This window comes from Anser brachyrhynchus (assembly GCF_964034855.1).
Source record: "Anser brachyrhynchus genome assembly, chromosome: 3".
Lineage (NCBI taxonomy): Eukaryota > Metazoa > Chordata > Aves > Anseriformes > Anatidae > Anser > Anser brachyrhynchus.
The window spans coordinates 108020425-108164603 of record NC_137696.1 but is presented as its reverse complement, the minus strand read 5'-3'; the positions used below and the strand labels follow the sequence as shown (position 1 = coordinate 108164603).

Genomic DNA, 144179 nt, shown 5'->3' with positions numbered 1-144179 from the left:
ATCAAGAAAGACACATTTCCAAAGGATCAGTTCCTCCAATTTTAAGGTAAGTATCCAGTACCTATGATTTGTAGGGTGACTCACCACAGGAGAGTAAAATCGTTTCACTTTGACTACAAATGGAGTCTTAGACAGCCAGAGTATTTTTGGGTTGCATGTAAGTATAGTTGAGGCAAACTCCATCCTGAAACTTGTGAGTCAATATTTTTGTGGTGTCCCTCTCCTAAATTTAGAAATAAATCTCCTAAAGTAAAACTTCATACTGTATGTTGGTCACTGACTTCCAGCATGCTGTGATCACATTCCACAGCTCTCTGTGCTTCCGCTGGAAAAGAGGAACAAGAACAATCCAAAAACCCAGCTCCTCAAGAGCACTAGGAGGCCAATTTGATAAATACCAGAGTAGTTTTCACACCAAGCAGTGACAGTAGCAAAACTCACTGCAGAACAGTATAGACCACTGTGCTACAGCCTGAATATGTATTAGCGTTTTAGCACAGGTACTGGCACCTCTATCCACATGAAATTAGTTCTGGATAAAAGCCATGCGAGTCATTAAACAGAAAAGTAGCAGATGAAATGCACAGTTGCATGGGTCTGAGTTGGTAAATTCTGCCATCACACTTCTCTAAGGTGACAATTTTTACCAATTTCATAAGGCAATGGTGAAAAAAATACAAGTGGTAATTCAGAGATTGCCTCAGCTGAATCAATCAAATAACATATATTATTTATTGCAGCTCTTTATTTGTGAAAATGTATTGCTCAGCCTGTGCTCCCTTCTTCTCTATTCTTTGTATTACATTCTCAATTTCTTCAATACATTTTAGACATTTAGATATGCAATTTCAATATGTTTCATTTACATACCATGTTTCATCATCCTGGAGCACTTCAAAATTTAAGGACAGAATACAGAAATGCTGAGCCAGATTGCAGCTGTTTTTTCTTATACATGGAGGGCTAGACTTTCTGCCCAAGCATCCCTACTCCCAGCTGCTATCCATGCAATCTTCTGCCTGCAAAGAATCTTATACACAAACACCACCTGGACAAAGAAGTGGCCAGAAAGAGGAAATGTCATTGTATTCTGCTTTATTTGACATAAAGTGAGTGCTTCCTGCACAGGGGAGCATATAAAGAATTCTCTTTGCTGTATAAAGGCATCATTTCCTTCACAAACAGGTTATCAAAAAAAAAAAATCCCAAATCACATATATGCATGTATGTATACATGAGTGTGTATGTGTATGTACATGTGAAAGTACATATGCATTTAATTTCTGATTAATCAACATTTAAATTTGGAAAACAATACTATAACTAGAGATTTTTCCATCAAGGTCTACTGTCAATAGTGTGTAGCAGCAACACACAGCAGTTTAAGAAAAGAGATTTCATTCACTATTGAAGCAATCAGGGGAATTTTAGAGAGGTGAAATGTAATTGCCTCTTACAAACCGGTTAACTGTGCTTTCATTATTACTATTATTTTTTTAATATTATCTTTGATTACAACACCTCTGCAGACTTTTGCAGGTGTGAATGTCTGAATTACCCACTGGCTGAAAAACATAATTTATACCCTTTTAAGGTTTACCTGAACTGAAATGAACAATACATATAAGCTTACACTGACGGACTTAGAGGGGTTTGAGCCTTTCAGCAATGAATACATGAATCAGTTCTATTGGCTAAGTATTTTCAGTGTTGATTAAAGAGACGCTTCCTAGTAATGAATATTCATGGTGTTATACGTGAATACAATGTGTTTGTCATGTGGTTTCTCTGACAGAGAATTTGAACATCCATTTGGGTATTTCCTGTTGTATATCCTGTTGAACAGCATGAACAGACATTTCTAAATTACAATATTAACTGGAAAAAAAAAATAAAACAAGAACAAGAAAAAAAATCAACAAGACCAAAGAGATTCCTTATGGAAATGAAATTTTCGAAATGTTGAGGGAAATATTTGTTGTATTTGGGGATATATCTTTGCAGAGCTAGAGGTTTTTACATGCATGATACTTAAGTCTGAATTTAAGAAGGATAAATTCCTTTTTTTTTTTTTTTTTTTCATCTGCACAATTAAGCAGAAATGCATGTAGGCTTCTGAAATAAATACACCTCTCAGAGAGTGCTGCAACTGCCTGACTATGAAATTTCTTTGCTAGGAGCACTGCTTTTCTTGGTGAGATTTAGAGGGGAAATGTCTATTTATGCCACTAGTATTTACACGTCTAAAATGCTTGTTGACATGTATAAAATACAAACTGACTAAAAACTAAACTCAGAAATGAGGTTCTACACCACAGGATTAAAGTCATGGGAGCAGTCTGAATGGAAAGCATCTGACACATTTTCGGGCCAGCTGTCTGTAAATTGCCCCTTCTGTGCTAAGGTACTGTGTGGTCTCTGCTTCACTGCGTCATGCTGCAGCCATGCTACAAAGGCAAAGCTGAAAGCCAATATTCAAATGAGGCCTGAAGCCGAAATACTATTTTTCTCCATTAGAGGGTGGTCCCTCCTCATCATGGTTGAATTCCACTGGCAGCAGGAGAAGACCTGCAATGCAGTCAGCTGCGTCGTAGATGACACATGAATCAGGAGATGTCTGCGTCTTTCCTTCACGTGCCTTTCTCTGCCTTTTGAACATGGCAATTAAAGAAAATAAATGTGCATGGCCACAGGCCAAGTAGGTATACACATACATGCAGTACCTGTCTTCTTGCATATATTATGTATGCACATAAACGAAGACACCTGCACATGCATGTATTTGTACCAATAAGGCAGCTTAAAGACAGCTTACAGCTTTCCCACAGCAGCTGCAATGAAAGGAACTGAATTCACCACTGCACAATTATTCTTCTGTCAATAACACCTACTTAATTTCAGCCATGCTAATGAACTGTACATATATATATATATATTTTTAAACATTCAGCATATGCTTATAAGTGCAAACAAATAAATAATGTACTGGAAATAAAATCTTCACATTAAGATAAAGTTGTGATTAGGAATTTGAAAGCCAGAAAATGCCAAAATGCTACTTGCCAGAGAAATTTTGCTGCACTCTTGTGTGACCATGAACAATATAAAAAGCCTTTCACAACATGATTGCATTCGTTATTGTAATACCCTAATTCCATGCAGGCAACCCTATTCATTCAGCCTGTTTTCAAGATTATATATACATGGAGTAGGGTTCTGTTATGTCTTTTTACAGCTCAAAGTTAATAATAATAATAAAAAAAAAAATCAATAGAATTTCCTACTGTACAACATACTACCGAATAAGCGTTGCAATGAAATGTAAGAAAGAATTGCTGCTGGCATAATGAAACCACTTACACTTTGTATTTCATTAGCTTAATAGTAGTGAACTGTCTCATTCAGAGCATTGCCTATTATGAATCGTACATGACATGTAACACCCACAGAAAAGGCCTTTGAAGATTTGTAAAGGTAAAAAAAAAATAATATTAAAAAAGTAAGAGTCCTCTTCAATAAGAGCCAAAATAGAGAAAGCTGATCCCAAAAGAAGTTTGGACACTGAGAGCACCAATGAAAGCAGACTGTTACAAACAGATGAAGGTGGAATTGCAGGGTAACAATACTCCTGTTTTAAATTGACGTTGCTCCATTAAAGGCACTTCAAACCAGCAGAGGGTCCAGTCTCGTCACGGCCTGCACCTACAAAAGCATTTAATTCAACTAGAGTAATCTGGGAATGGAACCACTGAAACAGCAAAAGACTTCATGTTATGTGCATGTTTAAACACTTCTGACTGGGGACATGGTATTTATCTCCTCCCAGAAAAAAGCTTAATTCCCAGCAGCCAAACAGATCTATTTTCTATAGGTCATTTTTACTGTCTAGTCTACATCATCCTGTCCTAGGAGCGTGTCCCCTGTGAATGTTTACATGCAAAGATTTTTCATAAGGTTCTTGTAATCACCTCGCGTACATATAGAGAAGCAAATATCAAAGGTTTTGTTATGCTTAAAAACACCTATTCAGAAACGAAACCTATAGCAAGTACACATTTCTTTCACTTCGCTCTCTTTATTATTCTCCCTCATGTTAATACTAAAAGACAGAATTTCATATGAAAAATTTTCCAGATGCCTTGCAGCAAAATAAACAGATATACATTCACATTAATAATTCTGTAAGGTCAGATACTGAGAACTAAAGCAATCCTTTCAGGGTTGTTTTTCAGCCTTCAGATTTCAAAGATGCACAGCATATGGGCTAGCTATCCATCAGGCTCCCTCTGACTGTGAGCCTCAGACCTAACAAGACTGCACTTTAGAAAGCACATGAGCATTTCCTTGTAGACAGTATAGCAGAGAAGCAATAATTTGTGAAAAAATGTAGATCCACAGAGTACGTGCCACACAACAATTTATGCAATGGAAGTGTAGAGCGGTGGTCTTATTAGAATACGACCATTCTTACCCAGTGAAAGACTCAGACAGCTGTTGTATGGACAAAGCTTAATATTCCTTCATTTCCCATGCAAGCCTATTTTTCAAGCCCACAGTGTACCCACTCCACTGAGTTACATTTAAAACTACCTGGAGAGCTTTTTCATGTAGAGCTTGTGTTACTCATTCTACATATGGTGTGAAGTTCACAGATGAGAAATGTAAGTGCCTAAAATAAATACTACATGAACCCTGAGATGTGTGAGGGCCCTTGGGAGTTCAGCAAATGAAATGCCTATCAGTCTCTGACACAGCAGACGCTCTCTACAATTGGCAGCTTCATGCTTCATTATGCATGGATCAGATATATAGGTATGGCCCCAGGCAAACTCCCTGGTTTAATGGAGAGGTGCATGCCGGGGAAAGGCAAATGTCATTTGCCCATGAATTTGAAAGATGAGGGGAAAAGGGGAATGGAGTTGATTAATCAAATGTTTGAGGGGTTTATTTTGTACCATTTATCCTAGAGTTTCCTCACTGAGAGTTATTTGCAACATTATATGCATTGCACTTTTTATGTTTTGTGGATTTGACAATGTTTAAAAATGCAATTATTCTTGTTTACCCTGCTGAACAGATTCACAATAAATAACAAACAGCCAGGTTGTTACCTGCAGGAAAAAATAAAATAAAATAAAATAAATAAAATAAAATAAAATAAAATAAAATAAAATAAAATAAAATAAAATAAAATAAAATAAAATAAAATAAAATAAAATAAAATAAAATAAAATAAAATAAAATAAAATAAAATAAAATAAAATAAAATAAAATAAAATAAAATTTGCTCTGCCTTTTATAATTCATGGAATGTTTCCTATGTTTGCAGCGTAGGGTCAGCAGACATTTGCTGAAACTGTCCAGAATTTGTTAAACATCGTTAGAAAGTATTGTGCTGCCTTAATGGAAAAAACAAACAACCAAAAAAATACAAAAAAACCCAGCCTATTCTAGAGACTCTACTACTGCATGATAATAGTCATGGGCATTCCTTGGAATGGAAAAAACAAACAAATTAAAAACACTAGTAGCACAATATTTTGCTTCACATGTATGTAGTTCTAATTAAAAGAAAAAGTGTAAACAGCAAATCCATCGTGACCCACAATTAAATGAGGTGGAAGGAAGGGGAAGGAAAGAATAAAAGAGAAAATTATTACTGACAATCTCTTAAAAAAGAAAAAGAAAAAAAAAAGCCTAAAACATTTATGGGAAAGGAAACTGCATTTCATCATTCCTGAGCAAATTATGACCCTGAGGGATCAATGCAGAAGAAGTGCTACTGGGTATTGGTGTGTCTTAATGAAAACCCTTCTTTCCACCTACAGCGTTTTCATTTGGAGATTTCAATCACGATATGTTCTGTCATTTAAACTTTAAAATAGCATTGTGAATATATTTTCTACCATGCCAACAACAATCATGTCAGATTGTCTTTGGGGTCATTTATATATAAAATTGTGTGTGTGGTACATCTTTTTCACAGTGAGCATCCCACAGAAGAATGGTATGGAAATGTTTTGAGCCTAAAACATGGATGAAAATAAAGTAAACCCAATCTATAAAACTGAGAATCTTAAGAAGATAAGCTTTCAGCAGCTGTAAAAAAATAAAGTGACAGAGGAAGAAAAAGAAAAGGAATGCCACTAATGTCTCTCAATGCTCTTTCTGTGTGTCCAGACAAGTTATGGTTAGGAATGTAAAACTTGAATTTAAAGTGCATCTGGTAGAGATTAAAAAGGATAAAGGGGGAAAAATCAGTTTGATGTACACTTCAAAATGCTGCTCATAATATAGTTTGTTCTATTACTTGAAAAGAGGGTATCACTGTTCTTTTATGTCTAGTTTTTAATCCTATGCTTTTAAAGTATCTTTTATTTGCTCCTATTTGAGGTGAATTGCCTTTCTTCAAACCTTAAATCTAGTCTGAGGATTTTGACTGTAGAGTGGCTTCCTTTGAATAATCTTCTGAAGTTGTATTTTATCCTCCATTTTACCAGTTCTCAGGTTTTCCTGGGTAGTTGTGAATATGTGATCTTCTGCAGTGAGAATCACCTGCAGGCTCAGGAATGCATGTTTCATACTGAAGCTGCCAATGTGTTGTGGCAGGGTCATGGGAGAGGTATTTTCTCAAGTTTGCTGAATTATGAACATGAATATAGTCACACTGAGTCATGCAAACATAAATCCTACTTCATTGCTATTTTTATATCCTACACTATGCATTAGCTTCTATTGAAAAAAAAAAAAAGTTTTGGTCAGTTTTGGAGCATGTTAGAATTTATGAAGTGAACTTCAGTAACTAATTACAAAACACATAAATCCCTCTGAAATCAATTAGGATATTTATCTGTTGGTAAACTACTTAGTCATTTACTAACAAGATAGAAAGAATGAAAAATATGAATTTCTGCTAGCACATCACTGAATGAAGACCGTGAAACTAAACTCAAGGGGCCAGAAACTGTAAGCAAAACACAACTACGCCAATGGGATACATGAAATACATGCGGAAAAAAAAAAGAAAAAAAGTCCACTGCAAGCAAGTAAGCCATGGCTACTTCACAATTTTTCATATGATTAAAAAGAAATTTAGAGTATTCTTTACAGAACTTTGTGTTCAACTAATGTGGAAGCTCTTTGTGGCAGTTCCAAATTTTTTTATTGTGTTTTAACATTGATTTGCTTGCTGAGGTATTGGTGGATGACCAGTGCCTGTAGTTCTGAGGCAGAGATAATAAAACATTAAAGGAAACTATGAGGTCCTCGAGGCATGATAATCTGAGGCTTGGTGCTTATCACCACATTCATTTATAAGTTCAAAATTCAAAGTATACACATATGTATTGGATAAGATTCTCATTCACACTCAAACAGAGGGGTACTTGTCTTTCAAGAAGACGAATTGAATTCAGCATAAAACAACTTTATACTACCAACATAATATAAAATGGGCTCACTAAATACAAAATTCAGGCTCTAAGAAAAAGCAAATGTTTTGATTTTGTATTTTAACTTAAACAAACAAACAAACAAACAACAACAACAAAAACACCTGCAGCCACTCAAAGTTCTTTGGCATTTTTCTTGTCACAGGCCTATATATTAATGGTGTACAAATCTCACTAATCAAGGAAAAATAAAAAAAAAAAGAGTAGATTATTTTTTGAGGCATATGATCAGTCAGTGAGCTGTATGAGACACTTCAGTTAACAGCCAAGTGCAGGATAAATGATACGGAACTGGTGACATGAACACCAAGAAATTTATGAGCAGAAAAAATACTTCAGATTTCATATATTTTAGAATTCTTGTACGGCTGGGAGAATTAAATAGCCATTTAATATTTGATCTACTTTTTAAACAATATTAAAACAAACTACTTTTTAAACAATATTTAAACAAAATTAAAAAACAATATTTTTAAACAATATTTTTTTTAATATTCAATTTTTGTTGAATATTAAACAATATTCAAAACTGAAACCTGTCATTCCAGTTCCCTGGCTGTAGTCTAGTCTTTAATAACAGAAAGATCAGCTGCATGTTTTCTTTAAGTGGGCATAACTACAACTGGATACGGTGTAAGCCCTGTAAATTATAACCAAACAGTTTTATAAATTTAAATGCAGATGCCATCAGGAGAATAAGAGTTGACCTGTGAGACAGTGCAAGACCTTCAAAACTCTAAGGGTGCCACAACAACACCACTTCACATCTCTTAATGGTACAAATTGGACTTCTTCCCCTCATATAGGAAGCCTGGCTACATCCCAGTTGTAGCTATTGGCAAGAGTTAGCCACATTTATGAAAAGACGATATCCTGCAAATAAAATGCTCTTAACCCTCGCCAAGAATTTAAGAAAACCACTAATATGGGGAAAAAAACAAACAAACAAAAACAAAACAAAACAAAACAAAAAACCAAAACAAACACCTCTTAGCTTGATAGATTTTAACCATGACTCCAACAGAAAATATTTTAATAGATTGCACCATCCTGCAGAGAAAATTGGGTTTTGTCCCTGCTTTATGTCCTTTGTGCAACCATCACCTCTCGTCTCCTTTTATCTTCCTCCACAGTCATCAGAAATCTTTTTTTTTTTCTTTTTTCTTTTTTTCACTTTCCCAACTCATGTTTTTTTCCTTGAGGTGTAGAGTACTGCTTGTTCAGATTGACGTGTGTGACTGGCAGTGAGAACTGAAATGAAGGATGGCTACATGCTAATGAGAGCACCCCTCTCGTTCTGTGCTTCACACTCAGTGGCAGCCAGTGATTAATGGAATGAATGGAAAGGAGGGCTGTGTGGATAGGTCCAGTGCTGCTGTCAGGATCCATGGAGAGCAGCAGGAAAGCATCCACCTACATTTACATCTCTCTGGTCTGCCTCAAACATTTGCTGTGTACCCCTTGCCTCACTTCTGCCCTATTCACTGCTTTCATCCTCTCTCAGTCTCACTACTCCTTCAAATATCTGCATTTCTTCTATCCCTCTCAGAACCTTTAACCTTTGTTGCTGCTCACCAATGTGCAGATACCTTTGGTGAGGTGTTGGAAAGCTTTATTTTGCCTATGAGATAACAGCAAGCACTAACCAGGGAAAATGTCCAGAACTCGTACGTTGTGAATACTCTTGGTTTGGGACACAATATAAATCATTCTGCTTGTGAAATTGCCTTAGCTATCCCAGTACTGCTTAAGGAGAAGGAGAAGGAGAAATGTGATCAATCCAAGAGAACATGCATGTGGGGGAATACTTAGACAGGATAAAGTGATACTGAGGAGAATTTCAGCTCAAAGTCCAGCTGTTTCCTTTGTTTAAGGCTGCAAATGAAGCAAGTAAAACCTACCATTCATCAGGAAGGAAAAGATAACTCCCTTTTTTTACTTTCTTCATACACAGTTTGGGAAGTATAACTTGTCTTTTCATTTAGTTACCATCAGTCAGACTGCACTTATCTTGTACCCTATCCTGTCCCCTTTGCTCTAAGCTTCCCTCAACAGCCCTGTTAACTCAACAACGTGCAAAAGCACAAATGCTGCTGCTCCAAAATTATAGTGACCATATCTCTGCAGTTTATGATTTAAGGATTGCACTACCTCTTCATGGTTGAATCAGCAGCAGTTAAAATGATGTTAACAGTTTTCCTAAAAACTAAAGTGAACTTGCTTGAGGGGCTCTAGTAGCTTGATCATACATCTAGTGTCCTTTTGTACAGGATGAACTTCCCTCAAACTGGAAAAATACCTATTCCAAACCTCTAGTGTAGTGTTAATAATCAGAGTCACTTTCCAGAGTGACTAGTTTCACAACATGACTAATACTGGTATTGGGTATCTTCATGCAGGACATATGGTCACAGAACTTCTGCTAAGGAAACCAGTCTTGAAAGAGCGGACCTTGCCCTGAAACCTCTTGAAACTGACAGGACATCAAGGGAGATTATTAGAGGTGGTTTGCTATTGTCCTTTTGCAGGACTTAGGAATTGCAATAACCTTTGTTAGTCTTGACTTCTGTCTTCCCTGAACAGCTTCAGAGAAAATGTTCTCAATGTACATTTTGAGACAATTAAGTATTGTTTGTACCAAGTAGTATAATAAAAGCCACCGCTCTGCCAAGATCTATATTCCCAGGATTGAAAAATGGATATATTTGACATATATATGATATTATATCAGTCTTTTCACTCACTGTATAAGAAACCAGCATTACAACACTATTCAAAAGGTCGTCTCACAGGTTTCATGATTTTTTTCCAGATTATATATCAAAATATTTTATCTGTTAGTTTCAACCTTGTTCTAGTTGCATTGACATATGATCCCAAGCCAGCACAATTTGGCATGTTTTGAACAAAGTGTCATTCAGTTAGACTGTAAATGTGGGTTATAATTGGTGAGATTAAAAGAGAATGGAAAAAAATTATACCCTTTGTAATGAGGTGTTGTTTTTCTGTACAAATGACAAGGGTCTACCATGGCAGCTGACATCAGCAGAAATGTCAAACCTCTCTGCTGAGCAAAACTCAGTACAGAATACAACTTGAGATTCTCATTTACTAGCCTTGTTTAACCTCTTATCAGTGACACATACACTTTTAATAATAAAATAATGATTGCAGCAAAAGTTAAATTTCTGCCTCTAGACTGAGGGATGTACTATGGGATCTCTGAAAGAGCCCCAAATATATTTTGTATCACCTCATATTAACACAAGCAATATAATCCTAATTTGCATAGCTGCCGTGAGACACGTGCAGGGAAAATTGCTTCCTGGTCTTTAGAAACAGCTTTTGTCTTTTCCCATGATATGAATTTGTAGTAACTGGAGTTACAGTGTGTGTACCATTAGAAAGGGATGAATAAGCATTGACTCATTGGAATTCCAGAAGGATGTAGCTTTTCAGGGTAGTATGGAAGCTGTTGCTCATGAAATTTTCAGTGTTCCTTACTGCAAGAATGCCACTGCCATAGTGTGGTTTGCCTCTTTGTTAATCCTTCCATTGATACTTCATTAATCCATAAGAAGGGTGAATGAATGGGATGATGGAAAAGAGATAAATAAATTCTGTTTATTTACATTCTGACCTTGCAGACACTTTTGATCTCTGCATGTGTAAAAATTAATTCCCTAGTCACGGCATCTAATACAGCAGAAAGTTACCCATGAAAAGAGCTTGCCTACTCAGGAAAATTGACAACCGAATGGGCTACCTTAAGAGGGGCTTTGCCAAACCCTTCTCTGTAGTCAAAATTTATGTTCCCAAAGCATGCAGAATAAGACAGGTTAATTTATCCTGTACTCTGAAATCCCCTCAGAGTCTGGGGTGGTAGTAGAGGTGGTTTGGTTTTCTGCAGAAATCATCTGTAGAGACCTCTTGACACTGTGTTAATGCTGGCGTGTTCTAATCATGCTAAAATGCGAAGCAAATGCTATTACAGTCCAGAGAAATGAATAAGACATATGAACGAAGTCCTTTCAATCTAGAACTTGGAAATATTTCACTAGAAAATGGAAGATACATAACAAAACATCTGTGATAGAACAAACGTGTAACTGTTATAAAGAAATACTCATGAATTCTTCTTCATATACTTCAATATTTCATGAGTTCTTCAATATTGAATTTGTCACAAACTCACTGGTTGGTGACAAATCTGCCATTCAGGTTTAATTCTGAACCATATTGGGGTCTTTCCTCATCTAAACACTGCATTGCAACTGCTATCAAACCCATTTGTATTGTGTTTTGTTTGTTTGTTTGTTTGTTTTTGAGCAGAACTATTATATTTGAATACAAAGTAAAGATGTGGCAGGAGTGTATTAAGTAACTTAAATGGAAAGAGAGGAGAGAGCTATACTGTTCAATGAGATTGTCCCCACCTTTAAACCAATGGGTTGCTCACTAAATGATGACAGTGAGCTTCTTGTAGTCCAGGACCTTCTGCTGTTTTCTGACCTTTCTGGCAGTAGGCTGTCCAAAAAATCGAGTCCCTTAGAGCTGTGATCTCTCTCCCCTAGTGTCCTCTGTCTCTTTTTCTCTATGAAGTCTCTCCTCCAAACTTTACCTTTCTTTCAAAGATCTCCTTAACCATTGCCTTCTCTTCCAAAACCTTTCCCACGCCAGGGAATGTTCCACTTCATTGGTTCACTCTAAAATAACTCCTACTAAAGAGATTTATACCTTTGCCAAATGCAATGCTTCCTTGCTTCAAATCCCTTGTCTCCCACATTTCTGCTCTGGTAGCATCATCCCTGAGTCACACCAAGATAACCAGTAGTGCCCTACAGATCTTTCAGACCCTTTCTTAGCCAATAACATTAATCCTCCTATATTTCCATAGCCTAATGAGACCTGTTACCAGATAGTCTTAAGGGACGCACATGACCAAGCCCATTTCACTCAGCCAGGACATTGTTTTCTCAGGAGCTCCACCTTCAAAAGCTAAGGTCTGGCAGAACTGATGATCTTTAGAAAACATGACTCTTCTAGGAAATAACCTTATATCCCAGTATTGACAAATAGTTGAAGAGTTAGGACGTAAAAGAACACAAAATGATTGGTTGTGGTGGCATGGGTAACACTGCACGCCACATCATGTGAACATGTGTATGAGGAAGGCAGGGGGGCAGGATGGCAGAGTCATCCACAGCCCCTACTGCTCAATGGAGTGCCTCTGCTGAGGCTGGACAGGTGCTGGAGGACGTGTTGGAAGGCTTGTGGGAGCCAGGTCCGGGAGGTGCATAACTCATGGCCATGGTAAGATATATTAAACACTCCAAGGTTCAGCTTTGCAGAAGTGTTTACAGTAAATGTGAATGCAGACGCAGTTCCTGTTGATCAGCTGACATGTAGAAAGCAGCTCATTCTCCCAGAGATACAATTAGACCCTTAATGAGCCTAAGCACTTACTTTGGGTACCAGTGGTAAGAACTATTGGTAAGAACTATTGCCAGACCTTTTATTAAAAGAATGATTGCTTCAGCACTGGATAACTCTGGTAGTTTTATTATAGCCTGGCTACAGTTAGTATATTTTCTTTAAAGCTGAATGAGGGTAATGAAGAATAATTGTGAATATGTGAGCCATATTCAACAACTCTTAATCTACCTTGTGCTATTCTGAAGCCATAAAGCAATTATTGACAGCTACAGCACAACAGACAACAGATTTGCTATTTCCTTGCATTACTGGAGTGGCACAAACCAGACAGAATCTGCCAATAAGTATCACTCTTTTGTCCTTTGAGCACTTTGGTTCAGCTATACCATGTCTGAGCAGTATTCAAAGAACTGAGGTAGGCAGGTTTGAAATTCATATCACAAATAACAGTGTTAAAGACTTTTCAAATATCCTTATGCTCGTACAGTGTTGAGATGCACTTCACTTTAATGAATTTTTAAATCGCAGAATTGCCTTGTGAATGCTCTAGAAAAAATGAAAGACAAAAAATAACAACATTCTATATGCATAAGTACTACTCAAAGAGTTCTAATTTCTGTATAGCTCGTGCTGCAGTATTCAGGCTTTATAGGCTTCCAGAGAGATCTTCAGTTGAATTATTGTTGATCTTTACAGTATGTCTCCTGACACTGAAATTGATGTGTATTCATATTTTATTTTAATGGCATTGAAGATGATACTCATGTTGTTGTAATAAGTATTGTCTTCAGGACTCACAGAGCTTAAGGTTGTATCAGAGCTCCCATTTAAGTATCAGTGCTAATGCTGCTAATACTGATCCTATTAAATTGCACATAAACTTCTTTAGGCACTTAGAAGATCTTTTCAGTGATAGAATTCAGTAAGCATTTGGACAGTTGTGTACAGGAGCACAGTAATATTTACACTGCTCATGGAAAATAATATGTTTGCGTTTACTTTCTCTTGCTTTCTAGGATAATAATATACGTTTTTATTCCTCATAAAAGAGAAGCTTTCAGGAAACAGGATTGCTAGTACTGAAACTTACTCTTCTAGACAGCTGCAGACACTTGCCTGCTGGTTAGCTATACTTGTTTCAGACCCCAACAAGCCTTCTGAAATGGAGCTGATAACATTGTAGCATCTCATAAATAGAAAGCATAGATGCATACCACATTTTATTACACCGGCTGTATCTGCAGATGTGAGACAACAATTCTGTAGCTCTCCTACCAAAACCTTCATTAGATTATGTATTGCATGTCCCTTCAAAGACAACTGTATTCAGTGCTTGAAGTGGAAGAGTATGTGGTAGAAACATAATACAAGAATGTTTTATTTTTTTTCTTTCATTGTTTGTTTCTCTTAAACAACAACAACAACAAACAAAACAGATCACCCACACTAACATTTCATTAGGAAAGGACTATGTTGATAATACAAAAAGGAATTTAGTGAAAGCATCAGTCTCACTTTCTCCACAGTACAGTGCAGGGGTGGCCCAGCCCAAGAGATTCCTGCAGGAGCATGCAGCATAGCCCTGCTCATCAGCCATGTCTTGCTGGGTGAGTGCTTTGACGTTGGGACCAGCAGCTACATTTGATGGTATTTAGGCATCGTTCAGGTTAAATGAAACCTTGACATTGCCTTTGCAATTCTCCTGCACCTGCCTTGAGAAGAATATGAACAAATGCCTGACTTCTTGGGCTGGAAAGACCAGCTCTAATTTTCTCACCTTTTTATCTCATCCATTTATAGTTAAACTGTGTATAGTTATACTTTCAGCTGTTCCAGAAGACTGGCTGAATTGGGCATGGCCTCAGAAGTCCCAGCAAAACTGTCAGAACCAGATAGTTAAAGACCAAAATGGCCTTTAACCAAAGAGAACCAGTAACATGGATGGTTCAGACTGCATTTACTCTGGTCCCATATTTTTTGTGATTGCATATATGAGTGCAAAGTGAAGTCCTGCCCCTCTTTTGCATTTACTGGGCCTGCTATGGTTGCTTTCCTAATGTTAAATGCCTCTGAAAGATACACATCATGGTTCTTAACTGTTTCAATAGGATAGTGAAGAGAAAGGGGCGCTGAAAAAAATGTAATGAAGGAATAAAAATAAAATCACAAGACTGGTTAGCATTTCTATTCCTAACTGAGAAAGTGTCAGCTGCACTCATGTCTGAAACTCCAGGTAATCAGAAAAACTAAAGGCAGCTGCAGTGGCAGACTGAGGTTCCTGACCAAAATATTTTCTGAATGTTTTGCAATGTGGCTAAAAATTCCTTGTACCTGTTATCCCACATTTGAATATTATTAGAATCTAGTGACAATAATGAAATGCACAAGATCATATGCAAAGAGCCTCATTACCTGTCAGCCCTTAGGAGGGCTGATACAAGGGAATTGTAAATGCATGTTACACCGTGGATACTGAGATGACTGCCATCCTTTGCCTATGGGAAAGTATTTGAACATCATGTATCAGCACCTTCTGTACCTATTCAAAATAAGGATACTGAACAAAACTGAACAAACTGCTAGTCTGGGCATTTCTAATTAGATGTGCAGCACGGAAATATTCCACATGAGAGAGGGCATCTGAATCTGACTCACAGCAAGCTTCACATGTTATTTAGCAAAACTGCTTAGTACAGTTAGCTGTGCAATACAGTTATATAACTTCTTAAAATAATTTGGTTGCAGTGTCTCAGATCTTCAGCAAAGATATTGGAGTGTAGCGGGGACGAAAGTATCAAAGATTAACACCCAAGAAAACTTTAGTATCTAAAACAGAATGGACATGTATGAAAATCATGAACTCAGGTACAGCCATTCATTTCAAAACAGATCATTCAGTTCAAACATTGACATGTCTGAACTCTGAAAAAGATTCCACTTTTGTCTTTAACTCTGAGTTTCCCTGCATACCTAGAAGTACACATTTGTAGACAGATATTCAGAATTTGCTTTGTTCTGGAAGGGTTGATCAGAAGGCATTTAACACTTCCTTAGGCTAGGTAGGAACCAGAAACTACATATTCCTCCCCCTAGGTCCTTGGAGGTGCTCACATAGGGAAAAAAAAATCCTTCTGAAAGCCTAATGTATCAGCTAAGCAGTTAGGGAACAAGGAACTTGGAAATAGATAGTCATGAAATCCAGACCTCACACTTCCAGAAGTATATAAATATTTATGAATTGTATATATATACATATATATATATATATTGCTTAATATTAAAGTCCAAAATAACTCTAGGATCAGAAATCAGAAAACACACTTCTCTCAAGCCTATCTCAGCTCGGTAAACTGTAATTGCAGTTACAACATCTCAGCATGCATACATGCATTCCTGTCTAGATTTCTTTGTTTGCTCCTTTTTTCTTCTGTGGTTTAATAGCTGCAAAGTGAGCATTAAGAGTGATACATTTCACCCCTACTGCCAGCAAATGGCCTGTAAAATGGCTTTTTGAAACTTCTCTCTGCAAGTTGCTTCATTCCAGGTTAATATTGTCAGATGGTCCTTCATCTGGTGCAACAGAGGAAGTGGTTTCCCATCACCAGAAGATGGAAATGCCTGTTATGGGAGGGCTTGCATCTGACACCCACCCTACTTTCACCTATTATAATTGTAAAAATCAGGAAAAGGACCCAGAACAAAAAGAAATCTTCCCTGAATGAGGTGCCAAGACACTACAGGGAGATGAGGATTCTCTGGTAGCTATAGTTTTTCCTACTTTCTAGCTGCAATCAGCTGCATGTTGACTATATTAACACTAGGCATCTCCCTACTTAGAACAGTCCTTTATATCACTTTTGGAGGAGCATAAATAATTCCATAATCCAATCTGTAGGAGCCAAGACAACTAAAACAGGTTCTGGTGCACACAGCAGTCTACAAATTAAAGTTCTGGGATATGTCCAGGGTGCCTCCTTGCTACAGGGGTGTCCCTGCACTACAGACCTTGTCCTAAACCTCTTTGGTTATAAATTAGGTATTTCCCAAATATTGTCATGGAGATAATAGCTCAGAAACATTAATTGCATGTCTGTTTTAGAGTGAAAAGTTGTCAAGACACTATTTGCATAATCGTGTTATTTCTAGGAAGGATACTTTTCATGCCTAAGTAAATACCATTCTAAGAATGTGCTTATGCACTAGACAGGCAACGAGCAATTTGTAGCTGCCAATTTGTCCTAAGATATCAATTGTAGATGCTGAAATTGCCTTGGAGTATTTTTTTTTTATATGTATTTTGTTTAATATGCAGTAAACACATAAAATAATCTGTTTTTAAAAAGACATTCCTCAGTTTTCAATTTTACGGCATCTTCACTCAAGTTAGATGACATCTGAAGCAAACAGGGGTAAAAGAGCCTTCCTGTGGGAGTAAACTATATTTACACCCTCTATGAAGTTTTTTTACTGTGCCAGAACACTCCAGTATAATCAGAATCAGGTGTACTTTTTGCCTACTGTTTTTTTGCTTGCTCTACCATGCAATTCTTTTTTTTTTTTTGCTTTTTTTGAAATGCCTGATGATGTCCTAGCTGGCAGGCCTGATTCCTTGGTGCTATATATTTTCCTGTTGATGATTTCTCCTACAGTTACAAATTCCTCAACTATGTTTAGTTTACATTGACCTTCCCAAGACCCAATAAGATGCAGAGAGAGAATGAAAATGGGGTATATTGCTGTCTGGAGGTACTTGTCTCTCTTTCTAATTTAGAGCAGAAAATTAAACTAGCTTAGATTAGATACCTAAATTTGGATGGCAGATATTTGGTAAGATGTATCCCACTCATGACACTTCTTTACAACTCTTTAGCAATTAAAAAACAATGAAAACAAACATAAATTTTCACCTATCCCAGGGATACTAAATATTGTAGTCCTAAAAATGTTGTAAGTAGTCTCAGGAAAATCAGTCCAAACAGCAGGGAATCCCCCAGAGCTGATGCATTTCTCCCTGTGCTACCTTTGGATCCCTGGGCCGCCTGACATGCTGAACTCTGAAACCAAATTCAAACCTCAAGTTATAACAGAAAAGTGAATAGCAATTTAAAATTAGGAAAAGAAAATAGCTGTTTCAGTTAAAGAAAAGCAACAACACAAGTAAAAATATGGAAAAATCTGAGGCTTGAAAAGAGACCATAGATTGTCCAGGGGAGAAGGCAGGATGTGACTTAGAGCCACCAGAGCAATGGAAACAATTTAGAAAGGAAAACTTCTATTCCTGACATTAAATTAAATATTCTGCAAGTACCCAAAGATTAAAAAGATTCTGTAGGTAACATTAAAGTTGTAAGTAACTTAAAATGCAGTGGGAAAAAAAAAACAAGTCCACTTGCAAAGCAACAGTAAAAAGCAGAAGGAAAAAGCAAATTGATTTTGCACGGTGACCAATTGATCAAAAATCTCAGCCCTGGCAGGCAAAATGAGGGAGTAAGTTCAGGAACTACTGATATGTCACAAAGATTGTATCAGAATTAGTCCTTTTTTTCCACTTATGACAAGAGATCTCCAGCTGAAGCACTATCCCTCTGTGCAACAACGGGCTGAGTAAAAAATGGAAATTAAACCGGATTTCATTTTCTTCATCAGCCTTTTCCAGAATCTGCTTGGGGAAATGCATGAGACTGCCTATCTGTCTGTGTGTGAAAACTGGCAGGGTAAACAGGCTAATCAGCTCCAACCATGCCTTTTGCAATCAGACTCTCATGAGAATTGCACACACTTTTTCCACCCTGTTTCTTTTGAAAATAAGCACTCATATTACACAGACGATCTGCATTGAATTAGTGACAGCTCTGGGCGAACACCAACCCACCCAATTTAGGCAAGTCTGCTTGTCAGCTTTGTTTTTTGAATCTGTACAAAAACACGTGTGCCCCTTGCAGTATTGCCTGGTGCTGCTCTCTTGCTTTCTTTAGGCACATCGGAACAGTATGCCCAGAATATTGCATATTCAAAAAATAAGTTGGTTAGCTCAACTAATTTTTATATCAGCACTCAGTTTTTGGCCTCTTTCTTTCCCAGGTAGCAGAACCTGAAAACTAACAAGACACTGTGGTAATTTCACTGTGTTTGTCATTAGAAGAAGCTATGAATGTTTGCAGCCAAATCATTTTTGGACAGGTGGACAATTGCCCAGAGTGAGAGATGCTGGGTATCGCAACATCCCCTGGCAGCAAAAGTCCCTTTCAGGGACTCCATCCTCACCAACTGGCATCCTTATGTGTGACCATATACTTTGCAAGCATCTGTCACTGCTCCATGTTGTTGAAGGACAAGTTCTGAAAGGCCGTCATATAAAAAGTGTGCTCCCCACTGGGGATTACCACTGAAATGTGGTACTTATGGTGCCTCCATTCTGTATTCTTGGTTAACATCTTTAGACACCAGCCTGATAAGATTTAAATGAATCCACACAAGAGAGCAAGAATGTTTCAGGTGTCTCCCACAGTCCTGCTCCAGGGACCTATGCTCTATCTGTGTACCAAAGAGTGTTACATGCTGGACCATGCATTCCTGTCTCTGACTGTTCCCCTAAAGAAAATCTGCAGACTAAGTGTCCATCCACTGTTACCCTTCAGAAGCACACAGGTTGCACTAGGAGCCTGGCACTTAACTGAAGCAGTGGACAACAGGGTGATTAGGAGATGGTGATCTAGCTGTCTGTGAGGCTGCAGTTCTCAGTGTCCTGCAGTGTGATTTTTAATTTATTAATTAACTCAGGTATACAAAAAAAGTAAAGTGTATTAAGAATTATAGAGCCCTATTTAATCGGGGTTTGTTCTTATGGCATAATTAAAATGATTCTGTGTTGCTGTTAAATCCTTAAATAGCGATTGCTTTCAACAAGGTTTGACTGTCTATGCAGTGTTGGTTTTGACTGAGTGCTGTGACTGCAAGCTGACAATATTGCAGGGCCATCTCGTTAGGTGGAGGGATGCTTCTGCACTCCACTATGCTGAAAGGTACCTTTTATATTTATTTTCACACTGCCCTGTTATTTTACATAACATGTTCTGGTTGGAGGCATACATCAAATAAAGTGAATAATAAGTCTTAAAGAATATATTTATATTCCACCATTACTACAAAATCTGAGTATACTTACATAAAGAAAATAAGTCGGCTTATGAATGGGAAAGTCTGTCCCCTCTCTTACTCACTCTTTCTCCATTGAAGAATCACAGCCCATCCTAGACAATATCAATTAAAAACTCTACACAGCAACTTGCACTGAAACTATAAAAACTACAGACATATCCCAGCTGCTTTTATATAGTTATTTTAGGGAAGAAATTTGCTGTAACATGACTGCGTGGGCTAGCTATCTGAGAACATGGCTAGCAGGCATCCCATGAGTGCTTACACAGGGCAAAACAGACTCCCCTGGCACCAATTCTTCACTGTCAGTCAGGCTAGCGACACTGAGGCTGGAGGCTTCCCTAGCTGTACCGCTTTCACTTGTTATGGGGATATGTCCCCATAGAAAGGAATATATTCCTTAGAAAGGAATTCAGAACAAAACAAAACAGTCATACTGAAGTCATACTGCTTATCTGTTAAGACTACACAGAAGAAGCGTTCTTCAGCCAGGATGCCACTCACATTCAAATGGTTATACACAGAAGCTGGTGATAGGTACCCATTTGTGAGAGTGAGATAATGCATTACTTTCCTGAAAGTAGGCAGATTGCTTATTAAATTTAACTTGCCGTCTGTCTTCTGGCAATGCCAGTGACAAAACAAACTGCCTGGGCTTGGGCCATATTGGAACAAGAAATGAGGTAAACAATGACATTAAAAAGTAATGCTCTGCAATAGCATTTCTTTTTACTAAGTCATTCTAATACACTATTCCATACATGTAAATTATGCGTGATAGGCATAAAAGACTCTTGTTTTGAATTACCTGCATTATTTGCTGGTCCTTTCAGAGTGTTAATATAACTGGTATACAGGCAAGCTGGCAAGCTTGGGTCATTTTCGTTGACTGATATATCTGTCAGGTAAAAGACCCTGCGATTTTGAAGCTTCTGGTAACCAGATTCAGGGAACAGTGTCTGACGGATATTCATACTGCTAGAAAAATACACACTAAAGCAAAATATGTACACTTTTAATTTTTACACAGCACAAGCTGAAATCCAAGCAACTCAAGACGGGCATCAGCAGTTTGAAAGGAAGTGTCTAAAGCCTTCAGTCTCTGGCACGGTTCTAACAGTATTTAAACACTAGTAGTCTGGAATACTGCTATAAGAGAGCTCTAAGAACTGTACTCACTGGTGCAGAGTTAAATGATGGACCATGTCCAAAGAGGAGGAATTCATAGAATCATAGAATATTTCAAGTTGGAAGGGAAGCACAATGATCATGGAGTCTAACTCCTGGCTCCACACAGGACCACCCAAAAATCAGACATTATGTCTGAGAGCATTGTGCACGTGCTTCTTGAACTCCGACATGCTCAATACTGTGACCACTGCCCTGGGAAGCCTGTCCTAGTGCCCGATCAGTCTCTGGGTGAAGAACCTTTTCCTAACACCCAGCCTGACCCTCCCCTGTCCCAGCTCCATGCCATTCCGTCAGGTCCTGTCGCTGTCCCCAGAGACCAGAGCTCAGTGCCTGCCCCTCCGCTCCCCTCGTGAGGAAGTTGCAGGCCGCCATGAGGCCTCCCCGCAGTCTCCTCTTCTCTGGGCTGAACTAATCAACTAACCTCCACAGGACCTCATACTTTGTCCCCTCTAGACCCTTTACCATCTTTGTAGACCTCCTTTGGACACTATCTAGTAATTTAATGTCATTTTTATACTGTGTTGCCCAAAACTGCACACAGTACTTGAGGGGAGGCCACAGTAGGACAGAGCAGAACAGGACAATCCCTTCCCTCGACCAGCTAGCAATGCTGTGCCTGATTCATATGCGTTATGACTCCACGTGCGTTCATATACACTAGTCCAAATGGGTAGAACAGTTTGGAAAAAAAAAAAAGGCTTCATGCCTCTTTTATATTCATTGTCCATAGATATGAATGATTATACAAATGCCAAATGATAAAGAAACAAATGATAAAGAAACTCCTCAAGAAACTGGCTGCTTGTGGCTTGGACTGGCGTACGCTTTGCTGGGTTAAAAACTGGCTGGATGGCCGGGCCCAAAGAGTAGTGGTGAATGGAGCCAAATCCAGTTGGAGGCCGGTTACTAGTGGAGTCCCCCAGGGCTCAGTGCTGGGGCCGGTCCTCTTCAATATCTTTATCAATGACCTGGTTGAGGGGATCGAGTGCACCCTCAGTAAGTTTGCAGATGACACCAAGTTAGGTGCATGTGTCGATCTGCTCGAGGGAAGGAAGGCTCTGCAGGAGGATCTGGATAGGCTGGACCGATGGGCTGAGGTCAACTGTATGAAATTCAACAAGGCCAAGTGCCGGGTCCTGCATCTGGGGCGTAACAACCCCAAGCAGAGCTACAGGCTGGGAGAAGAGTGGTTGGAAAGCTGCCTGGCAGAGAAGGACCTGGAAGTACTGGTTGATAGGCAGCTGAATATGAGCCAGCAGTGTGCCCAGGTGGCCAAGAAGGCCAACAGCAACCTGGCTTGCATAAGAAGCAGTGTGGCCAGCAGGTCTAAGGAGGTGATTGTCCCCCTGTAGTCGGCTCTGGTGAGGCCGCACCTTGAGTACTGTGTTCAGTTTTGGGCCCCTCACTACAAGAAGGACATGGAGGTGCTCGAGTGAGTCCAGAGAAGGGCAACAAAGCTGGTGAGGGGTCTGGAGAACAAGTCTTATGAGGAGCGGCTGAGGGAGCTGGGGCTGTTTAGCCTTGAGAAGAGGAGGCTCAGGGGAGACCTCATCGCCCTCTATAGGTACCTTAAAGAAGGCTGTAGAGAGGTGGGGGTTGGTCTATTCTCCCACGTGCCTGGTGACAGGATGAGGGGGAATGGGCTAAAGTTGCGCCAGGGGAGGTTTAGGTTGGATGTTAGGAAGAACTTCTTTACTGAAAGGGTTGTTAGGCACTGGAATGGACTGCCCAGGGAGGTGGTTGAGTCACCATCCCTGGAGGTCTTTAAAAGACGTTTAGATGTAGCCCTTAGTGATATGGTTTAGTGTAGGACTTGTTAGTGTTAGGGCTGAGGTTGGACTAGATGATCTTGGAGGTCTCTTCCAACCTAGACGATTCTGTGATTCTGTGATTCTGTGAAAGCATCAGATCTATATAGGTGTTAAATAAACAGCAAATAGTCCCCTCTTCATTTCCAAGTCTAATTAGGTTGATCAGTTGAAGAAACTTCAGAATAGCTCATAGCTAGTAAAATATGAAAATAACAGTATTTTTGTTAAACATAAAATACATACAATTCCATAATGTCTAAGTTCACTAATGTCTGGTACTCGTATAATTGTATTAAACAGACAAAAAAGCAAAGCATCACCACCACCACCAACAAAAAAAATTTACAAATACTGAATGTTTTCCTGCAACAGTTAGAATATCGTATCGGTAACTAAAATCAATAGTTAATTGAATTATAATACCATGATTAGATTACATGACAGCCATGTACTTACTTGTCAGTCAGCTGTAACTTGTGTTAATAAGATTCACTGAGCTCATTATCTTTTGTAGACTGTTAATTTCTGAAAAAGAGAAAGGACCTGTGAACAGAAAGGATGTTGTCTTGTTAAGCAAATGCCAGATTGTTATTGAACACTGCACAGGAATAATGAAAAGAAATAATTTCCAGAGAGAACCTGAAATTATTTGATTGACCTCTATGATTTTTAACCCTTAACACAGAAAATATCAGAAAATGAAAATATTAATATTTATTTATTTATTTATTTATTCATATCCATATTTGGGTATTACTAAAAGTCTTTTAGGCTTTTAATAGGGTGAGGGATAGAAGTAGTTCAGGAAACTGCCCATGATTAAAAATACAGAATTCTAAATTTCTGAATGAATCACACCCACCTTGATAATAACACCACCTCATCTCATGGCTGCCCACTAATGATCAAGAAGTGCCCTAAAATATAGGACCAAAAAAAAATCTACCTGGAACATGTAGTCCAGATTTTTACAATATAGGTATGAAATTTTATTTTCTGCTCTCCCATGCCACAGCAGGCAAACAGCGCTCACAATTCTTACAAACTTATTATGAGTATTGAAGTGTTGAAGGAAAAAAGTGAAAAAATCTCCAGTAGGCTACTGAAGAACAGCAGATATGCTTGAACACACAAATTACAGCCCACGCTCCCGAGTGAAAAAAAAAAAAAAAAAAAAGAAAAAGGTTGCTTAGAGTCTGACCTTGGGAAAATAGCTTCCTCTTCCAGCATCTGGCAATCAGTTCAACTCCAAGCACTGGAAGGACACATCAGCTAAATGTGAGTTTTTCAGTATTATAGGGTGTTTCAGAGCACTTCACACAACAACTGGTTTTGTGGTTAATCCCTACTGTACCTGAGGAAAGGAAATCAAGTTACAAGGAAAAGGGAAAACTATTTTCTTCAATGCTTGCATATGACCTCTAGAATATAGTTAATTCAATATAAATATATGACTAAAAAAGTGTTGATTACATTCCTTTCAACTCCACCATAAGAAAGTTTCTCATTTCAATCTTTTATTTTGAATATGAAACATACCTGTAGTACATCATACAATCCTTTGTAAACATTTATCAAGCTTCATCTTGAAACAGTTTAGGTCCTTGCTCCCATTACTCTCTTTGAAAGGTTACTAAAAAATTGAGGATGGTATGGTTAAGAATTTTCTTTTAATTTACAGGACCTATTTCCTCATCAATTTTATAGTCTTTTTTTCTCTCCCTTTCTCTCAATATTATAAATGACATTTTTTCCTGTACTTGATTTGCAAAAGTTTGGCTTTTTTTTTCTTTTTTTTTTTTTCTTTTTTTTTTCTGTAATTTCTCATCATGTTTCTGTTGGATTGGCACACAAGGTGTACAAGATCTGTTTTTCAGGGTGGTCTACTAGATTGTACTGAGCAGAAAGAGCTGGCCACCATTTTGGTGTCCAACTACCCTTTTTCTCATGATCTCTCCTCCAGCCAGTTGGCAGAGCTTTCCCTGTAGTGTTGAGTTAGTTAACCACTAAATACAAAACTGAAAAACTGTGGGCCCAGAATCTTTCTCTATGGGACATCTCTATTTTTTTAATAACTTTCTCAGTGCAATCCACTGAAGCCTACTCTACAAATAGTTCTTTGTCAAATAGTCTTTGTTCTTTTTCTACTCCAAACCTATAATAATTCCAAATGTCTCCCCAAACTGGGAGAATAAATCTGACTGCACTAGCTCTATGTCATCAAGACATCCTTATGGTAAGCTACAAATCAGAGTCAGTCTCGAGTGAGTGAGAGAACAAAAGTTATATGAGCACTGTGTTCTTCCTTTCCTTTGCTCCTTCAAGATTAAGGAATATAGGCAGCCAAATCTGTCAGGATTTTGCTAAATGTCTGGATAAGTATTCCGATGCTAAAGTACCAGTCTTTATGTGCAGCGCTTTTGGAAAAAAAAAAAAAAAAAAGAGTAAAAAAGTTGTCTTAGAGAAATACTAGATATATAACTATGAAAAAAAAAAAAAAAAGCATCGATACTGTATTTTTTTTCCTCCTGGTACAAAACCAAATATTACAATACTATCACAAGAGTCTCATCACCACCATAAAAGCTTTGGATGGTGCTTATAATAACTTATAATAAATAAGTTATTTTGTTGACCAATTATGATTGTGCTTTTCATTCTTCATCCCCCATACCCTATGGAAAACAGGAAATGTCAATAATCCTTTTCTTTAGAAATGGTGAACTGAAGGCACAAAACCACCAAGTCTTGTGAGACCTAGTGGTAGCAAGTTTGTTTACACTCCTGTTCCTATTTTCCATTAATACATATGTTGTTACTTTTAGGTGATAACGTCTCAACTGTAAGTTCTCAACTAGTGTCTCAACTATAAGTTTGTAGAACACGATACACCAGCCTTTCCTAGTGAAGAATCACCTTCTGTTTAAGCAGTTTTCTGATGCCTGTCAACATCCATGATATGCATTACTTTAAAGTGATACTATCCATTACACTACTTTTACCTAATTCCCAAGTCTTTTTGTTTGTTTGTTTGTTTGTTTGTTTGTTTGTTTGTTTGTTTCGGGAGGTGCAGTTCTACAGTTTTGTGTCATTCAGTGAATTATCACTTTGAGCTCTGCATGTCATTCTGCATCAGATCTTTGCCAAGAACTTCTGACTGCTGGAAGCCCACCATGACAAAGCTACTCACAGAAAGCTTCAGTCTGGAACGGCTGAAAGCTCTTACATATCATTTTACATTGCATCTTACTTAGCTGAATACCAGAGCTGGCAAAGGATGCGCAGAGCCTAGAGACAGAAGAGAGCTTAACAGGAGAGCTACTGTAGGCCCACGTGGATGAGTTATAGTTGTCCCATCCAGAAAGGCAGACGCATTAGGAGCCCAACTCAAATGCCTCTGTGTAAAAGTATGCAGCATGGGGAATAAAAAAGGGGAACTGGAGGTATGTGTGCAGTTGCAGGGCTATGATCTCATTGCAGTTAATGAGACATGGTGGTACAGCTCTCATGACTGGAATGTGGCCATGAACAGCTTTGTGCTTTTTAGGAAAGACAGGCCAGGCCAGGAAGGTGAGGTGGTGGCATTGCTCTGGAATCTATGCAGCTCTGCCTAGGAGGGGACGAAGTGTGAGTCAGAGCCTATGGATGAGGATTAAAAGGCAGGCCAACAGGGGTGACATTGTGGTGGGTGTTTACTACAGGCCACCAGATCAGGAAGAGGAAGTGGATGAGGCCTTCTAAAGGCAGCTGCAAGTTGCCTCACGTTCACAGGTCCTGGCTCATATGGGGGACTTTAACCATCCCAGTATTTGCTGGGAAGGCAAAGCTCAGAACAAACAGTCCAGGAAGTTACTGCAGAACATCGCGGATAACTTCTTGATGCAGGTGGTAGGTGAACCAACAAGGAGAGGGGCGCTGCTGGACATGGTACTAACAGAGATGGTCTAGTTGGAAATGTGAAGGTTGAAAGCAGTCTCGGCTGCACTGATCACAAGATGTTGGAGTTCAATATCCTGCGAGGAGGAAGCAGGTCAAAAAGTAGGACCGCAACCCGGGATTTCAAGAGAGCTAAATTTGACCTCTTCAGGGACCTAATTGGAAGAATCCCCTGGGCCAGGGCCCTAGAGGGAAAGGGGCCCAAGAGAGTTGGCTAATATTCAAGCACCACTTCCTCCAAGCTCAGTATCAGTGCATCCCTATGAGAAAGAAGTCAAGTAAAAGGGGGACAGGAGACCTGTGTGGATGGGCAAGGAGCTCCTGGGAAAACTTAAGCAGAAGGAAGTAGTAGGGTGATGGTTGGACCAGATGATCTTGAAGGTCTTTTCCAACCTTAACGATTCTATGATGTGTAAGAAAGGACAGACCACTTGGGTGGAACATAGGAACATTGTCAGAGAATGTAGGGGTGCAATGAGGAAGGCCAAGGCCCAGTTAGAATTAAATTTAGCAAGAGACATCAAGGACAACAAGAAGGGCTTCTTCAAATACATCAGCAGAAAAAAAGAAGACTAAGGAAAATGCGGCTGTGCTGCTAAATGAGGTGGGTGCCTTTCCTGGGTTAAAAACTGTCTTGATGGCCATGCCATGTTGGGGGGAAATGTCAGTCTGCCGGAGGGTAGGAAAGCCCTACAGAGGGACCTGGACAGGTTGTATCAACAGGTAGAGGCCAGTGGAATGAGGTTCAACATGCCTAAGTGACAGGTCCTGCACTTTGGCCACAACAACTCCATGCAACGCTACAGGCTTGGGGCAGAGTGACTGGAAAGCTGTGCAGAGGAAAGGGATCTTGGGGTGTTGGTCAGTGTTCACCTGAACATGAGCTGGCAGTGTGCCCAGGTGGCCGAGAAGGCCAGCCAACAGCATCCCAGTTTGTATCAGGAATAGTGTAGCCAGCAGGACCAGGGAGGTGATTGTCCCCCTGTACTCCTCTCTGGTGAGGCCGCACCTTGAGTACTGTATTCAGTTTTGGGCCCCTCACTACAGAAAAGACATTGAGGCCCTGGAACATGTCCAGAGAAGGGCTACAAAGCTGGTGAAGGGTCTGGAACATAAGTCCTATGAGGAGTGGCTGAGGGAACTGGGGTTGTTTAGTCTGGAGAAGAGGGTCAGAGGAGACTTTATTGCTCTCTGCAACTACCAGAAAGGCAGTTGTGGGGAGCTGGGGGTTGGCCTCTTCTCACGTATAACCAGTGATAGGACTAGAGGGAATGGCTGCAAGTTGTGCCAGGGGAGGTTTAGGTTGGAAATCAGGAGACATTTCTTCTCAGAAAGAGTAGTTTGGCATTGGAACGGGTTGGACAAGGCGGTGGTGGAGTCCCTGGAGTGTTTAAGGAGAAGTGCTTTGTTTCATATCCCAGCCAAAGGCCTCTGTACATTACTGGAATTGTAAAGTACATTCTTCAACCTCAAATCACAAAGTACATTCTTCAGCCTCAAATCATTCACAAACTCTTCTGTATTTTCAACTCTTTTGTGTACCTCTTGATAACAAACACCTCTCTTAGATGCTTAATTTCTACAGAGAATACAATACATTTCAGAGTATAATACAGTTTCAGAGTCACCTCCTTATGCCTAAATTGTCTGAAAACTATGAAAGCATCAAGTGCTTCAGAACAAGACATTGTTAATAATAGATTGAGTGTCTTCCTTTTGCATGTGCTTGTTGGTGCAAATGGAAAGTCAAACTGTTGAAATTCTTTATCACTCTCTTCTGTATTCCCAAATAATATAAACTCTGGAAAAGATGTTAGTTGATCCATTCAATGTCAGCTTCTTACTTCATTTACTGCATAAAGTTCAGGGACCACTGGGACAAAGGAGGTTTGAGCTGTCAAGCACACCACCCTCTCAGTGCAAGAACAGCAGTCCATTCCCACCAGAGCATCCCTGAGGATACTACTCCAGATCTGATAGCAGGGACAGTAGACAAACATCTCCTTAGAGGACCACTAGAAAAAAAGATAGTAAGAAATCTATTTACCACCAAAGCTCTGTTCTCTTTATCAGATTCCTCATTTGCAGAGCCAGTTTCAAACAAACTTAATTACAGCTTAAAGTTGTGTTTGTCCTTCCTCCTTCGTCTTTTTTCCTAGCCTACTCCCCTAATCATGGTTTAGTTCTAGTTTTCTCTCCATTTAAATCAGACAACTTCCTCCCCAGTGCTGCCATGGTGACATCCATGGGGCACTAGTAGTCCATCTGGTGGTATTTTAGACATCTACCTGACATACTTGAACTAGGAGGGTAGTTGTTTTAGGGTGCCCTATAGTCAATGGGGAAAGTCCTTACGGTCTTGTGTAGTCTAAATTGTCCTCTGCACCTCTCTCCATGCACAGAATGTGAAGCCCAGAAAGGTTAGGCTCCTAAATTAAAAGCCTTGTTTGATGGGATGTATCTGGGCCTGAGAGTAATGGAGATGTAATATTCCTAATGTCTTTGTGTCTGTGAACAGGAGCACTGTGTTTCCTGCACTCACTGGCACAAATATATCCCATGAGAACAGAACTTCAGAGAAGTAAACCATTCACATCTTACTCTGCAGAACATGTATGTATAACCTGGGTGTATTTGGGCAAATTTTCAAAGGAAAACCACAAAAGGCACATCTATATTATAGTTTTCTTTATCTATCTGCTCCAAAATTCAGAGATGTAAGTGACCCATTTAATCCATACATTCCCTCTATTTATCAGATATGGCTAAATCATTTCAGCTGGTATTTCATAGCAATTCACCTGATTTTATCTATTTCATGAAATATCAGTATGGTTAGTATTTGGCAAAACTAAAAAGTGATTGAAAGCAGGCTTTGACCATAGTAAAAAAAAAAAAAATAATAAAATTAGTAATTAGTATTTAAGTTTAGAAACTTACTCTGTAAATACGAAACATTACTTACAGCAAAATAAAGATCAACATCTGTTGAAAAAATTATTATTCTAAAAATTTTCGTTAGAACTTAGCCTAGTCTGCACACATCTGTCCTACACAGTCCACCTAAACAGTAAATCTGAGAAACAATCCGTAGTTGCAAGAAAAAGTTATACTAAATTAATTATATATTTCACTTTTAGCACTCCAGATGGAAACAATATTAACTCAAAGTTTACAGTGCCAAAGAGACCATTCTTCCTCTTTAAATAATTATCCATTTTTATTTGGTATAGAGAATATGCTTTGTTTTTTATTAAAAAATCATCTTTAAGATATAATACTTTGTAAAGGCAAACAGGAAACATATTTATTGCAACAATAATTCAAATTTGTAGAAATTTCTTTACAAATTCTCAGGTGATTTGGGTATTTAGTCAGGTCACTGTAACAATCTGTCCTGAATCAGGTCATCAAGTTGCCTGGCAACCCTGGAAGGATTGACAGAGGCAAGCTACCTTTCCATACTTTTTTACCTCCCCTTTAAAATCAATATGGCAAGCTTGATATTTGTGATGTGAGATTAGCTGAGAAAATGCATGAAATTTCCAGGGAAGTGCATTGCTCAAGATATTCAATTTTGAAGGCTGGGTCCAAGCACATCACTCTCTTTATGGTCTCTGTCATTATGGTTTTCCCTACCAGCAGCATTTGTTAAAGTATCATTTACAGAGACACTATTTCATTTAGTACATGTACTTCAGCTCAGCATTGGCTTTTTTTTTTTTTTTTTTTTTTTTGAGCTCTTTCATTCAGGACTGAGTAAGGGATTAGCCTGTGTTTCATGACAATATCATTATGATATTTCGTATGCAGCAGTTAAGTTTAGTGTCATTAGCAAGAGAGTGATTATGGGGTGAGGCAACCCTGATGCAGTACTATTTACATTCAAGAATGTAAAAATGTATTTTCTGAACACAGAAAAACTTTATTTTCTGAACACAGCAAAATTCAATGGATAACACTATGAACATTATTGTTCATGATTCCAATTTCCTTTTCAGTCTTGGAGCTTTCTTCTTCTCCCAGTCATTTTGCCAAGATTCTGCAGTGCTTATATCTATTGCTCATGTTTTCATTCTCCCTTTAAATTTCCCCAGTCTCTCTGATATTTGCCACAAGAACATACAAGATGCCACTAAATAATGGCTATAAAACCCCAAACTCTTGCCAATTTGAAATGATCTGTGTCTGCATTTGAAATCAGTTTTGTTATCTGAGCATGCCATTGTGCATCATTTTGGATATCAGAATTAGAAAGAAATCTGGGTCTAAGTCCTAGCCCTGATTCACCATGGTGTCAACCACATATCTCTAATCAAACAACTGGTGTGGCCCTGAGGAAGCCAGGGGCTGCTACCTTTCTGTAGAGTGGGACATGGCCTCGAATATCTTTACCCCCAAACCAAGGTGGTGCTATTTTATATTGTTTTTCTTTCAGAAAAATGACAGGGAATATTGTCCATGAGTTGTACAAGTGTAAGAAAACTCAACTGTGGCCAGAAAGTATGTCATGGTGCTGCCACTTAAAAAAGGTTTATTATCCACCCTTCTTTTCTCAAGTTTAAAATCTTAGTGGCAGAGAAACATACATGGTTATTGGATTTCAAATTTATAATCTGTCACACCTACTACCATGTAAGAAATTGCAGGTATCAGGATTTATTATAAGGATTTCAACATTACAGAATAATGGAAAAAGGAAAATGAGGGATAAAATCCTAATTTAAAAAAAAAATTTAAAATTTTTGAAAAGAGTATTTAGGCATTTGTTGAATGTCCCTGTATCTAGTATGTAGGCTGTTTATGTGTGAACTATGGACTGTTTGCTACTTGGTTGTATGATTGGTTACCTTAATCATTAGACATTTTTTCTGCTTTCTGGTTTGACAAATGAAACTTGTAAGATAGGAGATGAACAGAAGACAAGGGATGAATAGTGAAATCCTCTTTTTAATGCACTATTACCCAAGTCTGAAGGTAAAGATGGGTTTTGTGTAAAAAACAAACAAACTAACAAAAAACCAAACCAAACCAAACCCAAAAACACCACCACCACAAAACCTTTTGTGAAAACTTTTGACAATTAGCAAAATATTATTAGGCATAAATATAGCCAATGTGAGAAATCACTTAGCTTTCAAAACAGTGTTCACAACTTTTTATTTTTATTTTTTATTTTTATTTTTTGAAGGGTGTGAGAAGCTGAGCTGAACCCAAAGCTTCAACATAGGTATTTTTTTGTTGCAAAAGTATATATTTGTATGCTCAAATAGTAGCTGTGCTTATATCTGGCTGTCATACACTTTCACATTTCACTTACCTTCTGAGAGACATACAGTATATTTTTCAAAATTCTGACAGAGTCTGCCCATGCAGAAAAGATTATTTCTAGGCTAGTTTTCTTTTTGCAAACCACTTGAAAAAATATAAATAACTCCAGGAGGCCATTATCGGGTCCTTCTGTCTGGCTTCTGTAACCAGAGTCCCCAAGAGAAAGATATTTGCTCTCCCAAGAAGACTCCCTTTTCCAAACTCTGTCTGATTTAGCCAAAATTCTTCTGATAGCACTGATAAACATTCGGTAAAGACATAATCAGGTAGGTAAGTAATAACATCGATCAAAAAGCCCGGGTTAGGGCTAAGTTAACAAATTGTCTTTATAGTACAATGAAAGCAGGGTAGTGTCAGCATTGTACTTGGACATTTCTGTTGCAGAATATGCATTTTATTAGTCACAGACAAAAAGCTTGCATTAGATTTACAGTAATGGACCATTATTATTATTTAATTCATGGAAGCAAAAATGAACCATATTAGACACTAATTTTTGATGCAAAATTGCTTTGTAAATATATGCAAACTCAATAATTTTATACTATGCAAAGTCATTAGTTTGGTGATCTTAAGTGATTTAGCTAGAATTAATCTATCATATGAAGAGCACATTACAGAATATAAAATGATAGTTTTATATGTGTAAAATATAAAATTTCTGAAGGCCAAAAATTATTTCCACATTTCTAATTAACAGAAATTGCAAAGGAAATCTATCTCAGGGAAAAAAAAAAAAAAGTGAATATAATGTTTTGTACATATTTTTTTTTCTTACCCCCATTATTTTCATGAATATATCTACTCTTTGAATATGCTCATTAGAGAAATTCAGCACATCACAGAATTTGTTGCAATTTTTGTTTTGGAAGGTGAAATGAAGTTGAAAGAATTGAATCAACCACACCTCTTTGTAAAAAACATGTAGCAAAACAACTAATATATAAAATTGCAACTAAAAAGGGAAGAATGCTTCCAAACTAAATATGATGTCATGAAGCTGAATATATAATGGTTGGTGACTGAGACTGTAACCTTTTATCAAAGGCTATGGTGAAAACTGTATGAGTTATAATTACAGTTTTTCATTTGATCTTTAAGTGAAAGATTTCTTGAGAGTCTTACATTTGAAAGTGAGGACACTCAGTTTCTACTAAGTGCAGAAAGACAGTTTTTTTAGCTTATGCCTAAAATTCAAGGGGAAAAATGCTGACCTATATGAGCAATAAAATTACATCCATAGAGCTGCTTAGTTGTCTGTGATGTACCCAGTGAACTACATAGTCAAATACCATTGAAACAGAACATATTACCCTTTAAACATAATATTCAAGTCTCATATGGCAAACAAGCTTTATCGGCTTTCCATTTAATTCTACCTTTTGTTATTAATTAAGAATGCATAGATATCAATGGCATATGATGGTAAATTAATAGATATAGATAAAATCTTATATGAATATTCATTATACCTCATTATTGCAAATTAATGGCTAAGGCTTTGAAATTAAGGGTATTCACATTTAGAAATATGTATCACTTTTCCTACATATGAGACATAAGAAATAAATTATGCTCTAAAGCAAAGTTTAAGTTTATTCCAAGGCTGGCCCTCATAGTCCGAAAGTATGGTTCGAATGGGAAATTTTGAAAGACTGGAAAGCAAAGACAGTGCTGCTGGTTGGCTTTAGGCATGATAAACAGCTGTCCAGGACATTCTTTTTTAACAGCTGGACCATTTTTTTTCATTACTTTGTCTTATACTCAAAATATTCTATTCTGGTGCTATGTCTGCATCCGTACCCTTTGCAGGAGTGGCTCATGGGCACAGTCAAGGCCATGTTTGCTACTTATATGCATTAGTCACCTCTAAGAGAGTAATTTGGCCTAGTTCTGGATGAAGCCAGTCTGTACTCATTGGGGAAGCCACAAGTCACTAGATTTTTGAAAGTGCATGTGGGGTACAGTGTCTTCTATCTCATCTAGAAGCTTCCACCTACATTTCTGCATTTGCAGTGACTTTAAGAGGCTTGTTCCGATAATCTCTGAAACTATGGAAGAAGGAATCTGGAGATGAATAGAAATCGAAATGGATGTTGATAGTCTGCTGGGAAAAAATGCATTTATGGTTGTGTCTTTGTAGAACTACACGGAGCTGAGATGCCTAATTTTTTCTTTCATGTAGAAATACTGTTATCACTAGACTATTAAAAGAAAAAAGAAAAAAAGTATCATTATCTTTTAATCCAACAACTTTTTAGAAAGAAATCATAATGCAAAATTCTATCATAATGCAAAAAGTGTTAATGGAGACTCAATAGTAGTTTCACCATGCTCCCTAACTACTGAAGGACCACAAGTCTGGGCAAGAGACGAAGTTCAGTATTTCAAAATATTAGCACTCAATTTAGTAAAGGTGAATTCCACCCCAGAAGTAGAGTGCTTCAGTTTCAGGAGTCTCAACAATTACTGTCAAAACATTTGGTGTTCTTTTAGGGCCCTTAGGAAGATGGGGCCTCTCCTCCCATTTTGGAGTTTACCATGGACAAGTTCTCGCCCATTTTACCGACTTTGCCTTCCTCCCTGCCTGTGGGCTTTCTCCATCTCATTCCACACTACTGTTTTTGGGTGAACGCATCTGTTTCCTGCAACTTCTACCACCTGGAAAAAAAAAAAAAAAAAAAGGCTTTTTTCACAGAGCTTCCACATACTTTATTTTCAAAGCTCAGATGGAAAGATTTCTCTTACTGTCTTCCTTAATACTGTTTTTATTTCTTCTTCTACCTGCCTTTCAATTTCGAGTTGTTATTACTTCATAAGTCAATTCTCACAATTAAGGTCTAAAAATATAAACAAGATTCCCTTTCCCTCAAAGATGTAAAAGAAAGTTCTAGTATTGCAAAGACTCAGACATATGATAAAATTAATACAGAGCAAATACTTTCACCAATTTATTTGACCTATGTATAAAGTTTGATGTGTTCTAGGAATGTGACTTACCTTTGCTAGGCAGTAAGAAAGATGAAGGCTTTAAAACATGAGCATCATTTGAAAGCGTCCATTTAAACCCTGGAAACCAAATTCTGTGACCTCTGTTGATGGGATTTTTGCCTGATTAATGAAAGAAAAAAAGACTGAAGTATTTTGCTCAGATTAATATCAGTACAAGAGGTACATTCATTCCATCTTCTGTTGTCAGTGGATACACAGTCAAACCTTTGTTAGACAGTACCCATCCTCCCTTCGTATGGGAGATACAAATCATGTCTTTCTCAAGAGAGAAAAAAAAATCTTCTGTGCTCTTTCAAAAAGAAAATTCTAATGCATTTTGGAGGGCCATTCCCCCTTTTTTATAGATACTGCTGACCAAGAAAGAAATATAACTTAGGACACAGAACAGTTTTAGTGTGTAAACTTGTGATGCCATACAATATGTCTCAATATTATAGGTTTGATGCTAACTGCACCCCAGTAATTTAATAATTCTGTGGGAAGACTGCTGGGTTATAGAGGATATTTGTCTTGTGATTTCTTTGTGGCAAATCAGAAATTACAGCAGTGCTCAAAGGAATAGAAATCTTAGATACTCATGACCTTCACTGAAACCCCTTTCGTCACTTGTCAGTTCTTTAAGGGGCAATTTAATTGTAGCTCTTTGGCGGTGACAAGGTAAGTGCTGGCATTTTGGCACTGTCATTCATTAACCTCATGCAATGTCAGCAGCAGTGCCTCAGACATGTCACCATTTCCCCAGTGACAGCAAGCTGACTTTTAGGACATATGTTATTCCAGAGATGCCTACTAGACAAGTCGACATGCCTCACATTCTTATGTATTGGGCATCATTTGTGAATTGTTTATGCAGTTAAATAGTTTCAAGAGTAAAACCAGCTTGTCTAAAACCAGGAGAAGAGAATGTGCTACAAGCAGAAAACTATCTAAATTGTTTATGCTGCTTTGAAACTTAAAAAAAGAAAAAAAAAGAAAAAGTGAATTGAATTTAAAGTGATAGGGAACAAAAATCTACTGTCATGATACTCGAAGGTTTAATAAAATTCTGTCATGTATAAATTTTTTGAAGCATCACTCAATAAATGAAATGCCAGAATGCAAGGCACACAATATGCATTATAATTATTAGTATTTGTTCTGCATTTCCTATTTCAGTGTGCTTGTAAGAAATCAGATTATTAATAATGAATAGATTGAAGGGAAGAATGGGCGCTGAGAACTGTTTGCTGATAACAACAGTAATTGCCAATACCTAGAAAAACTGCATATATTTGAATGCACCTTTCTTCTCCTCCTTCTTCATTTGGGCCTCAGAGTGACTGGAAATTCTGTGCAATACAGCAATATAAATGTTAATAATGACAATAATAATAACAAATGAACTTGTTTCTCACTTTTCAAAAAATGTAGTATGAGAACTAAAGATCACTCAAAAATAATGTTGTTATTATGCTAATATTATGCATATCTCAAGATGCAAACACTTGAATCTAGATTTCAAACTCCAGGAACATAAATCTTTTGGGTCCATCTATTCTTTATCCTTTTTTAAAATCTGCATCCATGTCGAGGCTGGATCTCAAAGCACTGCCATATCTTCAGCCTGTACAAAAACCTATTCTGACTATCCTACAGCTTGAATCAGCATCCAGGTATCCCCAGTGACAGAAATTTGAGAGGTGAGAAAAATCAGTTATGGAGTTCATTGCCTTCTAAAAAAATGTTCAATAATATTTACTTGATACAAAATGTGAATTCTGTCATTGGAGCAACCTCTCAAACAGATAGGAAGGAGAAAACTAGGCATTAAAATGTACTAGTCATTAAAATGATTTTCTGAAAATGCTGAAGGAGATTTTTATGAGACTACTAAACTTTTCCTTTCAGCAGAGACCACATAATGAAAACATACGTATTGCAAATGTCAAGTTATCACAGCGTAGAAAAAACATGCAGCTCTGGTATTGAGGTGAAATTGCAGAGAAAACCAATTACCAATATAATTATTGCACAGTTCAGAAAATTAAATTTCTATCTTAGAAATTTTTGTAATTTCTATATCTATTGCTTATTTCAGATAAAACAGCAAACTTCAGGCAAAAATAGCCAACTGGGCAAAACAGTGACACTTTCCTAGGATAAGATGTATATAAGATTGTATTTTGATAAATTACAAATGCTACTTTATAATGCTTGTTTCATTTTTTTTTTTAAATTGTAACTGATTCAAAATCTATAATTGTTAAAATATTTAAATGATACCCTTTTATTTTCAAAACATTTTCCTTTAATTTTTAATAAATATTGATCATATCACTGTGACTTTAGGAAAAAAATATTTATTCAAAGCAGCAGAAAAAGGTTTGAATGACTTATTTCTATCAGTTCTACTACTGAGTTTAATAGAAACCTTGTAGGTGAAAGCAAGGACATCTCTGAGAATATATGAGTGGTGTGTAAGCAGAATGACTGAAACCCCGGGTAGGTGAAGTTAAATGAATTGCAGTACAGTGTTGACAGTCAAAAATGGACATTTCAGCACACCATTACAGTGTGCCTGTAAAGAAACAATATTCATTTCCAAATGTTTTATTAGACACAGTTGTACAAATTACACACGCATAGTTCTGCAACTAAAAATGCTTTCTGTGCTTAAGAAATATTGAACATTTAGAAATCATCAATGGCATCAGCAGAAAAGTAAAAATGACTGTAGCATTTTCCAGTCAAACATGTTGGAATAGATGTAAAGAGAAGAAACAACAGCAATAACAACAACAAAACCACCTTCAATTACAGAAAGGATTCTATCCACAGAATTCCGTACTGCTCAACCAGGCAGTTTAAAAGATCTCTTTTCCAATTGCAGCGCTGCATCTTAGACCCACACTGAGAACACCATTTGCCAGGAGGGCCCATTGTACATTCACACTAATTATATGAATTGATCCAACAGTATTTGCTAGAGCAGTTCAAGAGAACTTAGATTCTGTCTCTGTTTTTTACTCCCCACCCCCCCCCCCCCGACACACACACACACATACATCCTGGGGTTGGTAATACTGATGAGTGATCACCTTTCATCATACATAAAGATTTGGAGACATAACATTAATTGCTGTCTTGATAGTTTTCAATTTGATCACCAAAAATTGAACCAAAGCAAAAACAAGTGCAGGAATAATTGGATTGAAAGACTATGATGAATCCCTGAAGTTTGTTTGTTTTCTTCAGTTTTTCTGACACATTTCCAGAGCTATATTACTCCTCAAATAATAAACATAGCATTACAAAATCGTAACATTTCCTACTGTTAAATTAAAGATGCTTTTCACTGCTCAAATAAATGAATACAAATTCTCACTGGAAGGAGCAAATCTTTATAAGAAACAGATAGGCAGACCTGATCCTATACTGCCTTGTTTCATTTTTTTCTAAGTAAAACGTCATATTCTTTTCTACCTTACATTTATATTGGTCCCCTCTTCCATGCTCTCTCACTTAGGGGGCTTCTCAGATGATTAATCTTGAAGTAACAAGGCATCAGATGGCTTTTAGTAAGTCCTTTCCTACCTTGAATGGGAAAGATGTGGTACTACTGGCCCTGGAGAGCTGAGCAGGTCAATATGAGGGCAGAACTGACTGATTATCTTTACTTTATACACATTTAACCAAAAAGGTGAGAGAAGCTAAATGAGATGATGTTCTGCCTGAGAGCTGGCAGGATAGGAAAACAACAGACAAAGAGATTTGCTCTGTCAACTCCTCCCAAATAGAAGTACCAATTTCACTTTGGTTACTTTCCTGCGAAGATCTTGACAAATTTAGCAAACATTGATTAGTTATCCAGGCAAGTCCACAATAAAATAGAAATTTGTTCTATTGAAGGAGAAACAGGAAATAGATGAGACTCTGGTCCTCTTTAACAATCATTTTATCAGAACTGAGTTCAAAGAAATTAAAGCACTTGGTGACAGTCTGACAGGTGATGGAATTCCTCTCCAGACTCAAACGCTGGAACGATCGTGTTTAGGTTGACTAAAAATAGGAGCCTATAGCCACAGGCCATCTCTGAGGGTATCTGCATGGGGCTGATAGATGTGACACAAGACTCCTGCCGTTGGAGCAGCTCCTGAAAGGCCAGACAGGATATCCTATGCTATCTCAAATGGTTTGAGACAACCGAGCATAGGTAAGCAACCCACATTCATAAATATAGCTGTTTCTGACATGGATTTCTATATGAGCCAGGTGTAAAGGCACCAGTAACAGTCAAGGGAAATGTGGTCAATGTAGTCAACGGAGACAAAAGGGGAATTCAGCTCACTCTCAAGTACTTGTTCATCTGAATTGCTCTCTAGGCTTCAGTGACTATAGTTATTAGATCTTTATGGATGCATGGAGATCTCTGAACATATTCTGAACTATTCTTAGGTGCCATAAATATTCTATTCAGGCTTTATGCCTGGAAAAGCTTAGCCTTTCATCCTATATCAGGCCTCATTTTCCATCCACAGAGCAATAAACTGATTATTTGGGGATGTCATAAATATACCAAATATAACAAGAGACAGTCTTCCTTTTTCAGAGAAGTAATAGAATATGTTAACTTCAGTTTTAATTAGGTTACTTCACTATGCAATAAGCCAGTATCCAACGTCTGTCAGATGGATGATATTTAGTTTACCATCTCGTTTTGATAGGAGTACCTTAAACTAGTCTAGGAGAACCAGTAATTCCAAATTTATGCTGAAACAGAAAAAGTTGAGTATAAGATCCCCAGAGGTTGAACAAAAGGGTGATAGTGCATGTAATTTTGAGAGACCCAAAGAGCATGTCAGTAAGCTTTAAATGGGAGACGGGAAGCTCAATGTATGTTTTCATAGCAAAATAATCTTTTGTAAATGCAGAACCAGAAAAAATCATAGAAAAGTAATCGGCAGCAAAGGGAGGGAGTGAAAGAACATGATTCAGTGGAAAGAAAAACATTTATAGGAAAGAGGAATTGGTGAATCTTAAAAGGATGCTGTCTTTGGCTAAAACTTCTGTGAGTGCTGAGAGGAAACTGTGATAAAGAAATGTCTGTAAGTGTGTTCTTTATTTTGTACAGGTCTGCATTTCCAATACTAAAAAGGTACAAAGACCTCTTAAGGATAAACATTTGTCTGTGTGCTTTTTTAGCCCAGTTAGGGATTAAGCAGTAAAATGGAGTATTTAGAGCTCTATCTGTGCTAGCTGCTATACAGGGCTAAGGCTCGTTCTATGTCCCTGAAGCATCTGGCATGGCACAGCTCACTTCCACACAGATAAACTCACCTAGAAGAGTGGCAACAGACCTGCTTTGCCCCCAGGCAGCCCAAGCTGGGTCTGGCCAGAGCCATGATGATGGTCCAGCTCAAGCAGCTGGGCCTGGCCTGGTTTTGGTCGCTCCTTCTACAATGACTAGATAACCAGAAGGATGAAGGGAAGGTAGTTCCTTAAGTTACTGACAAATGCTGAGCCTTGAGTGTAGCAAAGGTTGTTCTGGCAAGTGGCACTGCATGCAAGCCCCAGGCGCCCATCCCCACATTAAGCACTGGGCACCTGTGTTCCGGGCTCCTACTATGTGGCAGAAGCCTACTATGATTCACATTCAGGGGATTTGCTTTTTCATGCTAATTTGTTCTGCTCATTTCCCCTCTTTTATTTTTTTTTAACAATTTATGTGACATTAAAAACCAAACCAAACCAAAACCAAACCAAACCAAACCAAACCAAAACTTAAAAGTAATATCTGGAACTCTTAGTCTCTTCTTGTTGTCAAACTCAGCCAATTTCGTACTTTATATACCCCAAAAGACATGCAGACACTTTTAGGAACCATAAATACACTTTCATTTATTTCATTACTGGTCATTACACACTTACACCCTTACAAAAATATGCACTTAGTATACAAATGAATTGCAGAAGACAAATAAATTTAGTTTAAGCATCAATGACTGTGTCTGTCTAGATTTCCATAACAAATAGAGAACTTAATCTGTGAACTCACATTTCTGAACATTTGCAGGTAAAATTAATTTTATACCAGCCTGTATACTGACATCAACATACTTTCAGAAATTTAATGAAACTGTATGCTGCTCTTGTTTACCTGCAGCAAGATTATCAATGCAAATTATGCAGGTCACAGAGTGCGGTGACCTCAGGCCTCAAAGTGTTACTGCCCAAAGCCCAATACCACATAAGCAAAGACATACTGCTTTGAGAACTGTACTATTCTCTGGTCCAGTGAACAAGACAGACTGAAATCTACTTAATCCAAGCTACTCTTACATAAAATCACTTTTGTACAAGTCGCTGCTCCCAAAATGAAGAGGGCAGGAAAACTCCTGAAGAAAAGGAGGCTGAGGGGAGACCTCACTGCTTTCTGTAACTACCTGAAAGGAGGATGCGGCAAGGACGGTGTTCTCTTTTCTCAGGAGACGAGTGATAGGATGTGAGGCAATGATCTCAAGTTGCACCAGAGAAGGTTTACATTGGCTATCAGGAAGTATTTCTTTGTGGAACAGTCTGCCCAGGGAGGTGGTGGAGTCCCCATCCCTGGAGGTATTTAAGAGACACGTACAAGTGATGCTTTGGGACCTCGTTTAGCAGTGGACTTGTAGTGTTAGGTGGATGGTTGGACTTGATGATCTTTCATTTAGAGTTGATTTAGGTCTTTTCCAACCTAAATGATTCTAAGAATACATTTTTCCCTCTAGATCTTCCCCCATTTTTGTAGCCCTCCTTTGGACAGTCTCTAATAGCTTTATATCCTTCTCATATTGTGGTGCCCCAAACTGCACACAGTGCTCGAGGTGAGGCCACACCAGCACAGAGCAGAACAGGACAACCTTTTCCCTCGACAGGCTAGCAATGTTGTGCCTGATGCACCCCAGGGTACAGGTGGCCCTCCTAGCTACTAGGGCACTCTGTTGACTCATCTTGCTGTGGATGATAAGGCAGACATCCTGGATCCAGTTCTAAACTGAAGTCAGTGGCTACATCTATACTGGTAAATTTTACTCTTCCAGGGCACAAATCTGGTCAAAAGACCTGTTATCAACTTTGAAATTGTTAGACCTGTTCTCTAGAACCATTTGGCTTTAGAAAGTGGCATTGTCCCAGGCAATATTCAGGCATGTTCATGAACAAGCCCAGATGGGCAATTTACATGTGCCAACTTGTTTGGGAGAGTTGCACAGTATGAATGTACCAAGACAAAATCAGCTAGCTTTGGGGCAAGAGAACAGGACCTATGCTGTTTTGCTCAATAATATAACTTTAGGATCCTTGTCTACTGTGTAGCATCCATGCCCTACTGTGCTGCATCTAGTGAGCTTTTTCAGAACTGCACTATACAGGGAGTTTCAGTGGCTCTGTTGGAGCTAGAAGAGCTTGCATGGCTGGAGCTGAACTTGTGTTAATAAGTCCAGCCATGCTAATATTGGCTCCTTGAGCTTTTTGGCAGCTTTTTCCAACAAACATTTATTCTGTTTTCTCCAGCACAGATCATCTGTTCTATAATTGATTACATATGGTTTTATGTCAAATGAAGATCTAAAGTAAAATATGTAGCAGATCTGGAATACCACTGTAAGCAAAGTCCCAACACAACAGATAGATAAACACCTCAACCTTATTCAAGAAGGTAGATAAAGTCATTGTACTGCTAAATTCTGGGCACAGTAGGACAGATGTCTGCTGTAAGCCAAGTTCAGTGGCTTCGAACAGTTGTATGTAAAACTTCAAGACATACTCTGACTGCACATCACAAAGAGTACATGTGATATGGCTTTCTTGTCATACCACTATGCTATTTTTTTCATTTTTTTGTTGTTTTGTTCTGCTGTCATTTAATAGGTCTGAGGTTCTAACCTATCCACAAAGACACAGAACACTTCATTCTGCAGAAGTTACAGGAAATACAGGTATCAGCCCTGTTGCCATTTTCTCCTGTGCCAAGTGTAGATAAAGGAAACATGGGAAATCCCTCTCTTGCTTGGAGGTTTTATCCCAGACTTCAGTGAGGGGAGTATCTCACCTTTGGAGAGGAGTGCAGGGGGAGTTCTGAGCAAATACTGTGCACGGCTGCAAGTGTCAGTAAGAGGAAGAAGGCACTGGAAAATATGATAGATGAAAATTAACTTTTATAACTTTTTTAACTTTTTTTTTTCTTTTTCTGAGAGAATCCTGGAATTCAAACCATGAAGCTTCCCTTATAGCTATAACACCCTCTGGATATTTCACAATCTTGCAGCAATTGGTGCTTCTGCTATCCTACCCTGAGAGTAAATGAAGAATCAGAAGCAGGGACAGGATTAAATACTTCTATACAATTTCAAACACTGCAATGAAAATATATACACCTTTTTTTCTCCAACAGTTCCTGTTCATTTCATTCTTATTTATTCATTGTGATAGAATAACAGAGAACTTGATATTTTTCACTTAGAGAAAACTGTATTATAATTTGCTGTCCCTGTACAGGTTCCATATGGACATGGAATAATTTGTTTAGAAACCAAAGGAAATAGATCTTTTAAAAATAATCTGTCATCCTGTAATATTCTCTATGGTATTTTGCTTTAAACTCAGTTCTTCCTGATCTCTCTCATTATTCACTGTTGAAATGTCTAATGCCAGAGTTGTAGGCCAACTGGCAGGAAGAATGCAGGCAAACTATTATTTCCTTGTAACGTGAAGTTGGATGTCTCACATTTGCTATTCTCTTTCACACCCAAGGCAAATCCTGAGTTGCATCACAATAACCCACATTGATGAAAGTGCCAAAAAGATATGAAAAGAGAGAAAATGAAAGGCTTCTAGCAAGGTATATTAAGAAAATCAAGGTCATGCTTTTTATTGTTTTGAAATCTTTGCACTATCTCCTGTCTGGTATAATTAAAGACATTTTTTAAGGAGTTAGACTGGAATCTCAGTTCCATTGAAATAAATGGTGAAACTCTAAATATCAGTACCTAAATAACATACTTGCTTATTGCTTTTGCTATCAGACCTTGTAAACAATCTTTTTGCTAATCAAGCCCACTTTTCTCTGGCAGCACCTGAGAACTGTACAGAACAGGGTAAGAATTCATTTTGGTATTACTCTCTGTACACAGGCATCTTGACATAGTAAGACAGAAGACAGTAAGAGATTTGCCCTGACTTCAGCAGGAACAGCTTTCTGGAGCTCCTCAGTGAAAGCAGTATTACTTTACAGAGAGAAAAGAAATAGCATATGCATTCTTTGAAGCTTTGCACCAATGTTAGATAAAATCTGCTTTTGATTAAATAAATAAATAACATCTGCTGAAATCTTAGAACAGACATGACAAACTGCAAGCTGAAACACTTTCATATATATGATGATTTGCATCAGGCATATGTAAGCATGACTGTATCAGTAGTTCTGAAAATAAGGGTCAAATTCAGCTGTAGAAATAAGGATCACAATCAGAAGTGGGAATTATCAGCAGAAGCCTAAAAACCACTGCCATGTATGTTAAGCCTGGGTTGTATTTTCAAGATGTTTTTCTATGTTTTATATGCTAACCAGTGTGGCTTTCATTCTCCAGACTTCTTTCTTCTTGCTTTTACATTTTTTTTCTTTCTCCAGTTCTTTAGTTCTAGGCTTTTTACTTGCAGACAGCACTTGAGTTAATCTATTTGGGGTGCAACTCAACCTCTTCTCCCCTGATTAATCCAGTTCCCTCCTCCCTGGGTAACCAAAAGTTAATACGTTCAAAAAAGCTTCCCCTTCTAACATAATACTCATAATTTTTCTCCTCTTTATTACAGTAAAAAAACAAACCCAATATTAATTTCGCCTTTCTTTCTAGAATCATATCTCTATGGTTTTCAAAGTCTTTTGCATGCATGTGAGAGGAGGGGTCTCTATTTTTCTCTTTGTTCCCAGTGTATTTGAACATAAAGATGAGCAGTACTGACATATTCATCCGGATCTATCAAGTTACAGTTACTGGTACAAGTCTTCTGTTGTCTGTAGGATACTGACATATGCTATAATTATTGTTCCATCACTGCCCTCAAGAGTGAACATCTGCTCCTACCCTATCATCACAGTTTTAATCTTCTTGTAGCTCCTGTTTCCTTGAAGAGAAATCCAAATGAGACAGACCCTGTCTTTTACTTTTCTCCAGTGTTTGAACAGCTTTCAGGCTTTCACCAGAGCAAAGTGAATACCTCAAGCTCCCACCAGTATTCATTTAAATGAAAAACTGAATTCCCTGTAGCTGTGCTTGAGCAGATGGAGTGAGGTGGGAATCCAACTTGCTCACAGGCATAAACACAGTAACAGCAAATTGAATTTTCTGTTCAAGAGGTGGGGGTCAGAGTGCTCATAGAACAGCCATAGCCGCTCTGCAGACTATACCAAGTGTGGGGACTTCAGGATTTGCATCAATATGCAACTTCTACCCTTCAACTCAAATGCACCTTTCTCTCATATAACCTTTTTTATATATGCTGGAAAGCCTCTTTTTGCTCATGCCACCCTGACTCACTCTACAGTCTACCTGTGGAGTTTTTTTTTGTTTGGTTGGTTTTTGTTTCTTTTTTGTTTGTTTGTTGTTGTTTTGTTTTAATTTTTGCTGGTACCCTTTGGCCAGGATAAATTTTACCCATTGAAATCACCAAGGGCAGAAACAAAAATAAAATATTATCACAGCAGATCGCAATTCAATAGTAAAGAATATTCAGAGCTACTTGAGGTAATGCTTTGCATTGTCAATAAATTTCTGTGATGAGAGCGGACAACCAACCATATACATTCAGCTTGGCATTGCTAAGGAGCCCTTGTCCTTCCAGCATTTACCCCTACCTGAAGAACACAGAAGATACAGCCCCCTTGATACAAAAAATACCCACATATTATTTAAAAGAATGAGTTGCAACTTCAATTGATGTAAAACTGAGTTCAGTCAGACCCAAAATGCTGAATGGGAAAACTGTACCCCTTTCAAATCCTTAAATCTGAAAAGAAAAATAAACAAACAAAACCAGAAAAAATATATTTGAGTAAGCAGTAACTGGAATAAAAATACCTTTGCATATTGTCATTCATGAAATTCAAATCTGAATCCTGCTTTCTGGTCTGGCTCTCCAGAATTTAAAACTAGACCAGTGGTGCCAAATGGTATTTTCTGCTTTTGTTCACCATCTTCTTCACCTTGGAAAATGGTTTTGCGAGCAGTCCCCACAAGAACAAAGTCTCTTATGTAAATTCCTGCATTGTAGCTTTAAAATGTTGCCTCGTATAATGATCTTCTTACACTGAGAAATGAAACGAAGCACCAGTCATAATTTCAATACCATATATTAATCTTTCTGCTTACTTGAGGGTGACAGCTGTCTGTGCTTGTTGGGTCTTTTCAATGCCACATTACATTTCACCATCATCTTTGGAAATACTGTTTGTCTCTTGCTTTACAGTAAATATTTCATGATACATTCAACAATGAGAGAAGTAATTCATTTGAATGTTTTTTAATCAAACTTTTTTTTTTTTTTTTTTTTTTTTTTTTAGCTGGTGATGAAGACTGAGTGAAGCATGCTTGCAATTTTAAATTGATCTCAGGGATAACCCTGGTAATGTCTCAATTTCTGCAACATTTGGACCTCAGTTATGGACACCAACATTTACAGGAGTATCATCACCACCTTAATTTAAAATGACCTGGAAAACCATTTTAAAATAATTAAAAAAAAAAAAAAAAAAGCTTATTTTAACCTGTTTTTCTAAGGAAAGATGGCATATGCAATTATAACTCTCCAAGCCAGTCTCTGAGTTTGTTCTCTGCTTTCAAATCTCGTTTAATTTCAACAAACTCTGGTAGGAAAGTAAAAAGCTCAATGGTATTAAATTCCTACTTAGTTCCTAGAAGAAGTTACCACACAGAGGAAAGACATCCAAATTAGAGCGTGCACTGAGAAAGTCATGCAGTCAGACACAAGAGTCACCACATGGGTAACAGCCAAGAAAGAAAAAAAAGTGGGTTTTTTTGTTTGTTTTGTTGGTTTTGTTTGTTTGTTTGCTTGTTTTTTACTTATTTTTTATTATTAATCTGCTGTTTGTGGAACAATTTGTTTTTCAGAAGACATAAAAGTAAAATGCAGTGCATTTTGTAGGACTTTGATATGGTAGATCTCATTTTGTTCCTAACACACAGCTCTGAATGCAGGAAGTTTGGAGTGCAGTGAAGTGTCACAAGACTGCTCCTGAGGGCAGCCTCAGAAGGGTGTCTACCTCAGACTTCTCTCCATCAGAGAAAATCACACCATCAATAGCTGTCTGCCTTGCAGAAGTTATATCAGACCTTCCCCTCTATCAATGCTGATTGCAAATGTATGTCTGAAGTGGGACTCCTCATGTCATTCCTTTGTTATCTGCAAATGGTTTTTAACTTGTAAAGTGGGATGACTTGCCTACCCAAGAGTTTTGATATTCATGTCTGGTGACAATGAACCAATGTAGCTCTCATATATGTATAGTACAGGGCATTGCTTTAGGTCACATCAAAGTAGGTGGAGGTGTGATATGGTTTAGTGGAGGACTTGTTAGTGTTAGGGCAGAGGTTGGACTAGATGATCTTGGAGGTCTCTTCCAACCTAGACAATTCTGTGATTCTGTGATGTGGTACAACCTGACACAACACGGCACCATCATGATTCCGTAAGAGTCTAAAATTTTTAAAAGAAACATGTAGAAATGAACACACTTCAGATGAAAAACATTTGCAAATCATAAAGAACACTCATGGTGCACAGTCACAAAAGAGATGACTAACAAGTAAAAAATATTTTTAAAATAAAAAGCAGATTCACTGTGTAAATGCAAAGTAATGCATTTCAAGTAATTCTTGTATTATTTATGTTTGCTCTCTCATTACATCTTTGCTGCATTGGTTTGCAAACTGATGATGTGTTTGCTTTTCCTTAAAAATTCTGAAACAGAACATAATTCGCAGCATATACAGCTGGCTAGGGCAGGCTTAGCTAGGACAAAAGGGTTAAAATGTGAAAAGGTTTTGTTCATAACAGGAAAATTGCTGTGTTCCCCTTCCTCCCCCAACAATACAAGACAAGAATGTTCAGAGCAGGGTGAAAGTAACTCAGCAATTCTGTGCAGAAATCTCATATTCCATACCCCTGCAAACCCCTCTACTTTCAGAGAAAAAAATTGTGCTTATCATCCTAAAGCAAACAGTTCACAAATGCTAGCATATAACAACATTTTGCCCTCAGTGATACTTAAATAGGAAAATGCTACTGGAAACCCTTGTTTATATGGATTTATACCAGTTGTATACTGGTTTAACTTGAAGATTAGTTGTCCCAGTGGAAGAGAAATAATGTGATTCAGGAAATTTGCTAGAAAGATAAGAACAGCACACATTTTTTATATATTCAGTGTTTTCATTCTGAACCAGAGAGGAAAAAATATATGTGAAATCAAATAAAGCAACATTCAACATGCTTCTAAAAGACTTTGAGTTTTCCCTGACTAAAACATTATAGTTTGATGGGCTAGTTTCTTGGTGTATATGTACCTAGTTGGTTATTTTATTCGTTGCTTAAAATTAAAATATTTATAAATACAGAATTACATTTTCATCAAGGTCTTCTAAAATATAAATAATTTAAAGATGCAGGACATTTAAAAGGTACTCATTTTTAGTATGAGTGCAATAAGCCTACTATTAAGCTTATTGCATGAAGTCCTACCTGAGTGCTGAATCCACAAGCAAGGGCACCAGCTTTCAGACAGTGCATGTCACACATGCCAGGAAAATGGTAGACAAGAACCACAGGAGCACACAGCACAGAAAGATGCTGTCACACCAGTGATACCTGTGAGCAAATGTCAGGATATTGCAATATTGCCCCACCTACAGCTTTGAGGGAGGACACTCCGTGGTAGTTGTGATGGCTTCTTTGAATTTGCAGGAAATGGATGGACCTCAATGAATCCCCAGGTTATGTTGCAAAGTAAGCAATAAATAAATAAATAAATAAATAATAAAATAAAGTAAATAAATAATAAAATTAATAAAATAAAATAAAATAAAATAAAATAAAATAAAATAAAATAATCCCCAAAAGAACGTCAGAAAGGATGCTCATAAAGTATTTTCCACCATGTCAAGGAAAATATTCCTTTCCTCTTTTCTGACTGCAAATATATGAATCAGTTTAAACTGATATATTTAAGGGATTAACAAAAGCATACATATTCATTAGTTTTTTACCAAGAGCAAAAGTCTTTTTAAATAATAAACAAAAATCAGTTCAGGCACAAAGTCTTAGAGAATATTTTTGGGGCAAAAATAGAGAAGGGACTGGGCATAGTGACATGTCAGTGACAGTTCTTGGAAAAAAAATACATAAATAATAACGTCAATAATGTTATAGATTTAAAAATAAATAAATAAAACAATGATTAGATCTGTCAATTCACTTCCCACCCATCATTTTTTCCACATTAGCAAAGTACTTTATGCAATAAATTCAAATTATCCACAATATGCTGAAGCCACTTCATATTGAACAATCTGGAAATCATTTTTTAAATAAACAAGTTGGATTGCTCTTTGATGTTACCTGAAATATAAACTGCTGAAGATTTGCATGCTAAAGTTACTTTTGCACTTAGTAAGCTTTCATGCTGGGTCCTATGTAAAATGATTCCTTTATAGTCTGGATACTTGTTATGACTAGCTTTAAAAAAAAAAAAAAAAAAAGAGTTGTATTGTAAAAACAAATATATGTAACTCAAAAGATTATGCTTTGGAGATGAACAGCAGAGATTTCCTAAATTCATCCTACTGAGGCCATTTGAACTTAACTTACAGTATCAGTTGCCCATGAAAACTCTGAAAACTGTATTTCACAGCTTTGACATTTGCAATCAAAAAGCTATCAGATTTTAAAGTTATTTCAATTATACTGTTAGGATAATGAGGCAGATTTTCTGTGAGTGTCATTGTCATGATACACTACCTTTTTTCCAGCTGAGAATTATAACTTCATTCTCCCAGGAAATCCACCAGATAGAACTAAGTATTACAACTACTCAAGAACAAAAAATAAGCACTGTAGCTGGTGGTCAAGATGGCAATTGGCTAGGGCTGGAAACCTGAGTTGTATATGCACACAAAAACATACAAAAATACACACAAATACACCTTTCACTGCAGATACAAAACTTCTGCAGGAGGCCTTTCTGGATCCTCTGCAAAATAGGGCTTCAAGTATTTTGATTGACTATGATGCAGAAGAGAATATACGAAAAATGTTCCCAGGCAATCTGTTTAAAAAAAATATATATATATATATATATGACTTTTTTCTTTGCTTTTCTACATGTATGATATCATTCACTTTAATTGCTTCAGAAACCACTCAAACTGTCTAGACCACACAAGCAATATATGAACAAGTGTTCCCTTACCTTAAAACCCATCACAAAATGTTTTTTCTGCAAGCTGAAGGCTCTCACAATTCAAAGATCACCATGCATACCAATAAGGTGTAAGAGTAGCAAACTGAAAGAATTCTCAGGCTCATTAAAAGTGCTAAAACATTCTCACAGGTCACTGAATTGTCCTGCACTTCAATCGAAATCTTAAACCCACCACCTGCTTCCTCCTTTCCCCATCCTTTCTCTATGCGCTGTGATAGGCCCTGTTCTTTTATCTCCCAGAGCATTTCCCTTTTCTATGTTCTTCCTACACTTCAGAGGAGTAACTCCCTTTCCTCCCACATTCCCTTTTTACAATGCCAAGGCTTGGTTTATGTTAAATAAGAACAAGGAACACAATTAACCCTGTACTTGCTATAATCCTTGAACAAAGTTTTACCTTTTATCTGGCTAAGTGAGAATATCCTCTTAGCTCAAGCAAAAATAAATAAATAAATAAATAAATAAATTGAAAGCTGGAACATGCTTACATGCTTGCCTTTATGTTTTTAAGATTGTTCATCAAAGAGGGGCATGCTTAGAAAGGTTTTCTTGCAAATCAGGACACTCTGAGATTGCAAAAGCCATGACACATTGAAAGAAAATTGGAGAGAGACTTTTTACATGGGCAGATAGTGATAGGGCAAGAGAGAATGTTTTTAAACTAAGAGAAGAGATTTAGATCAGATGTTATTAGAAACACTTCACTCAGAGGGTGGTGAGGCACTGGAACTAGTTGCTCAGAGAAGCTGTGTTTGCCCCATCTGTGGTGGTGTTCAAGGCCAGGTTAGATAGAGCCCTGGGCAACCTGATCTAGTGGACAGCATCCCTGCTCATGGCAAGGGTGTGTTGAAACTAGATGATCTTTAAGGACCCTTCCAACCTAAGTCATTCTATGATATTCTACGATATCCTATGAAGCCTGAAAATAATGATAGTTGATTGTCTCTGTTGCTTACAGCACGTGGCAAAATACCACATGTATTGAGAGCAATCATTTTATCCATCAATGCAATGCAGCTGTTTTGAGAAAAATGAAGCTAGTTTATTTTGTGTGTCTGGCCTAGTCAGTAGGCTAATTAGGGACACTGGAAATCCACACATTTGGAGAAGAAGGAAGAGAAGGAAGATCACTTGGGTACACAGCAAGTCTTACTCTTCTAAAAATTTGGTTGCAAGGTTTCCATTGTCTGTCCCAGAAGTCATCCTGGTTTGACTTGGACATCTGCCTGATGACCAGAATGAATAATCAGGAATCCCTCTTTTTTTTTTTTCTTTTTTTTTTTTCCCCACTTATGTTCAAAGATTAAATCTCACTTCCACTGGAGTTGTGGTAAGCTCTAACTTAAAGGTTAAGCCCCACTCCTGTTTGATCTGGATTCTGCAGCTGATGAACTCTAACCATAATCTGACGATGACATGTATGTACCATGCAGACTTAGGGAGTGACTCAGGCATAAGAGGTCAGTGGCTTCCTTATTTTCTAATTTCTGATTATACAAATGTGCAAGATTAGAACAATCAGAAAATTGTGTGAGACACTCTGTTGGAGGTAAGTCTTGCCCATATTAATAATCTGTTGTAGATGTTGTACTACACTGGATAATGCAAAGATAAATAACGACTTTTCTTTGGACACACGTTACTAAAAAAAGACTTCCATCAAATAGTACAAATAGTTTGACAATTACAATTTGATTATAATTCTAAAAAAGAAGCATTCTAAAGGTAGTAACTTCTAATAGGTAGAATAATAAATAACATTCATTATGATATACTCGTGACAATAACCTTAGTTTTAATCATAAAAAAAACCCACCAACAACAAGAACAACAACAACAACAAAAATGTAGTAGTAGTATTAGTTGATGCATGAAGATCTTTTTAATGATAACCACCATAGGTCCATTTGAGTTATAGGAGAACGTGATGACAATCAACAAGCTAGTTCTGCTAATTACAGTTGCAACCATAGTCAACCCACTTGCCTTGCTTTCACTGCTCTATCATACACTGTTTTACAGTTTGTTCTTTCTGTCACCAAACATAATACATGGTGAACAGATGTGATTTTGGAGAACTCTGCCAAAACTGTATTGTACTTATGTTATGTAAATTACTTTTTTTCCTATGATGGAGAGAGCCCAAGCTCTTCACTTGAGATCATTAAACTTTTGGCTTTGGAAATTTCTGGACTTCATCCAACTTTGTTGTCTATATATTTCACTGGTGTTGGGGAGGATAAGATCCTTGCATTTTCTCTCTTTCTCTGGAAGCTACTTTTCCATTAAAAAAATGATAATCCATTTTCTCTCTTAGCATGCCCCAAGCTACAGTTGGAAGAAATCTATTGTGTTTCCCTCTTGACCCATTTATCTGCTTTTGTACATCAAGAGTTCATTGTGCATTGAATGTGTGAGACCTTCTACCTTTGCCTTATAATACTTTGTACCTACTAGTTGACATACGACACAAAGAAAGCTTCAGAGGATATGTCTCCATACTGAGTACTTACTAAGAAAGCTCTCTGAGTTAAATGACTCAGTGAAAACATTTTTATCACCTTGGACGTAACTGCAGTAATCAAGAAACTTTGTAAATGTATTTAATGCCATTCCTGGAGGTGATAAAGCTTTGTCAACTACAACATTTATTTTCCAATACACAACATCCCATACTAAAGAGTCGTGTTGATCTTCTAACAGCAGCAATGCTTCTCTTGCATGAGAAGGCAGCTGAAATGACTGGGTGACAATGTCAGCATACAAAAGACTATTCTGAGTTTAGTTTGGAAAAAATATTTTATAGCCTTTATGATTCACTCTTAAATCAAAGTATCTCAGTTCTTATCCTTATAAAACTAGATGAACATTTATTTTATTTTACTGTCAATTCCAAAAATACATGGGTAAATCTGGAGAAACTGTCAATGACGTGGCTTTATTATTTAAAACAAAAGAGCTGTATGAGCATAAAACTGTATAACAGAGAAGGCAAGACCAATGATGTTGTGCAAGAATATCAATAGTATAACTGAGATCAGAATCTGGATCTTCTGTGTTTTCAATTCTCTTCACTTCTTATTTCATAAAGGTTTATAGACTGGATTCTCAGATGGCATAAATCTGGATTGATTTCTGTCTGGCACCAGATCTAATAGATCCTGCTGTGTGTGCCTAGCTATCTCATTGTCTGCTATGGAACTATCATGTCAAGCACATGTAGTATCCATTTGCTTGAAATGGAGTACGATTTACAGCTAAGATGTAGAGATAACAGATTTGAGAATAATGTATTCTGCACAGCAGAGAGTGTGTATTTATGGGGTCAAATCCTGTCATTCTTTTGATCTAAACAGTGCTTAACTATTGCATTAGACTCCGAGAACAGGTTTATGTTATGCAGGGGAGCTTGGGATGGAAATCCCCGAATTAACTCCAGCATGGTGCTCAGCACCAATGCATCGTAGATAGATAGGTAAAGCAGGTAACTAATCTGCAGAGAGCTGTGTGCATCATGCTCCATAACACGGCATGCCAGCACCCAGAGGTGTTCTGTTTGTGAACCCCCTCGTTCTCTGTTTTGCTAAGAAACTCTCACAGTAGGAGGAAGAGCTGTTTATGCAGCCAGTTTATCATCTATTGCAGTTTTTCCCTTAAATGGCCAAAATTGTCACAAGCAAGTTTATGAAAAACAAAGTAAAATCTCTACTCTACTGACTTCAGAATCCAAAAGCAGGATTAAAACATCTCTTTATCATTCACTGAAGCCCAAAAAGTCCTGCAGATTACAACACACTTAAATATATACTAAACAAGGAATCTGGTTCTCTCTGCTTTGACTTTTTGTTCACAAAACCCAATATAAAATTCCATGGAGAAATGGATGAACATTCATAAGGATTGTAAACACTTTAGGCTTCATAGTGTAAGTTAGTGTATATTTCTATAAGGGTTAGTGCAACAAAACCCCACCTTCAGGAGTGTGATATTCATAATCAAGTCTGGATTTTGCTGCCTGACCTAGCTCTGAATTGACCGAGATTTTCCAGCATGCTTAGTTAGGACAAAATGGGAAGCCATCATCCATAGGCTCATTTACAGAGCATAGGCTCCTTGCATACAAGCTGTTCTCCAGTGGAACAGGTTTCTTTTGGGACCATATGCCATTTATAATTTAGAGCTCCCTTGAAGCTGTTCTAACTCGCACCAGGCCTTGATCAGTCATAGCTAGGTGAATCTGTCAGCAGCAGAAACTGTTGTTTTAGCAAATCCAAGCAAAGGAACCAGCTAAAGGATATTACAGCCCTTTGGTTTCCATAGTGCAAACAGCATAGCTCTTGGGCTTGTGCCCAGTACTTTATATGGGAAAAATGGGTAAACTGTTCCTCACAGACAAAACCTCTCTTGCAATAATTCATCTGTTACTGTGCTTCTAAATTATTCATTTTTTGATTGATGAAAATATGCTAATTAAGAAATTGATGTTAAAAAGGTATAAATATATTTCATTGCCTAAAGTGATTAGAATAAGTAATTACTTAAACATTATGATTTAAAATTAAATTTCTTTGATAGCAAGCTGAACGAGGAGAAGACACCTAATGGGCCCTATGTAAACTGCTCAGCTTAATGGCAATTCTTTTTCTATTGTTTACATAAAGTATACACACGCTTGGCATTGAAATTAGTGATTTTGAAGACTATCTTTTGCTTTCTTCATTCATCTTTGTTTTGATCTTGTAAGAAATGGAAAACACTGGACATAAGTCAAGCAAGCAATTAGACACATGCTTGCCTTCTAGCTTCACAGTAGAATATTCACTCCTTCCATGGCTATATTTACAATTTGTTTCCATGATTTGCTGGACCATGGCCATATAGTACAGGAAATTCTCAGCTGCTCATAACAATGAATTTTTCTCATTCCTCCCAGGAATCAACAAAAAAACTTCAGGGTTTGTCAGGATCTTTTCCTCCAGACAGCCATATATGTAGCATTTTATATGTGAGATCTTGACAAGTCCAGACAAAGCATTCAATCTTATCCTCTGCAAGGTGTGGCAGCAGCTCTGGTGCTCTGGTTAAAGTCTCTCTCTCTCCTTTTTTTTTTTTTTTTTTTTTTTCCCTCCCTCATCTACTTCCTAAGAAAACTAATGCTGCCGTATAAACACAGACTCCTATACTTAGACTCCCATACTTTCATCCTCTTTTCTGATTTAAATGCTTTTATCAACTCTGGCATTCCTTATCACTGATAACATCATTCACAATGGCTAAGTCTTTCAAGCTCATAGACTTTTTCTAAGTACTCCCACTGTGGTGTGGATAGAAATTTCCTGCTGTTAGGTTTGTCTGGTGAGCAGATGAGAGACTTCCCATGAAAATCAAGGGAAGCAGAAATATAAAGTGGGGGAGAAATGAGCAGGAGATATGGATCATTTCTAGTGCAGGCATGGAAAAAAAAATGTAATCAAAACCAAGAGAAGCTCTCTCATTAGTTCCACTGTTCAGTACTAGCTCCTTTACTACTAGTTCTGTATTTTCCATTGGGATACTGTAAGTTTTCTGTCAAACTCACTCTTTCAACTTTTCAAGCTGAGAGAATATGACTTCTACGAATAAAAAATACTATGCAAAAGTCGAAAGCAGTATCACTTTTGCCACTTGTATAGTCGCCTACTTGTGTTTTAGAATATGGCCAATGCTAGAGAATGCATAGTCAAGTACCAGAATGAAGAAGCCAGGGTCATAAAAGTCAGCAACAGCTTGAGTGAGCTGAAGAGCAGCAGAAAACAGGAAGGTTTTTGCAGGATTTTTCAGCTGTGACCTGTGACTGTATTAGCCTGCAAGGGGAAGGCTAGGACAGAGGAAGCAGAAAAAGTTTTCCTTGACTCTCAGCAGATGGCTTTTGAAATACAATCCTGTAGGGAGTAGAGGGGCCCCAAAGAAGACCTTGGGTAAGGAAAAAGGCATGATTGATGCCATGAACTTACGTTGCAAGAAAAAATCCTGGAGGAAATAGAACTTGTGGCTACAGTTTTACATTTAGATATGCGAAGTTAATGTATCACCTTATGTTCTTCCTGTTCATGGATTAGCATTCCACAGATTTTGGACATCGTCAGAACTATTGCCAGGGGTTAGGGGTGGAGGGCTGAGTAATGCTGGGTATCTAATGTGGCTGCTCTGAAGTACTAATTTATGCACCAGTAAGCAAAGAGAAAAACATGTGATTCCAAAGGGACACATACAATTACCCTTACACTAATAGCTTAACCATTGTCTTCTTAGGTATCCTGATTTACATCCAGGATGCAATTAACTTCCTTCATTTTCTTGAGAGAGAACCTTAGTTCTTAAATTAGATGCTGAAAGTAAGAGGACTGAATATGCTTAAAATGGTGCAGTGGACACAGGGAATCTGTTAAGATCAGAGCCAAAGCTGGCAGGTCTGCAGAGCTTGAACACTCCTGTGACTTGAATGTGAAAACATCACAAATATACGACATAAAGAGTATTCCTGGCTGAGGGTGCATCTATATTAGTGTATTGGAATAGAGGTAAGTGGCCTACTCTTCTTCAGCCCCATCCCTTCAGCTCTCATTGCAGAGCGCACTCAGAGTACACATCCTGGATTCCTCTTGGTTAAAGCCAAGGTGGAGGATGTATGCCAGGAATTTGTCTAGTGCACTGCAGCCACTAGTGGACATTTGGTTGACAGGACCAAAATGCAGCAGAAATAAATAAAATAGATTGAAATTACATCCCCCCAAAAATATAGTGTCAATGTTAGGTCCTCATCATCAGCTTTTCCAGATCCACTCCTGTAGCTCAGCACTAGCAGTTATTATAAACATATCCTGAGAGTTAAGGCTTACTCAGTAAGTAAATGAAATGACATATCAAGTCTGAGAATCAGAGACATTGCAACAGAATTTTCATGCTCCATCACTGGTTTTGGGCAGTCACATTCCACCGACCCACCACAAACTATCCCTGACTTGGCTGCTTGCTCCCTATTAAAAAGACCCATCATGACTTCTCACATAATTATTCTCTTAAGATTATTTCTGCAGCGCTTGGTGTGAACAACATTCATAAGTTTGCACCTGTTGATTTGTGGCAACAGAGTCTGATTTTCTCAAGTAACTCAATGAAGTTCTGCCAGCACTAGGATGTCAGCACAAGTGAAAAACCTGAATAGACACATTTGTCAATCAAATTAGGTGTCCAAGATGAAATGAGTGAATAAATGAAAGCCATTTTTCTAGTGAGCAGCTGCCCTCATTACTAAAGATCCTGCTAAGATTAAAGCTGTGCTGCCAGCTTCTTTTTTTCAGTTACAGAAAATAGAAATAAAATTAATACTAAGAAAATTAAATTTTAAATAAGATAATTGAAAATATTTTATATGAATCAAATACTTTAAAAATATTCTTTTGCTTGACCTGAACTGAAATGTTTGCCTTGAATATGAGAATGAGGTATTGGATTTTTTAAAATAAAGTGAAAGAAAGTCTTAAATAAATAAATAAATAAATAAATGTTTTCAAATAAAAAAAAAATCTAAGATTTTATCACACTTTTTCCTTTTTTTTTTCCTTCAGTTCACATTTAAGCAACTGAAGAAGATGAAGAAAGCTTTCTGAAACAGCTTGACCTAGACGAACCCAGAGAGCTCACTGAAAATGGTGCCAACCCAGAACCCAGACCCAAAGTATTTGAACAGTGTTGTTTCTGTGAATGCGCTTACTTCAAAGTGATGGCATCTGCTGAGCTTAAAGATTATGTTTAAAGGTAAAATGGTAAAATGCTCTTGCAGTGTAAACATTTCTCATTTCAATGAGGACTCAAATGAGAAAGAAATGCATGAGGGCAGAACAGGACAGAGCAGGTGAAATTTTCAAGGACAGCTATAAAGCCAACAACAGAAATACCCATGTAGCTAATGAGGAAACACACCTAAATGATGGATGACATGTCTTTCCATGCTGGCTTGCTATGAACCTTACAGAAAGCTGACCTTGCTCTGAAGAGATGAGAGCAAAAAGAAAGTAATATATTTGTCCTCTTTTAAATGTAACAGCAAGCACAGAAAATTCCTATGTTAAACATTAATGAGGGCTGGATTTTTAGCATGAGTTAATTGGTGGTTTAATAATGTTATAAACAAAATTGTTCTAATGCATGTCTAGTACTGCGTTTTGGGTTGCTACAAATAATGACTGCACAGTGACAAAAGGCACTATATGTTTACTTACCTAGTTCATCTAAAACACCTAAATTTTTATTGCAGACAGTCCTCTGTATGCAGTATTTCTGCATCTTTTTCATGCATAGATACCTTCACTTATTTACATTTCAGAAAGATTACATGTTAACGAGGAACCAGAAGAGATTATTCTCTGCCCACAGAAAGTACCAAGAAGTACCATTGTGATTAAGGGCTGGATTCTTTCACAAAAATAAGCCAGAAGTTGTTACCTGCCTGGAAATCCTTGGCCATGGCATGGCACAGCATGGGGCCAGCACTCTCGCAGTGGTAATGACAGCCAGGGACCTGTTAGCTCCCCTCATTTATCTGGTAAATCAGTGCCTGCACTAGTCACTGTGCTTTGATGCTCATTTTTCACTCTGAGAAATTTCACCTGGTCGTTCAGGGCCACCTTTAAGCTTCAGATCCCACATTCTGTGTGCAGAAAGACAGGAAGCCCATTTAAATGAAGTTCAATTGCTTATGAAGCTGTTCAGAAATACCTTGCTATGATACCCACTCGGCCTGCTTTCTGCCTGTGCATGTGGTTCTCTTTCATCTTAACATTCATATTGCAAATTTGTTGAAGCAGAAGCCTTTCCTTTCATGTTCTCCCTCTTTAACATTTTTATTGATTTCATAAAGTATTTTTTTCAGTGTAGCTGCTGTTATACCAGCCTAGCCCTGAAAACCTCTGTGGGATTAATGGCTTTGACTAAGAAGCAGAGAAAACATGGTAATTTTCCTTAATCTTCCTTTGAATTTGGAGTCTGCTGAAACCTGAAGCTCAGGGCTTCAAGCTGAAAAAGAAATTCATAGTGTGTGGTATCAAAACTACTGGATCTCTCTAAGGTTCAGGACAATTTTCCAACATTTTGGGTGTAATTTACCTTTTAACACAGGCAATTTAAAACACAGCATTGGTATGTGTCATCCCAAGGACAATATCACATAGATTTTGGAGCCAGTAAAATGCTAATTAAAGATCATTTAATCGAGTTATGTTTATATCTGGATAATGTATAGAAATTATGGAGATGTAGAAATATTAAACACCAAGGCATGGATTTTTTGGTTCTAAATGAAGTACAGATAGAATTTACCTTAAATAAAGTGGATTTGAAAATTATAGTTTCTTTCATCTTAATTATTTAATTTCCTTTTGATAAGCTTCTATAATACATTAAAATCATAGTATAATTTAGTTTTTGGGGGATCTCTGGAAGTTCAAACTCCTGCTCGAAACCAGCCAACTTCAAAGTTAGATGAAGAGAGCACTGACCTGTCAAGTTTTAAAAGTCTAAAAGGGCAGAGACTGGACTGCCTCTCTGATCATTCTGTTCCTTTTTCATACATATCCAGTTGGAATTTCACTAATTTCAATGTGTGACCAAAGACTATGGTCCTTTTGTTGTGCTCCTCAGAGAAGAATCTATCTTTGTCTACCTATGAAGAATTGCTGTGGGTAATGACTTCTCCAGCACTGGGGAAGCTGGAACTGCTCAACCTGTCCTAGCAATAGCTTTAAGAGACATCAAACTGGTCTGTGTCATGGATTTGGAGCTAACAGCCATTGCTAACTGCAGGCTTTTTGGCTGTCATTCCTTCCAAAACCACTAAGCACTCACTATGTCAAAAGCTGTTGAATGGCTTTGAAGATTTTCTACTGGAGCAGCTCTCTGAAAATCGTATGACTAGAACTGCAGCCATTTTAAATAGAAAAGGTCCTGACCAGAGATGTGCACACTGCCCCTTTTCACCCATCTCATAAGACATCAGCTTCATTTTTTTTTTTTTTCTGGCAAAAAAGAAAGACGAGGTACTCAGTCCACCAGAATTACTGTAGATACAGACCAATTTGTCTCTTCTTATTTCTAAAAATAAATTAAACTGCCATATATTTTTTCTAGAGAAGACAGTCACAAATGTACTATATCCGTTAGGTCGTGGCTGCTTTTGACTGCAAAAGCAAAACCATGTTCAAGTCAAACAAAATTCAGATGAAGCTGCAAACACAAAACGTTCTAGCCAATGAATACCGAGGAAGCTACATTTTCAGACAAATGTTTTGGCTGCTTGCCTCCTCCACTGTTTTGAATTGCTTTTCCATTTCACTCTTGTTCACATTTGTAGCTCAATGTTTTAAAATAAATCATCTGGCATAATCATCTCCTTTCTATTACCCTAGTGCCTCTATCTTTTCTTCTCAGGAGACTTTTTCTTGCTTCTTGTACAATGCCTTGTTCAGGAAATCACCGAGTACCTGATTCATACCTTAAGATGGAAACATGTTGAACACTTAGCATGTGCTAAGCACTTTCCTGAGTTGAAGACAATGGACACTGCCCTTGAAGCTGCCTTGCTCTCTTGAATGGGATGTGCATTGCACCTCTCTCAGTGCCTGGCACCCTGCTCACCTCAATAGCATGAGGAAAGAGGGCTTTGCCTCACCTTCATCCCTTGACAATTCAGTGTTCCATGACTCAGCCTTGCAAGACAATATGACTGCTGGTTATTACCAATGAGAAAGTTGCTTCTTTCTTTCAAGTGATGGGTGAGGGAAGAATGATTTGTGTCTTCCACAGGGTGCATCTGCACTGCACAGTTCACCACAGAGCAGAAACACCTTAGCTAGCTCTCAGCAAACTCATCTCAGCATGAGCTCCATGCAGTTTCATTTGCCTCTTTTATTGCTTCTCTTCTTGTTTAAGGTTTAAAGCGTAATGAAAGGTGAGCTGCATTTAGAAGCCTGACTTAAATTTCAGAGTCCTTTAAGAGTGCTTAGAATATTAAAATAAAGGTATTTCAAGTAAAGTTAGAGTTCTGTGGGTTTTAATTTCGGGTTGTTTTTAGCAATCTTTTGAAGGCAACTCATCTTTCAGCTTCAGGACATGAATTCTCTCCTTTCTTCAAAGAGATGCATTAAACCCAGGAAATATTTTATTTTGAATATCTGTGTTTGAACTCATCACTTTTTATTCTAAAATGGATTAAAAGTCTTGGTAGCAAGCTGGAACTTGAACAAATGCCATGAGCAGTTACCACAACTCTTGATCACCAACTGTGCTGCAAGATCAGTTTTCTGTAGAAATAAGCCCATGACCATAGTATTAAGCAACAGAGTCCGTGCAAGGGCACAAAAGCATCCACACTTAGCACAGCTCTTGGCAGACTTCTGGATGTAAACTTATTAAGTGTCCCAAGAAGTCTGGAGATAATTTGGGGAGAGCATGCTCTAAGGATTGCTTCCAATAGGCAGTTTGGATGTGGATACCTGGTTTGGAGAGTTAAGAGAGTTTAGCTGTATAAACATGGGTTTGTGCTCAGGGACAGAGAATAGTCTCTGGCCCATTTTATTTACTAGCATAGACCTAACTTTTAGGAAAACACCAAACTTGGCAATAATCTTTTTATTTTTATTGTGGTTCCAATAAATTTCTTTTTCTCTCCACTGCATTGTTATTTTTAACTGCAAAGCCATTAAGCTGAACAGTATTTTAATAATGATTATCAAAACCAGGATCGCAAAGGGAATAGTAACAATAAATAAATAAATAAATAAATAAAACACAACAAACATTGAATTTTCTCATAAATTGCCTCTATGACATGCTTAAGGAAATAAAAGTCACCAATCCCAGGAGAAGGAATGTATGGATTTTTTGTTAAATACTTTGTAAAGCAACATTTAATTAAAAAGTGATATAGTGCAATTAATAAAAAATTTAAGTCACGTGGGTATAATAAGTAATTAAGAAACTTCCTAGCTTATACCTAAATACTCAACTCTCGTATTTTCATGTTGAACAAATGGGCTTATTTGGAGAAAAAAAATAAATAATCTTTGTATATATATATGTGTATATATATACATAAAGAAAAAACACACACACAAAACAAAACAAACACAAAAAACAAAGACAGGTAGTTTTAACATGAGCTTCATGCACTCTCATCATCTTGTGCTTTATCGCAGGAGGAGGCCTCAAGGAAATTTCCTACACCTCTACACCTCTGCTCCAGAGAGGTCTGCTAGCCTGGGTAGCAAATTATTTCTCCTCCTGTTCATCCTAGCAGAAAATTGCTTCTTCTTCTGTTATCTCTATTGGACAGGGTAGGATGGAGGGGGTGCAGGAAAACTACACTTTTCAGGATTAAAACTACCTCTACCCTAGCACATAAAGGAGGAGTAAACCCTGAGGCAAAAGCGGTATGGGAAATTATCTTTTCCTACACCCACCAGAAAAGATTTACCTTGTCCATATTGCCTCCTTGGAGTAGTATCCTTATTTCAGGTCTGTTTATGACCTAGGAAAATGTCATCTGCTATGAGTCAAAAGCCTGCCGGTGACCATGCTAATAAAAAAGCAGCGTGTAAAATTGTAGGCATCAGTGAGGTTCAAACCATGCTTTCCCTGCCCCTATGTAGTTTATTAATATGGATAGACCCTCAATAGCAATGTGAGGACTTGACTCTAAATCAGCTGTCTTTTCTGATGTCTTTCAGATGTGCAGAGTCTGACCTCAAATGCAGCTGCTGAACTTTGGTGCCTGATTAGGACACACTTACTGCAGGGGCAGTAACTTAATCTGTAGGCAGAGGTTATCACCTGCGAGAGAATTGCTTATGCAGCCAGGAAGAAGTCAGAACTGGTGAGACAGGATGCCAACCTCGAGACTGAAATGATAAATTAAAAGAAATGGGAAGGAGGCAGTGGATGGTGGATATATGATCTGACAAAGATCATAACACTATAAATTATGTCAGATAAAGATATTGCTTGTTAGTTCAGTTTAGGATAATATACAAGGAAGTCTGTTCTGAATAAGAAGACACCATTTAGTCCTAGCATGATTTATGTGGTTAATGCTGTCATTCTGTCCTTTGAGCAATTTATATTAGGTTTCCAAAACTCTTTGGATTATCAGTTTTAAAACTTATTGTTAAGTATTGAGGAAAGGATTACTAAGGGGGGATTTAAATGCATTTGAAATTTAGATTTGGAAAGGGCTTAAAGAAATCTTCTGAATCACAGTTAAAAAGATGAAACTCTACCAATTTTCTGGGACTAAATTGTTATTTCTTTTCATTTCTTAACATTTATTTTTAATCCATAAAGACAAAATGTTTGTGAAAGATTTTTTTAATGTTCTGAGAAGTGTTGCAACAAAACATTTCAAATTTCACAGTAGCACTTTAGCTAAAATGATAACATTTATTGAGATAGTAAATATAATTGCACCCTTTCAATCTCTTTGGTCTACAACTGTAATGTTTAGGAAAAATACTGTATAACCAAAAGTGAGACCACTTTGGACAGTGACCAGACAGGAGAATTATCACCCTAGTGCTTAGGGGAGAAAGAGCATTAAGAAAGCCACTCTTGATCTGTGTAAAAATCAATCAGGTCACAGATTTCAGTTACACACTTAAAGGAGCATGGAGGGTGAGGAACAACATGGCATCCTGACAGCAAGACCATTAGCTTCTCCTTCATTTTTATCAGAGGTGTTCAAAATAAGAGCACACCCCACTTCAACATGGGTAGGAAAGAAGTCCTTGAGCTTTCACAGAGGTGAGAGCAAGTTCCTGTGCAGGGGTAAATCAACATATTTTCCTGATGATCTCTGTAATTTGAACTCCTGGTCTTAGAAGTAGGAGAGGAATTTGTGCCCTGTAAAAATCGAGGAGACAAGGATGTCACTTACCCCTGAGGCAAACACCTCGACACCAACCTGCAGGATACAGAGAGCCTGGAAACACTGCTTTCTGCACAAGGGAGATGACTTAGCAGAAAAGTTGTAAATCTCTGCATTATGATAAAGTAGCTGATAAAGTCAGCATACAGATATACATACACAGTATACATATACAGAGCATACTTTATAACTTATCTGGTCTTGATGATATAACTAGTTTTCTGTGGCTCTGTGGAGTCAGTGATCAGGTCCCTCCATCCTATTGAGGAAATTAGTCCAGTAAGGATTGCTATGAAAGGTGAGGACACTCTTTCCTTATGGAAGGCCAAAGAACAGGGTTTGCTATGGGAACTACCAAACAGGAATACTTAAAATTAGACCTGTAAACCTACATTAAGAAAACAAATATGAGCTGCATGATTTTCAGAGATGATATGTACTGCAAGTCTTTCTGAGGGAAGAGCTCTGACAACAGATAATTAATCACAGAATCATAGAAAGGTTAGGACTGGAAAAGACCTATGAAGATCATCTAGTCCAACCCCCTGCCATGGGCAGGAATATCTTTCAGGTAGCCCAAAGCCTCATCCAACCTGACTTTGAACACTTCCAATGATGGGGCATTCACAACTTCTCTGGGCAGCCTGTTCTGGCGTTCTAATACCCTCATCATGAAAGATTCCTTCCTTGTATCCAATCTAATTCTACCCTTTTCAGTTTTAAATCCTTGCCCTGTAGGCCCTGGTAATCTTTCCCAGTGCTCCATGTTTTTCATAAAACTTCAAAGAGGGATGCAGAAATGACAACATGCACTTTCTGTAATTCTGTTTTCCTTACAGAGAGGTTTCCCATTGGGCACCTGAGTTTCTGGAGTCATACTGATAGGCTTTCTTTAAATGCCACCAGCTCAACCAGTGGTAGCTGGCACCAGACATGTTATGGAAGGAATAGCTGCCAACACAGTTTAATTGGCCCAAGAGAATCTCCCCAGGGTGATCCTAGGTGTGAAAACCCCAGTGTTTTTCTCTATCAGCCCCAAAGAGATAACAGAGTTTATTTTAGCTGCTGTGGTTGTAACATCACAGCTAGTTCTTTGTTTCATATTTTGCTTCAGTATAAGTAAACAGCCACAAACCACTGTAAACCAACACCATACACACTAATCTAGAAAATATTAATTTAATGTTACGTATGGGGAACTTCATCAGAAAAGAATGGCAGCTTAATTTTATAAAACCATTCTGCATATGTCACTTTCAATAAAATATATGGCTTGACTTATTATGAACATAGATTTCCCTTCTCCCTGTCAAAAATCAGGAAAGGTATTAATCCCTTAGCATTAGCCTTGTGTCAGTACATTTCTCTTCAATCTGAACTTTCAAAGTGCAAATTTATGAAGCATTGTGATAACTCCTGAGATACAGATGTATGTCTGTATGCACACATAGATACAAAGAAACGCATGTGTCCATTTATGTGAATGTGTTTTGTCTGTGCACAAGTATATCACATCTCCAATCCATACAACAGCACTGAGCAGAAGAATTAATTCAGTAAGCTCATTTGAATGTTACAGTTTTTCCCTTACATAGGGATGTTGCAGTTTTCTATGGTTAAACAAAAAGTGATTCGTTTTGGAAAATGGTCATCAAAATTAATGTTTCTTGAGATGTTAGTTGGAGGTGCTGAATACTAGGACTAATTACATTAATTTAGATTTTTTTTTGACAGTTCAGAAGGCCCAATTTAAATTATGATGATTTTCACAAACAATAGTTTGTTATCTATTTTTTTCTTTTTAAGATTGGAAAACTCTTTAATAACAATATTTGTTATGAATCTTCTGGCATCAGTTAAGCAACATCTAAAAAAAGAGAGTGGGAAAAAAAAAATGTCTTGAAGACTTGTCTTTGAACAACTCCATACCCTCTGATGTATGGTCTTGGAGCAGGCAGATTAGTCTGGTCAGAAGGGTCACCGCTGACATCCCACTTTCAATACTATGAACCTAGACTGATTTTCACTGTACTACACGGGCTTGCTATCCAGCTCAGCTCTACTACCCGGAATGATATCAAGTCTTACTCCACAGACTATCCATTTGAAATCAGTGACATTGTGGAATATGATATTCGCTCTCTATAGGTACCTTAAAGGAGGCTGTAGAGAGGTGGGGGTTAGTCTATTCTCCCACGTGCCTGGTGACAGGACGAGGGGGAATGGGCTAAAGTTGCGCCAGGGGAGGTTTAGGTTGGATGCTAGGAAGAACTTCTTTACTGAAAGGGTTGTTAGGCATTGGAATGGGCTGCCCAGGGAGGTGGTTGAGTCGCCATCCCTGGAGGTCTTTAAAAGACGTTTAGATGTAGCCCTTAGTGATATGGTTTAGTGGAGGACTTGTTAGTGTTAGGATAGAGGTTGGACTAGATGATCTTGGAGGTCTCTTCCAACCTAGACGATTCTGTGATTCTGTGATTCTGTGATTCTGTGATATAATCTACTGTCTGTAGAGAGGTTACAATCTTAAGCCTGGGAAAAAAAATCTCATTTTGAAAAACGCTACATGCATCCACAGACACCTAAATTCACGTCCTGTACCCACACACAGATATGTTGAAGGGAACATAAATGGAAATGTGACTTTTTTTGCCTTTGGGCACACAGAATTACTCCCCAGGGATGGAATATATGGAAAAGAACAGTTCTTCCATGTCCACTGTATAATCCATTTGCATTTTGGGGGGGACTTACAAATTCTTAAAATTAAAAAAAAATCCTTTGACAATCAGCCCCACAGACCTACTGTCCATGCATTTAAAACAACTTCCTTCCTGTTTGTTTCAAGCCTGCTTCCCCTTAGCACCATATGATGGTCCATCAAGTAACTTGATGTTAAAAAGACTGAGCCTGTTATCCATCAATCACCACACGCATCAGAGTTAAGTTACTTTGTAGAAAAGAAAAATAGAATTTAAGCAGTGTCTGCTTGTGGTTTTGTTGTTGTTTGTTTGTTTTTATGGGAGGCGGTCACACCTTGGTTCAAAAATACTCTATCCCTGTGTTGGTACTAAGCCCCTAGAATAGTACCAGAAAGCAGTGTTTCTTCTGTCAACAGGGATCTAGCAGATTACCTAAATTAAATGTGCAGCTTCTTCAAGGTTTGCCAGACTTTCAAGAAATAGCCCCATCATTGAAGAAAAGATGCTGAACAGAATGAAACCCCTGTTCATTGGACAAAAAAAAAAAAAAAAAAAAAAAGGATTTAAGAGATTTAAGACAAGGATATACTACTTGATCACCTCATGTCAGCCTACAAGGTAACAAGACAGTTCCTCCATGGCATTCTCAGTGCCTCTGCAGTGACTTTTACAACCCTAAAGTAATATTCATACGACAGGATTGTGTTTAAAGATGTCATCCCAACAACTCTTAAGTTATAGCCTACTGATTACTATAAATGGTCTTGTCACCAAACAGGAATCATTTGCAAATCTGAATGCTGCAGCTACCACACTGTGTAACAAAGAGCACTGTTGGCTGGCTGTGCTGTTCCCTGAGCCTATGGCCTCTGTGTCAGTCTGTTGAGCAAATCATTGGAAAAGATTTATTTCCATTACATTTATAGTTTATTAGTCAAATGCCTGGCCATTTCTTGGCTTGGTAAGTGTATTTTAAAAAGTAAAGATGCTTATCAGAAAGACATTTTCTTCCCTTTTTTCTTTTTTTTTTCTTCTTTTCATATTTTTAAGTTAAATATATATTTTTCTATCAGAGATGAAGTCATATGGGTGTCTCAGTTCTTCTTTCTGGATGTCTCAGGCTCATTTCAAATGGCAGAGCATGATGCTATGCAGTCATTCTATCCCTGAGTGTGTGAGTGCTGCCTAAGTTCTGAATAAGACCCCAGGAACACGCAGCATGAAGTCACATGCTGGACTTACGTGTAGCCATTGCTTGTGCACACCACACACAGTTTTGATGATTTCTTAACCCACGCCTGGAAGAACACTGTGTTAGATAACAGATGATCACAAAACTAAAGAGCAATGGTATCTGCAGTACTACGTTTCTGCCACAATCACATGAAAGACTGAAGTCTTTATCAGTAATACTTACATTTGCCACTTTAAATGAAAGATATTATACAGTCTTAACATAGATATGAGCAACATCATAAGAAAAGTTAGAATGCAACCAAAAATGCATGAACGATAACTGGAACTACCTCTTATATACATATATATGTATATATACTAATAATAACGCAGCAAAGGGCAAATAAATAAATAAATAAATAAATAATTTAGAGAGGATTGCCAATGGCTTTACAATTTAACAAAACAGAAGAGAAAGAAAACTACTTTTCTACTATAAAACTACTGTATTATTTATAAATATAAATCAGAAAACTGGATTTATAGGAAATCAGTAAAGGAACCAAAATGCCCCTTGGAAAAATCTATAGTCAACAGAGATAAGAGCAAGAGAATGAAGGAGGCTTTTCAGAAACAAAAGAATCCAAACAGTGTCTTTGGTTCATTGTTAAACCAGGTAGAGTTCTCATTAATAATGAATGGAAAGTCCTTAGAAAGACTTTTGAAAGTCTTGTGCCTCTTGGAAAAGCTTGTTATTTGAATGGTGATTTTTATTTCAGTCATCAGTAAAGAAATGTGGAACAGCATTAAAAAATAATAATAATAATGTGTGGGATCAGCAGGTCTGGAAAACTTGTTTAAAACGACTCTTAAAAAATGTCAAAGAAAGGAGCTACTTGGACAATTACCATTCATTTCCACTACATCTTAGGACACCAGGAAATCTCCAAAACATCTGCAGAAGAAAAAGTTGGCCACTATTTAAACAGCATAATCTAAATAATTACAGGGTTATCAGACTGGCATAAGCAGGCAAAAATAATCTAATGAATGATATGGGACTTGATTAATAAATAATTAAAGATATGGAAGGCAATTAATGCCAGGCAACAAGAGCCTCAAAAAGCAACTCTTGTCAAACTAATTTTCCATTTTTTTGTAAAAGATTATAAGTTTAGTTTAGAAATGCACCAGTACTGATATTTCTGCCAGCGTCAGGCTTGGTAATACAGGACATTCTAATTAAACTATTGGAATATAAACTGGACATGGCACACCAAAGAAAGGATTAAGTTTTTACTTAAGTGTTTTACTAAGTTTTTTGTTTTTACTAAGGTTTTATTATTTTTTTACTTAGGTTCTGTTACATTTTGAGATTTACCACCTCCTCAGTATATATATGGTTTTAGATACAAGTTTACACTTAAGAAATTTTACAAATGATCCAAACTAAAACACAAAATTACTGTTGATAAAAGGTGACATAGCATGAAAATAAATAATGCTAAGGAGAGAACCTTGATTTTGTTTAAGCAGTAGTAAGCAGTTCAGGCATTACATTGGACTGAAATAATGTAGGAGGTAACCCCAGGAAGAAATTACTTAGATTAGATCTAATTCCAGGAGTGTTTCTTGAATTCCCAGGTGCAGGTGCCACATCCTGCCATCCCATAAGCATGCTGTATAGATATGCACCGGCTGTATCCCACATTCCTGTCTCCATGTAGGTGAAATCTAAGCACATGATCTCGTTATCCAAGAAGCAGGATCCAGAATGTCTCCTGGTGTTCTCTTGCAGGTTAGCAAGAGATACAGCCTTTGAAAAGGAATTGCAGATGGTAGAGACAATTGCAATGATAGGGTCAAAAAGGTGAGTCTTGGGTGTATAATTATGGAAGGTGAAGCAGCAACATGGAGGTCAGATTGCATCTGCATTTGGCAACAGTGCAGCCTCTGCAGGAATGTTAACTTGTTTCATATGAGCACATTTCAGGGATATTATGGATTGCAAAATTCTCATAGGAAGGCTTTGAGAACACACAAAAAATGGAATTTTTTTACTGTAAATGCCAAAAGATGATCAATTTGACTTAAAGAACTGAAGGATAACACATTATTTGATCATATTCTATGTATCATATTACATTTCTTTTGCCGAGTAGAAGTTTAAAAAGAAGTGTTCCGAATTTATAAAACCAATTTATAATTAGATTAACAGGCAGATGTTGAAGTTAGACTTGTTTGGCTAGTTTTTGAAAGATAGTCCTCTGACAGAAGGGAAATTAATTCAGGGATTCTTTATTACAAATGATAGTGGCCATGTAAAGTAATCTGTACTGAAACAGATTTAAACTGGTTTTGAAACAAACGTTTGCTAAAAAAGCCCCTCCCTTCACCTGCATACCATACCACATATTGAAAAATGGTCTTCTTTTTTTAAAATATTACATTTCCTTTACATGTCCCCCATGATCCTCATATATGGTACATTTCATACAAACTGGCATTAATAAGATTACTCAAATTACTTGAATTCATCACAATGTTTGAGAGGAAAGGTTTTGTTTGTCTGTATGTTTGTTTTTTAAAGGAAAAGTACTAGACAGATTCTGTCCTCAATTATATCTAGTCATCCTTCTTAATATGTAAGCAAGTATAAAGGTGATCAGAATCTGCCTCAACGGGCATAATTTATGAGCTTATGAACTAGTTACAAGTAATTTTGCATATATTATAACCTAACAATGCACCTATACAAAATAATTTGTGTATGTAGACATCAGCACTAGATCTGTGCTTTCAGATAATAAATCCTTTCAATGTCATTTTCTGAAAATTCTTGAAGATGCAGACAAAGCAATCTACATTCATATCTATATATCAGCTTCATCGATATTACTATTTTTTTCTGTCTACTTAACAAGAACTAAATTAAATAATATTTTTCCATAAGAATATTTAGAATATGGATAGCTCTCATACAATATGTATTGTATAATTAAATCATATTCTACAGAAAAGCAAATGTGTTAAGACTTTTAATGTGAGAATGATAGACAAGATGGTCATTTGCATGATACTTTCTCTGCAGACTTTTAAGATTGTGTTATTCTTAGATCAATTTTATAGAAGAAAAAGATTATGGATAGAATGCTCACATAGTGAAATCACCAAATTATCTGGGGAAGCAGGAAAAGCAAAAGGCTTTTTCAAAACCAGGGAAGAAAATATTGTTCTAAATGTCATGCCAAAAAAAATAGATTTAGCATTTTCAGTATATTCCCACAAAAAATACTAACACCAGGAGCAAAATACATAAACTTAAATAAAATGTGGTGTCATGGGAATCAAAAAAAAAAAAAAAAAAGAGATTCAAACTCACTTTCACAGAGAAGACGAAACAATCCTTGTACTCTACCTACTGGACGAGCAATTTCCAGTTACACATCCATCTACAGTATGGCTGTGCTTTACAACTCCAGCTTTTAGGCACCTAGAAAGGTTGCTGCTATTTAATATATTCATATTAAATATATATATTAAATAAATATTAATAATAACAACAACACATAAATAATAATATATTATTATATATAATATATGTTAAATAAATATATATATTAATATATTCATATTAAATAGCAGCAACAGGAGAGGCCATTTTTGAGTATATGTGTATTCCTATGTCTTTAATTATAAGATCCAAGGAAACAGCCATGTCTTGCTGTGAAGTATTCCACTTCTGCCAGACAAGGGTTAAAATACATCCTTAGCTAAAAAGTCCATAAAGAGAAGTCCATACTCCTGGCACTATCCCTGCACACACCTCATCCCCATACACAAAAAGGCACTGTTAGGTAAATCCTGCATTAACTATACAGCAATTTCCTTAAAATGAAAATGAAAAAGCACTTAAGGATGAAACCATTTGAACTAGCACCTTTAGGTCAGACAAGGTCTGTGCCTCAATTACCCATCAATATTGTGTGTCATAACAACCCTTCTAAAGCAGTCAAAAATTCAGTGCAAAAGAACACAGTGAGACCATTTATGTTATTAGGAGGCAGATTTTTGGATACGGTAGTGATTCTCTCTGTACATCATTGAGCAATGCTTACAGTTAGATGAACTGCATTAACTTTCAACAAACAGTGTATAAGGGTAATCAATTGTGCATAACACTGTGCAGTGACACTTTTGTGATCTGAACGTCCCTATCAATGAAAAAAAGTTGGATGCAGGAACAAAATAACCTGAAATGCACTTCTGAATCTTGCTAAATATCATATATTAATATCCATTAATTGTTTTTCAAATGAAGACTTACAATGGTGCTTATTTATTTGCTTTAAAGCAAGTCTCTGAGACAGGAATATCCTACGGGAAGTCAGGGTAAGAGGAACAGGAAAGAACAAGAGCTTGGACTAAAACAATCTTTTGAGCAAAGCTGTTTTCATGGGTGAATTTTCTACTCTCATCTATCTGACAGCTTCCAAATTTTTGCCATAATCAGTGGAGAAAAAAAAAAAAATCCAACTCAATTAGAGCACATTTTCCTAAGGAAGCTGAACATGAGGAGGAAAAAACAGTCTAAACATGCTGCCACTGCAATTGTTGTATATAAAATACTTAATCACAACAACAATATTTAAAATATCTAATTACAAATGGAAGAGATTGCCTAATTCTTTATGTTTATACAAGCATTTGGAAGTGAAGCAAAAATAACCGATGGGGAAAAGTATTCTTGTTTGTTTGTTTTAATGTGGACATTTTTTCCCATAATACCTATCTCCTCTGTACTTATCATGAAAGCTATAAATAAAAAATCATTCAGCTTTTCAAAGTTTTCCATATGTTTTCCCACATGTAGGGAAAAAGGCCACGGTACTTGAAGTTCAATATTTTATTCTAAAATTGAAATATTTTCAGCAAATTAGTCAACACAGCCTTATTTACAGAGAGTCCAGGCAATGCCACATCCTAATACAATTACTGAGAAACACTGCTGCTATCCATACCTGGGAGAAAATCTTGCTTCTGAGCTCTTATGCTAGAACTGCCTTGTGTCCATATTCACTGTGTCTTTCTGTTGACTTTACAATAGATCTTCAGAACTGACTAATTTGCAAGCTTGAAGCAATCAAGAAAACAGTGGCCTAGAGTGAAAAGAAAAACAAAACAAACTGACAGAAGAGTCCAAAGCAATGAATTGTATGATCAAAGCATATATAGGAATCATTGTTCACCACTAAAAATTCAGTCACTTTCCTACTGCGCTGGGGAAAGTGTACAATAACATTACAAACCATTCTTGGAGGGAAAAAAAAATGCATCATCATGTACAGATGCACTTACAGAGTGTGAGGAAAGACAAGAACTTTAAAAACAACATAAAAGTAGTAATACCAAGGAACTATTGTCTAAAGGAATAGAAGTGTCATGGAATCTGCTGATAGCAAGATAGTAACTTTTATTTTTCTACCAGCTCTAGAGCACAGCTCAGATATATAATGCTCTGACAAGTTACTCTAAATATAAGAAACAGTCTTACTCTGAAGCATGGAAGTGTATAGAGAAGCTCTGGAACAGGAGAAGAACTAAATTGCATTTTATTCTCATCTTTCCCATGTACATTAGGCAACCACTAAATGTAATCAAATACACCATGTTATATCTTCAAGTTGCACAACGAAACCACATGCCTATCCAACAGTCATGGTCCCTTGAGCTCCAAAGGATTTATTTGAGCCCATATTCCCTCCCACATAATCCTGCCCTTTGTTTTGTCTACCTCAGTTTAAATACGGATCTGGATTTTTTGCTACTATAGCAAAACATCACCAGACATATGTTACGAGCCTACTTCCACGGAAAACAATATGCCAACTCCTCTGACAGAAAATACTGTGACATTTGAAGGGACATACCTCAAGGCACATGACCTGAGGTTTGTCATAGAATCACTGTGCTGTCAACAAAGCAAGCCACTTAGAAGTGTGCCAAACTAGAGGTAGTAGAGAACAGACAGTGACGTTCCCAGTTAATAGGCTATTCGGATTTGCCACTGGCAGGCACAGAAACGGAGGTATGCTATTGATGGAAATACTTTTACAAAACAATGAAAGGAATAAGGAAAGGCAGGTCACTGCCTTTTATTAGATAATGCTTTATATTAGAAAAATGTATCACTGGGAATATAGGATAATCCCTGTTAAAATTCTTAATTTTGTAACTGTTGAGCTTTGTCCACTTACTCCATTTACTCAAGGATGAAAGGAGTATGATCAAGTTAAAACAGTAGCATTTTACACTCCCTTCATGTTGACGTAAATACCTTTGTAGTGGGAACTCACGTGTGTGGCATTCGATAGAATAACACACGCGAGAACAAACTAAACAGCAGGAGTTCATCCACCCACAGAAGAAAGGCTGGGAGCATGCCTGATATGAGTGGAAGGGAAAAAGTCACAAGTAGAACAAAAGGGTAGGCATGTGGACCCAGACAAGTCTCTCTGATGGTGGAAAGCCCCTTCAAAGAGCTCTAAATGTCCTGCAGTCACTGCTGCTCTCCAAGACCTGCCTACATCAGAGAAAGTAGTTTTATGCTTCCTTTTTGTACAGTACTGACTAACACCTAATGTGCTTTGTAGAAGGCAGTTTTGCTTTTCTTTTTTTTAAAAGATCTTTTCCTGTATTTTATGATGCTTTTCACATTAGTGGAATGAAGTGCTTTTGTCATTTATTACATCTTGTACAGCAACGGTCAATAATCTCTTTAATGAATAATTTTGAAAAATGTGCTGTTAAAAAAGTAAGCCACTGGCCTTTAGTCACAGCTCAGCAACATCTGATCAGGCCAGATAGCAGCGCCTGAATGGCTGTCAGATTGCAGATATCTGAGATTTCCAAGCTAAACTGTGATCAGCATGCAGCTCCATTAATCTACTCCTTTCCATTCTTTTCATATGTCACATAATAGTGGCAATGAACCAGGAAGTGCATATTTGTAGACTGCACAATAGACCTAAACAATTTATCATTTTCTGTTTAATTAAAGAACAACAATAAAAAGAAAATTATCCATAACAGTCCAGAGTCTGCTGAAGGATTCAAGATTAGCATACAGCTAGGTACTGCGAGGCCCGCAGTGACCTGCACAGATGAGCACCAGGAGAATAAAGCAACCCTGGTACAAGACAGTGAAAATTCTGTGAGTGATGCTGGTGCAAATCTGAGTTATGACAGTGATATTAAGCAAGTATAGGTTATGGTTTGAGTACTGATAGTCAAAGACAAAAAGGAAATAGCTAAAGGAAAAAAAAAAAGAAGAAAAGAAAAAAAAAGCATTTTTAGAGCAGTATTTCCTCTGTACAAACAAAGCACTCACGTGCACACAGACAGCATTCTGTGGAACAAATTAACCATTCAAAAGAAAAAAAGTCCTACCAGATAATTAGCAGCTAGTTTAATTGCGGGCACTAACCTGCTCTTTCTGGCAACACCCTCCAGTCATGTTTTTAATTGGGCTTGACTGTGTCTCATAAGCACAGCCAGGAGTGAGGTGTGGAGCACAGTGAGACACTCTCCAGGAGCATTGTGCCAGTGCCCACATGCCACACATTGGCATGGGATTGTCTCAAATGGCCAGCAAAGCTCTAAACTGCATTTCTTTCTGAACGCCATAAAAGGATAAGAACTTTATTCATAGCTTGCACCAAGTAATGAGACTACAAACTCATGCTGCATGTGAATGCACAGCACGGCAGGCATGCTTGAAAGGAAAGAAGCCCCAGGAAGTCTAACTTCTACTTGAACTATATTTACCTTTTAAAAAGCCTTCTTTCTATTAAGCTAGAAAATGCAGAGGAAGCGATGGAACAAGCTGAGGAAGCAAGGCAAGAGTGCATTACTTCCCCAGGCATCCCTCAGCTTGCAGCCTACCCCTAGCACTCAGGGGCAGTGACGTGCTTCTTCACAGAGAGCCAGGGAAGTCCAGGCAGGCAGCTTCTCAGAGGGAAGTTTGCTGTTTTTATTGTTATTGTTGTTTCGTTTCACTCTCAATATTTGTTCCTAATTCTGCAAAGGAGTGTTTTTTTAACATTTAAGAGTTGTTTCCTACGAGTGCCAGAATTGCTTCATGTCACAGTGTCCTTATCTGTAAAATGGGATTGAAATGACAAAATGAGTTTCAAAGTCAAAATTATTCAGTGAATGTCTACAATAAACCAAACAGGGAGCCTACCATAGACATTCTTTGTCCTTGTCTCCATATAATGTAGAAATAACCATTTTTCAAGCATATAAACTTGCAGCTTGTCCTGCTGCAAGTAAGAATTACTAGTTTCTCCAACTTTAATTATTGATTTACTTTTTCATCATGTTTTGACTGAAATCTCATTAACTATATCTGTAGCCTATCGTTCAGAAGTGTTCCTAGTTTTCCCGTATTACTTTTCTGCAACCCTTCAATAATTTTGCAGACTGGATTCACCTCACCTAAGAACAGCTTTCGGGAAGTTATTTGTCTGTTGTAAGTTCATAGTCTAGACTTATCTATAGGCAATGAAGTGAGACAGCTACATCCAAATAAGTGACTTGTTTACATGTGTGGGATACCTACCTTTGAATGGAAGAATCGCCCTTCAAAGATGTTTTGCTCTCTCCAGTGACTATAGAAGTGTAAATATCAAATTTAGATGATGTGCCTTGCTTGAGGCAGTTGAAATTAGTCTGTGATCCAACTCTCCAGTGTGACCAATTTCTAAATTAAAGATCATTTGAATGCTGTTCTCCTTTGGGATTTGTATCTGTGGTCATCAGGTGATCATCTGAGTTTATAGCTCAAGCACATTCACAGAATGAAAAGCTGTTCAGAAGATTTCCACCTGTGTGAAACACTATGGAAGCATGATTTACTTTAGCACATAGACTTTTGCTTCCCAAACTTTTACACAGACAAGAGACTGGTAGTGAGAGTAGTAGGGGCAAATACATGTTCATCCTCAGAATCTTCCTCCTCTGGAAGTCTTTTCTGCAGAATGGTAAAACTGCAATGTGAAATAGTATTGTTTTGGTATTACCAGATTTCCCAAATATCTCTCCACTTAAAAATAAAATAAAATAAAAATCCAGTAAAAATATATCAATACACTGTATTTTTAATATAAACTCCTGTTATTAGCATAATATTCCTTTATTATAATGATAATACTAATTTTATATTTTCAAAGAATGGAAACACTTTAAGCTTTTCTTCTCTGTTCTGTGGATTACTGTCTTCCTATAAAGATAGGAAATGGAAAGCTGTGTGCTTTATATACATGAAAAAAAAAAGTTTTAGCAAAGCATAAATATGCAAATAAATTGGTATTCAATAGTATTCAATGGTATAGTCGATACAGTGCCTTCAGTGCCCTTTCCTAGTTTCTAAACTCCAGGAACATTCTGCAAGCTGAAGCAATATCTTTCTCCAGCATGCTGGTGTTTGTATTACATAAACAGTACTTGGCTGCTTTCTTCCATAGGAGCATCTGCTCAGCTGACAGTCCCCAGTGTACCAGCTTTGTTTTGTCCAAGGCACCAGTGATGAGTAATGGATCTGGCTAATCCTGATAATGTATGATGTAATTGTCAGAGGGGTTTAATTATCAGAACATTACATGTGGGATTATTTTGCAGTACAATTTTTACTTCACTTACAGACAGTTCTAAATTTGCAAGGCCTATGATACGTTTTAGCTACCCAATCAGCCACCATATTAACACATCTTCCCTACCATGTTTAGAAGTACAGAGTGCAGAAGCTCAGCTTGTTACACACAAAAGTAAATGATCTATATCTTTCTATAAAACTATCATCAGAGCACTTCTCGGACTAACATAAATCCAACTTTCCTACCAGAAGTTAATAAAAATGTTTGCAAGATGAAAATAAAAATGTTTACCTCAAGATCAACTCCCCTTGTCCTTATGGGGGGTTTCAACTTGCCAGACGTCAACTGGGATCACCACACGGCTGACACAAGCAAGTCCAGGAGTTTCATAAAGCACCTACATGATAACTTCTTAGTGCAGGTGCTAAGAGAGCCAACTAAGAAAGGTGCCCTCCTAGATCTGTTGCTGGAGAACAGAGAGGGTCTTGTGGGAGACGTGGCAATTGGAGGCCATCTCGGTCATAGTGACCATGAAGTGGTTGAGTTTAGAATTTATAGAAGGAAAACCGTCACCAAAACTTCAATCCTGGATATGGGGAAAGCAGACTTCAGGCTGCTCAGGGAACTAGTCAGCAAGGTCCCCTGGGAAACTGCTTTTGAAGGCATTGGCGTCCATCAGTGCTGGTCAGTCTTCAAGCACTGCCTCCTAAAAGCACAAGATCAGGCTATTCCAAAAGATCAGAATTCAGGCTAGTGGGGCAGAAGGCCGGCCTGGCTGACCAGGGATCTTCTACTGGAGCTTAGGCGAAAAAAGAAAGTGTACGGCTGCTGGAAGGAGGGTCAGGCAACGAGGAAGGAATACAGGGATGCTGTTCGTGTTTGTAGGGAGAAAATTTGTGGGGCTAAAGCCCAACTAGAGTTGAAGCTGGCCATGTCTGTGGGAGACAATAAAAAAGGGTTTTTTTAGATATGTGAACAGAAAAAGGAGAACCAAAGAAAACATAGGTCCGCTACTTGATGGGGAAGGTCTCCTCATAAACAATGACATAGGCAAAGAAGAGACGTTTAATGCCTTCTTCGCCTCTGTCTTCAACACTGATGATGGGCTTCGGGACCCAGGGTACCCTGAGCTGGAGGACCATGACGGTGGGAATGACAAACTCCCAACCGACCCTGAACGTGTGCGGGATTTGCTGCTCCACCTGGATCCATACAAGTCCATGGGTCCGGATGGGATTCATCCCAGGGTGCTTAAAGGGCTGGCTGATGTCATCGCAGGACCTCTCTCAATTATTTTTCAAAGACCTTGGGAATCTGGAGAGGTCCCATTGGACTGGAAGCTGGCAAATGTGCTAATTTTCAAGAAGGGTAAGAAAGAAGACCCTAGCAATTACAGGCCTGTCAGTCTCACATCAGTGCCTGGTAAAATGCTGGAGAGGATGATCCTTGAAGTTATTGAAGCGCACCTGGGGGACAATGCAGTCATTGGTCCTAGCCAACATGGGTTCATGAGGGGTAGGTCCTGCCTAAAAAATTTGATTTCTTTTTATGATAAGATCACCCATCTAGTCGATCAAGGGAAACCAGCTGATGTGATGAACTTCAGCAAAGTTTTTGACATGGTTTCCCATAGGATCCTACTGGACAAAATGTCCAGCATACAACTTAACAAAAACATCATACGATGGGTGAGCAATTGGCTGACGGGCAGGGCTCAAAGGGTTGTGGTGAATGGGGCCACACCTGGCTGGTGGATGGTCACTAGTGGGGTCCCTCAGGGCTCCATTTTAGGGCAAGTCCTCTGCAATGTGTTTATAAATGATTTGGATGTAGGACTAGAAGGTGTTTTGAGCAAATTTGCCAACGACACCAAACTTGGAGTTGTGGACTCGAATGAGGGTGGAAAGGCCTTGCAGAGAGATCTGGACAGATTGGAGAGCTGGGTGATCACCAACCACATGAAGTTTAACAAAAGCAAGTGCCGGGTCCTGCACCTGGGACGGGGCAACCCTGGCTTTACATACAGACTGGGCAACGAGACGCTGGAGAGCAGCCCCGCAGAGAGGGATCTGGGGGTTGTGGTTGACAGCAAGTTGAATATGAGCCAGCAGTGTGCCCTGGCAGCCAGGAGGGCCAACCATATCCTGGGATGCATCAAGCACGGCATTGCTAGTTAGTCGAGGGAAGCGATTGTCCCGCTCTACTCTGTGCTGGTGCGGCCTCACCTCGAGTACTGCGTGCAGTTCTGGGCACCACAGTACAAAAAGGACATTAAACTGTTGGAGAGTGTCCAAAGGAGGACAACAAAGATGGTGAAGGGCCTAGAGGGGAAGGCATATGAGGAGCGGCTGAGGTCACTGGGCCTGTTCAGCCTGGAGAAGAGGAGGCTGAGGGGGGACCTCATCGCAGTCTACAACTTCCTCGCGAGGGGGAGTGGAGAGGCAGGTGACCTATTCTCTGTTATCACCAGTGACAGGACCCACGGGAACAGTGTTAAGCTGAGGCAGGGGAAGTTTAGGCTAGACATCAGGAAGAGGTTCTTCACCAAGAGGGTGGTTGCACACACGAACAGGCTCCCCAGTGAAGTAGTCCCTGCACCAAGCCTGTCTGAATTTATGAAGAGATTGGACTGTGCACTTAGTCACATGGTCTAAACTTTTGGGCAGACCTGTGCGGTGCCAGGAGTTGGACTTGATGATCCTTATGGGTCCCTTCTAACTCGGGATATTCTATGATTCTATGATTTCAAAATCACTACGCAATCAGGCAGTAAAATTTCTTTTTTTTTCCTTTTTTTTTTCTTCTGTAAAGTGAAAGTGATGATTATCCAGTGCTAGTCTTGCACCAGTGCTTTTAAAGTCTGACTCTTGAACACCATTTCTCTTTGTCATATGAGAACATCAGACTGAAAAAGTGGGATTGTTCTCTGCCTGCATTAAAACAACACAGAAAAGCTGTTTTGCAAGCTATTGTGGGATGTGGTGATGACTGTCATCCACTAGAGACAGAGGCAAAGGAAACATCAAGTCTTCAGTGAATATGCTCACACAGAGAGCAATGGGGTGCTAGGTAGAAAGATTTTTCAGTAGGGAAAATGGCATTACTGAGCACCCTGGGGACTGATGGATGACTGGAACCACTAGAAAAGGGAAAAAAAAAAAAAAAAAAAAAGGAAAAGGTAATAAAGCAGTTAAAAGAAGTTTCTAGTATCCTTTTTAGTCATCTGTCTCCAGCCAGCCTGAAAAATAAAATAAAATAAAATAATAAAATAAAATAAAATAAAATAATAAAATAAAATAAAATAAAATAAAATAATAAAATAAAATAAAATTATAAAATAAAATAAAATAAAATAAAATGAAATGAAATAAAATAAATAAAATATATAAAATAAATCAGCTGCCTTAGAACTGCAAAGTGAATAGTCTCCAAGTTCTTGCTGTCAAGAAATGCAGCTTTTTGTCAGCTCCAACTGTGACAGAGCAACTACACATTAGCCCTCAGCAACCCTCTCCACTTCAATAGGCCGGAGCATGGGAGGTAGAAGTATAAATGTGACTAACAGCTGGAGATGCAGACCTGGATATCTAGCTCCTTCAATACCAGCCCCAGCTTTGCCACTGACTCTTTGTATCAGAGCAAATGAAAAACTGTATTTCATATTCTAAAAAGACATTTATATATATAAATAAAAGCTCCCCTGGTTTTTTTTTGGTCATCTGAGGAACCCAGAAATCACTGGTGCTGGACCAAGGACTGTGAATATTCTTCAAGATTTGTATACCTATCTAAAATATACACAGTCTTTGGCCCTTTACACAAAAAAAAAGATCAATTCCTATTGACAAAGTTCCTATCCTGACATGTCAACAACTATCAGATCTTGTATATATAGTCAGGTCACTTCTGATGACTGGTTAAACTTGTGCAACATAAGAGTAATTTTTCAGAGATTACCCTACACCCATACTCTGTCCTTTTGCTTGAACAGAGATTGCCATCAATAAATGGATCTGCCAAAGAAAAGACAATAGTATTTTTATTTTTCTGACTATCTTATGCCAGTGAAACTTCAACCATCTCACTGGCATGTATCTCAATATGTCACACCTGCAACAACTTTACATGAAGATGAGGCTTATCTTGCAAAGATAGGAGACAATAGAATAAGAAGGATAACATAGTATTTCCTTTGTTGTTGTTGTTGTTGTTGTGATTTTGTTGTTTATCAGGATAAAGACCACAGGTGAAATGTTGTTACCTCTGTTGTTACTAAACGGGCTCCCTCTGACTTACAGTTGGAACTCCACTGCATGTAGTATATAGAGCTATATCTGAAGATTATATATATTCTCCTGAAGATCATCACACTGATGAGGAACATCCATTTCTCAATAATGGGCCACCTTTTTATTTTCCTTGTTGTCTGAATATCCACTTAATTTTCCTCTAAAATAAGCTACACCAATTGAATATGAATATGAATTCTCTCTTTTTGTGGTTTTACCCTGGCAGGCAGCTCAGCATAACACAGCTACTCTCCCAAGCTGGGGTGGGGGAGAGAATTCAAAAGGTGAAAGTGAAACTCATGGGTTGAGGTAGTCAGTTTATTAGGTAAAGCAAAAGTCATGCGCACAAGCAAAGCAAACCAAGGAATTCACTCTCTGCTCCCATTGGTAGGTAGGTGTCAGCCACTCCCAAGAAAGCAGGGCTCATCGCGTGAAATGATTTCTTGGGAAGACAAAGGTCATCATCCTGAATGTCCGCCCATTTCCTTTCCCCCCAGCTGTTATTGCTGAGCATGACACCACATGATGTCATGCTCATCCCTTTGGCCAGCCTGGGCCAGTTGTCCTGGTTGTGTCCCCTCCCAGCTCCTTGTGCACCCCCAGCCCCCTCACTGGCAGGGCAGCACGAGAAGCTCTGTGTGAGCACTGCTCTGCAACAACTAAACCATCGGTGTGGTATCACCACTATCGTAATCAAAAATCCAAAATGCAGCATCATACGAGCCTCTACAAAGACAAATCTATCCTAGCCAAAACCAGGACATCACCACAAGGAATTTAAAAAAAAAAAAAAAAGTTTTTAAAATAGAAAGTGATATTGGAGGTTTTGAGCAGAAATATTTTTCCTAATGTGAGTAAAAATACAATTAATTAGTGAGTTTTCTCTTGTTCATAGCAGCAAACAAAGCTGAATTTCTTCCAAATATCACGGCAATAGTCTGAGGCAACAGTTGCATTTGTCATGGTCTAAGGAAGAAATATAATCTGCTCACCTCCAATCTGTAATGATGAAGACCTTTGATGCAATGGTCTAGTTCACTCACCTTTGTGAAACAATGGTTTTAAACTCTCACCAACAGTTCCTCCTTCAATCATCCTCAGTTTTGTTTATGGAGCTCCTTGATTAAAACATTACATGACACAAGTTTTCCTGTCAGTATCCTGAGTATGCATATAAATCAGTTTGATTCTTTGGCATAGACTTATAGATCAAGTCACCCTAAGGCTATGGGTATGGTGTTTTTAATTGTTTTTTAAAGGTATAATTTCACCGTCTTTAATACTAATGTGAATTTCAACTCAGGTCTATAGCATGACCATGGAACTGGAAGTGACTTCTGATAGGACTGAATGCAGGCTGAATACATTTGTGGGCTCTCGTGTTATATAGTGCTTTCATAAACCAGTCAACTTTAGTTAAGGTAATAGTTACGCTTTTCCTTCTATGTAAGGAAACAAGGTGTTCCTGGACATCGCTATTGTATTAGTTAGGGAATTTCTTCTCACAATCAAGTATATTTAAGTTCTGATTAATTTATACCCCTTTTTCCTGTGCGAGCAGTATCCCTGACCTTTAATAATTTTTCTCCCTGGTTGGTGTTTAGCTTACCATATCAGAGTTTGGGAGCATATCTTGTGGGTATCTATACATAAATAGAGGCAGGGGTGCATACAGAGACATCGGTCAATCAGTCATACCAAACAACCTGCATGCCTCCCTCAGCATCCTCTTCTGCCTAAGGGTCAAACCCAGAATGTGTCTAAGCCTTCTTTCACATTTTCTCAATATCATGTTTAAACCACACCACAGTATTTTTAATCAGCTGCTCATAAAGTCAAAATCTCACTTACAAGAGATTAATTTATCCCATTGGAGTATTGCCCACACAAGGAGAGAGACTTTTTCATAGATTCATCCTGAGAGATAATGTGTGTCCTCAGAGGACACAATTAGCTTAGCTTAGGAGGACACAATCATGCATATTCTTTGTAACATCTTTAGTAGCTTATACCAGCTCTTCTTTGGCCCTGTCTCCTCAGAAGTGTATGTCTAAGATTCCATCATTTTTATCTCTGCAAAAAATTTCCTCTACAAAATTGTATTACAAAATGGAAAATCAAGTCTTGAAGATAAAACTGTAGAAGAGAGTGCCAGGATTAGAGATAATCAAATCCCACAGAACATTCCAGTCAAATACACTTTTCTTCTCTGCCTTAAATTCTCCTTACTCTCATCCTAGCAATAGAAGAAGACAGAAGAGAAATAAGTTTAAAGGCTTTTCCTCTTCCTAAGCTTTTACTGCAAGCTTTTAAAGAAACTTTATAACTTTCAATTGACAGCAGAGTTCTCTTTATTTGCTGTGCCCAATGGAATGTAAAAAAAGAACTACTGTATAAAATCCTGGTAGTTTCTTAAGTCAGATTATGTCCCGTAAATAAATAAATAAATAAATAAATAAAAATCTTAAGAAGACAGAAAAGGCTGATGCTCCAAGACCACATAAAAATCAGACATCATCATCAGGCATTTTCATCAATACTCTATATTTGCAGAGTTGTATTAAATAAGAGATGTATATGCATCCCTGTTGTGGTTTAACCCGGCTGGCAGCTAAACACCACACAGCCGTTCGCTCACCCTCCCCCCTCCCTCTCTGGGATGGGGGAGAGAAACGGGAAAGTGAAGCTTGTGAGTTGAGATAAAGACAGTTTATTAAGACAGGAAAATAATAATAACAATAATAATAATAACAATAATAATAGTATTAATAATAATAATGTGTACGAAACAAGTGATGCACAATGCAATTGCTCACCACCTGTTGACCGATGCCCAGCCTATCCCCGAGCAGCCGGCCCCCCACCCTGGCCAGCCACCCCTATATATTTTTTAGCATGACGTCAGATGGTATGGAATACCCCTTTGGCCAGTTTGGGTCAGCTGTCCTGGGTCTGTCCCCTACCAGCTCCTGCTGCACCCCTAGCCTGCTCACTGGCAGGACAGAGCGAGAAGCCGAAAAGTCCTTGGCTTGGTGTAAGCACTGCTCTGCAGCAATTAAAACATCAGCATGTTATCAGCGCTCTTCTCATCCTCATCCAAAACATAGCACCCTACCAGCTACTAGGAGGAAAATTAACTCTGTCCTAACTGAAACCAGGACAATCCCTAATTCAGAGGTACCTGTGTCTACACATTAGTTGTGCCTATGAAACATTGTCATGCAAAGTGGGTGACCATGACAAGTAAGGCTCTTTTCTGAGTGTACAGCATGCACTAGGACACCCCTGGACATCTCACAGGACTCTGAGAGTACATAGCCATAATAATGTGAACACATAAGGGTGAGCAAATACCAGGGCAGCTTGCTGTCTGCTTTGTGTCTGCCACTCAAAAAAAAGTTTGGATCAAATGATTCTTGAAGTTACTCTAACTACAACAATAAATCTAATGAAAATTTAATGGAGAGAGATGTGGGAAACACACTCATCCTAACTCTCACTTGATGTATAATGTTGCACCCTGCTATTCACTTTATATAATACAATTTAAAATTATGTGATGCATTCAAACATGACATTTCATTTTGGGATCAGAAATTTATATGGTCAAAATCTCAAACTAAAGCATACGTAAACACTAAAACCAATATCTACTATCATATTACTGGATTTCATCTCAAGCACCACAAACAAGGTGACAAACCTATTTCACTGTGTTCAACTAATACAGGAGTGTGAATCTTGTTTTAAAGAGTTGATGTATTCTCCAGAGCTCCTACAGCACAGAAGCTTTTAGTAAGGAGACACAAATTCATTCAGGCTACAATGATCAGAAAATGTGTAACAACACTTACTACAGCTCTGACACCCAGTAAGGGGTAGGGTTTTCCCACTCAGGCACACACCCCTACTAGCAGAGCCATGATGTTGCTGCAGTTTGGTTCAGTAACTGTATGAGCTTCTCTGGTCTGCAGGAGAAGACATAGTCACGCTGCTAAAGCTGCTTAGATATCACCCATCTATTCAGCTCTACTTTGGCCTTACGCATAAAATGTCACCCATTTGCAGACACAAACATGCTAGTTGTCAAACAAAATTTAATGGTGATGTCCTTGTGACAGAACTTACTGGAGCAGAGTCTCTAGTGGGAGACCCTTAGGAAGTATTTCCCAATAAAGAATTACTTCAGCAGGTCCAGAAGCTCCAAAATCCTGGAGTAGATGATGTAATCATTTCGCTAGGACATCAAAACAAGATACCTTTTACCTTCTCTCTCTCTCTCTCTCTCTCTCTCTTTAAAAAACAAAACAAAACAAAACAAAAAAAAAAAAAAACAAAAAAACTTCACTGAGTGATAGAGTGAGCATGTGTCTCAAAAGGTTTAATTATGGAAGGGAATTGGAAGCTGTGAAATTGTAATTGATTTTATTAATGCTTGGTAGTATTTAACAGCAGCATAAGTCTACATATATTCCTCTTTTTCAATCAATTATTGTTGCAGATTGTAAATCTATCAGTTATTGATCTTTACATTCTTATCCTAGAGACTTTTCTAGAAGTAATTGGAACTTCAAACAGACCAGTAGCAAGAAATAAACATAGTAAGTATACTGATGCTATTAGCCTGTCTAATTGTAAGTTTCTGAACTACACTGCTTTTTAATGGATTAAGTTTTAACCAAGCTGTCTGGAAAAACATTAAAGATTTAGCTGATTAGACACTAAGGAACAATGTACTTTCATTTTTATTTTAATTCTGCTAGTATAGTAGTATTCTTTACTGCTGCTATGTGTTGCCTCTTCCTATTATAAAACTTTGAATTTATTATAAGAACCATAGAATTTAATTAACGTAATTCTAGCAATGCTACAATATAACAATAAATAATGAATAAAAAAGCCTGTACAGATAAAAGTACCCTCAAGTCAAAGTAATGCACAAAAAGTAAAGAAATTTAAAAACACAATATACAGTTAAAGTAGAATTACAACCAAAATATTGCCATCTAAGTGTAAAAAATGGGAATGATTGTCTCTATATATCCCATCATGCTCAAAGAATTGCCAGATGATCAATAATTGCAAAGAAAGTGAGTAACTTTCTCCTTAATTGTGCTATGGATTTAAATCACTGAGGCCAGAAGGTTTGCAAGCTTTGAATTGGGTTCAGTATTTATACAGATAATGAGAATGTTCATGATTCTACCATAGAGAGTCAAAAGATTTTCAGGTGAGATACAAACCCAAGGGCTTCAGAGCAAAAATCAACCTAAAAGCAGGTGGGCTAGAAAACCTCACTGAGCTAGGAAATGGTAGTATTTTACTATTCGGTAGAAAAACATTCTCCCTAGTACAGTTTGAACTAATGCAAGCACTAAGCACCATAATTCTAACCACAAATATGCTATTTGTGTAATATGTAATTTTAGAAGCACTGTGTACATGCAGATTCACACACATATAGAAAACTTTTTACACCACCTCTCTTTAGAAGTACTAATTTCATTATGCTTATTGCAACAACTTCCAAATGAATAAGATACTGTAAACACAGCGAAGTTCCTCTGAAGGAATGGAATAGTAATGAAGTAAGACTCTCTTTTCATCTGTTTAGTCTCTACAGAACTAATGAAGACAGCAGTAGAAAAGCTATTCAGTTTCATCTACCATTAAAAGGGTAATATCTTACTATTTTATATCTTTGTTAGGCAACTCTGAATAATTAAAAAAAAAAAAAACTAAAAAACTATTCTTACACCACTGAACCACACTTGTAGGGAAGCCAAGTATTTGTTTCTATCAGTGGAATTTCCATGTTTCAGTTATCAGTACATGAAAAATAGGAAGATAACTAACTGATTCTAGCAGCTAGTCTTATCATATGGAAGCCAAGTATTTCTTTCCATGGGATGCCTGGTATTTGTGGCACAGCCAGCCTCCATTAAGTAACACCAAGACTACATGAGCCTTGACAGGTAGGTCTCACTTAAATCCCACTCTGATTTCTGAAAACTCTGTGATGCAATCCCATGTTCTTTGATCTCAGAACCCCAGGATGTCCTCTCAGCCACTATCTAGAATTATTATTTAGGAATAAGGCAATGGAGCTGAGCGACCTGAAGCACACTTTCACTAACAACAGCATCCTTAGAAACACACATAAATTTATATAAATTTATATTATTTTCTTTTTCTTGACTTATGCCCATTGTGTAACAATCTCTTTACTCACCACAGAAATACAGACACCTGTGATATGAAACAGTCATCCCTTTGGACTTTTAGTTTTCCCTCCATATTTTTAAATGCAAGTGCACAGGTTAATAATATGAAGAGCTTTACTTCGCTTTCTGCAAGTTTTTGACCCACACGAGAAATGTCATTTTTGATAGTGGCAGTGATTTTGTCATTTTTTCTTGGGGGATAGAGAGAGAAGGAGGGTTGGTGTTTGATTGTTCTTGTTTTGGAGCGGGGTTGGGTTGTTTGTGTGTGTGTGTGTTTGGTAGGGGGGTTGTAGGTATGAATCTGAAGGACCCTGACAGTAGAATATCTGCTTTTCTTGCTCCTATTAGCTTGTAAAGTTGCAAAACAATATCCTATAGAATTTCTTGTTATCTGCTAGCATTATTTATTTGAATTTAAATTAAATTTAAATTTAAATTGCAATTTAAAGTATTTTATGTGTGTATTTACTACAATTGCTATAATTAACTCTTTTAAATTACAGTGATTACAATGACATAAATTCAGCACATGTACACATAGCTCAAGGAGCAATATTACATTAATACGTGACACAAGTGTCTCAATGGCTGATATTTAAAAGTTTAAGGCAATTCACAAAATTTAAATAATAGGAAAGTGAGATACCTTTACAGATATTGCAAAATATCTTCTAAAGCAGAAGGAAAGCTATGAATAATTTTGAAATTCTGTCTTGCATCAAAAATCTATTGGTTTTCAGTACGTTTTTGATTCGAGACATAAGATGACAAGTATTTTGAGGAAAATCATAGTTGGCCCTGAAAATGAAGACATGAATCTTGTGTTCAGTTTTGCTAAATTTTTATTCATTAAAGCTATGTATATGAAGTTTTTATAAGCTGATGAATCCGCAGACTTTTTTTACCAGTTATTTCTAGTAAACAATATTGCAGCCCATTGCAGCCATTTCATCTTATTCACACTTTCTCAAAGTCTTATCGTTGGTAATACTGATTCACTGTAATGTACTAAAATAATTTTTTTTTTAAATTGAAATAATTTTTGCTAAGGAAATGCCATATAAACATATTTGCTGGAAAAGGATTTTTTGTTGTTGTTCTTATAACTGGTTTTTTTTGTTGTTGTTGTTTTGTTTTGTTTTTAATTAAATGGCAACAAATTCTGTTTCAGTTTTTTGGAACACAAACCTCCATGTAGAACTTGAAATATCACTTTCAAAGTCACTTTAAATATTTTAACTGAAATACAGATTGCAGTTGCTATACCATGCTAAATTTTAAAATAATATTTAGCCAAAAAAAATAGATTTCTTTATAGAAAGAAAATAACTTTTGCCTGATCTATCCACATTTCCAACTCTGTTTTATTTCTGTATTTCCAGACATGATATTCCATGAAACATACAGTATTATTAACCACTTAGAGGAATTAATATGTATTTGAAATACACAATTTATGAAGGCTCATATATACATTTGGAATGGTCTATTGTTTATGTGTTAGAAATGCTAATAATTTACCTTTAAAGTAAATACAGCAAATCTTTATTGGCCAATTCTCTTCATGCAACAATACACTATTAAATATATCCCTGCTGCATAAGTCTTTCATAAAGTGCTGAGCAGATCTCATGTTTGTATTCTCATCTGTTGTGTTTATTATTTAGAGTCTTCCAATTACTTGTTTTTTTCTGCTCTATTTTTTTCAATCAGTGCTGAATGCCTCAGTTCCTTTTCTTCTGAACCTCATTTCCCACATGTCAATGAAAACAGGACATTAAAATAGTGGTGTTTTGATTAAGTAAGAATATAAGTTTGAGCCTAAAACTACATTATGAGATTACACACAACTGTAGTGCATAGCTGTCTTTAATTGGTTTCCTTAAAGTTGAAACAAAAGATGTTATGTTTATGTTATTTACATTTTTCTTCCTAATTTATCAGAAGAGTTAAATTTGGTGATTTGGTGTCTCAACTGCTGGATGCACTGATGCCTGTGGTTAAACAGTTTATCAATTCAGCACAGATGTAGTAATGATAAAGTGTCATTTAAATCCTTGACTACAAAGAACTGCTGCAACAGTAAGCATAGACTAGACTGCTGCACTTAAGAACGAGTTAGGATTTGCCTAAAAGATTAGGTATGAAATTACAGTATTTGAGCTACTCTATACTGTTACCCTTCTTTTTCTCTGTTTCTTGTGAGTGCCCTTAATGAATTCTAAAGGCACGCTTATGAGGACTGGTGGAGATGAAGATTTATTTTTCTGTCCATAATGGGAACTGGCCACAAACAAGCTAATTTCAGGCTAAAAGTTAAACACAGGTTTTAGGGCAGGCAATAGCCAAGCTAAATAGCTTCATTAGTAAAGTATGCTCTTTATCTCTAAAACAATTGCCTAGTTTCCAGACTAGAGCTCACTCCCTCTGGCTAATTTGGTGCTCCTTGACATTATTATCTTCTAAACTAGCATGGTACAATGGATTTTCTTTGAATTAACTTACCCTTCTTTGAAGGTAGAAATACCTTACATTTTGCACACTTCAAGAGTGTCCAGGCACAGACACAGAGACTAGCTCAGTGTAGGTAGTTTCCAGCAAATTCTCACCTTGATTTCCTGAGAACTAATTTCCCATGTAGACAAGTCCTGACAGACTGACAAGATATCAGCAATTTGTAGAAGTTGTTCTCAACTACCCTCACTGCAGAAATTAAAAGTAGCAATGACTCAGTAATTCACAGGCTTATTATACTATGAAGTAACTCATTAAAGGTTTTAAGACTGTAACAATGGTGTCATGTTACTGTTAAATCTGCTCAAAATCTTATGAATAATCAAATTTGCATGTTCACTGTTTTGCATGGAGTATAACACACATAAGAAGGGTAGGAATCCAAAAATGCAGACAGTCTTTTCCTTTCTGGAAATTTCAGAATCTTGTCTAATTTTTCTTTCTTACACACTGTGAATATTAAGGATATATATATATATATATATATTTTTTTTTTTTCCCCAGATAATGCTATATGAAATGGCCCTTGCACTTGCATTTGTCAATGGCACGTGCATGGAAAGTCATTGTTCTACTTTCTGCAAGAAATCACTTACCTTTTATGATTTTATTGTTGCATCCATTCACTACCATCTCCTGAATTGAATTCAGGCTCTTAATTCTCACTTCTTAAGACAGCGTAATGTGACAGTCATGTTAAATTGCATGCACACTCTTCTTGTTTCCTGTTGAGCTTTTTGTTTTGCCTTTTTTTTTTTTTCTCTCCTCTTTTTATCCTCTTTTTATCGTCTACTCTACAGTTAGACCATGCTCAGCTGATACTGGAGCAGTAGCACAAAAGCGCTGGATAGGGCTGTTTCTACACATGTGGAACGTATTCACAAAGCAGTGTTGCTATCATTTGTATTACAGTAGTTACTGGAAATCCCAGAGGAAATTGGTACCCTACCAAGCACTGGAAAGAACAACAGCTGGTTACCATCATGGCACTGGAAAGAGAAAAAGCACAAAGGGTTGAAAGGTTTATAGAGACACAAAAAGCTGGAATGTCACACAACAGATCAATGGCCTAATCAGGAGCTGATCCTTGACTGATTGTGTACTAAAGCTGGGTAATATTACCTTTCTGTATTTAGCAGCAATAACTTAAGACAGGACTGGATTTTGTGAGTCCTGAAGCTAAGAACTCCAGAGATTTTAAGACATTTGAGGAGCTTGGCAGACATAATATTTTTATGACTTCTGTACTCTCCATTCTTATCTTTGAAAACTATTTTTTTTTTCTGCTTAAAACGTGCTTCTGGATGTTTTCCCATTCCCTTTTTTACTCCCCAGAAACTACTGCTAAAAATCCTGAGTGCATATAAAAGTACCTTTCTAGACTCCACTGCAACACAGCTATTCACTGTAACACAACTACTAAAGGTTGGAAAAGATAATCTTAGAGGTCTTTTCCAACCTGAATGATTCCATGATTCTGTACTCTTGAGAATGAGGATTTCTAATATTGAGTAAATGGTGAAAAACACTGAGGGAAAAAAGAAACCAATGAGCTGAAAAAGTTATGACTGGATTACTGCCATAAAAAACAAGTTCACTTTATAGTGAGCTAAACTGGTTATATGTTGAGATCCTGTTTATTTAGTACATCTAATTACAAGCCTTACCGAAAAAAAAAAAACAGGCAGCAAACAACTAACCAACCCCTCCCCCCTCCTCCTCCCCCCCATCATCTACATTTACAGAAACAGATCTTCATTTCTGGTGAGCTCCGAAACATATACAAGACCAACAGGTGAGTTTGTGTTGAAATTATCCCTGAATGATTCCTTTAGGGAGTCATTACTTAATTGTTTGGAAGTCGAATGGCTGTCTCTTCCACTTTAGCTAAAGCCAGGACCTCAATGTTATGTCCCAAGAGAAAAGCCATTAGAATACACAGGGGAATATCATGCCATATGGGCCCATAAATAATTTTAAGAGAATGGCAAATTTGCTCATTCTGTCTATGCAGGAGCAGCCAACCAATATTTTTAACCCCCAGAATGAGATTTCCAGTTCATGCAACATTGTGCTCTATATTCTTTTTGAAATAACCTTTATTTCCCTTGTGCTCCATGGAGTCAGGGCATGGATGCATTTGAAAGGAGAGGTGATTTGTGATCACCTTTTGGGGAGAGACTCTTTATCAGAGTGTAGTGATAGGACAAGGAGTAGTGGCTTTAAACTAAAGAGGGTAGATTTAGTTTAAGGAAGAAATTCTTTACTCAGAGGGTAGTGAGGTGCAGGTTGCCCAGAGATGGGCTGCCCCATCCCTGGAGGTGTTTAAGGCCAGGTTGGATGGGGCTTTGAGCAACCCAGTCTAGTGGAATGGCAGAGGAGGTTGGAATTGGATGATCTTCCCTTCCAACCCAAAACATTCTATGATGTCACTGTAAAATGAAGAGCAACTGGATGAGCAATTTCTTGTCAGAGTTTTAAGGATATAGAATCCACAGATAATATTCATAAGCAAGAAATGTCTGCAAGACATTTTTTCCAACATATTTTCCAACATCTTTTTTTCTCTGCAAGACATTTCTGCAGACTTTTATGTAAATATGTAGCTTATAGAATCATGGAATAATTTATCTTGGAAGGGACAAGGGACCTTTTATAGAACTGCAGAATCATGGAATATCCTGATTTGGAAGGACCCACAAGGATCAGCAAGTCCAGCTCCAAGGTCCACACAAAACCACCCAAAAATCAAACCATATTTCTGAGAGTGTTGTCCAAACACCTCTTGAACTCCATCAGGCTCGGTGCCACTTCCCTGGGGAGCCTGTTTCAGTGCCTGACCACCCTCTTAGTGAAGAACCTTTTCCTAACATCCAATCTGTACCTCCCCTGTTGCCACGTCATGCCATTCCCTCGGGTCCTATTGCTTGTTACCAGAGATGGGTGAGAGAGGTCGCTTGCCTCTCCAATCCCCCTTGTGAGGAAGCTGTAGCAAGCTGTAGGCCGCTATGGGGTCTCACCTCAGTTTCCTCTTCTCAAGGCTGAACAATCCAAGTGACTTCAACTGCCCCTTATACTTCTTCCCCTCTAAGCCCTTCACCATCTTGCAGCCTTCCTTTGAGCACTAATAGTTTTGTCTTCTTCTTAGATTGTGGTGCTGAAAACTGTACTAGAGGTGAGGCCGCACCAGCATAGAGTATAGTGGGACAATAACTTCCCTCAGCTTCCTAGGAATGATGTGCTTGATGCACCTCAGGACACAGTTGACCCTTTTGGCTTCAGGGCACACTGTTGACTCCTATTCAACTTTCTGTCAACCAGAACCCCCAGATCCCTTTCTGCTGGGCTGCTCTCCAGCCTGTCATCCCCTAGTCTGCTACGTATGTATGTCCAGGACTGTCCAGGTGCAGAATCCGTCACTTGCTTTTGTTAAACTTCATGCACTTGGTGACTACCCAGCCCTCTAACATGTCAAGGTCTCTCTGCAAGGCCTTTCTAGTCCCATTCACCTTTGAATGTCTTCTAGCACAAACCAGTGCTCATAGCAGGCCCAGCTTTGATATCAGAACACGTTGCTTATGGCTTTGCTCAGTAGAGTTTACCATTTCATTGTCTGAGACCACAATGCTTACCATATTTAAAATGGGTATTTTGTAGAAAGTATTACTTCTCTGTACTGATTTCAAGAATACAGAGAACATCTGCTATCTTAAAATATTCTTTTAAGGGTGGCGATCTTAAAGCTTTTGAATTTGGAATGGCTGTGGTCGTAAATAAAGACAAACATGGCTGTAAACAAAATTTATGATAGTATGTGTTGGGGTCAACAGGAGGTCAGGCTACCATCAGTTTAGGTCACCTGAAGATTTCTCATATTTATCTTGGCACTCTAAGGCATCAAGGAGCCTTTCTGCTTGCCCAGAAAATATTTCCCAGGAGGTCCTTTCCTTATGGTTTCTTAACAGTGCAGGAATTAGAGGATAGTAATAAATCATGAGTTTGTTTGTTTTTCATTTTGCTTTTCCTTTTCACTTCCTTCCTTCCTTCCTTCCTTCCTTCCTTCCTTCCTTCCTTCCTTCCTTCCTTCCTTCCTTCCTTCCTTCCTTCCTTCCTTCCTTCCTTCCTTCCTTCCTTCCTTCCTTCCTTCCTTCCTTCCTTCCTTCCTTCCTTCCTTCCTTCCTTCTTCTTTTCTGTATTAAAGAAGCATTATGGACTTTCTAAAGCATAGATGAGCAGTCTTGAGTCCCTATTTTCATGAGTGAAGACTAACACACACAAAATACAAGGAAACTTATCCAATTGTCATGAATTCCACAGAGGTGAGGCAGAGCATATCTCTGCAAGGGAGAGGACTTACTGGAATATTCTGTTGACATTGCCTCTTTCTGGGTACAGAGAGGGGCAGAAATGACCACATCTACAGAAGTGCTGAGAGAGAATGAGTGTTAAAATTCATCTTGACTGGTTTGATCAATGAAAGTGGGACTGGAGTTTGAATGTAGAATCTAAAACTAGAATTTTGAGAGTGGGAAATTAATAGCTAGTAATTTAATAGTCTGTCCTGGTTCCAGTTAGGACAGAGTTAAGTAGCTCATAGTAGCTGGTAGGGTGCTATGTTTTGGATTAGGATGAGAAGAGCGCTGATAACATACTGATGTTTTAATTGTTGCAGAGCAGTGTTTACACCAGGCCAAGGACTTTTCGGCTTCTTGCTCTGTCCTGCCAGCGAGCAGGCTGGGGGTGCAGCAGGAGCTGGTAGGGGACAGACCCAGGACAGCTGACCCAAACTGGCCAAAGGGGTATTCCATACCATCTGACGTCATGCTAAACAATATATAAGGGTGGCTGGCTGGGGTGGGGGGGCCAGCTGCTCGGGAATAGGCTGGGCATCGGTCAGCGGGTGGTGAGCAATTGCATTGTGCATCACTTGTTTTCTTACACATTATTATTGTTAATACTATTATCATTATCACTATTATTATTATAATTGTTATTATTATATTCCTTATATTCCTTATATTCCTGTCTTAATAAACTGTCTTTATCTCAACTCACCGGCTTCACTTTCCCGTTTCTCTCCCCCATCCCAGAGAGGGAGGGGGGAGGGTGAGCGAATGGCTGTGTGGTGTTTAGCTGCCAGCCGGGTTAAACCACAACATAGTCTTTTGATACTTTTAATAAATACATTGTTATAAATAAATTTGCAATGACAAATTAATATTTGTAATAGTTGTTATTAATATATATATTGATTAGATTTTTCATTATGGAAGACTAACATTTATGAGATTCTAGTATGATTACTTTGAAAAAAAGATTCTCAAAATGAGATGCTGTCTATTAAGAGAACAAATCCTTATCAGCAAAATGATGTTTAAATACACGATGAACTTAGCTCTAAACATAAAAACACTTCATAACTAGTGACTATTACAAGAAACTAGTAACAAATTCTTGGCTGTGAGCAAAACTATCTAAAAGAAAAAGGTTTAAGAAGAAAAAGTAATGGATAATATGATCCACTTGAAATGGTAGGTAAGGAGTAGTTTTAATAGTTTTACTGCTAAATGCTCAAGAACCAGCAAGAAATAAATTTGCAGAAAGTTGGGAGTAAATATTACAGGTTGACTTTACAGTATAAAATCGATTTTCCTAAAGGTGGGGTGACCATTTTACAATGTTTATTCATCTACAGCTGCCTTCTAAATTGATACAGCAGTAGAGAAAAGATAGAGTTCAAAAGGTTGTCTGGATCTTCTTTTATTCTCTCTATTTTAAGGTATTTATGGAAACTGTCACTGACAATACAAAGAAGCTTTTTCTCTGGGTATGTCTGTGGCTTGTTTTGGCTATTTCTAGATTGTGTGGAGAGAAAAGCAATTCATCAGTACTTTTTAACAGAATAATTATTGAAGGCTAGTCAAAGAAAAAAGAAAGGCTTTGAATAAAGTGAGACATTCCTTAAAGGTAGAGGATTTGGTCAAGTATGAAAGGAAGCAATCTTCGGCTCAAAAGGTTATTAGAAGATCTAAGAAGCCCTGCTGCCAAAGTCTCTGTAGCACTATTAATAAACATACTTCAGTGGGTAAAATATGAAAAAAGATTATACGGATCAATGTAAGAGAGCACAGATCCTTTGCAATACCTTGTTTAATTAAAAGTGGAATTACTCATGATTCTAATGCATTGAAGTTGAACATGGAGAAGGTTTCACTTAATGATATTAAAAGCACAATGATACGAAGTAGATTTTGTTAGTGTGAGGAATGCTTTTTTAAAGAGATGTTTCATGTTGGCCTTTAAGACAGGAGTGAGGAAGCTCTGCAATTCTATATCTGGTTAGTGAATTTGAAGAGGAGGTATTATTTTGTTTTGAGATCTCTTGCCTTAACTGGTTTAATAGGACTTACAGAGTGTGTTTAATAATGCGAGTGGCAACAGCATTTGTTAACATTTTTAAGCTTATTTGAAGCCAGAGGCAGATTTCATCTGTTTCAAAGTCTTATGTAGCTACAACAGCTATATGAAAGATCCATAATACAGCAGACATGAGGAATATTTCATTAGATTTTATCTTTGTTACCAGTAGAAAACTTCACCTAAATCTATGATATTGTGAGATGACTCTTGGACAAATGCTGGTTATATGTGAATAAACTAGAAGGAGTGGGGAACATGGGAGTTTCCTAAATAGAATCCAATTATGTGATTGTTTACTATGTTTGTTTTGGCAGTGATTTGACTAAGCCTGAATCTATGCTTAAAACTGGAAATGCCAGGTAAAACTTCAAGGATATTAAATCCACATAAAATGAAATGAGAAGTGTCTGAGAAAATGCAAAAGTCAAAATTCAAGAAAAATTAGAGGAAAATAGTTCTGACTTCTGAAACTGAGGTTTATATATATTCAGTTGTGCTGACAGGAAGCTTGCTATAAACAGAAGCTCTTATAGATAACAATGGAAAGGAAGGCTTCCTCTATTAAGTGTGCGTATATTGTATATACATATATATACACACTGAGATCTGTGTGTGCTTGAATCAAACAGGGTCTACACCCACTCTCACAGTAGGATGAGCAGATTTTCTCTCTATCTAGCCAACCAGTTGCTCAAAACAGAAAGCTTCAGCCTCCTCTTCCATGAACCTAACACTGTAAAGTGCAATGGGTTTTGATGGACAGTCATTGTATATAAGAGAAAGGTGAGGCTTAATGGAACCATTAACAATAAGGGAACTTTACATATGTGTGGGATTAATTTGATGAATTATGGATAACCTCATCGAAACCAGTTGTCTCTACTCCCTTTATAGTCAGTCAATGGAGAGCAATGAACAGCTGTAGAACATGATTCATCTCATGCTAAAGTAGATGGCTAAAGTAGAATCACATCACCAGTGCCATAATTATTTCCCCCCACTATCTAAAAGGAAGTCTAGGAGGAGGATGTTAAGGATGAATGTTTGCATTAAAAATGCCTTAATTTAGGTAAGATTAAGCTTCTGCCTCCCTGAGGGTGAGGTTCAAAGAGATTATGTTGTTATTGGTAATTTTTGCAAATACTCAGAAGTACAAGTCAGGCAGACAGCACAAAGTAAGCTATAACTGTGTAGATTTGCATATGCTGATCTGTCCTTCTGCCTGGGTTTTTATGTTCTTGTGTATATGATCACTTTTTCTTCTTACTCTTTCAAATGTGTATTTCTGTATTCATTTGTACAAACGACTCCTTCCGTATGGATTTACTTGGCTTTGTACACCCCTGTGTGTACCATGTGTGCCATTGTCCTCATCCCCCCATCTCTTTTGTAGCCATTTCCCCTACCCTGAAAGAAGTTACACTGAACAATGTTCACATTGGTAAAAAACAAAAACAACAACACCAAAAAACACCCTAAGCAGATTTAAAATTGGCAGCATCTAGCCTTGAGAAAACTGTTCTTTCACTCTTATCCACAGTATGCCCCTAATGCATTGTGTGAAACTAAAGTAGGGTGACCATTCAGGATAAAATAAGAAAAGAACAAATTCAAATCTCAGGTAAATTAAATCATTTCAAAATGGGATCATCTGAGGATTTACATTCCAGTATACTCAGGAGACTGGCTGAAGTAATCTTAGAGCCATTAGACATAGATGGATGGATGGATGGATGGATAGATAGATAGATAGTTAGATAGATAGATAGATTGATTTTTGATTTTTTTCCCGAGAAATTGTTGAAGTCAGAAGAATTTCCAAAGACTGGTAGGCCAGGCAACTGTAGTCCAGTTATCCTAACTTCAGTTCCTGGAAAAAATCAGGAATGTTTCATCAGAGGAAAAAAATAAGTTACTAAAAGACCACAAGTAGGTGAAAAGCATCCAAGATGTTATTGTCAAAAGCATGTTGCTTTAGAAGATGATTTACTTTAATGAGAGGGCAGTAATTCTTGTGCTTACATTACTGTCTCAGGCTTTACACTGTCTCAGATGGTACAACCATAACAAATAGATAAAATGTAGTTTAGAAAAGAATCTACTGTAAACTGGATGCATAAAGATATGGAGAAAAATACTCCAAAAGTAATTATCAGTAGCCCACATTTCTAACTAGACACATGATGGGGCCTAAGATATGTTTGGTATTATTTGTTATTTTCAGTAGATGATGGAGTAGAGAGTACAAATATTACATTACATGAAACATGGTAAGTCAAATTGGGAAAGGCTACCAGGTTAGAATTTCGTCTATCTCGACATATAGGAAAATGGGTCCACAAAACAGGAAGTTTCACATGCACAAGTGAAAACCTTGTACTTTCTCAAGAATAACTGCACAAATAAGACAGGGAGTAGAAGAGTGAGCAGCAGTTCTCTAGAAGTAGATCAGAGAATCAGAGAGAGGCAGATGACAACAGTAACTCAGAGGTTGTGAACCAGAGTGCAAGTCCTTTTCACTTTCCGGTGACATTTCACTGTTGACAAAATGATAGTTAAAAAAAAAAAAAGGCTATGTAGAACTCTAATTTGTGCAGTGTCTTCATATGTGGATGGAAAAAAAATGGACAAGAACCTTTGAAATAAAGTACTGCTATATTTATGCATCTTTTAAATCAATATAACAGTGTTCTGGCTAGGTATTGGCTACGTATTTAATTTAGCTTTCTTTCCTTTCCTTTTGTGTGCTGTTTGGTTTTGAGTCTTAAAATAGAACACTCTAATTATAATCTACTATAAGCTCTCTTACTATAGACCAAATGCAATTTTCTTCCACTTCAATTTGTTAATTCAGCCAAAACAAAATGCATAGAAGATCCCCTGGTAGTTTTCTGTTGTACAAGGTGATGGGTTATGAAAATACGGAGACCAGGCTTACTCAGCCAGGTAGGATACCCAGTGTAGCAACTAAGTTTAAGAAAACAATAAATAATGTAATTCCTAGGCTTGCCAATGAGATGTTAGGTAACTGCTGTCCTAAGATTGTTATAGCAATAATTGTAGGTACATGGGGAGTAATACATAAGACCCCAAACCATTCTTTTCATAAGAAGGACCAATTTGTTGCTTCATTAAATCAAACCAAGCAACAAAACAATATACGTTACATATGGGAAGAGTAGCTTCTTTCTTCACAGCCTCGTTGGCCAGGTTCCCAATTGCAAGGTAAGGGGGATAACTTGCATGATGGTTCTTCATCATTCATCCCCCACCCTGCTTCTACTTAAACTCCCTTCTTATAAAGCATTTGCTTCCATTAATTCCAACATTATTTAGAGAAGAGGATACTGAGACTTCAAGGGGAGCAGAGGGGGAAGCACTGCTCTCCTCTCTGGTGACCAGGACCCAAGGGAATGGCATGATGCTGTGACAGGAGAAGTTCTGGTTGGATATCAGGAAAAGGTTTGTCACTGAGAGGGTGGCTGGGCACTGGAACAGGATCACCAGGGCAGTGGTCACGGCACCAAGCCTGCCAGAGTTCAAGAGTGTTTGGACAATGCTTTCAGAAATATGGTTTGATTTTTGGGTGGTCCTGTGTGGAGCCAGGAGCTGGACTCAATGATCCTTGTGGGTCCCTTCCAACTCAGGATATTCTAAGATTCTATGATTTTTAACTTGCAGTTGACTGCATTTCAATATCCTTGACAAGAAAAAATACAATCAAAATTATAATCTATTTACCTTTTAATTTCTTTCTTGATAAAATTATGTCTCTCTATATAACATATATAACATATTGTTTGCAATAGTATCATTCATGTCTTTGTTTCATACTGTCTCATCCACAGTGATGAGGGATCTGACAGAAAACATCTATTAGTATGTGAGTGGAACATTCTTTATATTTTTTTTCCTTTTTCCCCACATTTTGAAGCATCTGAAATGCTTTGAAAGCTGTGGACAGCCCAATGAAATGCTGTTTTTATAGCTATTTCAAAAGGAAAGTCATGAGGGTTTGGGGGTAGAAGGTCTGCTGGCGGTGGAGATCTATGTCAGATGAAAGGTGCCAGATCATCTTGACTTTGTCCAGACTGCCTACCATGAATCATGTCTTGCATTACTTGCAAGAGTGTTTGCTAGGTGGCACAGGATAAAGCCATGCCAGGGAAGATGGTAAAAATGAAATAGTAAGTAATAGTAAGTAATTCTAAAAAACACCTTAGCCATGTTTTTATTTAGCAGTAACCCAGGAAACAGCAGACATCTAATTCTGAATTTGAAATTGAAGGTATTGTCCCACCTTGCGAACAGACAACAATGTATATTGTGGTACATGCATTTATGATGTTACTGAACATATGTGATGTGGAATGTTGAAGAGAGGAGAGTGGATGCATCTCAACAGAAATAATTAAAATCCTTTATTGTGGGTTTTGTTTGTTTTAATAAACCAGAAGTTTAGTCTACCAGTACCCAGAGCTGGGACATAGTCCAATTAGGACAAAGATAACTTAAAATCGCATGTTACATAACTATATCCATCTATCCATGGCAAACATTTCAGAGCAAATATGTTGATTTTATACACACATGCTTTGCTACCTACCAGTATTTAAATTATTAAATTTAATTTGATACAGAGTGAAACAGAGAGTGAATACAGAATTGCTATTAAGCATGTAGCAGAAAGAAGGGAAAATTAAAAATCTTATCTTAACATAAATCCCACTGTCTTAAATAGTGTCTAGATCTGTAATACAAAGGCAGAAGAAAGCTTCCTTTTTTTATTCCATACTGGGATCTCTGCTGACTGTCAGACTTCATGCCTTATGCCAGAGTTTTGTTCTGGGTGTTTTCTCCCTGCCACAGTAGAAGAGCTGCACTTTAACTAAACTCTTGCACAATTATTTCAAAGAATGAAACAGAATTTCAATTACTTACACACTGTATTTTCAGAGTGGCTAACTGTGTATTCAGTTGGAGACATTAAATAGATACAACCACATCTAAGAAGAATGCTTTTTCCTGTGACCTCAGCCGTCAGAAGAAGAAAAACACAGCTGGGAGCAGTATCACAAAGCAGACGACCTAGAGGAAGAGAAGGCTGCAAGCTGTGCCTCGGTAGGGCATGGACAGCTGCAGAAATGGAGCTGCAAAGCAGCCGGTTGGAGAAAGCCAAGCCAAGCAGTAGCGTCGCTATGATAAAGCTGTGGGAAGCTTTTTGAAGCCCTGACGTGACTCCCCAAGCAGTGTGGTCAATTGAAAGAGAAGCACTGCCCAGGGCACGGTGGCCTGTGGAAGCTCTGGGGAGGAGAGGTAAAGCATGTGCATGCCAAAGGGCAGGAGGCAGCTGAGCTATAACAGGCATTGAGAGAAATCACTAACTGCTTGCTGACCCAAATGGCAAAGAAGCGAAGCCAGGGCTGTGCTCAAACTTAGGGTAAGGAAAGGTTAGTAAGCCATTTATCCAGCTGGTATGAATGGCATGTGGATGCTATGGGATTACAAGAAAGGAAGGAAACTGCGATATATATACATATGTGTATATATATATATATAACTTTTTTTTTTTTTTTGGTTGGGGAGTATATTTCCACAGGCAATTATTAGAGACAGGATAGGGAGACCGAATACATGTCTGGGAGGAAACATGTCAAGACTGAGCAGGGCAGTATGCTAAAATGAAACTGTGTCCCTCTTAATATCATCAGATAATGAGACCTAGTGCTGAGCTGACAGCTAAAATCCAATCACAAAACATAGCAAACCTGCCAGGCTGGCTTTCTCCTGTTATTTGATGCAACGATCTTTCTTATACCTGTGAAGAAAAAAAGGAGAAATGCAGAATGCCTTGGGGATCTGAATGGACATAATCAAAAAGACCCTCCATATGGCAAATATGTATTTGGACTAGCCAAGCTTTGATAGTTGAAATTGTACAGAGATCCATGGCTGACTTTAGACTCTAACCAATCTAACCACAGACATATAACCATAGTCAGTCTGACCATGAAAAGGGTCAAATCTAATCTAGTGGAGAAATTCACCGTTATTACAACAATTCAAACAAGAAGTTGTAGCTATTCATTCTCCTGTAGTCCCATCCCTGCTGATTTCTCAGCCTCATTTACTGTATAAACCATTCAAAGCATACCACTTTATTTTTTTTTCCTGTACAGTACTGCATTGATATGACAATCTGAGAGAAACAATAAAAATAATATATAAAGGAAAAAATATGAACACCTTGAAATGTTGTAAAAGCCTTTAAAATTGTAAAGAATATTATTATCTTTCTAACACAGGTGAAAAACTAGAGGAGTTGAAGTGATTGGCAATATTCTACAGCCATAGATTTGAATAAAAATCATATTGAATGTTGCTGCAGTAAATACTTCAAAAGCTTCCACAAAGTCATGGAATGGTCTTATTTCAGACTGGTTAAGTAGATGTGCATGTTACAAGAGCTACTGCTAAAAATTAGCACTAATTGACAGCTCTGGGTTATGTTCTTGATTATCCAACAGAAGAGTGGGCAGAAAAAATACCGTCCCATACTAGTTGCTATGTCACTCATGGGCCACACAGGACACTGTAGATGGATGACATTTGAATGACTTCTGTCTACTTACATATCATTTGGAAATCTTTCAGCTGAAGTTTTGAAAGGTCACTCTTCAGAATAGAAAAACTAAAGGCTGGGTAGACTAGATAGTAGCTTTCCCCAGATCTCTATTTTTTCTTTATTTTTTGTTAAAAGGTATATGAAAATGAAACATTCCTTGTTGTCTCTGCCTCAGATTTATTAATTTTTATTGCACTTTTTCCACTAAATAGAATCACAGAATGGTTTGAGTTGGAAAGGACCATAAAGATCATTTAATTCCAACCCCCCTGCCATGGGCAGGGACAATTCCTGCTAGATCAGGTTGCTCAAAGCCCCATTCAACCTGGCCTTGAACACTTCCAGGGATGGGGCACCACAGCTTTTCTGGACAGCCTGTGCCAGTGCCTCATCACCCTAAGATTAAAGAATTTCTTCCTAATATCTAATCTAAACCTACCCTCTTTTAGTTTAAAGCCATTACCCCTTGTCCTATCACTACACTCCCTGACAGAGCCTCTCCCCAGCTTTCCTGTAGGGTCTGTTTTAGGTACTGGAAGTCTCCAGGTTCCCTGGAGAAACAAGTAGTCACAAAGTCTGACTTGACCTTTTAGAGTGGGCTGTTTGAATATGGTCTGGTTTCTTAGTATCAAATACAGAACTTCTGCATCCCAACTGAAGCATTATTTGTTAAGCTGTCTGCAGTTCTTTTTCTGACATGAAGGTTGAGGGTGACATTAACATGGACATCCTCCTTCAGTGTTTCTTACTGGTTAGCTTACATAATCTCTGGCTCTACATGCTGGTTTCTGAATCACATTCATATGCAGTTCACTTTATGTACAGATTTTGCAGGGAGACAATAGGATTAACTCAGATCCATGGATTTTTCCTTGCTGATTATGCACTTATGTCAGTTAATGGGTCTTGGTTGCGATGTCTCCTGGTGCACTGGATTTCACTGAAAAGCAAACAATTATTCTCCTCATCTTCAGATCTTATATGGCTTCTTTAATTGTCTAAACAGCTATGAATTAAAATCAGATTCTCATGTTTAGTAGCTTGTTTTGCAGCACTGAAGCTAGCAGTGGTCACTGCTTCTGCCATTGGCTTTTTTAAATTTCTATTTTCATTCTTCCAGGTACCATATTATCAGTCAAACTTCAAATATTAAATATATGTATTTGGGTTTTTATCCAATATATAAGTGTGCAATACATTTAACTGCACCTCATATTCCAATATGTTATCAAGTAAGGAATTGAATTTACCCCTTACCCTAGGGAATTCTTGCAAAGCGAGGTTGTAGCATATTTGGGGGTTCTCAACTGATGGCTGTGTTTCAACAAAACGTTGAAAAAAAAACTTTTTAGAAGCAGCCTTCACACTTAAATGGTGCAGTGAGTCAATCTGCTCTTGTACAACTTTGGAAATGGAAAAGTCCCTTTCATTCCCATACTGAAAAATAAATGGCAAAACTGATATGTGTTGTAGTTGAAGTCATGTTTAGGGAAAAAATCCACTCTGGATGATGTAATCTAGTGTTACATCTAATGAATAATGACAGGGGAAGCCATGCCAAGACCATACTGAAACAGCTGAGCAAGGCAGCCAATGTTTCAGCAGTCTGTCTTTATTAGCATGTATCCTACTGAAAAGTATTCTTCTGTAGTAATATATATTGTCTCTTTTGCTATGTATATATATATATATGAGTGCTTATTTATTTATTTTTGTAACACAAAATGGATAAATGTAAGCAAGGCTGAACTCTGATTTTACTGGGAATGCAACGAAACATCCAGAGTGCTTACTACTTAATTATGATTGCTGATTATGAATTAAAAAAAAAAAAATAGCCAACAAAACATCAATTTAAGTAATTTTTTTCAGAGGAAAATCTTTTATAGATCATATATTCTGGGTCCAAAAACTATTGCAAACTTCTGAAAAGTTCTGCATATTATCATAACTTCTGAAGAGAATTGGAAAAAAAATAAATAGAATTGCTCATAAACTTGCCTGTGAAAAGAATACAGCCAAAGAAGACTGCTTAGCAGTGGAGACACGCATTTTATAAGTGACAAATAATTACTATAAATTTTCTACAGTGATCTGAAGAACATTTAATCATGTCCGTAATCCGTATGCAAAAGAATCAGCCTTTTCACAGGTTATGCATTAGGCTTTCCACAGCTTTATTATTGTTTTTATTATTATTATTATTATTATTATTATTATTATTATTATTACTATTTTGCCTTAAAGTCAAAAGAACAACTGACCACACTGTTTTATACTTGTGGGTGTGCTTGGAGAAGGTGCCAATGCTGTTGGCAGTGTGGAGCTGCAGGGGCAGCCTCTGTGAGGAGAGGTCAGGGCTGCCCCATGCCGGACACAGCCACTTCCAGCCAGCTCCAATGGCCCCACCACAAGGCATGGCTGGGCCCAGCATCCAAAATGGTAGTGCCTCTGGGAAACATATGTAAGCAAGGGCAAAATGCAGCACTAGTAGAGAGGAGTGAGGAAAAAAAACATGTCATAAACAGCCTTTCAGACACCAAGGTCAGAGAAGAAAGAAGGGGAAGAGATGTTCCAGGCACCTGAGCCCTACAACCCCCCAAGAGCCCCCTCAGGAACAGGGGAAAAGTGTGATGGTCAAGGGGCAGAGGAGAGGAGTCGTTATGGACTGACCACAACCTCCCATTCGCCATCCCACTTGCACTGCTTGAGGTGGGGGATAAGGAGTTGGAAACGAAGACTGGAGTTGAGCATTAAGGACAAAAAGAGGAGGAGATGGTAGGAAGGTGTTGTCTTAACTTATGTATTTATTTATTTTTCATTAGCTGTATCTATTTTAATTGGCAATAAATTCTTCCCAAGTTGAGTCTGTTTTGCCTGTGAAGGTAATTGTTATGTGATCTCCTTTTCTTTCACAGAATCATGGAACGGTTTGGGTTAAAAGTGACCTGAAAGATCATTTAGTTCCAACCCACCTGCTATGGGCAGGGACACCTTCCACAAGATCAAGTTGCCCGAAGCTTTTTCATCTTATTTTCTCTAGTTGTCCAGTTGAGGAGGCAGTGGGACAGTGGCTGGGTGGGCATCTGGAGCTATGCCAAGGTCAACCCACCATAGCAGGTATTTCTTTAACTGAATATTTCAAATCTGTGTATTTTTAAAAATACCAGCTTGCACAGAAGAATCTCTGAAGAGAGATTATTCCCCAGACTACATGCCAGGGTACAGAAGTAGAAAGGCATACACAGAAATATATATAAAGCACCTCTTGTTCTGAGTGATTTTCACTGATAGTATGTAAGACCTGAAAATGGATGAAGAATGTGTCATCGTGCTCAGCTCAGCCAGAGGATAAGGGTTTAAAGCAATCTGGAGGTTAGGACAGAAGCAAAATACATGAATAGATGTAGAATCATTTAGGTTAGAAAAGACCTCTAAGACATATGCATTATGCACCCAAATAGCTTTTTCTGTATTTCTTATTCAGAAATCTACTTAAAATCATACCCTTTTTGACTGGAACTGGAAATCCTTTCTGTACTGAACTGACATTAAAACACTACAGTTCATGAGTACTGACTGTGGAAGTTAATGTCAGTTTACTGCTCATCCCAAGCAGGAGTGGGAAGACTAACCAACGTGGCCAACAGGCAAAAACAGGTGTACTTTAAAACTGTTCCGACATAATCTGGCACATTTGAAGCAGTGTTTTAGCCAAAGCTTTGCACTGCACTGGTTATCATAATGTCAGATATGCTAGCCTAAATCTTGACAAGCTTTCCCACATATATTCATCTAACAGTATTAGGAAAAAAAAAAAAGTTCTACCATCAAAATACCATACAAAGGACTTGTGTTTTTACACTTGCCTATTAAGGTCACAGAATCACAGTGTACTGTGTACTTCAAGGAGATGAAATAACATAAATGTCTATCTGGAATCCAAACAGAAAGCAAAAAGGTAGCTTTTAAACTGAAATAAAAATAATAAAAAAAAATCTTGGTAAAATGTTAGTGTATTGATGACTGAGGGATATCACTCACTAATAAGCAAAGGGAAAGGTTCCAAAAGCAAGGCTGTGTTGAGAAGATGATGTTCTCATTTACAAGCATTCTGGCCTCTGTTCGTTTTTAATAGATGCAGCAGTTACAAAAACAAGATTACAGAGGCCCTGCATAGACCCTGTGGCATCTGGTTAAGTGGTCCACAATCTGTCTTTTTTTTTTTTTTTTAAGGGTTACATCAAAGATGTACCTTATTTATCTTTGTGTATTTGACATGCAAGTGACCAGACTTACCATTTAAAAACTTGAATGGATATGTGTCAAATTCCACCTGGAGGAATCCTTTCACCTCTTGTAGGGACATGCTACATGGATCTCTATCATGAAATCTTTCTCCCTGTTTTTTTCTTTTTTTTTTTTTCAGAACAACTTTCATTTCAAAGGGCTGTAAAGGTACTGTACCAGTCATATGGCCATTGCATTTTTTAGTTCTCTGCCTGTCACTCAGTGCTGCAATGTAGTTATACTACAAAACCAAAAATTCACAAAAAAAAACTCTTATAAGATGAAAATACTGCCATCTTAAAGAACTGGGAATTCTCATTTTTCTTTTTAGGATAATTGAACCATCTACAGGAGAAGGTCTGCTATCTATTATTCTTATTTGAGATAAAAGAACCAACCCATTTGATGGGAAATGATATGTTTTGCAACCAACTGGGTAAAAATCAGAACATTTAGAGATTTACTTGGGAAAAATGAAAACAAATTAATCTGAAAATACAGTGCAGGACTGAGTTAAAAAGCACGGTATTAATGTAGCTATCAAGGAATATATTTAGATTCATTACGTGTGTTTTCTTGGAAAATGATAGTGTAGGTGGTTAAACGACAGGACTTAGCTGTAACATTTCAGCATGGCTGCAACAAATAAGTAGTCTACAGTCTCTATTAAAATAAAACAGATATTGACACAGGAGTACCTGAAGATAATGAGACTGATTTCAGTGGGAGCTGGAGTAGACCATTTCTATGGTTCAGCTGAAACCTTTAATTTACCATATAAGATGGAAGTTACTCAAGAGAAAAGTAAGGAATGCATTTGAGTTTCACATACCTACTAATGACATTGGAAGCCATTATTCTTTTGTGGCTCAGTTTAAAAGAGAACAAACAGAAAAGTAAAAATGTCATAAAAATATTCAAAGAAACTTAGTCAACCCATAAAACAGATTTAAGGCTTGCTTCTTCTTTGCACAACATTAACTTTTCCTTTCATCAGTAGACATAGAGAATAACTGCTCAATAAGGGCATCTTAAAAGAGAGGTAATCCAGGGGAAAGACAGAGACAGCATTGTGGTGGTTTCACTCATCTCTTTATTATTACTACTGACAGGTAACTGAATTTCTCCTTTGCCTGAAGCCATACCACCTGAGGTTCTAATCTTGTCAGATTTTATGTGCTAAGCATGGTTGAGAGAGCTCTAAGGGATAACAGGTACCGCAGGAAATGATTATTCTTCCTCTTAACTTGTGACACTTGCCAGTGCAACACTGCAACTGTTCTCCAATGTGTCTTTTCTTCCCAGTGACTTACACTTTTAAGAGTTTTGTAGTAGGAGTATAAAATAGCTTATGTGATATGATCCAGAAGATAGGCGACCAGACTCAAAAAGTATCAGCTGATCTCACATTTCTGCTCATTCTGTCTGATTGGAGATGCATCAGGAAAGGACAAGTACGCAGGGAGATCAAGGATGGCCACCCATGGGTCCTGTCATGCACTGAGCGTCATGCACTTGTTCAGCTCCACTCTGGCATACTGCATAAAACACCCACCATGAAAAGGGAAGATTCTTATCTGTTCTTTTTTTGGTAAAACTTTTAATGATTTTACATACAGGTACAGAATTTCCACACTATGATCAAATTGATCAAAGTATTGACAAGTGAGAGTTCATAATGTGAACTCCAGCTTTGGGAAAAGGGAAAGAAGATTGAATACCTGCAATATGATTTGACTTGTTTTGCTGCATTACTATGATGAATATTAGAAAAGTGACTTTTAATGATATTGATGTTTTTCCAGTATGGCAAAGAGAGATGATGTCTGTTTATGTTTTAATGGGGTGACTATGTATGACAAGTAGGCAAGTACTAAGAAACCTTAGACTGAAGCAGGGAGAAAGAATATGAGGTGTTTTGTTTCTTGGACTGGAATTCTTCATGGAATCATTAATTATGGTTTTCCTTTTCCCTTTTTTGTTTTGATGTTCTCCTCAGCTTTCTCTCCTCCATTGTCTTTGTCTGCCATATATTTTATCAGGTCCTACATTTTTGGATGAGATTCAGCATTTCCTGAAAATGGTTAACAACTTAGTTGTTAACAATTGAATCCTACTCCAAATTGAATCCTACTCCCTTGAATCCTACCTTAAATTTCGTTTAACCTGAACACCATGTTTAATTTTACTGGTGGATTGTAAAGCATCTGAGAAACATTCACACGGTTGTTTCTATTATTTTTTTAGAGCTTTGTCTTCAGATCAATAAACAGTCAGAGACGCTGTTAGGTAGAAGGTATTTTAAGTACCATTCTTCTTGCAGTGATACTCAGGCATGCCCTACTACCCCAACTTTCAGGCTTTAATAGGATGGTTGTAAATCATAGAATCATAGAAATCTAGAGTCAAGTGGAGCCAAACCTCAGTTCTACTGATGGAAATAAAAAGTAATCATGACCTGTATTATCTGACAGGAATTTCTCTGGCTTGACTGGCGCTCATAGTTTAGATTATTTCCTTAAAGCTGATGAATTTCATGTAATCCAGGAATGGGGACAAATTTTACCAAGGCAGTTTTATGTATTCTCTCTATTCCCACGTTACTTACTCATCATCATTCTGTATCTACTAGTGTCTCAGAGATACCTTGGTAGTTAATTAATATACCTTCACCTTCACGTTCACCTTCACCTTTTCTGAGCTGTCATTTTAGTTAAGTGGTTGACTCAAGTGATATTTGCAACATGTCATTTTGTTAAATGTCATACATTATTTGAGAAGAATTCTTGTTATAGTGTACCCAAAGACATAGTTTTGGCACCCCAAAGTCATTACCAAATCAAAACAATAAATACTGAAACATCAAATCTCAAATAGGAACCAGTAGTGAGTATATAAAATTCATAGCTGCATAAATTGTGCCAAGTTGTAGGAGTTGAATGAAAAATGAAGTTCCGCACATGAGGAGACTGAACACAGAATTTGAACTGTTCTACCTAAGAAGAAAGAGTATTCAACCTTGATGACTTGCTTAAACTAACTTGTATTAAGTCAAAATACAACTATCACTGCCTGGAGAGAAAAAAAAAAAAAAAAGATTAAAAAAAAAAAAGGAACAGGATATAAAGATAAGCTTCTTTCCCAGGCTGGGGTACTCTCTAACAGGGAAAATTCCCACAAGAACTGAATTCCTAGCTAGGAAAGCACCTGAAGGATGTACAAAACAGATAATGGAAAGGTAGAACATCTTTTCATGCTGTCATTGTGATTGAGGTAAGTATCAGTTGATATCTATTATTTTTTTCCCTGTTTTTTTGTTTGTTTGTTTTGTTTTGTAACATTAACAATGTTTTTAATTGTAGTGATTTTTTTTAAAAAGAACTTTCACTTATTTTTTAAGAAAGATTGTATTGAAATTGATGTAACTGCAAGTGGTAAAATCAAAGCTGTGACAATCCTCAGAACTGGGAAACTGAAAGCTCTCAGTGTTAGTATTCAGTACCACAAAACATTTCTAATGGGTTCTCAGAAGATACACATCACTTTCCGGAGTGGGCTATGTGCTGTTAATGCAGGAGTCTTTGGAAGGGACCCCCAGCAAGGTCAGTAGCTCTTTAGCATATAACAAGAGAGTGGGAAGACATTTTAAATCTCGAAGAAGCATAAGTAACAGCTGCTCAGATAACAGTTCAACTATTTAATGTTAGAGAATTTTATAGTCCTATTAGGTCTGCAAATACATGTGCACACCACTGCTCTATTAGGTTTTGTATTCTTTACCTACAGTAGTAATCACAGCTGGGTTGCAGCATCACAAAATGACTCAACCCTGCAGTCAGACCAACCCTGCCACACCAGTGCATGTATGCCATGACCCAAGACCTCAGAGGGGCTCCTCACTAACAGTAATGTGTGTTCAAATAACTCCAAGTGATGGAATTAATCTCATAATCCCATTGTGGTGGTGTTCCATTTTTCATCTTTCTGTCAATATCAAATATTTGGGGCTTTGGAAGAACTTCTTATTAATGTAGAATACTTTGGTATAGCAACTGGGTAAACATTAGTAAGTCTTGTTTTATTTAGACATTCACAAGTCCTTGAACAGGGTTACTTACAAACAGTGTGCTGGAAATGCTGCTTTCTGAAAATTTTAGGTTTCCTGTTATTGCCTGGGGGTAAATCTGCACAATTTATTACTGAATATAAAAATTATAATGAAAGGAATGTGTATGTACAAAGCAAAACTCTCTGCTGCTTACCTCAGCTTCTTCTTCCATAAAACCTAGCACCCGCCCCCTGGTTGAAGCATGTCTTCCCAACACTGAGACCTTGTTCTCCTGCTAAAAAAAAATGTAGATGATTATGTAACAGTGCCACCTGGTGCTACCTGCCAACACAAAAGCTTTAACATGGAATTAAAACACAAACAAAAGGCATCAACACATTTTATGACATTAAGCATATGATAATATGTTGTTTTAGCCCTTGTACTCTGCTATAGCCTTGTTTTCCACTTTTATCATTATGATTTACAATGAGACCAAGTTTAATGGCAATTTACTCTGAGAGAGAATTGCTATTAGTTTGCACTGCAAACATACAGGAAAATATGAAACCGTGTAAATTATAAAATTATAGACAGTGCTATTGTACTAGTAATTATGTTTTCTTTTATTGCTGATACCTGAAATACTTCTATTACAGGCTCTAATATCTAGTCACCAATTTAAGAGTAAATAGGTGTATGGATGCTGCTGAAACAAAGGTACTGGAAATATGTTTGGGAGGTAAAGCACAGCGTGAACAAATTCAGCAAAAGTTTAGCATCAGTTGAAAACTGGGACTTTATTTTATTTACTCTATTACAGTACCTTAATGAAGAAGGCATCCCAAACAAAAGAATAGCAAAATAATGTGATACAGTGAAAAAAAAAAAAAAAAAAGGTCTCTGTTTCTTACCAAATTTCCTCCTCTTAAAAGGGTAACAGCCACCTTGGGTTTATTCTTCAATTATATATTTATATGCACACATACATGCACACACATAAATTTATATGCAAGAAATGCCCATCAGCCATTAAAATATTATTATAACTCCTATTAGCTTGACAACCCTTGTGACCTCCCATGGAAGCATCGTCAGAACCACAGGAGGTTTTCTTGCTTTCAGCCTTGGCTGTAATAACATGAAGCACAGAAATGCTTCATTCCAGGCACCAGATGGGCGGGTAAGTTTGTTCTAGTGTCTTGCCACCAGCTTGTAGACACAACAGACTACAGATAACTGTCACTAAAACAAAAATACTTACTGGCTTTCAAATGATTGTACCAAATCTGTTGCTGCAGTATGTTTCTATTTGTCCATAATTGCTTTGAACCTTTAGTTCTTGTAATGCAGAAACTTAAAAGGGTAACATAATAAGGTCTTCCCAGGCCATGAGCTTGTGCTCTTCTCTCTGTGTTTTTACGATTGTTTGTTCATGGCATCAGTCTGAAATGAGCACTGCTCATTAGAAACAGCAAACAAGACATACTGACTAAAATAAAACTTCTGCACTGAGGTATCCCAGCAGCTACCATGTCCTGGAGGATTTTTTTTTTTTTAACTTTTGTGACAGTTTTCTCTTCCACTCAACCAATTGCTTTGCTCTTTTTGAAGACTGGCACCTTTTCCCCACGTATGATTCTCACTTTTGTCCTCATATGGAAGAAGAATCAAGTGAAAGTCTGCTGTGCAAGATACATGCTCTCGCAGCAGATGGACCTGGGTATGTCCAGAAGCTGATCTAAGTGCTTAAGAGCCAAATCATCCAGACTCGATCATCCCATGTCTGCTGTTTCCCACTCCTGAATTAAAAGCTGATGAAACATATGTGAAAGTCACTATTTTTCAAAGAAATCAGTAACCTGTGTGCCTAAACTCCCTTTTTTTGGGTTCAGGGAGGATAATGTTTATAATATCTTCCCTGGAACTAAAGAATTGGTTTCTCCATTTTCCTTAACTGGGATTCAAAGTCAGGAGAGCCTGACGGTGATTGCATATTCTTAGCTCCCTCTGGATTTATACCAGATGGGGAGGCCCAACATACAAGCCTTTCTTCTTCTTCTACTTAGAGACTGAATTCCTATTTTCTATTTTTTCAGTGGGTCCCAAATTTTCATTATTCCTATAAGCAGTTGTTTGTTGGAGGATTTTTTTCCCCATTTTGAATAAATACTGGAAAATCACATTTAATTTTAAAACAGTATCAAGAATTACAAGTCACATTTGGTTTATGTGATTATTAAAATATACTAGTCCTAAAGCTGAAAATTTAGGGGAAGGGAGAAAAATAACAGGCAAGGTTGAAAAATGGTTTATTATTCAGGGATCACAGACCTCTAAGGGCTAATCACTGACTGCTTTTATTATGCAAAACGGCATCTGGTGTTCAGCTTCCACATTTGGAATAAGTGTTGTCTAATGAACCTGCTATTCCACACTTGCTTTCTACTTTTAATATCCTGTTAAACACACTGATGGCTTATCTGCAGTAAGAATCAGAGTTTTAAAAGGAATTAAATGAATCTATCCAAAGGTACAGAAATGTAAATCTAGTTATTAGTTAGGTCACTGACAGACTACCTATTAGTTTGCCTCTTTTTAGGAAGAGCAAGAGATGCACAGATGTGAAAGGGGAAAAGTGTCACAGTTTTGATTTACTTTCCTTTCAATCTTTGCAGAATGGCCTGTGGCTTGTTCATAGAAAGGCCAGGAAATCCAATCCAATGGGGAGAGCCTAATTAAAGATTATAATGCAAGTTTTATTTATTTATTTATTTATTTATTGAGACATCATACCTAGTAGAGCTGTTGCAGGGGAGACAGACAGGTAGTGACATTGGTGGTTGATTGGGTGATGTGATAACTGTAATCTAACATACTTATCCTGGTTCAGGTCCCCTCCTCCCCTTCTCCTGCTGTACAAGGCATTGGAGAGCAGGTGTGAGAGCCAGGTAGTTCTCTTGTGTAGGACAGTAAGACAGAGCATGTGAACTGTGTATAGAATCATAGAATCATAGAATATCCTGAGTTGGAAGGGACCCATAAGGATCATCAAGTCCAACTCTTGATACCGCACAGGTCTACCCAAAAGTTCAGACCATGTGACTAAGTGCACAGTCCAATCTCTTCTTAAATTCAGACAGGCTCGGTGCAGTGACCACTTCCCTGGGGAGCCTGTTCCAGTGTGCAACCACCCTCTCTGTGAAGAACCCCCTCCTGATGTCGAGCCTAAATTTCCCCTGCCTCAGCTTAACCCCGTTCCCGCGGGTCCTGTCACTGGTGTTAATGGAGAAAAGGTCTCCTGCCTCTCGACACCCCCTTACGAGGAAGTTGTAGACTGTGATGAGGTCTCCCCTCAGCCTCCTCTTCTCCAGGCTGAACAGGCCCAGTGACCTCAGCCGTTCCTCGTACGTCTTCCCCTCCAGGCCTTTCACCATCTTCATAGCCCTCCTCTGTACACTCTCCAACAGTTTCATGTCCTTTTTGTACTGTGGTGCCCAGAACTGCACACAGTACTCGAGGTGAGGCCGCACCAGCGCAGAGTAGAGCGGGACAATCACCTCCCTTGACCTACTAGCGATGCCGTGCTTGATGTACCCCAGGACACGGTTGGCCCTCCTGGCTGCCAGGGCACACTGCTGGCTCATATTCAACTTGCTGTCTACCACGACCCCCAGATCCCTCTCTTCTAGGCTGCTCTCTAGCGTCTCATCGCCCAGTCTGTACGTGCAGCCAGGGTTTCCCCGTCCCAGGTGCAGGACCCAGCACTTGCTTTTGTTGAACTTCATGCGGTTGGTGATCGCCCAGCTCTCCAACCTATCCAGATCCCTCTGCAAGGCCTTTCCACCCTCATTCGAGTCCACAACTCCTCCAAGTTTGGTGTCATCAGCAAACTTGCTCAAAATACCTTCTATTCCTACATCCAGATCGTTTATAAAAATATTGAAAAGTACCGGCCCTAATATGGAGCCTTGAGGGACCCCACTGGTGACCGCCCGCCAGCCTGACGCAGCCCCATTTACCATAACCCTCTGGGCCCTGCCCGTTAGCCAATTGCTCACCCATCGTATGTTTTTATTTAGCTGTATGGTGGACATACATGAGATAGATGAGCCAGGGCCAAGAGCTGGAAGGGATATGCTGTGAGAGCTCATGGATTGCATGTTAAGTATTCAGTCCAAGAGCATCTAGAGCATGGGTTATACGGGTGTGACTCCAGCCTGTACTTACCGGTCTGCAGATGGGATGGTTCTCAGGAACTGTCTTGTGGAACAGTAGTGACGGACCAGGAAAATGCTGTTAGCCTTCAGTATTATCCCATGAAGACAAGTGGGATCTTGTCCTCGGCTCACTTGGGGACCATTCTACAGAGCATGTACCTGAGTTCCTACCAGCATGGTATGGGTTTCAGGCAAAGGAAAAAAAAAATCCAAAAGATACAGTACAGTGGTTGAGTTTGCAAGTTACAGGATGCAGAGGAGCAAAACATTCCTTTATCTCCCCACTGACCAATTTACAAAAGCACCTAGATATAGGTCTTGAACTCTCTGTGGGATTCATCTGACCAAGTGTAGACACCTAAATGTACTCATCTAATCGTGAACTGGTTGTCTTAATGGGTGCCCTGTTACCAAGTGACTCAAGTAGGTCAGCTGAATCCCCGTTTAAAAGAGTTTATCTCTCTCTGTTGACTACAAAGTAAGTCTCCAGTGTCTAGTTCAGATGTAGATGTCTACACTGTAGATGTCTAAAGTTAATGAGATGAATCTCAACCACAAGTGTCCTACCCACTCGGGAACACAAAAAGAGTTTGGAGGCAGCTTACTAAAATATACAAATGAAAACATAGTTCACTTAAAACACTCCAATTCCAAGTACTCCCAGCAGTGAGAAAATAAAGATCTGGCAGAGGGCTAGTTTAACCCTTCCTAAAAAGCACTGACAAGTTGATAGTACTGTTGGTACCGGGTATTAGATTTTATGTTTTTGCTACATGCAGAGCACTGCTCATAGAGACAGGATTAGGCTCGGAGGAAACTGCATGCCATCCTGACAGTCTTGGTAATGTCACCTGATGGGTTGAGATCTACATTGTAAAAGAGGTTCACAAATTAGGTAAAATGATCAGCATCATGATATGAGCTAGCAGAGGTCATTTTTCTACTGATTTCTTGCTGGTTCTCATTTGTTCAAAACAGAAGAACTTAGAACAGCTGCAGTAGTGTCTGGGAACTTAGTTTCATTTTAGATCAATTGTTGTTGGTTCAAAATTATCTACACACTTGTGTTTTATTTAGTGGCAAACAGCTATTTTATTTCTTAATTAGGGTTTTTGTTTCATTTCATCCATATTTCATTTTCCTAGTAAATTGAGAAGATGGGAGATTTGTTATAAATCATGTTGTGCTTTGGGGAAAGCAGGCTAAAGTTACATACCTTTTCTTGAAATATATCATAAAAGACAATTCAGTTACTGATGAGGCGTGAATGTACCTAATGACATATTCTGTAGGGTGATTTGTTTTAATTGTCACAGTGGGACCTGTTATTACACAGTGGTAGAATGGGTCACTGCATTATAAAATTAAAGCTGACGCAAGGCATTCATTTTTAGCTTATTTGTAAATTTGAGTATTTGGGATAAAAATATGCTGAATATGGAGACAGAGTATGGCAACATGCACAGCAGTGGCAAATGTCTCTTAATAATAAACAGCTGTGTGAGGTCAGATGTTAAGGAAATTCAAGGGAGTGGCACACTGGTATTCTGTCATACGTGCATTAGCCCAAATGAAGTCAGGGGAAACATATCTGAGGGTAGGAATAATATCTATTACCAGAGGTTACTTTTCAATGGCAATTAAATATGCTGGCTCATATTAGCATTTCTGTGCCATAGGATGTGAAAAATAAGCCAAAACACTGCTGTTGATGGAAAGAAATGTGATTAATTCACTGAATTTTCAAGCTGTTGTGCTGTCATCCCATCAGATGACACCCAGCCATTCCTGCACAGGCATCCCAGTGGAGCTTGCAGTTGTATTGAACTATCGGGGCTACACTGAGATGAATAAGTTTATTCAAAGTTTAAAAAATTAATAGATAATTGCTGTAACAGTGGCAAAAGGATGGCTTTTCTGGTTTTGTGTGTCTGGTGTTTGTGACTTCCATTTCTGCTTAGTGATGGGTTATAACACTGTACCCAAAGGCACTTCAGAAGAACATAGTTTGTTCATGTGTCCATTTGCTGGTCCTTACCTTGACTGTCAGTACTGAATTCTTTTGAATAAGGACCTCACATCTCAGTATCTTAAATAGTAGCACCAGTTCCTGTAAATATCACACAGGAGGATTGTTTTAGGCAATGTTCAAAATTAGTGAAGAAGACACTGACTTAATTTAAATCTCTCAGCTGACCTCAGAGAGACAGATCCTTTGTCTCTTTATCCAAATTCAGTCATTCCTTAAAATGAATCATGACACAAGACACTTCAAAAAGCTACCCCTGGAGTTCATTTTAACTTTCCAGAAAGTGAATCTTGAATTTAAGTGGCCTCATTACCCAGATACTAAAAGACAGAGGTTATCCTTTGTCTTTTGTGAGAGCTTATCACTGTTCAATCCTACCCTGGAACTGCTAACATACCAGGCATCTTTCAACTTCCAATATTGAGTGCTGTGAAGGAGTAACAAAATTGAAAGAAGTTTCCAGAAATATTTTTTCCTGCCTTTTTACAGCTCTGGGGAAGAAATAAGTCAAACTGTCCTGAGAAATGTAGATGTAACTGTAGTCTGTGTTATATCATAAATACTAGTCCATCAATATCATTCTGAGACTGGAAGTAATAAAGTGAAGGTAAGACCTATGGTGTACTATGAAATGGTGGCTTTCCAGAAGTCACCATGAATTTTCTCCAAGCCAGGCATAGATATCACATCTGGTATCACGTTCAAACTACAAATATTATATTTTTTTAAATTTTACAGGGGTGCTGGGACAGCATTTGAAGTCAGCATTTAAAATATGTTGAAAACATAGTAAACAAAGGCATAGCTTTAGACTCTTCTTGAGGCAATATTAACACTGCTCTATTCCACAAGACATACTACCACCTTATTCTTCAGGAGAGTGCAAGAACAAGGCTGCAGTTCTGTAGCCAAAAGTGAGATGTCAGGAAAGAAGAATATTAACAATTTGCCTATTTTTAGAACTGCTGGCTCAATATGTACTGTGAAAGTACTATTGAGAATATAGGTGCTTATTACATGGGCATTTGCTAATTTACAGATTACCCTAATTATGTTCAGATCATTTAGCTATACATCAATTTGTATGCCATTTCCTTACGGCAAAAAATGCAAAGTGTTTATTCACCTGCAAAAACTGCCAAACCTCAGAGTACATACGTATGTTTACACAGACACATCCATAAACATGTGTGTTTATATGTCAACATACATACCCAGAGAACTGCAATGAAACATTGTTCAGATGTAGGGCAGTGTCTTTCTGTTCGTGGTTCATGTTTTCTTCGTTCTCTGTGTCCTGTAGCCACGGGGACTGTATTACCGTGGTGTGGCTTTGTGTACAACAGAGCTGACCCCCCATGAGGAACAGCCTCCCTGAGGAACAGTGCTGTGGCTCAGCAGCAGCATCACAGTGCAATTCAATGCCCACATGCACTCCTGTTTCCTAGGGTAAGGAAGTGATAGTTTTATGTCAGATTCTTAGAACTGAATCTTTCATTACTGTCAAACACCAACAAAGTTTTGTCCTCTTATGATACTTATCAAATAGTAATGCTGTATTGGTGGCAGCAGCTTAAATTCTCTTGAACATAGTTTTATCATTAGCATACTGTGCTACTGGGCTCACTCCATGCAGCTGATGCTTAACTACTATATTTCCTACTTTTTCTTCTCATTTATCATTACTTCATTATGACAAATTATCAAGTCATACAACTAGACGTGGGAAAGATCTATGTGATCATTAGTAAAGCATTTTTTCTTCCTTTCTTCCACCTAGCCTTAAATAGGTTTGAAAATAAGCTTCTATCCACACATTTTAAGAGCTCCCAAACACTACCAACTTCAGTTTAATTCTTTTAATATTGGCAGGGGTTACAGTTCTTAGTACTACAAAATCTTTTAAAAATCTCTTTTCCCTCCCCCATGATGCTTAATGTGTGATAAGTGAGGTCTATCCTCTTTCTCATCTTTTAATCAGGAAGAACCTGTAGAATAACTGTAATTTCATGGATCTGAAAATATATGCAACACTTTTTTCCTTCTCTGCAATCCTTCACTTCAGTCCTGTCACAGGATTTCATTAAGAAAAACTTTGGATTTCTTAAGTTGCTGTTGAGCTCACTTATTATTGCCTTGTTGATTTCTGCTAATCTTTTTTTCTGTGGAAGTTTCTCTGCCTTACCCAATCTTTGAAGGTGTTATTGCCTCTTCTAACTTTAAGCATCTCACTTTGCTTTTTCAGTTCTGTCCAACAGACTTCAGGAAATTAAAGGAGGGAAGTTACCAGTGATGACAACTATCTAGGAGCTTCAGATAGAAACAGTTTCCCATTTTGAATGAACTACTTCTTGCTGCCTATTTTATAGCTAGCTGACAGCCTGTCTGTGTTTTTCTGAAGCCAGGTCATCAAATAGGTCAATCTATTACTGCCCTGAATTGAGTCTGCTTTGTGGAATTGTTCAGTGCACCGACATACATTTGCAGTCACTTTCTGCTGCTACTCCTCAGCTTCTCTCACATTTTCAGGGGCAGACATGATTAGGTTTAGATACCTTATTATTTTCATGCCCAGGACTATATGCTTTAAGTATTGCTTTATCTGGAGGGTCCCAAATAAAACTTTAACTTTTATTTCAGACTGTTGTGAAGGCCAAAATGGATTCAGGCTTTTTATAGCACACTGGTGACAATTAAATATCAAACTCATCAAACACTGGACAATTTTTATAAAACTTTTTACAAGCTCAGTTTAGTTACATATGTTAAAATGTTAGCATAAATATTCAAGTATGTTTAATGTGCTTTTCAGTGCTATTACAGCAGACAGTGTATGAGGTACCTTTTTCTCAATATGCTCCTACACTCTGCAGTAGCTGACATCATCTGTCCAGACTGACTACAATTTACATATCTGTACCTGAACTGATTATGTACTGTGTAGTTAGCAGCAAAAAATAGAGACATGAAAAGCATGATTCAGGTGCACTGCACTCTAGAAGAACATGTAGGTCTCTGCTGACAATATGGGAAGTTGAGTGACTGGATTATAGGTAGAATTTTACGTAGCTATCTTAAGTCAAATTAGATATGTCTCTTTGTGAAAAGACGTGCTTCCATGCTTTTCATGCTACTGTTGGATTCGCTGCCATTGGCTCATCCTAAGAATTTCTGTAGCAGTCTGCTCTTCAAAGCTGTGGAGCAGGATTTTCTCCAGCCTGCTGCATTCTGAAGTAGGTATTATCTTTTGCTTCAGTCTGATATGCACTGTTACAAAAGCTCCAGAGCAGAAGTATGCAAGGCTTCTCCTCCACGCCCCTGATTTAAAGCTCAGCTTGTTTTGATAAAGACTTACCATTTTAACAAAATAGAGAACAAAGTGACATGTTTAGTACAGACGCACCAAGGCAGGCATCTGTAAGGTAAATCAACATAGCTTGTATAAATCCTCTCTCAGAAATATCCTCTGGAAGGCTTGATGGAGAATCACTTTTCTGTCTTAGTAGTGCTCACCTCATTTCCACAAAGCTCAGTAGCACTCTCCCTCCTATTAAAAAAAAAATAAAAAAAAATCGATTAACTCCATTCACAAAATCATGAGCCATAAATTTTGCTGTCAACAGCAAGGCAGGTAATTGTTAGTTTTATACTTCCTTCATCGAACCAGATAATCAACATCTGGCTGCAAAAGATCCATACAAACTAAATGTAGATGAGATATAAGTAATTTTGGACTGACAAAGTTTTCTGAGGAGTTAGTCTAAACCTCTACTTCATATTGAATGTCTGACTTACACGAATGAATAACACAGTGATCCTTCTCCTTCACAAGACTGAGTGAGTTATCATTTGCTCTTCCTATTTCACAAGTTCCTTCATCCTTAATCCTTTCTCTCCAGAATTTAAGTAATTTTTAAAAATTCCTTAAGACTTTTTTGATATAAAATCCTTAAAAGAAGATTGATCACATGGAGAGTTCTTCAGTGCTGCAATGGCCGGATCTTTTCTCTTTGCCTTATATCTTTGGAGGTTTTCCCTTCTTTTAAAGGCCCAAAACATAGAATCATAGAATATCCAAGTTGGAAGGGACCCACAAGGATCATCGACCATGCCATCTCCACTGGCTTGGTCCCATGTTGCTTCGCAGGTAGCCTTGGAGTCCTTTCGTTCCTTCCTCAGAGGTCCTCAGCATGGAGTCACTTGTGCACAAAAGAAACCTGCCAAGAATCTTGCTAAATATCTAGGGGTGTGCAACTCTGCAGCATTGCATAACTAACATATATGCTGTTTAGTAAAACCTAATTTGGGGTAAAATTTAACTTGTTCAGGGGTGGGGGAAAGCAGGTAATAGCTGCTCTTAGTTAATCACCTGAATATATGGATCAATCCGAAATAGCTAATCATCTGAAATATATATTGAATGTCCATAGAATGAACATGCATTGTGATAATGTTGTAGAACAAAAATGATGATTCTTTGCTTCAGGGCCTTTCTGGCATTTAAAGTAATTGCAATAATGGATAAGCTAAGTTTATTCCCAGATATTGCTCCAGTAAAGACAAATGATAATTAAAAAATAAAATAAAAAAATAGCCAGTGAACTTAACACTGGTAAAATGAGCAGAAATTGAGCAACCCTTAAATTCACAGAGACAGATAGACAAATGCTGAGTATAGCACTAGCTGAAAGCTCAGCTTTTAGCTATTAAGGTGGAATTTCTGATCGTTATTGAGCTGTTTAAGTGAGAATTGGACATTTTCCATCTTTATAGATTGAACCGCTGCATAGCTTGGACAGCAATAGGAAGAGAAACAACAAATAGGCTGCAGTTGCAGCAGTACTATTCCCATGCAGAAACATAGCCCTAGGTTCTTGTCTCTGTTCCTGCTGCTTATGCACCATTTTTTTTTTTAAACTGAAAAATGCATAAATAGTCTCTGAAACAAATATTCCTCGTGCCTCCCTTCTTCTATCATACTCAAGTCATTTCTTTGATGTGGTGGAGAATCAAGTTCCCTCTTGTGTGTTCACTCCCAGGCTTCCTGGAATGATAAATCTCTCATTCCTTGAGAGACTTGGGCCAGCTTCAACTGCGGTGGTGGAGGCTGATTGTGCTACATTCACAGCTATGTAACGTCTGCGTCTGGATCTCCAACATGAAGTGGACTTCTGATTATAGAGATCCCTATGGCTAGGGCTCCTTTCTAAGGATCACGTAGTGATCATGTAGATCCTTACAATTTAACTATAAGCATCCTGTATGATAGTTGGCAAATTGCTTCAGGTTAGCTATTCAAAGATATCTAGATTCTTACTGAAATCAGAAGTTATATGAGATTTAGACACCAAATACTGAGGACTTTTGTCTTTTCTGTGCTTCCCTTTTCCATGCACAGACATAGAGATGGGACATGGCATTCCCTTCCCTTGGGCAAAGACGTAAAGATAAATACATTACAAACTATGGATCAATAAGATATTATAATGATAGAGGCTGTTAAAGAAATCAGCCTGAAGAGCTTTCTAATGAACAAGTCCTGTTTTCAATACTGACTTGGAAGGCAATATTTAGATTGAGTTGTTGTATTTCAGCTATCAAACATAAATTGGGAAGCATAAGTCAGTGCTTTCCCCCATCCCCTCTCATGTTTCTCTCTATAGACTCATTTTAACAAGTTGTGAAAGCTCTCCTTAAAGGTCATCAGTATTCAGTATGTCTTCAGAGAAATCTGGTATTTTGCAAGGTTGCTGTCTCATTGGTTTTCTGACAGTGATGAAAACGTGTCAGCCTGGAAGAAAAGACCAAAAATATATATATAAGACTATTTTTTGTTATTCAGTGCTTGTCTGTTCTTTGCTTGTCACATTAGAAGAAATGTCAGTTCTGCATGTTTACTATTAGCAGCTCCCTGTCTTTTATCTACCTTCTCTTTCATGGCTATCATTTTCACTTGCCAGCTGTTGGAGATACACTAAGTCTGCTTGGACTCTTCTTCACCAGTCATGTGGTATTTCAGACTCTACACATTATAGCTTATGTATTTTCTTTTGTTCTGTGATTTAATGTTTCTGATTTCAAAGCAAACACTTGCATTAAAAAGTCCTTTCCTCCCTTCCTGCTTACTATTCCCTCCTCTTAAATCTATGACAACAGTAATAAAATGAAAAGAAATATAACTCATTTTTTGCTGAAAACATCTCAACAATGTCAGAACAGTTTTTTTTCTTTTTCTTTTTTTTTTCTTTTCTTTTTCTTCTATATAAAACTTTATGGCCCTTCATTGTCATTGATTCAAATTGAATGCTGAATTAATAATAACTCCATATATATCCATTCTTCTCCCCTGAACAGAGCTAAGACATAGTCTCTCATATTGCACTTGGAGTTTAAACCTAACTGATACTGAACCCTTTCTACTACCACTGCCATGGGAAAGAAAGACCATGGAAGCACCTCGCATGAGCAAGAACTTAAAGCTCGATAATAAGGGTGACTTTGTAAACCAGCCAAGCTGTTATTTTAGTAGATGCTACCAACTTCTAACAAGTTGTCTGTCAATGTTATTAAGACTGCACTTCTGCTCAGGTAAGGATCTCATTTGACTATTTCTTAATTTAAGAAATAGAGTGTTAGTCATCTCATTTCAATAGGCTTCATATACAAAACAGGACTTTGCTACCAGTTAACTACATTCTGGATTGTAAAGAAGGTCAAACTTTTGGGGGAGTGACTTTATAAAAGACAGGAGATTATTAAGAAAAATGTCATCTAACATGTCTTTTGGTCATGGGGGTGCAATTGATTTATTTTGACTGCATGCCTTAACAAAAATAAAAATAATTAAAAAAAAAAACAAACACAAAGTGTTTGTAATTTAATGATAATGTTGTAAAAGAGTAATTAAATATATAATCCAAAGTGATTTTTTTAAACCTTTTTGATTAATTTGACTACTGTTATTATTAAAGTATATATGGATGCATACGCAAACAGTAAGACAAAAATAAAATATGCTCCCACTAAAACCAGAAATGATCGAAAATAGCAAATTGTGGGCCTGCCTCTCCCTGCCTAAATGCCTGAAAAATCTAGATTACAAAGTCAGATCCACCTTGGCCAGCTGAATCTCAGACAAAGAATTCTGTTGAAATCATAGTTTGATGGTGTGGTAAATGTGGAGCTATTCCTTGTATACAGCACCAGGTGAAAAATTCTGTAATTATATGACACCTGTTATGTGCTCAGTCTGTTATTCCAGTCTGCATTAAATAAGTGTTTGACTAAGTTAATACTATCAAACTTCATGTCGTCAGATATTTTTCATCTGTAACACTAACTTTCTGTTAGATTGTTTATCATATGTTTTCTCATAGCTTATAAAACCAGCATATAGATATCAATTTGAAATAAATTACATACCATGCTTTCTAGATAATGCAGCACTTAACAGTCATGTCCCCATGCCCGATTCATATCAAACTCTTACATTTGAATGATCCAGTAACCCACCATTTCAATAGCAATGTTTGTGGGACTGTAACCTTAGCTAGCTGCCTCTTCCTAGGCTTATGGATTGTGGATGGAGATGGCAATGGAAATCCACATCAAATCTGCAAGGCCAGAGGTCAGAGAGGTCAGAGGGACTCTGGGATCTAATCCTCCCTGGTTTATGCTTTTGAGAAGCCTATATTCACCATGCTGACATCCTCAATCATCCTTGGCAGCCAGAACTCTGAGTTACTTAAGTACCTGCTATCCATCATGCTGACTCAGCTTGCTGAGACAGGTGCCTAATTTTTAAGTTATCTCAGTGCCTAAATTGGAGCCTGAGCTGGCAGGCAGGTTGACTCTCACTTAACTATTCCAGTGCTTATCCCATCATCTCAAAGTCCATTTGGTTTTCAGCTTCCCTCTACCATGGTGATTTAACTCTCTCACCTCCCAGTTTTCCCTCAGGCCACGTCCCCCTGGTTAAGTATTTACTAGTGTTAGTATGTAAGTATTTGATTGTCACCAAGTAGAGAACTTGGAAAAGACACAGGTGTCATGTACAAGGTACAAAAGACCCCATGAAAGGATTGCATCTGAAGAGGGAAGGCCTGCAGACAACTAGCAAAGGTACTTGTTTGGAGAAGACAAATCTTACCTGCTTCAAACCAGCTTGTTCACCTTCTAGAAAATTCATCTCACATATAGAACCTGCCTACATGAATATTCCTCCAGCTGTGAAAGGTCAACATTCTTCATAGGAGCGAAGGAAGAAGTTAGACAGAAATGATCAATAAGGTTTGCAAATAAGGCAGAAAAAAAGAACATTGTAGAAAAAGATAGAATTTTTGTTGTCTGCCCATGAACACAAAAGAAAAACGGAAGAATCTGAACTGTCACCTCCCATGTCTGAAGCTAGGAACCTAAAATTAGTACCTACATTTCATTATTCTTTTTTAGCTTTATTTCCTAATTCACAATTACATGTTTTATTTATTTATTTATTTAAAATAATGAAAAGCTGTCATATATCTTGGTTGCTAAAAAACTCACTTAGTTTAGTCCCACCAACTGTAAAAATAATTCTTTTTTTTTTTTTCTTCTTAGTGGTACTTCTGAAGGAAAACAGTTACAGCATTAGAGCCCTTCCCTATTTATTTATCAATACACCACATAAAAAATCCAGAGCAGAAGGGCAAAGAGAGAGAGGCACAGATTAATATATATATATATATATCAATTTTTAATATATTTTCTGTAAGATAATGGAAGAATTTAAAATAATCACTGGAGCAGACCATTTGACAATGGTCAATTGGTCAATTTCCTCAACTAATTCCCTCTTCCCTTCCTATAACTCCAAAGTGACTTCTCTTTTTAAAATGTCTCAAATACTATTTACCAAAGGAGTATAAAAATGAGAAATGGGCTGGGGAGATTACCTGTTCATGAAGGAACCAGACTTAGAAAAGTATACCGCAGGAATGGATTAGAAAACGAACTGGGCCGTGGTGATGGTTCCCATCCTGTCTCAGCCTTAAGCAAGTGCATGGGAGTTCACCAAGCCCTGCCTACTGCACAAAGCGAGACCACGTGGGCCAGGGCATGGACTCAGCTGAGGAACAGCCATTCACAAGTATGTTATTTAACTATGTGCTTGAGATTGCAAGCTGAAATTTAAAAAAATAAAAAAATAAAAAAAAAATCAGCTGACACTGTCTCATTGTGAATAAAACACTTTATTTAACCTATCTCTTTATAACTCTCTTCAGCAAAATATCTTCTGGATAGGTACTAGGGAGATATTACCAAGGTGTTAAAATAAAATAAAACAAGAAACTAGCCAGTAAAAACAATAATAAAAAATAACCCAGGTATGCATGGCCTGTTTTTTTTTTTTTTTTTTTTTTAATTTCCCACAAAGCTGAAATAACATGGCATAGATAACATTTGTCTACTTCCATCTCTGTGCCTTCATTCTGAAATTGTGCCACTAAGTATTAATTAGCAAAATCCACATATTCACACCTGTAAACCAGATGTTGCTGAGCATACAAATGGAGCCACAGTAATTCACACATTGCTACCACATTATAGGCTAGTAAATCATTACACTTTAATGCTTAAAAAAATGGTAAGATAATAATAGAAAACCTCTCAGCAGCTGTCATTGTGGCAGGAAAAACACACCACTGCTAGACAGCATTAACAATCTACTAAGTCTTAGTGCCTTGGACCTCAGCCAAAAAGCTTACATCACCACTTTTAGCTGTTCTTATCCTACAGTTTTGTTACCGTAATAACGTAGTTTACAACTCATCAATATAGGGTCTTCTTTTTTTCCTTTTTTTTTCTTTTTTTTTTCTTTTTCTTAAATAAAAGCTGAGACAGCAGTCTTTGAAGTCCTCTACACATTATGGCATGGAGTCAGTTAATAATGTGACATGCAAATAGACAGAGCTAATCTAAAGAGACTGTTATTAAATTATACCGCATCCCCTGGTAGGGGAAAAAGGTAGATCTGAAGTCCCTATTGTGGTGAATTAAGTTTCATTTAATAAAACCTTCATTATTTTCTAACTTTATATGAAAAGAAAACTAAATAGATTGCTTCTGGGCACATCACTGGAAATGATCTCTGTTCTCTGAAAGTGACAATGCCCTGAACATGATTAATATTTTTAGATTTGTTAAACAGCTCCCATAGCAAAGACTGAAGTTATTCCCATGTTATTCCAATATCATGGATGACATTAGTAGTGCAGGACTATTTCTGAAAATACTGTGTTTAAGCAACAGGAATGACTAATAAACATTCTGATTATCACTTAAAAATGAATGACTACATGTTATGCCTGAAGACAGGTGGAAATCTCATCAATCTAAGTAGTTTATGGCAGAGAATTAGGTCAATTTGCAATGAAAGTGTTATAAAGCTCTTTTGTGATCTGTACAATCAGAACTCATTGTGAATAATCTTGCTGTTTCAGTAAGCTTCTGCCTTTTCCTCTTGTTGATCTTCTTTTGGGTTCCATCAGTTTTATTCATTTCCTTGCTCAAAATAATCATGACAATAATATTTTTCACGATATTAAAAATAGATAAACAAATGCAAAGACAACATAGGTAGATACAAAGGCAAATAAACACAAACAGATTCAATGGGGGATATGTAGATATATGCACATTCTGCAATTCAGTACTGGGATTTAAGTCATTGGAGGTGAAATATAGGGATGATTACAGTACAGCAGTATGATAGAAACATTAGAAACAATTCAGGGATTGCCGAAATATTAAAATACAGATCAGGATTTGAGAAAGATGGTACATATTTATCTAGCTTCACATTTAGACTTGTCCAGAGGAGGGCCTTGAAAATGATCAGAGGGTTGGAACACCCCTATGAAGAAAGGCTGAGAGAGCTGGGGATGTTCAGCCTTCCAACCCAAGCCATTCTGTGATTCTATGATTCTATGATCTAATAAAAGCATCACAGCTAAAACTTTTTTATTTTTTCCCTACAGAAACTGAGTACCTTGGCATGGGGTGAAGGTTTATACCATAATGATTTAGACTATTATTAATCAAGCTCTCAAGTGGCCTGATACCTCCCACCCGGCTTGTGAAGCAAACCTAACTCTTGTTAGTTACACTGTAGAGAACGACATGCACATATAGTGAGTTAAAGCAGCTAAAGTACACATTCTGGACATTTTTGGAGTTGCTTAACACCAGTAATTAAATCAGCTGCTGGCAACTCTTTCTAAGAAACACTGAACATCCTTAGCCATTACAAGGAGCATTATTGCAGACAAACTTATGTACCAGAAGCTGGCAGTTAGGGAAAAGAACAGTTTTCGACATCTACATGAAAGAAGTTTCTCCAAGAATACTACAACTGCCACAAATGTTGTGACAGAAATGATAAAACCACTTAAATAAAACTGGTGCCCATTACACTGAAACACAAGGCAAACAAAAACTATTGAACTGCATTTATTTTAGGACTCACTCGTATCTGAATTGCATTCCATTATGTTTTTTTCAGTGCTGAAATTTATGCTGATATCTGTGAATACATCAGGATTTCAGAAACACAGCAATAGCACATAGCATGTAGACAACATGGGACTTTATTTCTCAAAATGAGCAGTATCTTACTCAGAATTTTCCCCTTATGACTGAAACAGAGCATGTCTAAATAAGGTGTTAATCATCCTAAACAATGGTACCTGAGGGGGAGGCATGAATTTCTATTTTCTATAAAGTCTGAATTTAAGACAGTTGTAGTTCTGATTCTTGTATTTTACAAAACTGTGCAGAACCATCTTTTTTTTTTCTTTTTTTTTTCTTTTCTTTTTTTTTTTTTTTTTTCTTTTCCTTTCTATGAGCTGACCACCTGGCCTGGTGTGACTTTGTGCCTACCCTGCTTTGAACAGAGAAGGCTAAACTTGCGATCTCCTGAGAAAGTTCCCTTCTAACCTAATTTTTCCTATGATCTTTTATCTAAAGCTCCCTTTTTAAGGTAAATCATATGACTTCAAGTACCAGAAATTAAACACAGAAGTGCATTTTCAAGACCAGGATGATAAAAGTCTTATTGTTCTAAGATTATATTATGCTTGCCAGGGATTGAAAGACTAAAATGCTCAGTGCTTCACTAGGTCAGTCCTAAGGTGTTATGAAAACTATAAAAGCATTTTCAATCCATATATATGTGTAAGCATGTTAAATGTGGTTCATTCCATTGTAAAATGTAATTATTTTAGATTTTTCCATATGCTTCATTGGTTATATTTAAATTGACATATTCAGAAATACAAATCAAAACAAAAACAGATATGATTTCATTAACTGTGTCCTAAAGAGTGGATAAATATCCTTTATGTAATGGATAAATTTGCAATTTACTGCTGTACTTTTTGCATGTGGAGGTAGTAACATGTAACCTAGTGGCTGCTTTGCAAAATGGCTAGAGATGTACATTAGGTGGGCACAGCTTAATCATGAGACATTATTGCTCAAACTAAAAAGAAGTATTTTGTTATTTTGTGTAGCAGGAGATAGCATTAGACCTTGTTGGCTTGTTAAATTGAAATCAATTTATTATATTATCAACCATTAGCCTTATGCCAACATCTTAAGAGAGTCATGAAGCATTTGGTTGAGTGAGAAAATGTTTGCAGATCTCATCTCCTGCTGAGACACTTTCTGGAGATGTTGTCACCCTTTATGTATTGCAGTTTTCTCCAATATGATTGTAGTTTTCATACATAATAAAATTTAACATTTATTCCTCAGAACACATATGCAGAGCATTGCGAAGACTTACTCAGTTTTGGAGTTAGAAGCCTTGAAGCATTTTTGGTAGCCATAGTCAAACTGTAGAGAGAGTTACCATAAACACTTTTCATTTTATTTGGAAAGATTATTGACATCAACTATTGGGAAATACAGGGCAGAAAAGGCAGAAAGAAAGGTCACAGCAGAGCAGGGAACTCTATGAGGAGCAATCAAAAAGCATTAACCAAACACAGATGAAACTAAACTACTCTCACATAAATATGAATATGACTAAAAGAATCAATTCCTTTTCATCTTCTTGCTTTTCACATTTCCAGTTACTAAAAGTGCAATTGAAGGACACAAGACTAGGCTAGGAAGTGGATTGAAACTGGCTGTTCCATTTTTTATTTTCAAATGTACATGACTAAATTAAAAACAAACAAACAAAAATCCACAACACATTTAATATGAATTGTTCAAGCAGGAACCGATAGTAGCATAGCACATATTTAGCTGTGCAAATAGAAATTTGGGGAAAGATATACATCAAACACATTGCTTTCGTATTACATTTTGGTTATGTAAATTAAGAATTTAATAGATTCCTTTTCCAGCTGCATACCTCCCACCCAATTTCTATTAAGTAGTCAAGCAGAAGCATCTCTGTCAAAGGTGTGTCATCGTTAGGTTTTTGATGATGTTACTTCAGTTTACAACATTCATTTGCAACACTGCCTGATAGTTTTTCATAGGATGTTTGTATCAAGATGGATGGGGGACAAGAATTCCTGGCATTCGCCATATGTGCGCTTGCAGCCCAGAAAGCCAACCGTACCCTGGGCTTCATAAAAAGCCATGTGGCCAGCAGGACAAGGGAGGTGATTCTCCCCCTCTACTCTGCTCATGTGGAGCGCTGCATTCAGCCCTGTGTCCCCCAGCACAAGAAGGACATGGATATATTAGAATGAGTACAGATGGGGGCCACGAGGATGATCAAAGGGCTGGAGCACCTCTCCTACAAAGACAAGTTGAGAGAGTTGGGGTTGTTCATTCTAGAGAATAGACGGCTCCAGGGAGACCTTATAGCGGCCTTCCAGTACCTAGAGGGGGCCTACAGGAAAGCTGGGGAGGGACTCTTTGTCAGGGAGTGTAGTGATAGGACAAGGGGTAATGGCTTTAAGCTAAAAGAGGGTAGGTTTAGATTAGATATTAGGAAGAAATTCTTTACTCTGAGGGTGGTGAGGCACTGGCACAGGCTGCCCAGAGAAGCTGTGGATGCCCCATCCCTGGAAGCGTTCAAGGCCAGGTAGGATGAGGCCCTGAGTAACCTGATCTAGTGGGAGTTGTCCCTGCCCATGGCAGGGGGGTTGGAATTGGGTGATCTTTAAGGTCCCTTCCAACCCAAACCATTCTATGATTCTATGATTCTGTATTCTGAGAAAATACCTATGGAACTGGAATCAACGTTTGTTCTCATTGCTTCCAGTTTTCTCATGTTAAAATAGTAGGAATTGGTGTTGAATTAATGATGCCTTTTATTACAGACTGCTGTAAATAACCTGTTCTTTAGAGCAAAAAATGAAATATAGATTTTGAGGGTAGGATGGCAGGATCAGTACAAATTAACTGCAAGATCTAAGTAGCATTACTATCCCCAAAACAAAGCCTAGGTTACTTTTTGCTCTTTTTCCAGGTGGAATACAATTTGATTTAGCGCTTCGCATTCAGATTTGTTTCTCCTTTACAGTACATGCAGATAGATGCATTGGAAAGTGGAGGAAACATGCATCCAAGACTTGCATATTTGCCAACACTTTTTATTGCTTCCCATTTCTCCTGCATGGGAAAATAGAATACATCCTAAATCAAAATCCTATCTATAATGTAATTTGCTGTCCACATTCCAAATTTGGATAAAAAGTAAAATTTTTAAAAGTCAAAGGGTGATGGAGAAGAAGTATCACTGCTTTCTCACTCCAACATCAAGGTTTTTCCCTTACATGGCAGAAAGGTCATATGGTAGATATGAAGTTTACACAGGCTGTAAATCTCAACATTTACAAGGAGGAATGTGAATACTCAAAATTCTACGAATGTCAAACAATTAAAAAAAAGAAAATAAAAATCATAATTTAAGCAGCCAGCCTGATTTTGTCTTTCAACAATGAGAACAATGTTTAAGGACACCCTGTTTAGAGAAAACATTGACTGCTATTGGATGTGCCATCCTATCTCCAGGTTACCTTTATGACAACCTGCATAAGCAGTCAGGCAGAGGCAGACATGGACAGAAAACTGAATGCTCTGCTGGCTGCCTGCCATTCTCTGCATGGTGACTGATAATAATACTTAATCAAAATCCTATCTTGGGTCTTTATCTTGCACCAGCGTGTGCATTCATTCACTTGTTATTTGGATCACGTCTCCCTGTTGCTAGTAACAATCTGAAAATGATAACATTTGCTGCTATTTTTATTTCTTTTTCAGGGAAAGATAGTTTTCTTCCTCCTTATCCTCCCCTCTCCCTCCCCCAACATACGTATATTGGATTATTGGCCTTTAGTTGAACTCTATAACACTGAACAAGCTCCAGTCTTTTCCTTGCAGATTAACATTTTAACAGAAACGCTTCCTGTTTATGAAAACGGTGAATTCATATACACAGCTGAACTTGGATACATAAAGAGTTGAATGTTTAAGAGGAAGAAAAAATACTGGTTTACTGTTAATAAATTCTGAACACAGATAAATTTCTACATGTAACTATCCCCACAGTGCTAAAAATGATGCCTTAGTCATGAGCAAATGAAGCAAAAGTCCTTGGGTAGAAAATAAAGAAGGTGGATATTTAGAAGGTACTTTTAAATAGGCATTTCAGGATCTATTTAAGGCTGTCATATTAACAGTCTTTTCTTTTTCTCTTCAGTAGATTAGTAGTCCAAGTTCTTAATTGTTTTAGTAACTGATGTGACTGCAATAAAGATCTGTCTTAGTTCAGGCCTCCAGTAGGGAAAAAAAAAAAAAAGTAAAAAAAAAAAGTGAACAATTTAACAAAATATAGTGCAAATGTAGCCATACTAAGGCTAAGTATAGGTCTCTGAGTGTGCTTAGGGTGACCTGGATATGTCCAGAAAACTGAAGTTTAAGTTGGCTGCTCCTTATGTTTTGTAGAAGTTTTGAGTCTGACAGTACTAACCTCTGTTTATCATTACTCCCCAGTAATGTACAGAGATGGATAGTTGAAGGTCAGGTAGTGTAAATATCTCAAAGTCAAGGTTTAATGGAGAAATAAAGCTGCAGAAACACTTACTCTGCCTAGGATGACAACAGAGACCCATAATTTGCTCCCTTTCTTTCCATTTCAGCACTAAAAAAAGCCAAGATAGAACCAGGCAGATAACTTTGCAAAGAAGCCCTTAGTTCCTGAAGGGGCAGAGAGCTGTACTGTGTGAATTTCTATTGCAAACAGGAATCTGGCTTCCCTTTCTAGTAATCAGGTTTTACACTGGTTTTCCGAGCTCAAACAGACCTTTGAAATTCTAGAATTCTATTTGCACCAGCTATTTCTTAAACATCTAAGAGCATTTTTATCCTATCTCCTTTATGTGATACAGAGTTTGGAAGGGGATGGTGGTTTGTAGAAATTCTTAGTTTGTTTTCAGACATTTCTAAATTAGCTGCATCTTTGGTGGGAACTGGCCCTGACCCTGAAGTTTTTCGTGAAATGTGGGGAGGAGAAAAGTGAGTACACCCACATGGCATTCAACAACAGCAGGAGTGAAGAGACATATTTTTGGCAGAAGTAGACAAGCTAGCTGGAAAAGTCAACAAAACAGTATGAATATCAGACTTCTGCCTTAAGCCAAACATAAAACTTGTTTAAGATGCCAACTGCAGCAACTGTCCAGAGTCAGATTTTGAAATTTATTTTTCTGAGTACCATTTAAGGTTAAAGAGTCAATAAAAGGTCAATTCTGGCCTCACATTGAAGTTATATAAAAATGACTTTTTCTGAATGATTTAGAAAAGGAAAGCAGAAATCACAAATACTCAAAATACACTGAAGTAAAAGAGCCTGTTTAGCTTTATTTGCCAAACCAAAGGAAACTGCAAAAGAGAAACAAAGATTATAAAACCTAAATAATTATTATTACATTTTAAACAGTTCATTTTAGTAGTCTTAAAAGGGTAAAAAGATGTAAATAAATTCATATGTTCTATCTTTGTATGTTCCTAGAAAAAAAAAATATTCTAGAAATGTAAGAAAAAAAAAGTTTTGACATTGTCCTATTGTATTCATTACATATATGTAATATATCTGTTTTCCATTAACAACATGTAATGATGAAATGATCTAATATCTTTAATTTCAAAATAAGTTGCCAGTGCACAATAATAATCTCTCAGCATCAGTAAAACTTGAACAGAAAAAAAAAAAAAAATTAGTTAAACTGTAAGCCATATCCCCAGTTCTAAGTCTTCAGGCTCTTTGACTGGACTGTATTAACAAGGTTCCAGGTAAGTATTTGCTATTTTCAAAATGCGTTAGCCTATCACAATGATTTGAACTCTGGGGTTTTCTCCAATATTTTATAATCTACCAAATATAATTGGCTGCATTAAGATTTCATGGATCAGCTGAGAAGAATAATTATAGAAGTATAGAATAGTTCAGTTGGAAGGGACCTTCAAAGATCTTCTAGTCCAATGGCCTGACCACTTCAGGGCTAACCAAAAGTTAAAGCATATTAATGAGGGCATTGTCCAAATGCCTCTTGAACACTGACAGGCATAGGGCATCAGACACCTTGCTAGGAAGCCTGTTCCAGTATTTGACCGCCCTCACAGTAAGGAAATTTTTCCTAACACCCAGTCTGAACATCCCCTGGCACAGCTCTGTGCCATTCCCTCATGTCCTGTCATCTGTTCCCAGGGAGCATAGACCTGCACCTCCCTCTGAGCTTCCCCTCCTCAGGGAGCTGCAGAGAGCAGTGAGGTCACCTCTCAGCCTCCTCTTCTCCAGACCGGACAACCCAAGTGTCCCCAGCCTCTCCTCCGAGAACATGCCTTCCAGCCCAGTAACTGGCTTTGTTGCCCTCCTCTGAATGCTTTCAAGGACCTTAACATCCTTGTTATACTGTGGAGACCAGAACTGCACACAATAATTAGGGTGAGGCTGCACCAGAGCTAAATATATCAGGAGAATCACCTCTTTTGACCAGCTGGCAATGCTGTGTTTAATGCACCCCAAAATGCAGTTTACCCTCTTGGCTGCCAGGGCCTACTGCTGGCTCGTGCTGAGCCTGCTGTCAGCTAGCACTCCCAGATCCCTTTCTGCTGAGCTGCTCTCCAGTCATGTCACTCCCAGTTTGTACCTGTGTTTGGGATTACTCCGTCTCAGGTGAAGAGCCCAGCATTTACCTTTGTTGAACCTCACTTCGTTGCTGTGCAGTCTCCCAATCTATTTAGATCCTTTTGCAGGGCCTCTCATCCCTCCAAGGAGTCAACAGCACCTCACAGTTCAGTATCATCATCAAACTTCCAGAGGATGCACTCCACACTCCACTCCTGCATCCAGATCATTGATAAAAATGTTAAACATAAAAGCTGATAACAACAGAAAAAAAAAAAGTAGAAATGGAAGTTGATGGAAATTAGCAAAGAATATGTCTGCCAAATGCTTTGTAAGGATAAGAATCCTAAGAAGGTCATTCAAAGTCCATTGGCGTGACATAAAACAGATGAGTTGGAGGTGAACTCATAAGATAGGAGATTGGAGTCAGAGCTCAGTAAGAGCAATACTTACTAAATATCAATGATAAGAATTGGCATTCATATGACAGAATGAATGACAGCTGCCAGAAGCCACCTCTCTGAGTTCAATGTAAGAAACCACAGCATTTGAAGGGAGAGAAACACCTGTAGGAGTAGGACAGCAAAACCATGTAGCAATAATTTGATTATATCCAAATGATTTATCCATCTGAATTAAACTAATATTAGTATCTTTTGCACGTATTTCGTAACCTTTAGGTGAGACTGTATTTATTTTAACATTACTGAACTCATCACTATTTTTCATCATATATAGTGGCAATAAAAAAAAAAAAAGAGAATACATTAAAAGCCCATTGCCATTCATCTCACTAATTTCGAGTAATAATTAGTTTTGCATGCATTTTTGCAATTTTGTGATTTCATTGCAGAAATTGTCATTCAAAAGTATTCATTACCAGCAATATATGGAGCGACATTTCAGCCGACATTTTAGACATTCCAAAATTGTAGTAACCCAAACATTAAACTCATGGCAGCTTCTCACTCACATAGTCTCTCCGGCAAGTGAAGTTTTGAAAAAAAACAGTGCTTTAAATTATTAAAATATTTAACCAAAAATGTATATATCTTATCTACCTCTTCAAAATAAAAGTTTATCATTGTTGTGCATATAAAATATATATCTACTTTTGTCCCCGCCTTCTTATTTTATGTCATTCATAGATATAATATGTCCCTTTTTTGCTCCATTCCTGTTATTTCCATCTAAATATTGGGGCTTCCACTTCACCCATCCAGATCAATGAATATGACATCTCTTTCTATGGATTCTAGAATAGCTAATGGAAATTCTAACTTTCATGCCTTTATAAGATTATTAAAGATTACAAAAGCTAAGTGGGGTGAATCCAAGGCCTAAAGCAATAGTAACAAGAGGTCTATTACATTAGTCATTTTACTCTATGATCATAGAATTCAATGGCATTAGACTAAAGTAAATGCAGCTTGAGAGGGTGAGAAAAATCAGGCAGCAATAAAAAAAAAATAGACAAATTGAAAATTAAAATGCAACATGAAGAGAACAATGTAAAGCAGGAAATAATATAAATGATGCACAGTAAATAACAAAGTTAATAGAAATCCGTTTGTTCAAGATTTGTAGTAGAGCATATATCTTGCAAAAAATTACAGCTATTATTAGTATCTCTCAGCTCTACAGTCCATTTCATGCAAAAGAGCTTTATATACTTTATTGACTTAATATTAAGAAGTCACCTCAGTCATCTTTTGCAGTGTTCTCATTTCAAGTAGAAAAACTGATAGCTGTGTAGGCTGCTCAGCAATGTAGCGTGATACACATAGGAAAAGTAAAAGAATGGGCTGAGACAGAGCAAGAAAAACAACACATCTAATTGAAACAGCAAGAACTAAGCAAGCAGAATGGAATTTATCTCATCTGCGTTTAGCCATTTTAGCCAACACATTAGTAAGCATGCTTATTCATCCAAGTAGTACTTTGCTCACAAATAATCAAGTCTACAGTTTCATGCCTCACTGGAAAATACAAGGCCGATCTGATCTGAGATCGCCAGTGTAAATAAAGAATAGCTTCATTTAACCTAGTTGCATTCCAGCAGAGTAAAGCCAAGCGAGATCCAACGATCTCACTGACTCATGGTATTTCTAGCCCAGATCTCTGCAGCAAAAACTCAGGTACGGTAGTGTAATACAAACAATCAAGATTATCATAACCACTTCCTGACATATTCAGAAATTCCATTTTACATTCCTTCATTCCTTTACATGAGTGTTCATGTGACTCATCATACTCCAGCCTCATACGTTTCAGATGATTAATACAATCCTAGACTAAATACTAGCTTTCAGAAGTAAGTGGTCCTATAAAAAATCCTCTCTGTTCTCATTAATAAATAAATAAATAAATAAATAAATAAATAAATAAAATAAAAATTAGTAAAACCTCTGCCTCCAGTGTCCTATCCCCAGAAGGTTGTTGTATGACATTCTGCTTTATGGATGTGATCTAACAGCTAATAAAATCTGAGGATCCTCTTTCTTAACTAACTTTCTTAGCTGCAATGATCTCTCCTGCACCCAGGCCAAAGTTCACTGACATCAAATGGTTTTTGGATTGGCTGCTGCGGGAAGAATGGCATGGCTCAAGGTACTGGCTAATGTAGATTCAGTACAAATAGTATTGTTCAATGTCCAGTGAGATGCATACTGACCAATATAAAGTTACAAGGATTTTTTACAAGGCCCTTATAAGAGTCACTAAAAGCATTCTCAGGAAGCGCTGCAGTTACAGTTGGCTATAGACTGGAGAAGCATTCTCTGTAAGTAGACCTATATGCTTGCCTCAGTTTTATGCATTTACAGAGTATTCACCCCTACCCACTGTAGGGGTGGTTCATTTATTTATTTATTTATTACTTTTATGGACCTATATCCTTTTACAGTGGAAGTTTAGGAATATCTTGTGTTGGGAACCATTAGAATTGCAGGTTCAGCCTGAAAGGGTAATTAGGCAGCTATATAGATCCAGCCTTTATACTCTTTATGCCCGCTTTTTTTGTCTGTAATGCTCAGAGATTAAACAACTACTGTTAGTTCACAGAGAAAATAATTTGGGAATCTTCACTAGACGCTCTGAAAATTTAAAAGCCTTATATAAGTATAAAGCCTAAAACATATTATTGCTAAATACCAAAGAATTTAGGGATACTTTTTCAGTGTTCTCTTCAATACAATAATTTGAGTAGTAGTCAGTGATATTTTTATAGGGAAGTAGCTGGCTAAATATTCAATACATGGCAATTAAGGTAAATTTGGTTATAAGAAACCTTTTCTATTACTAGTACACAGTCAAAAGTTTATTTAATTCTTGTTAAAAACTCTGTCCCTGACTAAAGAAAGATGGAATTTTATTTTTTTGCAATACAATAACCTTTCACTATAGATTTTTTTCAGGTTAGTTGTTACAGTGATGTGCAGGTAGTTAACAATCTAAAACCAAACTTGCACAAAGAATAAAATGATATCTATATTGGCAGAGGATTTAATTTGAACTCTTTTAGATAAAAAAAATCACATATCTTGTCTTTTTCTACTATGAATGATTAGTAGGATTATTTCTTCTTGCATGTTTTGTTCACACACAGAGGACTATGTGATGGAGGAAATTTGAGATCAGTAGGCCAGATTCATTGCTGGTGCAACTCCACCGATTTCAGGGAAGATACACTTGGGGAGAATTTGACCCAGAAAATCTGAATCTCTTTGTATATAATGAAACTGATTAAGGTCAACACCTGAAGGCAGGGTTGCTACATCACAAATGAAACTATTCTTGTAGCTTTTTCTTTTCTCTCTTCCCCCTCCCCCCAAAAAAAAATAATTTGTATTTCCATAAAGGAACCTTCTTAAGTACTCTCACTTCCTGTTTTCAATTCAACCTAAATATAAGGAACCTTTAACTTCAAAGAATTTTATTCCATGGACAGCAAAACATGGATTTTAATTTAAAAACATAGGACCCTTCATGTCACTCTTCAGCTTAAATTACACAAAAATTTAAGATGCACAAAGCATAAGCAAGGACATGGCCCAGTAATTTCAGTGAAGCATCTTCACCTTCCCCTTAGCTTGTGTGTGCCAGATCTTCAGCTAGCACATGTCTGTACAGCTCCAACCCACCTGAGAATCTGATTCTGTATGAATAAACAGGCACACACATGTTGTAGATATATCCAAAGCATTTCAGTAACTAGTAATCTGTATGGCATGGAATAAATCATGAAAGTTCAGTTCACATTAAATACTAATGGTTTATTAACCATTTGAAGCTGCTACTCTCTTTCTTTTTCTTTTTTCTTTTTTCTTTTTTTTTTTCCCTTCAAACCTGTAACAAAATGTAGATACTAAACAGCACATTCTGCAGATGCATTGGGAATTCTTTCCTTGTAAATTAAATCCTGAACAGTTAAACCATATTTAAGCGATAAGATTTTAAAAATCTAAAATCTTTTCTTTAAATGTATAACTTCAATTCCCATTATAGCCGCCCTTTTGTAATATAGTGCATGAAATACCAACCAGAGGGAATGTTGTTGCTTAATTTACACCTGCTACGTGCCAAGGATATAAAGCGATCTATCAAAGGTATTGTTATATCATTTTGACAGTGCCACATTTTTAGTGAAATGCTACCAGTCAGTTAACAAATTCTATTCCATTCTTCTTTAAGAAATACAAAAGCTATTGTATAGCATGGTTTATTTTTATATTGATGGCTATACCCGCATTGAAGAAGTAGACAAAAAATAAATTGTTTCCAATGTTATGAAAATTATTGTAAGGGTCTTTTATGGACATTTTTTGGCTCCATACTGAAGTAGCAGTGTTCCCAGAATGATAATAATCTATTTCTTTCCTCACACTACTGAGCTGGGAGTGACCTTACCTGACCCAATTGAAATTGATTTTGTTGTTGAACTCCTTGCTAGTGCAAATTAATCTTAGATCCATACAAGATCAGAGAAGCAAGACACAGAGTAGAAAGACCTCGAGTACTGAGGGAAAAATTAGTTCTGGAAAAAGTATTTTAAGTTTGGAAAGATAAATGGTTACAATGACTTGCTTTGATAGAACATCTGTAGGATAGGAGAAGAGAATGACAAGGGCTCTGTGAAAAAGCTGTAATTTAATAGCCTAATTTCCTGCCTGGCCCTGCAGAAATATCTGTCTGTTTCTGACAGCTGATGAAAATGCACCAGTATTTGATTTGCTCACCAGTGTGGGACAAGTTCAGTCCCATCTCTCACGAGTTCCCTTGAGCTAAATGGATACAGCAGACCAGCTCATTACTAGTTTCCACCTTCTTCACAACAAAAATACACCACCTGATTTTCATTTTTTTTTCTCCTAAAAATTTGCCTGCCCCTTTTTTGATCTGTTTTAATATTTGTCTTGTTCCCACTGCAACAGCTGATCTCCTTTCCTAGCCATTTGAAACAATATGCATCTCAATAAATGCTTGCCTCAAGAAAAGCTAGTGTCTAAAAAGCAAAAAGAAACCTTATATTTGCAGACATATAATTTCATTCTTGCTTAGAGCATCTGTTCTATGATACATGGGTTCTTCCATAGTGAATGCCAAATATAGCTAGCACACTGACCTTATTTTTACATGCTGTAAAGGATTCCTGTGAACACTATGAGCTTTAACAAAATTCAGTTATCTGATTTTGGAGGGCCCCTGCAGTCTGTATTAATATAATAACTGAACATTAGTGCCTGTTTTATCAAGCTAAATATGGAAAAAAAAAAAAACACTCTTACAAATAACTTTGTCTTGAGACATATACGCTTCTCGAAAAACTCCATGATAAATGTTATATCCTGAAATAAAATGTTCCAGTATTGTATAAATGAATGTTAAATAATTGAAATGGAATAAATTAAGACTCAGCCATTGTGCAAAACCATTTATTGTAGCTTTGAAAAAGATCTGAGGCTAAAAAAAAAAAAAAAGCAGAAGAGGGGAGGAAAAAGCCAGCAACTCTCCTAATTTCAGTGTGAGATGACTGCTTCTTGATTTGCTACTTCTGGTATTGTGCTTACAGATAAGGGCATGAATCCATATTTTTCTTCCTTTGTTCTTCTTTTTCTTTTTCTTTTTTTTTTTTTTAAAGTGAAAAATAATTCCTGCTTCAAAACTAAAACAATTTTACAAGTAAATTTTGATTAGCAAGTCATTTTAAAATATGAGACTAGATGTATAATGATGTTCCTAAGGAAAGAACACAACAGCTGAAAATCCATACAGCTTTTCTCAAACTAGTCTAGAAGGCTACTTGAAAACCCCAAGAGCTACAGGGACAAGCTAAGCAGTCATAGATGAGCATGTACCAAAGAGCAAATCAGGACTGAATTAGTCAAAAAGTTCTATGTAGTCACAATGTCATGATAGGGAAAAGACTATGTTATGATAGTTGTGTTCTAAAGAATCTTTACATTCCAGACTGGGCAAACCCAGTTTATTGAAACACTCATACTATACTAGATCAGCTGTCCCAAGCTCTACTGGTCAAATAAGCAAGTCAGTTCACCCATGTTCCCCTGCTGCCATCCTTTATCCATCCTGCTTATTTAAATATACACTCTTACTGGCATGGGCCTGCTATTTCTTCCTATTCTTCTTCCAGAGCAGAGTCCTGATCTCAGTCACAGGGTAGTACTATGTCTTCTTTGTATTGGCCCAAAACCTGCGATTCAATTGGCATGGGATGGAAGGAGTTTCAGGTGCAGGTTTCCTGGAAGATGAAAAAAATGAGAGGGACATGTAGCAGGGTTGCTGGTGTAGTCCATACTTGTGTAGCACAAAATGTGTTCACATCTATGTGACTTCACAGCTTCTATAAATGTGGTGATCTCAGAGAACCACAAATGCAGCAATGCTGCAGTTAGTTGGAAGTCCTACTTCCATCTCTCTGGTAAGCTCACACTAAATTAGTAAGGTGGGGATACCCCACTGATAAACATGGGAAAATTAAAACTGTCCAGGAAAGACAGAAACAGTATTTCTGGGCCAACATCATAAACAGACTACCAAGGATAC

General features: G+C 37.6%; 2 long non-coding RNA genes across 4 annotated transcripts; both read right to left on the bottom strand.

The window, feature by feature from the left end:
• Positions 1-31944: 31944 nt before the first annotated feature.
• LOC308193281 lies at positions 31945-85457 on the bottom strand. Of its 3 annotated transcripts, none has more exons than XR_013949511.1 (4): positions 83655-85457; positions 73688-73825; positions 35315-35425; positions 31945-34975 (listed from the first exon to the last, which is right to left on the bottom strand). It is a non-coding gene; the product is annotated as an uncharacterized lncRNA (long non-coding RNA). The 3 variants fall into 3 exon arrangements; XR_013949512.1 differs by lacking the exons at positions 73688-73825; positions 83655-85457 and adding exons at positions 36579-36654; positions 49100-49835; XR_013949513.1 differs by lacking the exons at positions 73688-73825; positions 83655-85457 and adding exons at positions 36579-36654; positions 43395-43604.
• Positions 85458-110288: 24831 nt separating this feature from the next.
• On the bottom strand, positions 110289-131282 carry LOC308193284. The gene is made up of 5 exons (XR_013949518.1): positions 122337-131282; positions 120196-120425; positions 118991-119062; positions 116963-117119; positions 110289-113027 (listed from the first exon to the last, which is right to left on the bottom strand). It is a non-coding gene; the product is annotated as an uncharacterized lncRNA (long non-coding RNA).
• Positions 131283-144179: the final 12897 nt, after the last annotated feature.